Source organism: Azolla caroliniana, unplaced genomic scaffold, assembly GCF_043228905.1.
Source record: "Azolla caroliniana isolate FFs.n. ecotype wild unplaced genomic scaffold, voAzoCaro1.0.p SCAF_21, whole genome shotgun sequence".
Lineage (NCBI taxonomy): Eukaryota > Viridiplantae > Streptophyta > Polypodiopsida > Salviniales > Salviniaceae > Azolla > Azolla caroliniana.
This window is the reverse complement of record NW_028230456.1, coordinates 1,598,303-1,741,112: the sequence shown is the minus strand read 5'-3', so window position 1 is coordinate 1,741,112 and position 142,810 is coordinate 1,598,303. Positions and strand designations below refer to the sequence as shown.

Here is a 142,810-nt window from a genome sequence, read left to right as displayed (position 1 = left end):
CTATCATGTTATTAGAAATAGGTGCTTAACCCATAGAGGTACTAGCCATGAAAAGAGCATACGAGTATATCACAAAACTAAAAAATATGATTGATCATAGATTGCCCAAACGAGCTTGGAACTTAAGATGCAAGGCACAAAAAACTCATAAGAGCAAAATCCTCTCATTTGGTTGTTGCTTGACATTATGAAATGGTTTTAAGGGATGAGGAGTAAAAGATCTATTGGATCGCTCAAGTGATGGTATGAAGTATATGATCACTGGGGATAGATTATTAGTGGCACTAAGGATGAAGTGGCAAGATGCTAAAATGCCCAAATTGGAATAATACATTGCAAATATTAACCCCCAATATTCGCCCAATACAAGAAAAAAATGTTAGAACGTATCCAATCGCATCTCACTACCCATATGAGCCTTGGCTCTCGAATAGCCTTAAACACTTCTTTGAACTCCCTCACACAAGTTAGGTGTCGAGGTAGCATCATGGCATCATCATGCAAACATGAAAACATGCAAGGTATGCAATGAAAACCTAGTGGAGAATGAATATCACTTACTTATTGCACGCTCTACGTATAAGACAATTCATGATTCACATATAAGACAATTCATGATTCATATGATGACTTCTTAAACATGCAAGATAATGTGAGTGTCATACTCAAATTCCCATTGAGAAGGGTGAGCACATATATGCGTGCATTATTTTCACATCGAGAGTTTTCGCTATAGAGTACTAATTCCATTTCTTAGGAAGGAATCAAATACAAGATGATATGTTGATTTGGCTTTCATCATGGACCATAAAATTTCTACTCTCTCTCTCATAGAATGTGAGATTTGACATAAATGAGTCGATCAAATTGGAGGGAAAGGGAAAAGATCAAGAATTTTGTTTTTTAAGTTTGAATGTTAGGCTTGGCATTGAGCCAAGGGTCAGAAAGAGGTTTGTTGGCAAGGAGGGTCCATCATGAATGTGTCGGATCTTGGTGTTCATGTCAAGTGTGTGCCTTTGTACTGTGGGAGTTGTATCTCCACGTCTATACTATTGGTCGAGGGGTTTGGACCATCATACACCATGCTAGTAGTGAACAAGAAAGAACGTTTGTCAATCTCTCTTGAGTCTCTAATCTCACAAACCCCAATCTCATGAACTCTCGCTCACACTTCCTTAAGACAACTCTAATTAAGATGTTAAGTACTAACTACAACTCAATTAAATAGGGGAGTCCATATAACACATACAAAAGGAGGAGTGATTAAGGTTTGGCTCAATAACACTTAACCCTAGTCACTCAATTCATGACAAGTATATACTAAAGGACGAGGGAGAGAGCTCAAACTTAGGTTAAAGGGGAGAAAGAAATATATATTAACGTATTTTAAGACCAAAGAAGAGACTACATCTTAAAATGTTGTCTCACATTGAACTAAAATAAAAATTGCAAGTAGTAGTACTAACTACAACTCAATTAAATAGGGGAGTCCATATAACACATACAAAAGGAGGAGTGATTAAGGTTTGGCTCAATAACACTTAACCCTAGTCACTCAATTCATGACAAGTATATACTAAAGGGCGAGGGAGAGAGCTCAAACTTAGGTTAAAGGGGAGAAAGAAATATATATTAACGTATTTTAAGACCAAAGAAGAGACTACATCTTAAAATGTTGTCTCATGTTGAACTAAAATAAAAATTGCAAGTACAAAAGTAAATAGAAATAAAATCAAGACATGACTAAAGAATTGTATCAAAATATATTGTACATTTTTGTCTTCTAAATATCTCTAATGTAGGTTGATCAAGAATGGAAATATCTCTGGATAGAGGGAAGCACTTGTGACAATGGGAGATAATGGTGTTTCTTTGTTGATGACAAGAAGAAAATCGAAGTATCAAGAAGAAAGCTTTTTATATGGTGAATCATGAGCATCCTTGGAGACACTTGGATTAACCAAGATACCAAGTTAATATGCTTGCAATTTCTTGAATCTATGAGAAGGTAATATGCCATTTCAAATAAGTTCATGATCAATATTGGTGTTAAGCAAGAAAGCCCACTCTTACCTACTCTCTTTGGTTTATTCATTGATGAATCGGAACAAATAGTCTACAAGTTTGAAACACGAGAAGACATTGGAGTCTAGAGAAGTTCCCATTGGGATGTCGTTACTGTGCTTTTGTATTATGTGGATCATGTAGTGCATTTTGCTAACACTTATGATGATGCATTGGAAAACTCTTGTGTACATTGCAAGTTGTGTTAATAGCTCCTAAACTAAGGTTATCCTTGTGAAGCCTCAAAATGAGGATGAATCATACATTGTGTACAATAATGAGCCACTTAAACCCTCTAAAGTCTCTTGGGAGGTTCCCTCCAATCAATCATCAATGGACTTAATTTGATACTCACCACTTAGAAGCAAGAAAGAGGGTTAATGATCTTAATGTGCTTCTCACAACTCAAATACAAGAAAGAGGGCTCACTATATATTGGAAAAATTAAATGTTAGGTTCTTAAGACACACATTGATAACACTAGTGCTTCTCTATGGGGTTGAAGTAGAGGCAATAGCATCCCTAGGTCTACTTAGAAAAATTAAATGTTAGGTTCTTAAGACACACATTGGTAACACTAGTGCTTCTCTAATGCAAGAAAGAGGGCTCACTATACATTGATAAAAACACTTTCTTATGAAATTTTTCAAATATCTCATAATGGATTTTTGTGGATTACATAAGCAAGGAAAGAAGTTCAAATGAAACACAAAAGCAAAAGTTTGGACCCTAGGTGGATGCAAGATGCGAAGAAATGGTCTTGAAAATGGGACGCATCAGATGTGCTTCATGATGCATCAATAGATTCCTTGATGAATGAGGCTTTTATGCAATGCCAATGTATCACAACTTGGGAAAAGCGTCGAGGCAACACGTTTCATACATAAATCACTCTAAGATTCATTAATATTAGATGGCATTAAAATCATCCAAGAGGGTGAGGGAAATATACAAGGATAATGTTTCATCAGTACACTGAAGATTGTTTCACTTTGTCAAAATATGAAGTCTGGAACCTCTAAAGGGAATTTGGCCACTGTGGCCAAGAATGCTGGGCCCTCCGGGCGACTCAAGCTGGAAAAAAAGAACGTTATCAATTAGGATTTACATTTCATGCCATTTCTTATACAGTTATACTTAATCAACAACGCCAGAATGTATGAGCTCAAAAAATAACTTGTATAGTGAAAGCAAGCAAATCATTTTAATACCTCCCCGGAACAAATGTGAAGTTGCCATGCATTGCACCTTTCCGTGTACCAAGTGAACTGCAACTAGCATACATGAACTCCTTGCCATCTGTTTCTAGCAATGGATACTGCAACATCACAAGATTCAGAGATACATACATTATTACATATATAGATGGAATAACTCCATGCCTGCGTTTTTCATCATTACTTCAAGATGCTCAAGTTTCCATTATTTCCACAAACACACGAAAGAAAGAAAAAGGGGATGGATTGACCATATGATTGCTTGAATAGCACATGTAAATGGGAAAAGGGGAATGAATTGACAATTAAATTGATGTCTGGGTGGTTGATTGACTGCATATGGGAAATAACAAAAAACTAGGGGCATATCGAGAAATAAAGCAAAATTCAAGAATATTCAGAGTTTTCCCCATATATGTATATATATTGTTCGAATATAATGTGTTTATATCCAACTCGAATAAGAAGTAAAATATATACAACCACTTCAAAAACAATGGTTTACCTGACCAATGACAGCAGCTCCCCGCACTTCATCTTTGAAAATGCCATTTTCAAGGATTACCCAATAGCGTTGTGAGAGCTGACAAGTTCGGAAAGAGTGAGCGTGTGGACCATCTCCCGAGGGAAGAAGACGGATTCGTATTTGGTAGGTGAAACAAAGATTATCATGGCTCCTCTCCGTGACCAATGTTGATGTTTCAGGCACAAAGACTGCAGAACTTCGTACCTTCAAGAAGAGGAATAAGACATTGGAAATCCAGAGAAAAGGATTTTATGGCCATACTATTAAATATTTTCTAATACATTGGCATTTTATCCTAAATATAATGTCACTCGTTCCCACTCCTAGAGTATTTTCTAATATTTTATATAGACAAAATTATTACAAAGATTTATACTTCTGATTCTTTCCAGATATTAGAAAAGTGTGCATTTGACATTTTTCAGAACTATTTTGATATGCTTGGTCAAAAATATATTCCTTAATACCATATTTGTCTCTTTAATTTTCAAGATTAGGGATTTGATTAGGACTTATGAAGCAGCATTTTGTTCCCCACCATTAATACCAGAAGCCAAAAAAATCATCACTCTAGGAAGCAAAATAGTATAACTGCTGATCGTGCATATTTGAAATTCACTGTCGCATGGGACAATGTGAACCCAGATACCCTAAACATCAAATTTCTCTAGGATATGAGTTGAGTATACAGTTTCAACAATTCACGAAAATATATTCACACTGGATCCCTTACACAGTGGAAGAAATCACGAATGGTCCTTCAGAAATACTCCACATCACCCAGCTATGTCTTTCCTTACAGAAGGGTCAGCTCTTATTAAATATCTCCATGCCTTAAAATATGTGAGAATTGATGAGGTGGAAGCACAGATTTCTCATATGTGTTTGAGTCAAGACAGCAAGAGGGCTTGGAAGACGTTTCATGCAAAACAATCTACATTACCAATTATTTCAATAGAGGTTTGGCCTATGCATGCAAAAAGTCTGTATAATATACCAGAACAACCCCTCTTCCATATCCACAGGCCAGACAAATTTGGTTTACATTTTTCAGTAAGTCAAGTAATTAATGTGATCAAAAGACTCCAGAATGGGATAAGCAAATGCTTCTTTTTTTGTTGCACTTCCAGTGCACAGGTTTAATAGAATTGTATAGAAGGGATTCCTGACTACCTGGATTGAACACACTCTTGCACGAATCTTTAAAAGCAGGGATCCCATAATGCTGGATAGCTACAGAAAAAACAAGATAAGCCATTATTTTGCAAAGAGCAGTTGATGGGCAAGGCAGAAAATTTTGGACATCGAGTACGAGGCAAGCAAGACTCTCTAGAGGTTCCACAGATTTGTGGACACTGAAGAGATGATGTCCTTACATACATGTCCAAGAACCATGCAACCAACGATGGATGTCATTGGTGATTGTATCCATTCAATATGGGACCAAGTCTCTGAGTCTCATTGGTGATTGTATCCTGCCATTAACAGACCTCAGTGCAGTCCATGCAGGCTCAATGTCCCACAGGCCCCAGAGTAGCATGTGGTAATGAGTACAATGCACGTTAAAGAAGGGAAAAACTGAAGCAAAATAGCATGGCCCCAACTATTCTATACATTTGGCTCCTGCCCTTTGCTTTAGTTATTTTCAAGATCCCGTTTTGCTTCCTCATTCCCCCAAACTTCTTTGCTGATCCAGGCTCAACTTGAACTCGTGACACTTGAGCACGTGCTGAGAAACACTCAAAGAGCTTCTATTACATGACAAACCAGAAAGCTTCTGGAAAATGATTAGTCTATGTCTACAACTAATTATAAGATTTATCAGGATTTCTAAAGGAGATAAGATGATTCAGGCTTGCCAAGATTGGTCAATGGGGTGGGTTTGGAACCCAGAGTGGTAATCGTTACAGTAAAAAAACTAGATATACTGATATATTAATTCACTTGGTTGTAAACCATTATATGAGGTCATATAGATGTTGATATAAAGATAAGTGTCTTTCATAATTAGAAAAAGACAAACTATAGAAAGAAATTTTGATTTAAAAGAAAAAGAAAGACAATGGATGAACGATAAGTAGGTTGGTAAAGAGAGAGATGACATACCACTTTTTGTAGTTCCTAAAGCTAAAATCTATTCAAAACTTGTTATATATCACATTTGTATAGTGTTTCCCTTGTTTGTTGAACTTAGCACATGGAGAAAAAAAAAAAGAAAACATGTAGATGCCAGCAAATAGGAGGTTTAACAGAATACTCATCTTTAACACACTTATAGCCCACCATACTCAGATCGCATGCAACTCAGGTGCCTGGGACTTGGAGCCCCAGGCCCATCTTGGGGAGTGAATGAACACATGCAGAAGAAAAGCACCGTTAGAGCTCATCGAACTCTACCTCTCTTTCAACTTCTGACATGGGGGTCCTATAAGCTCAGTCCACATGTTCACGCCATGCTGTTTTCATGTGTTAATCACACCTCCTACATGCAATGGATTCAAAAGTCCTGTAACATGATGTGGAGTACAAAGATAAAAAAACTCTTAGTTCTAGACATTAGAAGAGATAGAGCGCCTATTGAGGGAGTGGTCAGCAATCACAAATCCATGTAGAGAGATAACACTGACAGGTTTCTTCCGTGCAGATACTATTTGTGACACTACTCATGGTATACAACCAAGCAATGTAGTCAAAGTGGACTCATGAAAAGTACAATGAGAATTAGAGTGATTTCTCTTTTTCATCAAAATTGCTAAGCCAACTGGAACCATATGCATAATCTACCAAGATAAAGCTATCATCATACACCCCAATTCTGAATTTGGATACGTTTCACATGAGAATTAAAGCTATGCTCAAAAACAGATGTACGCTTATGTGTTTGTTTGCATGGAAATTCTCAATTGGAGGGATATAAGATGTTCGATAAAAGGAAAAAGTGCAGAGTCACTAAAACATTCGTTATGTTTTCAAAACTTCTTGTTTGTAATTTCCCATATAGAGAGAGCTTTTCTGATATGACAATCTAGAATCTTATCTAAAATGATCGGATAGTAAGGGATATATTCTCAAACACTTGGGGGTAGCAAATTTGAGATGGCATCCTCAAACAACCTTCCGATATTGAATCATCCCATTAAAGATATTTTCAAAGGCAGCAAGTTCAATTTCAATGATCAAGAATCAATCTTCATTATTGATTATTCATGATTCATGATTGCATGTCAAGTCATATTGTTTCAAGAAGCTAGTTAATAAATACATTTATTTATTTTTCTTGTCCTCACATTGGCATGTTGACATAAAGAGTTGTAATATTTGTTAGGATTCATAGCCCATTATGTTTTTCTGGAGCATTATTATATCTTGTTTCTTCTTTTACTTTCTTTCTCTCCCTCTCTTCTCATTGCTCAATCATTGCTCAAGACTCATTTCTTCACCTTCTCTTCATTGTTACAAGTTACCACATACATGTTGCTCCCTCCATCATGCTATCAATGATTGGTCACTCATTTTATGCATCAATACTTGAGCATGAATTGAGCAGTTGAGCAGAGCATTGGAATCTAAGAGCCGACGAACAAGTAGCAGTAAGAAGATTTCCTACTCAGATCATATATTCACATTAAGACCCATCGTTGATGAGTGTCAGGCCCACAATGAATGACTGTATTCTTACTTTGTGGTTTGAATATTGTTCTTAGGACAAGATTGGTTAGCATGTTAGAGAATTTTGGAGTTCCTCATAAATTTCAAAGGGGCAATCATGGCACTATATCAGATAGTAGGCAAAGCATGACATGCAAAGAGACTTTTAGAGCCCATTAATTCCAATCTCTACTGGAGGGAAACAAGGATGACCCTCTCTCAGATGATATTGTTGGATTATATTATGCAAGAAGGGGATAGGATTTCGGTTGGCAGGTACATTGGTACCACCTATTCTCTTATGTGCAGATGATATGATGCTGATATCACACTCTCTAGAGGGCTTATGCATACACTTGAAAACTCAATAGTTTTTTGCATAAGATACTGGATCTTCAGTGAACCTTGGAAAAAATAAAGTTAAGGTAAACATATGGTGTTCACAGAACCTATCATCTCCATGAGAGGAGTTGCACAGACTCAATTTTTTATGCATTAACGAGACTAGAAAGGCTGTGCTCACAAATTCAGTTCCAAGCGCCGTGCGCTAAGATGTAGACATTGAATACTTTTTGTTACCCCTACAAATCTTTATGCAGTGCATTCCTAATGGATGGGGGTCAATTGAAATAGAACGAGATAACTTTCATGATCTTCAGCATGATTTGGGATACAGCATCCAATCCCCTAAAATTATCAGGACTAAAATAGCCAAAGCAGTTCTAGCGAGATCATAAGTTTTTGCAGCACCAGGAAGTAATGAACTGATGAAATCCCTTCCTGTTTTCTTTGAACCATATTGTTTCCAACAGAAGAAAATTCAAAGAGCGAGAGCCTAAGAGAATGGAATTGGTATAAGAGGTTTTATTTATGTGCCATCTTTTTATATCTAAAATGAGAGATAACAGAACTCCAAGATATAGTAAGGCTAATTACATATTAAGAGAAAATGTGAAATAAAAAGTACATAAACCTGTTTGGAACATGAATAGATGTAAAAATACCATAGTTCCACTTAGAATTCAGCACTAACCTGCACACCCTGCGACACTGCCTCTGTGCACCATGGTTCTTGTTCAGGGAAAAGGCTTATCCTAATTGCACCACCATTTTTCTGCACTTTATACATTCCACTATTCAACCTTCTAGAATACTCTTCAAGCCAACGTAACAAGGAATCTTGCATAGTTGTCGAATCTGGATGGGGTGGAACACAGTTGATAACTTCTCCGTGACTTGCACATTTCCGAGTCCCAACATGAAGTGAACCATCCCGGCAATTGAGCAAAAAGAACTTCATTAGTGGTCCAGATGCTGCAATAATGATCCAATTCTGTGCTTTGAGCCTTTTCAAATGAGGAATTGTATTTTTCGTCAAATACACAACCATCTCAAGTGACAGAAACTTGACATCAACATTGTGATCATAGAACTTATAACCACCTAGCAGGCCAGCATAAGTCCTTTTATCATCATCATGCATATCCTCATCATCAGCTATAGTCTCATAATCTTGCCCTCCACAAAATCGATATTGTAAGCGAACAGATAATGGTAATTCCCAGCCTAATGTTGCCTCTATTTGATCCAAAAAACTTTCTGACACACCAGGTGTCAGCGATCTAGCTAGCTGTGGATAGTTGGTTGATGCCCATGACCGCAAAGAATCCCAACACTTTTTTGTCCTCCGAACCAAAGAAATTGGATATTTTGCAAAATTTGTATGCCATGTCTTGTAGGCATCCTGTATATGTGTTGTGTATGTGTGCACATCAGCATGTGTTTCACAAGAAAAATCAACAATGAGCACAATTCCTCCATAAATCATATAGAGAACACAAATAAGCTATAAGATGCAAAACCCAAAATCCTATATATAAACTATTGTATACATCATACTAATCACAGTAAGTCACTGAGGCTTAGTGCAGATTAGAAATTGACGGACAGATGTAAACAAACCTATACAAACCTCTTTGTATTTTTCAGAAGAAAACTGTTACAGCACACATAAATGAATACAATGGTTTGTCTGGCCCAAGGTTCAGGGGTGACCTAGAGTTGAGTAGTGAGCACACATCAGTGGGTGTGAGCACATCATGATTGCTAATAACCAACAAAACAAATAAAAAGCAAAAGCAGCTATTCAAAGCAAGCATTCCTAAGACCATGGTTTCCTGAATATACACAAATAAAAACAAGCCAAAAATAGAGATGATTTTATGATTAACCTTGAAGGAGGAACAAGGACTTCCGAGATGATCTGAGGGCGAGTCAAGGCCAAAGTCTTTAGAGCAGAGGTCCCTCCAGAGGGTCTCATCCGAAGCAGCATGGAACCATCGAAAGTCAACACATGAGGCACGCCCTATGTCTTCCAATGCGCATTTCCTCAGAATGATTTGGATCAGGGATTCTGGTAGCTCGCCCATCTCCAAACCTAAACAGCAAATCTCAGTATGTATGAATGTATGTATGCAGCAAATCTCAGTATGTATGTATGCAGTATGTATGTATGTATGTATGTATGTACATGCATGTGTGTAGGTTATGCATTCATGTATGTGCAAGCATGAACAGAGAGCATCATAATGAGAACATTGCCCATGAAGGGTTCATAGGAAAATATCCAAGCACAGAAAGCAATCAACATCAAGACTTTAAGAAAGAAAAACAAAGAATCCTGTAAATATATACATCACGGGTTGCTGATTACTACTTGCCTGAGGTCTCTGTATTGGCTTGGGGAGTAAACCCTAGAAAATGATATTCTTTCTTTAACCTAAATCCTTTCTCTGAAAACCTTGGAGAATGAATCAATGAATGATGAAGCAATATGATCAATTCATCCATCCATCCTAAATGTATATATCTATCAATCTAAACTTAAGGATGGGAATTTGGCTCCCGGAAATGACCCCTCTTCAGCACGAAATGTCCGGGGAATTTGTTCCCGGGAAATGACCAGTCGCATCATGGGAATCACAACTGTGGGTAGATTATTGGAACGGACACTCGCATCACGAGAATTTGAGGAAAGATTATTTGCAATGGATTGATAACATAGAGCATTGTGGACATCTTGGATTTCGAATTGAATCAATGTCCAATCAAACTTGCGTGGATGGCTTGCTACAATTGGAGATCCGCCTTTCTTTGATTTCATTGTTTACAAGCTCGATCGATCCCATGATACTATCCACCAATATCATTTGCTCATATTAGCACACCTGACTAAGAAAATACCAATATGTCGTTGACCATAGCATTTTCTTGCTTTGAGCATGCATTTGCTCTTATGGGTGTTCGCAAAGGGGCATTTGGTTGAATAAGGAAAAACTTGAGGTTACTTTCGAGTTTTCCCCTTTTCAAAATTGTTATGCATGTTTGGCCGAGATCAAGCTATGGAAAACAAGGAAATACTCAAGTTATTAACATTGTGGGCATTTCATTGCAAACGACCTCTTGAGATTAACTAAACCTTACTTGAGATGTTTCTAAGCAACTAGCAACAGCCACAACCCAACTCAAAGAAACCATAGTCAGTCAACATCTAGAGGGACCTTACTTATGATGTCAACGAGCAATGGTCTTAACTTTACGTGGAGAACTAATTATAGTGCCTTACTAAAGACCATGTCCTACTTAGGTGCTCTTCTTGAAAACTCCCTCAAGATCGTGGTGCGGGGACGTGCCATCATCTATCCTTTTCGGTGTCAATCATCTTTGAGCTTCTTGTACATAGGGTAACTACCAAAGATAACTTTGATGTTGTTCTATGACTTAATCACTTGCACAATTATAGTACAATTTTGCCACTTGATCACAATGACACTTCACCATGTGTCCAGACACATGATATAAGCGCAATGAGACAATAAATCACTATCATAATTTAGCTTTCATTAGTTTGCCTAATATAATTGCAAGATTTAACATACAATGATAAGGTTTTTGTTTATAATTAAGGAGATTATTAACTACAAAGAAAAATAAAGAAAGATATATTAACATTGTCTAAGACCAAAATTGGCCTGTGAGACAAGTGGTTACAACAAAACGGGACATGTACCCAATCATTACAAATAAAAATAAAATGAAACTTAGATAAAATTGTTCTAAAATTGTACAAAAGGTGTTATGGTACAACATATTCTATAAAGGTTATGGCTATGTGTTAGACCTAGTTTCATTTCCATCCAAGTTTCTCGAAAAGGGGTGGGAGGTGAAGGGGTTTTGACGCAGGTGTGGCTCGTGGTCCCAATGTAAAAGGTACCCCGACCATAGCTTATGGCAAATGTAACTCACCTTCCGTTAGCTTCTTAATTGCTTCTACACAACGAGTGACTTCAAGGCTTGACATACGAGGGTGTTTGGTTGTTCTTTGGTTTTGTGCTTCAGCGAGGGAGAGGCCAAGTGGTGCAAGTGTGTCCATGATCATCATCCCCTCTTGTCCCTAAAGAAAATTGGGGGTATGGTTAGTATTTTGTAGCCTATCCTCTGTATGTTGTTTTAGCTTTAATATATATACGCCTAGTTTCTTTATATTAGAGGTGTCTAATAGTTTGGAGAGGGTCCTAGTATGTCTTGGTATTTTGCCCTTACCTTGATGTAAATTGGACACTTGCATGTAAAGTGGTACTCATCCTCTATCTCTACGTGACATAATCTACATATCCTTCCCTCTTTAGGGACTCCATTAGCACAACCATTCTCAACCTCAAGTTTGAGAGAGAGAGAGAGAGAGAGAGAGAGAGAGAGAGAGAGAGAGGCTTAAGCATGAGCTTTGAGGAGATATCAAAATGATGAAGAACCTCAACAAAATGTTTATAGTTTCGTGTCTATATTTCTTTCTTATTTAACTATATTATGTTTGTGTCCCTTACATGCTTGGGAGGGTATAAAGATTTATAGACATTACCTTTATACCCCATACGAGACATGACAATGTCACACACACACTCTCTTTATTGCCCTCCTTCTTGGAGTCTTTGTTGTATCCGTAGAAAATAACATTGGAAAGCGAGACGCCTAACAAACACTTAATGAGACTCACTTGGAACTTAATAAACCCTACATGAGATGTCCATGACCAATCATACCCACATACAAATGAGAAGATCATGTGCATGTGTGAGTTTTTTTTATCTAATATCCATGATAACTCAATAGTGAGTTACGTGCTCTCCCTCTCCCTCAAACTCCACACGTGCTTTGAGAATGAACTCAAAATCAAACAAGCTCCAAAGAGGTTTGGGTGCTCATTTGAGCTTAAATTTAGGAAAAAGAAGGACATATGATGGGAAAAAGATAGCCTGGCATGTGCAAAAGTATAGAAAGAAGGGACTTTCTATTTATTTCTTCTTCATCTTGTTCTCATCACAAGGGATCAACAAAGGGTTATGAGGGGTGTTTGAAGGCAATAAAGCTCATTCTTCGTGTTTAATAAGCAAGGGCTACACAACTAACAATGTTTCTTCTTCTTCTTTATGATTGTTCATTCTATCTTCTCGTAATTGTGCTACACACGATGTAATCAAGGGTTCTATTTAACATGTATTTGCTCTTTGCCTATTTATCTTGTGAACAAGGAACCAATCTCTTTAATAATTGTCAAGTAATTGTTTAGTGTTATTCTATCAAAAATAAAGATTTCCCTTCTATTTACTTATTATGTGCTTTAGACATGTTTGCATCTCCATGATCATTTCTTATTGACTCTCTCTCTCTCTCTCTCTCTCTCTCTCTCTCTTTGGTGAGAACACACAATTATATTAATATATGTGTGTAAAAAACACTACTTATAATGGGTGTGACCATGAAGTGTGGTCACCCATTAACTACACTACACTACATGGGCAATGGAACATCTTGAATTGCTAATAGGCAAGACAAACATTCCACTGAGGAAAGGATTTCCACTTGCTCCAATAAAGAAAATTGTCATATTAGTACTCTCTTCAACCTCTCTCTCTCTCTCTCTCTCTCTCTCTCTCTCGGTGAAAACACAAAATTATATTGATAAATGTGTGTGAAAAACACTACAATGGGTGTCACAATGGAGTATGGTCACCCACAAACTACATGGGTAGTGGAACATGTTGAATTGCCAATATGCAAGATGAACACTCCACTGATGAAAGAATTTCCACTTGCTCCAATGAAGATAATTGCCATATTAGTACTCTCTTCAACTTTTGTAGACACGCTCTGATTCCATGCCTACCATCAAATACAAAAGCATTACGCATATCCCAATTATGACGCAATCCCCAATACCTTAGAAATAGGAAAATAATATTTCCATCTCTAATTTTGGGTCAACTTGTGTGAATTGCGCAAACATCCACTGTCTAGGCATCAAACGACACCACAATAAAACTTGCCAAAATTTGAGAAATGTAACTCCAGTCTCCAACTTTGACAAGCAATCGAACATTGCACGGAACGAAGAGTATTATCTTCCATTTGAACAGTGCAAAAAAAGCAACTACATGTTGCTAGTCCACATCGCATTCGAGCTAATCCCAAAGGCGAACCTCTCTCTCTCTCTCTCTCTCTCTCTCTATGAGGGAACCCATGTTTGATGGAAGAGAGAACCCAAGTCAAATATGTCATCGAGGTTGGGCTCACCCTCTCGTGTAGATCGTAATTAATAACAACATATATATAGATCTCTTTCTCTCTCTCACACACACACTCTCTCTCTCTCTCTCTCTATATATATATATATAGATATATGCAGACATTACCAATGACATATGTCCATCCATGTTCACATATGAGTTTGAATGGAAGAGAGAACCCAAGTCAGATATGTCATCAAGGTTGGGCTCTCCCTCTCGTATAGATCGTATATAATAACAACATATATCTATATTTATCTATCTATATAGATAGATAGATATATGAGGACATTACCAATGTCATATGTCCATCCATGTTCACATATGAGTTTGAGCGAGCGGATGAGGGAGGGCGTGGTAGACAAATAGACTACTATGACTACTACTACTATTACTACCATTACTACTAGTGCTTCTGCTACTACTACCACATATATGTATATCAAATGATGTGTGTTTTGTTCAGCTTATCTTAGTTAAAACTTAAGAGTGAAGAAGAGAGAAACAGAGTCTCTCTTATACATATGTATGTATATGTATATATATATGTACATACATATATTATGTATGTATGTACATATATATTATGTGTTAGAAACACACAGTCTCTTCTTTTAGGTCACATTTTAAAAGCAGAGAAACAGAGTAGCCGATTTTGTCTCTGTCTCTCTGTGGCTGAACGAGAACACACACACACACACACACACACACACAGGCGACCGCTCGTCTCCCCCGCAACAGCTCCAGGTAACTGCTCGCTCTATCACAAATCCTCTGCTTTCCTTCTTTATTCCTCCACTTCTCTGGTTTTTTTTTTTTTGTTTTTTGTTTGTTTTACTCCTTTCTTATGACCCCCTCCCCCAAACCCATATATTCTTTACCATTGTCTTTGCTCTCTTCTCGGAGCTCAACAATTCCTTCGCCAAGAATTGGGTTTTTAAATTTTTTTTTTTTTTTTTCTCTCTTTCTGCTAGAAGAGTTTGCTTCGTTTTTACATAGCAGTCTTTCTCTCTCTCTCTATCTCTCCCTCTAACTGTACACAGTGTGTTTAGGTGCACTACATTTTCATGGAAACCTTGAATGCAAATTGAATCACATGTTTTTGTGCATCCAACTCAAATCTCCTCTTCATCACAATTCACTAGATTGTGTCTAAATTCTTCTTAACATTTTCTGCAGTAGCCTTGTTATACTCTAGGAATGGCAGATGCAGAGGATTGTCGAGTTTTTGTAGGAGGACTTTCTTGGGATACAACCGACAAGAGACTAGAACAGGCATTTCGGAGATTTGGAAAGGTTCTTGATGCTCAGGTGAATGAATCAAATATGAAAAAAAACATTCTTTTGTCTTTTATAAATTGATCTCACTTTATGTATATCTCTGTGTTTGCATATACTTCAGGTGATGATTGATAGGGATACTGGGCGGCCTCGAGGGTTTGGGTTTGTAACATTTGCAGATGAGCAAAGCATGGAAGATGCGATAAGTGGATTGCACAATGGGGAACTGGATGGAAGAATTATATGTGTGAACAGAGCACAGCCGCAACAATTATCTGGTGGAGGCAGAGGCTATATGTATGAGGATGCATACGATGATAATGACGATGGTAATGGTAGGGGAAGGGGTAGTAGTGGTGGTGGTGGGTTTCAGAGAGGAGGAGGAAGAGCAGGGAGAGGAGGAAGAGGAGGAAGAAGTGGTGGCGGTGGTGGAAGTGGTGGCGGTGATGAATGCTTTAAGTGTGGAAAGCTCGGTCATTGGGCTAGGGAGTGTCCGCTTGGTGATGGAGGCCGAGATGGTGGCCGGTTTCCACCACCTCGATTTGGTGGTGGTCGTGGTGACAGATACAGTGGCCCCCCACAAACCAATGGTGGCCGGTATGGTGGGGATGTTGATCGATATGGTGATGATATGGATCGATATGGTGGTGGTGGTGGTGGCAGTTACAGTTCTGGAGGACGTTATGCTACTGGCGGAGGCCGGTATGGTGATAATGGATTTGGCAGGGGTGGTGGTGGTGGTAATGGTAGAGGAGGTCCTCGCTATAGTAGAGGCTTTAGGGACCGACCCAGCCCATATGGACGGCCCACTGGACATCCAGCTGCTTACAATGATCGGTACTAAAACATCCTGGAAGAAAATTGATGAACGTTTTTATGGATATTTTGCTGGAGATTCCTCTGGCAGAGAGTGACATGAAAGTGCATGTTATGTGTTTGTAGGCAAGAGACATGAATGAATAGATATATGAGTTACATGGATCCTTTGATGAATATTACTTTTGTTTGTTTGCATACGTGGGTGCCAGAGTATGGGGTGGTTTGTCATGAACAGGATTAAAGTGTTTAAGAACTACAAGTGTACTCTGTGGTTGACATTTGTGTATGTACTACCATCATGTCTTCTTAATAGGTTTATAAAAGTGATCGTATTCATTCATGAATGCTACAAATATTTAAACAAATGCACCTTGTGTATATGAACAAGAAGCAAATTTGAGGCTTACACCAGATTTTCAGTTGGCTCAGGTTTTGCAAAGAAAGATAGATCATGTGAAGGGCAATGAATTCTGAAATGATAGATTATGCATCACATGCTACAATGCTCTCTTGGATGAGAAGCCATTTTTCGACATATAAAACCAGAATGAGAAATTTGGCAAAACATTTGTTGTTTGGAAAGTGCCTTAATTTCATCAAGGGGTTTATGACAGACTCAGTCACTTGTCTGCCTTCCCAATGGTTTTGTAAGTGAGTTATGTGAAAAGAGTTTGATTTGGGTGCTTTGATAACCTGTTTATTGTGGGTGATGATGCCACTGTCACAGTCGGCAAAGTGGCAATATTGGGTTACTATGGAGAAAATGTGGGTTAGTTCCTAGTTTGAGATGCAAGCAGCCTGGCACAGTCAGTCTATTTTACAGAGTCCTTATATGGACAAATATTTAGAGGGATATATGTTCATAAACGTATCAGTTTACACCTAATCAATATAAAAAAAGGGTATGCTGATTAGATGTAAACTGATAAGAGCTTGCAGATGCAGTGTATTATCTGAATGAGATAAAAAGGTGTATACTGATTAGACAGAAGTATTTTTCAAGAAGGAATGTATGGATTTTTTTATCTTTCCAGTTAAGGGTCATGTGGGTTTTTGGCTATGATGTATTTCAACTTAAGTTTTAAGTTTCTTCTGTTTGGGGCTGAAACTGATACAGAAGCTCCCTTCGTTCTATGGTTAGCCACAGATAACCATGTCTCATCTTTAACCAAGTTTTTGTTCATGATTGTTAATCAGATAAAATGTTGGGCGAACTAGAGAGTTGGAATAATTGTTTCTGCAGGTGTGTTTTGTGAGCTTTTTTTGCAGCTTTAAGCTGCGAAGAAAGTCTTGGCAGTACTCTGGTTGACTATATAATCTACCATGGTGACTGTAAAAGGTTTCTAACATTTGCAGATTTTTGTGGGTTTTATCTTCTTAAAAAGGCCAGAGGCTCGTGTTTGCTACTTGTGCTTCCGGGAAATGCTGAACCTTTTCGTAAACCAATATTTCTGGAAAGTATGACCATAGCTAGATTTTTGGAAACCAATGTCCAATCTAGCTATATCACAAATTGAACACTTTATGATGCTGTTGTTAGAATAGGCTAAAGGGAATTTGATCTTTTATGATAGATTTGTATCACCCTGTGGTCGATAACAAAGGTAATTGTGTCCATGTTGGGGAGTCCTGCATGTTTCATTTTCTTATATGGTTTTAGCAATTGGTGTCTTTTGTTTTGCCTATGAAAATGTATTTGATAGCAACATTATTGAGTCAAGATTTGTTTATTGATTTGAGGTGGTAATTGTTTGATGTTGCACTCTCATTTTATTGGTGTCTTGGTACATGGCTCTGTTGTTGTAGACAGTGTTTTCTTCTATACCTCAACACGGCTCAGATTGTTTTGTAAATATTGTTTTGTTAACATTTTGTGATAAAATAGTATTGGAGATATGCCACACTTATCATTTGAGGTTTGTATATAGTGGTTGCCATTTTTTAGCTATAACTTAAATGATGGGATATGTTGTGAGACATTTCCTATTGCCTTTTAGTAGAGATTGGCAAAGTGAAGTTCGATAGAGTGGAATTGGGAAGTAGAAAAATAAGTTTTCAAAAGCTTAGTGTTGATATGGGTTGATCAGTAATATGTTGATAGCTCTCAATGATCTTCATCTACCATCTTTGTGAGAACAATTCTCAATACTTCATTGTTTGATTTGGCCAATCAATTCCCTTTCTAAAAAATAGATACATAATGAAAGTGGCTTTCTTGATCTCTGATATTAAACTAAATCAGACATTTGCCATTCTTAAGCTCCATAAAATAATAACAAGATGTGTGGCCTTGTCATGTTTCCATTACATAGAAGGCCAAGAGGTTGTTAATGGGTCTCAAGTACACCTCCAATAAGATATTTGCTCCATGGCAAAGATGATGACAATGTAAAGAGTCATACAAGCACTTGCAGTGACAAAGAAGTAACATCTTCATCAAATGCAAGGATTATGTAATAAGTTTTTGTGATTATCCTATTTCCTCTATACATGAAGGTGTTGGATTGAAAACTCTCTTAACACTATGCTATCTCCTTACTCTATTCTCCCATATCTCCTCTTTTTAACCAAATCCATCCATCTAACTCTAGATCCCCAAATGAATAGTTTTGAAAAGCATGCACACAACATTTGGTCAACTGTGTCACAAAGATGAAGGGGGGAAATGATATCCCTCATGTTTACTAGATTGGATAAGATTCCCAAAGGTGAGAAAGCCATGATGTAAATTGGGATGGATATCAATTGACACTTGATGCAAGATGGTCAATTTGATGGTGGTGACATCGCCTAATATATTCTGCACATCGATGAAATGGAGATGGTATGAAGAGGAATCCTTTACATATTGAAGATCTTTTCATTTCACAAGGTAGATATATATAATCTCCAAGAAAGGATTAGGAAGCTCAAAGAAAGCCATACATCATAACCAAGATTTCAACATACAGTGCTCGATACATTCAACATCAACAAGACCATTCAAGCAATAAGATGTAGATTCATTGATTGGGTTGAAATCAACATGAAGGATTAGAAAGAAAAGTATTCTCCTAGATGATACAACCACAGACTATGGGTGTACAAATTCATGAAATGAGGTAAGAAATAGGTGAGCACATACTTTGATAGAAGACTATGATGGCTTCTCGATGATCGAGTGGTGAATTGCAAGTTCGAGAAACCTAGAAAGAGTCTGAAGAATCTTTGATCTTGGATATGTTGGTGACAAACATCTAGAAAACTACCCAAGAAGTTGAATTGAAGATTGATGTACCATCCAAATGCGAGAAGATAAGGTTAATGCAGATGAATAAATAGTTTTTTTTTCTCCAAAAAAGGATACTACGTTAGTATTAGAAAACGTCATAACGCTATACATACAAGATGTACTACATATCCTTTTTTTTCTAAATTCTAACCATCAACTTAAATAAATACTTTGGTGTAGAGTAAAACCACTCCACCTTATCAGAAGGCCATCTATAAAATATACCTATGTCCCAGATGACATGAAACCCCAATTGCTTAAGCTTTGCTTGGTGTGTATTACCTTTTATACTATCCAACAAACCTTTGAGATTATGCACAATCTTTGTCCAAATCCCAGAAATCATTTGGGCAGGTCTTTCAATCACATTTTGAAATAACTTCAAACATCAAGCCTTCTGAATATACCAAATTGTAATACTACTTACGAATTGCCATATTTGAGGTTTTTAAATTTTTTTTTTAAAGGAAGATACACCTTAGTATATTACTTGAAAATTATACATAAGAAAAACAGAAGGAGACATTTCATCTCACTTCTTTTTGTAAGATACAAAAGCTAGTACATTTGATGATACAGATGATGTCATATATGAACAAGTAGAACAATACTTACTATCCACTATCCAACATAAACGAAGGTATGGCATAATTTCACTTTGGACCAGCAGTTGTCTCTGAAAATAATTGGAGTCCATGCCATCGGTTCTTAAAGGCCAATTGCCGTTGCCACAAAACATCATCTGAACCCTGCAGATCATCATATTGGCCATGAAGTGTGTGAACAAACAACATCCAGAATTCAATAAGCATAGTGTTGAGTTGTATATGGGCATTGTTAAAAATAGAATCACATCTCGCTTTCCATATTATCCAAAGAGCCAATGATGTAATTGTAGGCCAAATGACCAGATTTTTAATTCTGAACCGTGAAATAGAAGAAGGAAACGAGGTGAGAGCGAGGTGTCCATAAGAAAAATGAAAAACATGTCAAAAACATGCATACTTTCATACCTCATAACCTCTCCATTGTCAGGAAGTGCACGCTCCCAATTAACAACGCTCGGCCACAACCAAGCCTAGAATAAAACACAGAAAACAGGGAATGAAAGCACAACACGATAGAGAGAAGAGTACACAGGATGTTTACGTGGAAAACCCAAACTCGGGAAAAACCACGGCAGCCCACAGACCGCAAACTATCACTATATCAGAATGTACAATAAGAAAGCACCGAGGCCACGACCTCGAGCTTGCTATCTTCGCCACAGGCGGCATTTACAACAGAGGCAACGACCTCTTCCTCTCTCTCACTCTCTCTGTACACAGTTGCGCGCTCTAATCTTGCGCCAACAAGAATGACAACTTCTTTCTAAATTTGCCCTAAGTCATATTTATACTAATATGACTTTTCGGCTATTTACAAATATAGCCCCGATGGCCTCTCAGGAAACATATTTACGAATATGTCCCTTCATCCGGTGAGCACTCCTCACCGGGCCTGCATCATCTGGCTCTTGCCGAGCACTTGTCATCTGGTGTCGTGAAGAAAACCGTCCCCTGGCGCAATCGGTTAATAGCGCACATGAACCGGCCCTTCACGTGGGCGCGCTCTTAATGTATATAATAGAGAATTAGGTACAGAGAGAGATCCGGGGTAGTTAGATTCGGTAGGTAGGAAGTAAATGAGGGAGACGGCTCCCTTCTTGACGCTATAAAGGAGAGGGAGATGCAGGGAGAAGGGATCGCGCATTGAGGAGGACGAAGTGCTGTCGGACCGGAACTGAACGCTTCTCCCCTGTCTTTTCTCTGTTGCTCTTCTCTGCAGGTTTCGGGAGGCTCGCGCTGCTTCGAGGAACGCCCGTGTGCTTCCGGCAGCACCTCCATCCTATCCCCATTTCGTGCGCAGACGAACAAGCATCATCATCTGTTCGCCGGCCTGTTCGGTTGTAACCGCTCGCGTGTTCTGCTGTGTACTTGTTATTCGTTAATATACAAACACTTGTCTCTCCCTGTCTCTGTGTCCATTCGCGTCTTCTGTGTTGACGGGCCACGCCCCTGCGTTTCTTTGCTCATACGTGACCGAGCGTCTCTCTCCTTCTCTTTCCCCTTCTATCACCTGCTCTTCGGTTCAAGACCCCGGTGGTCCCGCCTCGTTTCTCCACGCACGCGCGTAATAACGTGACATCTTTGGTGAACCCGACGTGAAACAGGCGGCAGAGGAGCATAAGATGAGGGGGTCGGATCTTGCAGAGGCCATGGCTTCGGCCGTGGACCGGATAGTGAGTGCGCGCGAGGGCACCGGCGCCCTTGACAGGGCTATTGAGGCGATTGTCGGTATGATCGGCCGGTTCAGTGGAAAGGATGCCACGAGTTATTTGGCGTCCTATCGGGCGGAGATGTTGATGAGGGATATTCCGGAAGAGAGGCGTCTTGCCGGATTCTCTCGAGTGGCGATGCCAGGCATCCATGCGGATGTACTCGAGGTCCGGGCGGAGAGCCGGACCTGGGAAGAGTTCGAAGGACGGCTCCTGGAGAAATACGGGCTGGATGACGCGCTTCGACTTTCGAAGCGGAGCTTCATGGAGTGGGTGGAGTCCCCCAACAAAGGAAGAAATGCGTCGGTACTCCTCCGGGAGTTTGAGGAACGCTTTGCGCGCCTTTCGGTGCTCGATCGGACTATTCTGGACACAAGTCGTGTCCTACTGTTTGTCAAATCGGTCAACGCACGGGATCGGGGGCAAGTTGGCTCCTTACTGGAAACCAAAGACGGCCTGACGACCGACTGGGCCGCAGTAAAGAGAGTCTGCGGCCGTTTTAACAAACGGTGGGAGTGGGCTGATACAGAGGCAACCGGGGCGGGACCTGTCGTAGCAAGGAAGCTCGAACCGATACCGCCGGCACGAAGGGAAGAGACCCGAGAGTGGCTCGAAACCGGTTCGCCTTCGACCGGCGTGATCAGAGGCTCGTCCGGGGGAACAACTCTGGAGGAGTTGACACGAGCGGTAAAGGATCTCCAGATCGCCCAGGCTCGGAGGGAAGGCGGCGATCAGGCTCGTGACCGACGGCCTCCGGCAGGAAGTAGGTGCATGTGGTGCGACGAGGTCGGCCACATCCGGAAAGACTGCGGGGAATTTATGGAGGCTTTGAGAAGCCGGGTAGTGTACCTGTGGGAAGGTCGGGTGCACGCCAGCGATACTCGAAGGGCCCTGAACCGAAACGACGGGAGAGGAGGGATGAAAAGGCTGATGGAAGAGGCGGCAGCCCGGCACGCGGAGACTGTCCACTACTCAGTGTCAGCCAGTATTCGGGTCAGGGGCAGTGGGGCCCTAAAGGAGAGCAAAGCCGAATTCTGGCCGACGGTGCTGGAAGGCCTCGCCGGTGCCCGACTGAAGAGAGACGAGGCGGACCGCGCGGAGAAGCGGGTCTAGGAGGTAACCGGATGGAGTGACCCGGTCGAAGAAAAGACGGGTTTCGTCGAAGCAGCTTGCCAAAACTACGAGGCTCTGGTTGAAGACAAACGGGTAGGAAAGAACGGAGGGGCCGGACCCTCACAGAGATACGAAACCCGATTCGGGCCAAAAAGGATCGAGGCCGGTGAGTCCAGTGCCCGGGATAACCACAAGAAGGGCGGATACCGGTAGGGCACGGAGATTGAAAGGACCACGGACCTACGAAAGGTCCTGGAAGAACGAATCCTCGATAGCAAGGTGGAACTGTCGTTGCGAGAGGTGCTCGGGATAGCCAAGAAGGAGTTCCACGACTCCATCGTGGACTTGGTGAAGAGGAAGAGGTTGTCGACAGAGGCAGAACCGGAAAGGCCGGTGGAGGTGCGGACGACGCACATAGAGGACATGGCGCTGGAAGACGAGTGGGCGGAGAGCCACTATTCGAGGACACACTGGGCCCGAGCGACCACGGAAACCCCGGTGAAGATCGGAGATGTTCAGGATGGAGCGTGATCCGGATGTGGATGACTCGACCGAAACCGGCCCAAGGTGCGAAAGACTAGGGACGGGCTATAGAGCTCGATCGGTAGGGCTCGGTTCGGCACAATAGTGCCGGCGCGGAAGAAGGTGCGAAACAAATCGCCCTCTTTTACATGAAGACACAAGCCGGCCAGGCAAAGGCCGCAAATCGGGAAGCTAGCGATCGAGGTTGCGGAGAGAGACCGGCAGGTTTCGGACACCGCTGCCCGAAACTCCGGACATTGGAGAATCAAGTGCAGGCGGCACTTGATCGATCGAAGTCCAGATGCTTTTGACCAAACGTGCTTGGGGAGCGGTTACCCGAACGAGCGTCCACAAATCTTTACGGGACGGATACCCCACATCCTATCCGGAGACTTCGGCAGTTCGGCCGGCGTGGCAACGTGAGATCGAAAGAGATGGAAGATGGTGGCGGGAGCACAGCGAGGAGAGCGACAACGAGTTCGGGAGAAGTACAAAGGATGAAGAGGAGAACGAAGACCAGTCCTACGGAGATCCTCACACCGATCTGGCTGTCGGCCTGAGTGTCGGCGTGAGTCCTATAGGAGAGATCGGTGGTGACGGGAGAACGGGACCTGACAATCCAAAGAATGACGGGCGGACCCGGACGAGAACGGGGCGGAACGGACTTCCGGATAACTGATCCGGAAGAAGAGAGAGAGGCCAGGAACACGGTACGGCGGTACCACGAGAGAGGGTGTGGAGCGAGCCACCCTCTCAGCTTGCGAAAGAAGGAAGACCTGGGATAAGGGTCAGATATACGACGAGCCCAAGGAGGATCCTTCACACCGAATCCAGAGACTCCGACGATCGGCCCGAGAGCCGGCGTGAGACCTAGAGTGACGATCGGTGGCGGCGAGGGGACGAAGGCAAAGAACAACGGACGGGCGGTCTACGGAGAGTCCTATAGGACAGGTCAATGGCGGCAGGTGAACATGACAAGACGGCGAGCGGTGCTAAAACGGCCTTACACACATCGGTTCTAGAGACTCCGACGGCCGACAACAAGAGCCGGCGTGAGACCTAGAGGGAAGAACAGTGGCGGTAGCAAGGCGGGCAAACCGAGGTCCCACGAAGATCCTCACACCGATCCGGCGGTCGGCCCGAGAGCCGACGTAAGTCCTATAGGAAAGGATGGTGGCAGCACGTGAACGTGATTGGACGACGGAAAGTAGAGAAGGAAGGTATTAGGCCGGCGAATCGGCTACAAACCGAATCGGACCTACCGGCAAGGTCACGGGCATAAGGAAGTCCGGTCCTACGGGATCCCCACACCAGACCGGAGACTCCGGCAGTTCGGCCAGTGTGACAACGTGAGACCTTGAGAGAAGGTTGGTGGCTGCGGGAAACGGGACCCAGCTACGCAGAAGACACAAGGAGAGTCGCGAAGGACTTCGACAAAAGACACCCGAATTTCGGCAAGCAGAGAAACGGAGTCCGGTCCAATGGAACCCTCACCCCGATCCGGAGACTCTGGCGGCCGGCTAACGGGAGTTGGCGTGAGACCTAGGGAGAAGGACGGTGGCGGTAGGGAACGGGACCCGGCGACACGAGATAGCGGATCGGGAGTCGGTAAGACAGGGGCGGACGAAGTGCGAAACCCTTACCGGCCGGTTACAGTTTCGGAAGGAGCCGGTAGGGGCAAACACTGGGAGGTATGTCGGGCTGGAAAGGCACACCTGGGATGGAACAAGAGTCTCGCAAGTGGCCATTTCGGGCCGGATCGAAGCGTGACTACGAGACAATGTTCGACACGGGCGGTGCCGAACAAAGGAAGCGGAATGCGGCACACGGAGGTGTCGGAGCAGAAAGGCGAGCGCGAAGAATGGGTTGCACAGTTCGGAGGTCACGCGTAGAAGACCGGAGAAGGATTCTCCACACCGTTCCGAAAACCTTGGCGGTCCGAGCCGACGTGGTGATGTAAGACCAAGGAGAAGGAAGGTGGCGGCGAGGGGACGAAGGCAGTGGGAAACAACGCGGGACGACAATCAGGACCACGCGAATGGTCGATGGAGGCCAGGCGGGCCACTACGGGCGTTCCTCAAGCGGAGGACATCGAGCATACGACGGAGAGCTGAGCGTGCATACGGCCGAACAAGGGCTAGTAGAAGTACACGTACTACGGAGATCGCGCCGAAGGACACATCGACGGGTCGAACGAGCCTACGAGGAGGTAAGCGCGAAGGAAGAAGTTGACGATTCAAACCGGGAGCAAGCCGGGATGCGGATTACGGAAGACCGGTTTCTCACCTGCCGAAATCTCTCACCCTTCACCGGATTTGGCACGTACCGGTGGATGTGTGGTTTGGTGGGGGCAGATGTTGTGAAGAATTTTGGCCAGAGGCGGAAACCGGGAAATGTTGGCTACATCGGCGGGGTGCAACATGTGCACTCACCTTTGTATATTTATTGTGAATAACGAGGGCGCCTTTATGGCGCCGAAGGGTAATCAAGTCGGGGCAAGAATCCCATGTAATAAGGGATTTATCCCACGATGCTACGGATCCCTCTCTGTGTTCTATAAAAGGAAGGGAGCGCCCTTGGTGAAGGGGTTGCCCATTTTTGCATTCGTAGGGTATACCGTTGGATTAAGAGACGTCATCTCTTTCTCTTTCTCTTCCTCTTGTTTAGGGTTTCGTTTCTACTTCTTTCCTCTACTTCCTCCTCTTCATCGTTCTGTGTATCGAGCTGGGGACATCTAGTGTTTCTGTTTTCAGCCCCGTCCTCTGTGCAAGACCCCGCTCGGCGCGACAAGACCGAGAGTTCCCCGACCGACGGCTTGCCAGTAGATGACTGTTGCAACCTGAGATACTTAGGTCCGGCTCGATGCCAATATTGTATCTTATTATTGTAATATATGTGGGCGGAGAGAGTGGGCGGAGAGCCACTATTCGAGGCCACACTGGGCCCGAGCGACCACGGAAACCCCGGTGAAGATCGGAGATGTTCAGGAACCGGTGGTGGCACTGGTGGACCACGGTTCGGAAATAAACCTGATGTCCATGGACTTCTACAAAAAGGGGAAATGGCCGATCAACACTAAGCACGGGTGGAAGATATGGGCAACGACGCGAGCCACCGAGGAACTACACGGGGCCTGCCCAAACGTGCGAGTCAAGCTCGGCGACGTCGAAATAGACCAACACTTCTTTGTGCAGGAAACGTCCTCGCACCCGGTCATTCTAGGGGAACCGTACATTACGGCGGCGCAAATGGAGACCAAGGTGCTGGACAACGGGTCGGCTTAAGCAAGGGTCAAAAGTCAGGACGAGCGTCATTCGGTCCAGTTCCTGATGGTGCGACCGAACCACGAGCGAAACCGCGAGTCCCTCGGTGGCGAGAACCGAGAGGATTTTTAGAGAGGGCTGCCAAGGCGTGGGGCCGCGACAGTCCGGACACTCCGGGAAAACCCCACAAATGTACGATAGAAGAGAAACCAAAGAAACCTTGTACCATAAGTAGGAAGTTTTGTTTCTCCGACAACGGAGGGTGTACGATAGTTGGCGTCGTAGGTCGAGAAAAGACAAGGGCGGAAAGGCGACTTCGGCCGTACGGAGTTCTCGGGCCCAACGAGGAAATCAACGGAGCCGTGGAGGCGGTCTCCTTCGGCGATACCTTCGGAATACTGCGAGAGGTGGTCGGAGACGGCCTTAAAGAGAACCGGACGATACCGGTTTGTTCAGAAGAGATGTATGAAGTCATCGCGGACTTCAGTTGAGGGCTCGAGTCGGATCGGATGGCCCGGGTTAACACGAAGTACAAGACTGTGGACCGGAAGGTAAGGCCAGTCGTGGCACCCTTACCGGAGGGCAGCGAGTTACGAATCAAGGGGGTCGCGTCGGACCCCAGTTTACGAGATCCGGCCTGCATAGGGGCACGCCTTCACCGACAGAACGCTACGGGAGCTCAAGGTCGGTGGGGGCGGGTTCCTACTGCCGGCGAAAGAAGACCGGTTTCGGAGAATGCTCGGAAGGCACGGGAAAGCCTTCGCATTCTCGCCGGGAGAGATCGGGTGCGTAGACTCGGCAGTCATGAAGCCGATGGTGATATTCACGGTACCGCATGTGCCGTGGAATCTCAAACCAATTTTGGTACCGAGAGCTCACATCCCGGAGCTGATGGAGCTATTAAGGCAGAAAGTTGATATGGGCATCCTCGAACCGTCGAGTGCCCCGTACTCGAACCGGTGGTTTATCGTACCGAAGAAGAACGGGGCGTTGCGCTTCATTCAAGACCTGCAACCGGTCAACAGAGTGACCATTCAGAACGCAGGCATCGGACCAACGATAGACGAGTTCACGGAGGCCTTCGCCGGAAGGTCGATCTACTCGGTCGGTGATCTGTACTCGGGGTACGATCAGTTCCAACTAGCCGTAGAAAGCAGAGACATTACGACGATGCAGACTCCTCTCACCCTAGTGCGGATGTGTACCCTGCCACAAGGAGGGACGAACTCGGTGGCCCACATGGTGAATGCGATGAACAAGGTGCTGAGGGATTGTATCCCGGACATCACCATGCCATTCTTGGATGACATCCCAATCAAGGGATGTCCGGTGGAGGAAAAGGACGAAACGATCGGACCGGACGGATGCCGGAAATTCGTGGCGACACACATTGACGACTGCGAGAGGGTGCTGCAGAGGCTAGAGGACGCGAGGCTCACCTTCTCCGAGGAAAAATCGGCCTTCGGGCAATCAGAGATCATGGTCGTCGGACATCTATGCGGACCGTATGGCCGGAAGCCGTCTCCAACAAAGGTGGAAGCCATCTCCGCAATGAAGCCCGACTGTAACTCGGTCACGGAGGTACGGAGGTTCTTGGGAGCATGCGCGTTCTACCACATATGGATCCCACATTACGCCCACGTTGTCGAGCCGCTATACGGGTTGCTAAAGAAGGGGCGAAAATTCGAATGGCGAGACGAGCATACGGAGACGGTGTGAAAGATGAAGGAGGCTCTTGCTACGGCTCCGGCACTCCGGAAGGCTGTCTACGAGAAAGGCACTCCCGTCTACATAACGGTAGATACGAGTCCGACTAGGATCGGATGGGTCGTCAACCAAGAAGACGAGGACGACATCCGGTTCCCAATCCGGTTCGGCGCGAAGGTCCTCAACGAGCGACAACGAGGATACGCCCAGGTTAAACGCGAACTCTGGGGTATCGTTTCGGCGGTAAAGGCCGATAAAGACTATCTGATTGGGACAGAGGTGATTATCGAGACGGACTGCCTGCCGATTCTCGGCATGGTTTCCGGATGCGCAACCCCGGACCTGGCGATGCTCAGGTGGATAGCGTACATCAAGTCCCTGGATCCGGAAATACGACACGTTTCCGGGAAAGACAATGCCATGGCTGACATGCTTTCGAGGGCGTGATTCAATGACGAGGGTGGCATGGTTTCGGAGGACGAGGAAGTCGGCGTGGACTTCTTCGAGGCGGCTTACGTAACAACAAAGGGGGGGAGCACTCCGGCGCTTAACGATTTCAACGAGAGCAAGTACGACGGGGAGTGGCTGCAGATTGGGGGATTCTTAAGGACAATGATGCCGGACGCATCGTGGACAAGGGATGAGGCCAACCAGATCCGGAAGAAAGCGTACCGGTTCTTTCTCCGGGACGGATACTTGTGGAAGCATCCGAAGAAGAGGAACGGCATCCCGCTCTGAGTAATGGCGATGAAGGAGGAACAGGAGGCATTGCTGAAGGCCTACCACGACAGCCCCTGGGCTGGGCACCGTGGGACGTGGGCCACGTTCGAGAAGCTGAAGGGGAAGTACTGGTGGTCGGTACTGTACCGGGACGTGCATCGGTTCGTGACAACTTGTGAGAGTTGTCAAGTGCACTCCATAGTCTGATATCGGGATGAGCTTCACCCCACATACCCTCTGGCCATCCACTTCAAATGGATGGTAGATATAGTGACGATGCCGATGGGCGTAGGGCAGATGCGATATCTAGTGCTGGCCCGGGAGGACCTGACGAACCAGGTGGAAGGCCGAGCCCTGCAGAACAAAACGATCGCGGCCGTGTGTCGGTTCCTGATCGAGGACGTGATATGCCGGTACGGGTGCGTCGGAAAGATCGTGGCTGACCGCGGGGAGTTGGACGCCGAAGAGGCCGAGGACTGTTCAACCGGTTAGGGGTTAAGCTCTCGCTCACCACAACGTACAATCCGGAGGCAAACGGGAAGGTAGAGCACGGGCACGGGCCAATCGTCAAAGCGCCAGTCCGGGCATGAGGATGAAGAACAAAGCCCGGTTCGACCGGACGCACCGGCTCCGACCAAAGAAAATCGAGGAAGGCGACTGGGTGCTAGTCTACGACAGCAGCCTCGACAACCAGCACCGAGCAACACGGAAGTTCGCGAAGCGGTGGTTCGGGCCTTACGTGGTAACGAGCGCCAACGACAACGAGACGTATCACCTGGCGGAACTCGACGGTATGAGGATGGCGATGCCGATAGCAGGGAAGCGGGTCAAAGCGTTCAAGAAACGCCACGACGACGAACCGGATCTAAGAGGCCTAGACAGCGAAGACGAACAGTCCGAAACGGAGGGCGAACCGATGGACAAAGAAACGAAACCCAGACCGGTTTTCTCCAACCAGAAACCAATTTTGGCGCATACCGGTGGATGCGCGGTTAGGTGGGGGCGGATGTCGTGAAGAAAACCGTCCCCTGGCGCAATCGGTTAATAGCGCACATGAACCGGCCCTTCACGTGTGCGCGCTCTTAATGTATATAATAGAGAATTAGGTACAGAGAGAGATCAAGGGTAGTTAGATTCGGTAGGTAGGAAGTAAATGAGGGAGACGGCTCCCTTCTTGACGCTATAAAGGAGAGGGAGACGCAGGGAGAAGGGATCGCGCATTGAGGAGGACGAAGTGTTGTCGGACCGGAACTGAACGCTTCTCCCCTGTCTGTTCTTTGTTGCTCTTCTCTGCAAGTTTCGGGAGGCTCACGCTGCTTCGAGGAACGCCCATGTGCTTCCGGCAGCACCTCCATCCTATCCCCATTTTGTTCGCAGACGAACAGGCATCGGCATCTGTTCGCCGGCCTGTTCGGTTGTAACAGCTCGCGGGTTCTGCTGTGTACTTGTTATTCGTTAATATACAAACACTTGCCTCTCCCTGTCTCTGTGTCCATTCGCATCTTCTGTGTTGACGGGCCACGTGTCGAATACATGTGTATAATGGACGTATTCACACTATCCCGTTTTGGCCATTTGTGTAATTAGCATAAAGGGTAGTTGCCCTAAGTCGGTCACTATATATAGTGACCTTGTAACCTTTTTGTAAGGTTGGTTGTTGTATTATTGCTTTGTGAAATAAGAAAGTCTTTTGTCTCTCTCTCTCTCTCTCTCTCTCTCTCTCTGTGCAACGACCTACATTCTGTCATACGCAGGTACTATTCAGAAACAACAGAAATCGAATGCTCCTTGATCTTCCGCAAAGACGACCACGTCCCCAACATCTGGTATCAGAGCATTCACAGTAGTCGGTCCTTCAATCCGCTGTCGGCCGTCGTCTCAGCATTCGGTTTCCTGCGTCATTCGAAGAAAGAGAGAAGAAGAACAAAAACGAGGTTTGCACCTCATCGCGTTAGATCCTCTTGCTTGGAGTAAGCCATCAGGTTGTACTCTGTTCCTTGTGATCGTAACCGCTCGAGGTGAAATCCCCTTGTGCATCATTGACACGATCGTGCTCCACTCGGTTAAACGGCATCCGAAGAGGTCAACAAACGCCGCTCGTTGTAACCACTCGGTGCAGATCGGTCTCAAGACAACAACCCCAATTCGCCCTTCATCCGGCTGATCGACATTCGGGAGGATCACTTGGATCTGTCTCTCTCGTCGCTGCAGCCACCCGAAGCAGAATCGGTCCAGATAATCGGTTTCAATAATCGGTATTCGGCATATATATCCGAAGCGAACCGGGCTCACTCCGACTCGGCAACATTCGGGAAGACCAGTCGGTTCTGTCCCTCAAGTTACCGGAGTCAATTCGAGCAAGTTCCGAAGCCGAACCGACTCGGGTTCAAATCCGACTAGAACGATATCGGGTGAGCCAACCGGCTGCACTCCAACAAGGTTCGTAGTCAACTCCGAACCGAGCTTCGTCAACCGAAACCGAATTTGATGGCATCAACATCCGGCTCGTCAGAAATGAGTCTACGAAAGTTCGATGGATCGAACTTCAACTTCTGGAAGGAGCAAATGCAGGACTATCTCATAGTCAAGGGGCAAATCGATCCCATCGAAAATGAAGAACCTCCAGAAGGATACAAACCAATTGAGTGGCAGAAGCTGGACAAAATCGTCCGCGCCACGATTCGGATGCACCTATCGGAATCGGTATACTTTACGGTGCAATCGTGTACGACAGCATTCGAACTGTGGAAAACACTGTCGGACACCTACGAAAAGAAGGTCGCCGCAACGAAGATGTTTCTGATCCGGCGCCTCTACAACTTGCGGATGAAAGAATCCGATTCGGTTCAAGCACACCTCAATGAGTACGAAAGCATAAGCTCCCAAATCTCGTCACAGGGGACGGCAATCGAGGATGAACTCAGAGCAATGATACTCATGAGCAGCCTTCCCTCATCGTGGGAAACTTTCGTCACAACCGTGTGCAACGCGTCAACCACGGCTGTTAAATACTCCGAAGTCACAAGCGCAATCCTGACCGAAGCAGCTCGGAGAAAGTCTTTCGCCAAAGACTCAACAGACGACGCTTACGTAGTACAAGGTTCGACAGACCGATCGAACATACGAGGAAGAGATTCCTCACGGCCGCCGAACAATCAGCGAAGACGGAGCCAGTCACGGGATAACCGAATCTGCAACTATTGCAAGAAACCCGGACACATCAAAGCCGACTGCCGCGCACTCAAGAACAAGAACAATAAGAAGAGTGGCCGGCATGAGGAGATCAATTACGTCAGCTCCTCAGCTGATGTACTACCGGACGACCCGAATATACTATCAATCGAAAATCCAGTCGGATCAGAAATTCTGCTCACGACTGAAGAATCGAGCACATGGCTCTTAGATTCGGGCGCGTCATTTCACGTGACTCCTCATCGATCCCAATTTCGGCAATATACGATCCGTCACTCCGACTCAGTTCGGGTCGGCAACTCACAACACTGTGATATCATCGGAATCGGCACAGTAGAGCTCAACCTTGCAGGTGGCTCTACACTTGTACTCCACAATGTCCGACATGTACCCGAGCTCTCAAGGCCATTGATCTCAGTCGGACAACTAGATGAAGACGGCATTCGTGCCGGTTTTTCTTCGGGAGGGTGGACACTCCACAGGGGGAACCTCCTGCTTGCTAGAGGACCCAAGATACACTCCCTGTATCCGTTACATGTTACGCTCAGAGAGGGTAACCTGTTTTTGGTGGATATTCCTGTGTCATCACTATGGCACCGAAGATTGGGACACCTCAGCAAGGCCGGCATCACGCACCTATCTAGAGCCGGATACATCCCCAAACTCTCCTTCTCCGACCATCAATTCTGCGAGCATTGCCAGTATGGCAAACAAGTAGCCGCATCACACCCGACATCAGCACCAAGAGAAACGAGACCTCTCGATTTAGTCCACTCGGACGTCTGTGGCCCAATGCCGCATCAGTCTCTTGGCGGTGCCTCTTACTTCGTCACTTTTATTGACGATTCGACTCGAAAGGTGTGGGCCTATCCAATTCGCACCAAAGATCGGGTCTTCTCGATCTTCTCAGATTGGCTCGCTATGGTAGAAAATCAAACCGGCCGGAAACTGAAATGCTTTCGGACCGACAATGGGGGAGAGTTCAAATCAGAAGAATTCGTCAAATTCTGCCGACAACGCGGCATCCGACGTGAATTTACGGCACCACACAGCCCGGAGCAAAACGGGATTGCCGAACGCATGAATCGGACAATCCAAGAACGGATAGTTTCCATGCTCCAACACTCCGGACTGTCGGATGGCTTCTGGGCAGAGGCTCTACTCACGGCAGTACACATAATCAATATGTCGCCAAGTAGACCTCTAGGACTTCAAATTCCTCAGGAACTATGGATCGGCAGTAAGCCGAATTACGACAAGCTGAGGATCTTCGGATGCGAGGCGTACGTCCTTATTCCGAAAGATGATCGCCGAAAACTTGCACCTCGGTCCAGGAAATGCATTTTCCTTGGATATGGCTCCGACGGCGAAATGGGATACCGACTCTGGGACCCCGAACGCAGACAAATCGTTCGAAGTTCGGACGTTGTGTTCAACGAGTCGGCTATGAATCCATCAGTCGAAAAACCGATCGAAGTCCGAAGGGTAACATTTTCCGATGTGCCGACCCTTCAAGAAGGCCCCGCTCTCAACACACGGTCAGCTTCACGGGTAGCTGAACCTTACACTACCGACTCGGACAACTCCGACTCGGCACAGCAGAACAATCCGCCTTCGGACCATCCGACCTTGATACCCGATGCGACCAGTCCAATCTTACCTCGCCGATCCGAGAGACTGTCGCAACCTCCGGAGAGGTATTCTCCTGGAATTTTCTTCACCGACGCCGGCGAACCGACGTCTTACGAAGAAGCATCGACATCTGTCGATTCCGCCACCTGGCATCTGGCGATGGAGTCGGAAATGCACTCCATTCGGGCAAACAAGACTTGGGATCTGGTCGAATTACCTAGGAACCGACGTGCTCTTCCTTGCAAGTGGGTCTATCGACTAAAAGAGACGTCTGATTCGACCACCCCAAAGTACAAGGCCAGATTAGTTGCGAAGGGCTTCCGACAAGAATATGGCGTCGACTTCGACGAGATTTTTTCACCAGTGGTGAAAATGACAACCCTTCGTTTTCTACTCGGCGTAGTGGTAGCCGACAACTTGGAGCTGATTCAGCTAGATGTCAAAACAGCCTTCCTCCATGGTGATCTCGAGGAGGAAATCTATATGGAGCAGCCAAAAGGCTTCGTGGCAACTGGCCAAGAACATCTAGTCTGCCGACTCAGGAAGAGTCTATACGGCCTCAAACAGGCACCCCGACAATGGTACAAGAAGTTCGACGACTTCATCCAATCGATCGGCTTCTCAAAAAGCGATGAGGACCATTGTCTTTTCACCAACACAGCTCAAGATGGATCACCCATCTTCCTCATCATTTACGTGGACGACATGCTAATTTCTGGACGCCACGCGGGCGAACTTGCCGATCTCATTCGGCAACTGCGGTTGAAGTTTGCCATGAAGGACCTCGGTCCGGCACGACACATCCTTGGCATGAAGATTAGTCGGCATCGCGATAAACGACATCTTTTTTTGTCTCAGACCGACTATATCCGACGTGTCTTAGAACGCTTCAACATGCAATCAGCCAAATCTGCTTCAACCCCGCTCCCCATGAATCTTCGGCTCTCTCAGCGAGACTGCCCAACATCCGGCCCGGAGGGGGAAGATATGAAGTCGGTACCGTATGCACCGGCAGTCGGCTCCCTTATGTACTTGATGGTCGCGACACGACCTGATATCTCTCACGCCGTAGGAGTCGTTAGCAGATTTATGCACAATCCTGGCCGATCGCATTGGAACGCAGTCAAGCATGTGTTCAGATATCTGGCTGGCACAAAAGACCACGGCATTCTTTTCGGTCCGAACCGAACCTCAGGCGTAGTCGGTTACACCGACTCGGACTTCGCCGGCTGTATAGACAGTCGGAAATCAACAACCGGATACTGCTTCAAATTCGGCAATGGAGCAATCTCGTGGAAGTCGAAACTTCAGGAGTGCACAGCGACCTCAACGACCGAAGCAGAATATGTAGCTGCGTCCGACGCAGCAAAAGAAGCTTTGTGGCTCGGTCGGCTGGCGCACACGTTTCGACAAGTCGACCATGACTCGGCTCCAGTTGTCTACAGCGACAGTCAAGGTGTTGTTGCCTTGTCGAAAAATCCGGTTCACCACAACGCCTCCAAACATATCGACGTTCGATATCACTTCGTTCGGGACTGCGTCATTTCAGGGAAAATCGGTCTAGAGAAAATATCCACAACCGACAATGTCGCAGATGGAATGACCAAGTGTCTTTCGGCAGACCGTTTTCGGTCTCTTCGGCATCAGATGGGCGTAACGACAAACCAGTCCGGTTAGAGCCGGACACAGAGCAGGATGGTTCCCGACAACCGACATCAGTTCCTTAATGATCGGCTTCAACTGTTCCGACCCGACCAGTTCGGTCTTCTGCCTTCGGACCCTGCTGACTCGAACAAAGCTGATATGTCCGAGAACCTGAGTCTATACCTGTAATCTTAGATAACCCATGTATACGCCCATTACGGGGGAGTGTCGAATACATGTGTATAATGGACGTATTCACACTATCCCGTTTTGGCCATTTGTGTAATTAGCATAAAGGGTAGTTGCCCTAAGTCGGTCACTATATATAGTGACCTTGTAACCTTTTTGTAAGGTTGGTTGTTGTATTATTGCTTTGTGAAATAAGAAAGTCTTTTGTCTCTCTCTCTCTCTCTCTCTCTCTCTCTCTCTGTGCAACGACCTACATTCTGTCATACGCAGGTACTATTCAGAAACAACAGAAATCGAATGCTCCTTGATCTTCCGCAAAGACGACCACGTCCCCAACACCACGCCCCTGCGTTTCTTTGCTCATTTGTGACCGGGCGTCTCTCTCCTTCTCTTTCCCCTTCTATCACCTGCTCTTCGGTTCAAGACACCGGTGGTCCCGCCTCGTTTCTCCACGCACGCGCGTAATAACGCGACACCGCGTCCCGAAACATCTGCCCACTCTCGAAGTGGTGTTTGTTGCTCCATAGTTCCCGGCCTTATCCTTGGTCGTCCTCTTTCTGCAAGATGAGAGGGTGGGTTGCTCCACAGCCTCTCCCATGGTACCGTTGTACCATCCCTTGTCCTCCACATATGTCCCATCCTTCGTGCATAGAGGGGCGTCTTCCTCCCCGTACTCCAATCCTTTCGAGCCCTACTCTATAATAGACCCTTCTTCGGCTTCGAGATCTCGTACGCCTCCCTTACTGATGCTTCTATGTCGAGCTCCACCGAATCATTCCGCGATGAGCTCTCCTCCTTCGGTGCCAGTGTGTAGTCACTCACCACCCTCTTTCGTCACTGCTCGCGGGCCGTGTTGCGGCCGTCCGCGTCTCATCCTATTGTCGACATACCCTCTCCACTTCGGTCCCATCCTCGATGAGGCTATTTGCTCCTTCATCGTCTTCGAGTTCAAGTAAAATCTCTATCCTTTCCTTTTGATCAACCGACTTAAAAAATAATAGGACCTTGTCCATCCCCACCAATCTTCGATCCCGCTCCAAGAGTTGAGCAAAACGATGCTCGAACTCTTGGAATGCTTTCATTGTGCTCTGATGGGTTTTAACCAATGCTATGCATTGGTCGAACTCGTGCCGACCTTGCCCCTCTGGTTTCTCATACTTGTATGACTCTAATAGAGCCTCTTCGAAGGATGCCCACGACTTGTGAGCTTCTTGAAGCTCTCTAACCTCTTCATGTATTGACACGGTCGCCACCTGAAGAAAATACGTTAGCCTCATTGTCTCATCCATCTCCCTCCTTTTCATCTCAGCATTTTAGGCTTCTAAATATTTTGGGACCTCGTTCTCGTTGAAACGGCTGACCCTCTTAACCACGCTCTCGATGACTTTTTGAGCCGCATCTCGCCTCGTCTTCTTTCATTCGGCGTCCATCACAATCTTCGCCATCATCTCCGCGAAGTCGAAGTCTTCCATCTCCATCCTCCGTTGCCGCCCTTAACGTCGGGTTCACCAAATATGTCGCGGTATTCTGCGTGCGTGCGTGGGCTTGGACGGGACCACGGGGGTCTTGGACTAGGGAGTAAGAGAAGGAAAAGAAAATGGGGAGCTTAATCGAGCCTCCGAACACAAAAGGGGGTGGAACAATATTCAAAGATTAGAAAGGTTAAGGGCTAGATCAAGAGAAGATTCATCAAACAAATAGTATTACGAAAACCACCACATGATTTACAACCGCGGGCATATAGGCCGAACTTAAGCACCACTAGACAAAAACCTAACCCGATAGGGAGAAGAAGAACTAAATCCTAATGAAAGGAAATGATAGAGAGTGGAACCTCGAAGCAAAACCCTAAAACGAAATGGGATAAGAATAACTAAAACCCTAACGGCCTACCTCAAAACGACAAAATGACGACCCCCTCAATGGTGACCCCTCACTCCTTTTTATAGTAGAAAGGAAGGAGGCTCATTACAAAAAAGGAGAGGCCAAATATTCCCCTCTTTTAATGGGGAATATTTGCCTTGATTTTAGGAGGAGAGATTGATGGGATCTTAACTCCCTCTCCTCTCTTACACACACACACACACACTACCATGCCCACTACTCACCATTCTCGTACTTCCATATATTCCCCTTTAGTCTACATGTGCATGTGCATGTGCACATAAGTGCACATCACATTTACACTTCATGAACTTTGTGGTGTACTTTAGCACCTTACACTTTACATTTGTTTCTTAATCTTATTTTGCAAATATACTATGTGCATGTGCAATGTTGCACATCCCGTTTTATCCGTCTTGTTCGGGTTTTCTCACCATAGCCGAAAATCCTCACGACACCGTGCCTGCAACTCAAAAGCACTAGAATAAGTGGGGTGTTTTAAGCATCCATTTGAAGGCTTATTGGAAATGGATATGGTCTTTTAGGGGACCAACCAAATATATTCTCTTTAGATGGTTTTTACCACATGCAGCACTACCAGTAGGTCAGTGATTGAAAGGAGATGTGGCAATCGTTCTTAGACAATGTTGTTATTGCGGTGACATATAGGAAATTACCAACCATGCTCTCTGGTCCTGCTCACTAGCCCAACAGGTATACAATAAAGTTCTTTCTTTATTCCTGATAATTAATGTAGGTTGCATCTTCTCATGGGGATCAACAAGATGGGGGTTTCTCCATTCTGGTCTCATGTTGTATGAGGTAGATGATCTCTAGAAGCTATGCCAGTCATAAACAAGCATATAATTTCTATCTCCCCTTTTCAGCAACCTCACAAGCAAATGCGTGTAGCCCATGTATGGAAAATAGTATTTATGGTTACATTATGGATTTTATGGAAGTATCATTGTAAAGGAAGATATGATTCCATAATTCCCCATCTCTCACATATATTGCCGGAATTATGGGAGAGCTTATTGTTAGGCTTTTGTCCCTCCTAATGGGAGAAATTAGCAGTCAAATTGGAGGAGTTGACAAGCCAAATTTGGGATGGTCGATCGGATCGACCAATGAGTCGACTTGGTAGTCAACCATATTGGATGGATGATCGAAGGTCAAAGATTAGGCCGAATGGGTGAGCTGATTGGATGGTCAATGACAAAACCTGCCAATCAGGCCGACTAGATAGTGGACAAAAGTAGTTGGCTAGTTGAATCAACTGAATTGTCGACTGGTGGGTTGGATAGTCGAGTCGACCAGTTGGCCTATTAACTATTATTTAATATTAATAGTTAATCTCTCTATAAATATGAGAAGCTAGGGCAAACTTCTTTGGTGAGACGAAGTAGTAGAATTGTGCATAACAACGATAGATGAATAGTGAGTAGGTAGGAGACAAGAGATGTAGTGTAGGCATAGTTAGGTGAACTTGCCAAAACCCTAAGTGGTGAATACTCTATATAGCAGAGTTCTTGTAATTTGATTTTCCTCTTGTATCTTTGTCACATATAGTGAAGATATGTTGCTCCGCGGTTTTCCCTTATTTAGGGTTTCCACGTAAACCTAGTGTATTGTACATTTTTCTATTTGTTGTTTTATGTTTTGTATTTTGTATATTTTCATTCTATCTTTCTTGTCAATCTATGGTTTGAAAGCCAACACTTATTGGCACTAGTGTGTGGGCAATATGACAATATGTTGGGCTCTTTGGAGGTTGTTCTTAAGAAAAGGAAAAAATTACTGCAATTATGGAGGAAGTTGTCTCTGTTCACGGTCACCTCTCAAGGACCGATTTGGAAATATCATCACCCCTGGTCCTTGCCTTGATCATCTCTTTTGTATAACACACTCTCTGATTGTACATTTTATAGCCTTTTGATGCTTTTCTTAATACTAATGAAGGAAATCTTTTGGAAATAAAAAGAACAAGGCACGAAGGCTTTTAAACAAACTGATGAGACCAATGAAAACTTTTAGAAAACCAAAGACATGGCAAGGAATATTGAAGAAGCTTCTAAACATAACAATGAAATGTTTGAGGCGCCGAAAGAGAAAGCAACTGAGATGGAAGAGCATGGTAAAGGAATTTTGAAAGTGATTATGGATGTGAATTCCAAGGAGATGCATGCTCTCCATGAGACGATGTTGGAAAGTTCCAAGAAACAAGAGAAAAGGCTCCTAAATTTACACGTGTAAAAGATGGGAAGGCAAAAGAAACATCCCAACTTCCAAGCTATTGAAAAGTAACTAAAGAGAACTCACTTGATACCACACAAGAAGTTACTTAATAGATATCTTTGACTCAAAAATAGATACATTATCCTAGTGGGGAGCAATGGGGGAAATCAACATAAAGAAAACGAGGAAGGTTGAAGAAAACAAAATATTTACATGGGACATTATTGAAAATTTGTAGCGTCTTTCACTTATCTTCCTAGAAACTACATTTTACTTCGGCATTCTTCTTGAGAACCACCTCGAGATCGATGTGCATGAAAATACCACCATCTGCTCTTTCGTTTGCGAGATGAATGAGAAGTTAAAGCCTCTCCCTCTCCTTACTCATTCACATAATTATAAATTACGAGCCTAAATATTGTGTCATTCATAATTTGTAATTACTTAAATGTAGACTAATGACAATGCAAGCGAATGGGTAATTTCTTATTCCATTGATCTATCAAGTGCATGGGAAGTCTAAAGTCTATTGTTGTCTTCAGCAAGTGATTAAAATGCAATTGTGTTTAGAGTTTATTCTAGTAGTTATTTTAAACATTCTCGAGTATATTCTAGAGATATTCAATCTCGGAAATTGTATAAATACTTGTAACATCCTTGGTCCCTTTCAAGGGATTCAACACCAGTCATTGACATATCAGTCTAGTATTCTCGTTTCATTCTATCTTGTGTCCTTCTTCATCTTTGTCTTCATGCTCTCCATAGATCCCTAAGTTCATAGTCTCATTGCTCACAACATCTAGAGTTCATAGCCTTGTCACATCTAGCTCCAAGTTCATCCGTCACTCGTAGCCCCATCATTTGTGCTCCATCCTAGTCCACGCTTGGTGTGTCTGTGACATCAACCCTCTCACTCACAAAAGGGTAGATGATGGTGTCCCCGCAAATTGACCTCTTGAGGGTTCTCAAGAAGAACACCCAAAAAGAAAGGGATAATCTTTTGGTCAAGACATTGAAAGTGTCATATCTTTTGGCACTAGTGTTAGACAATAGAACCACCACTCGATACTAGTGGTGAGCTTTTTGTAAGCTCCCACACCTACATTTAGGCTAACAAGGTGAGGAGGAACCGTCTCCGACATTTAGTCATAAGATTTATAATTTTGTTGCTTCTTTTTTTTCAATCACTTATCACAATTTAAATTAATAAATCACAATCAATGAGCTTTGGTGTTTGCAAATATTTGTACCAATATTCCTTTCCCAAGACAACAGATATCGTCATAGGATAGAGAATATTAGCACAACAAAGAGGCGTAGGTGTACCTGCCAAGGATATTTTAAATTAAAATACTTTAAAGTCTAGCATGGACAAGCACACAATCTCACACAATTATCTTTCTCATGTCAACTTGTTAAGAGTCTATTACTAATCAATAGACCAAAATAAAGTAAAATAAGGAAAATAGATTGGATAGAAGAACCTATTCCACCCGACCACCCCGAGCTATGATCTAGACATAGCCAACCTACCACTGACGTCCCATACCGTTGGATATTAGGATGACTGATACGTTGGAAGAGATTACACGATTGTCGAGACGAAAGCCTAGCTTGCACCACCGGTGTCTAAGACAACAGCCTTCTGACGTAATGTCCTTATGAGTGTAGCTAAGCCTCGTATTTATACCTCTTCCTAGGCCCCTTGAATAGATGTGCCTTTTTAAAAATATCTTCATTCATTCGTTGTCCAAATAATAATAGTGTATGCACCTATCATTCCTTCTATCCAATCACATTAGTCCCCTTTTTAATATTAGTGAACATACCCTTCACATATGTAAATATTAGTGACCTAACCTCACCTACGTTATGTGTACATAACACAAATGCAAGTAGTAAAATTAAAGAACCATTGTGTTGACTCATGCTTCACAAATGATAAACTACTTTCATTGTGTTGAGCTATAAAAACCTCAATTATTTACATTGTGGTGAAGTATAAAAACCTCAGTTGGTTACATCATGTTGAGGCATAAAACTTCAACAATAATCAAAAAATCCCTAAGAGTTCCTCCTATCATAATTCAACACCATGCCACTTCGGAATAAAAAATGTTGAAAAGGAGGTTCACCGAAAGACTCAGAGTTCAGGGGCACAAAAACCCATAAAAACTACCCAATGTGTGTCTCTTATGCTTACTAATCACAAGAAAGTAGGTGATGCACTAGGAGATTTGTTAAAGACATGAGCCTCATTAACCATGGGAGGACAAATAAGAAAGTGTTTAATAACACTTTGGCCTCTTTGTCTCTTATAAAAGGATGTTTTGAGTTTACGTTAGATGACTTGCATTGCAACAAAGACGATACAACCCTATTTTAGAGTAATCTGAACTTCATCATTGAGAATGATTACCACTCAAAGGGGAGTGGGGTTAATCACACATGATTGTTGTGAGACCAATACTTGGATGTTATAATGTTGTAGGTATAGAGTCTAGAAACACAATAATAAAGTAGTGCAAATCAAGGGGTTGCACATGCCTGTTAGTCCTTATGAGCGGACTCGAATAGAATGGCATGTTTTATGGTTGGGAAGATAAACTGGATAATACTTCATGCTTCTTTTCTTCTTCTTATGAGATAGATAGACAGATTTACCAAATACTAGATAGATAACTAGTATCGTATTCAGAGTTCAAATATGACCTATGAGACCAAAAATATAACACTTTTACCAATATCTCATATATGTACCAAATCAAATTATTAATTATCCTTGGTACTCATTCACCACATTCAAAGTATAACTAGAAATAACCATTAAAACCATGTTTTTCCAACAATGTAATGGCTTTAGCATTTTCATCAAATTCACGTTTGTCAATTAAATTTAGGGAATAGATTGAGTGCCCTAGCATGCATGGTCTTAATTTTACTTTCAATTTTATTATAAGGAGGTACATGTGTAACTCAACAGCAATGCTAGAGACCCATCTTGCCCTTCATGTTGTTAACATTTCTCTCTTTAATATGCGAACATATGGCATGGGTGTGTGCTTCCCTCCAAGAATGATGTTCTTCCCTAGACGTTTCTTTGTTTCATCAACACACATTTCTTTTTCTTCCAAAACCACAACCTATTCATTTTTTGATATATTATCTTGATTAATTACACCAACATTGACATATCGCGTTTCTCATGTGGAAGGTGGTTATCATACTTGTTTTTCTTTTCCCAAAATTTGAGGGAGGTAATGCTTTAGTAACCAACCGATGGTTTATATGCATTCACATTTGTTCTTTCATACTATGGCATTGTAGAGTTAATAGATTGCTCAAAGAAGAGCCTTCCTTATGCCATACTGGTAAAATCCTTAAAAGCATAAAATTAAACTAGTCACGATTCCTTAGCATAAAAGAATTGAAAGGTTTAGAATAGTGATATAAGATACGATGAAAAGTAAAGCCATTATATAACTGAATTTGGCATCCTCAACATCTATAATAATTAATCGTCATGCCACTATACAACTCGTCGACTTCTGTAAAAGTCGAATCCTCTTTGATGTAGAATTTTGCATCAATTTCACATCATTTTTAAAGTTATCGTAAGTTTGCAAGTGTTATATTTATGCATCGGTATATATCATCATTTTAAGTGTTTGAATTTCAATGGTTTCTTTTAATCATTTTGACAATGGTAGTGTTATATTTACACGCTAATATATATTATCATTTATAGTGATTGAATTTTCACGAATTGTTTTAATAGTGACTGTTTCAATCATGAACTTGATGGTTACATACACGTATCTCTATTATAATATTTTGAAATGAAAATGCTAAATTGATAAGGGAAAAACATCATGTGAGTGGCGTCTCCACTTGATTTGACATTATCTTTTAAAAGATTTATGGTTATTAAATGCTTTCAATTTCTATAATAACTCATTGACACATGCCCTTCACTTGCAATTGACCTTCCTTTGCTATTTTATGTCATCTTCCTTTGTTATTTTTTGTCGTCACCTATATATATAGCCAATATTGTAGTCATTGGATTACAAAATCACGATCTAATTAGTTCATTGATCAAGAGGAAATCTATCATAACTCATTCGTTCTCTCTTGTCATTAGTCTCTCTTGGACTTTACAAAGATACTTATCTACAACACTCTTGTGAAAATGGAATACTTTCGTGCTCATACATTATATATAGCTCTTTTAATGCTAGCAATATTTCTAGTTCAACCGAATTGTAATGATGCAAGACATGCACCAATCTCCACAAGTGAGTTCTCATGGTTTCCTATAATTAAACGTTTTGAGTAAACTTGTTTCCCCCTGATAAATCATGGGCAACACAACTAATATATGTGATTCAAGATAAAAAGAGAATGATTTTCCTATAGTTTTTAAGTCTTTTCCCCTTTGAATAGTGACTTAAATAATTAACGGATTTGATAGTGCACTGATCTCCACAAGTGATTTCTCATGGTTTCCTATAATTAAATGTTTTGAATAAACTTGTTCCTTTGATAAATCATGGGCAACGCAATTAATATATGTGATTCAAGAGAAAAAGATAATTATTTTCCTATAGTTTTTAAGTCTTTTGCCATTTGAATAGTGACTTAAATAATTAACGGATTTGATAGTATCTAGATCATCTTGCATGCTAACATTTGTAAAACACTTTGAGATGTAGTGCGAGGCCATGGACATCCCATTCAGTTGCTAGCCACGACCATTCATTCATTCTATCAAAAATACCAATTCCAAATTGTAAGGAATTGTATTTATACTTCAATAATACAACTAATATTGTTGACATCTAATGGAATTTCTTTTGGTTGTGTAGGATGCCGAACCAATCAATTATCAATCTAAGACTGGCCCCACAACTATAAATTTGGACTATCAAGATCCAAAACCTAACAATATCCATAATCCTATGGGAAATGGAAAGCTTGGACATTAATAAGCGACAAGTACATGGCATCATAATTTGATTCTTAAATGTTTTTGCCATGATTGGGCAAGTAGGGAACTTTGTTTTCCCTTAGCTTGGGTTTCCTTAGATCTTTTGTTCTCTAACTGTTGTTTTCACATTTAATCATTTATAATTCACGTCTTTCAAGATGTTTAACTACACCCAATCCAAATCATTGACACTACATATCCACATTGTATTATGTCATCAAATTAATCCATAAAATAGTTACTTCTTTACACCTACTTAATACACGTAGACATACATATATCTTCCTCACAACTTATATGATGACGAAATCACCTTAGTTATACTTTATTCAATCACGGGTTTATTGACATCAAATTTCCATTTTTAGGACTCTTAAAAACCTAGCTTCGTATATGATGACGTGACAATGAGCTGACACATCTTATCGTCCTATCATATGTCATATTCATGAATCATAATACAATAGTATGTGCATTTCATATTTGTTTTGTATTTAAGTGAATATTATTAGTTTGCACAATAAGCCATTGTGCGCCTTATATAATATGTAAGTGAATTGAATGCAAACTAAGCTCACTACAAGAAAGTGAGAGGAGTTTAGCAAAGACTTCTAAGTTTTTGTGTTGCATAACTAGCATTTAAATAAATGGCCCCATGAATGATAATTTTTGTGCGACTATCTTGAGAGTTGAATATCACACTAGAACATCTAAATGCATGTGTGACACTATAAATAGGCATGATATGATATTGGGGATCTACTATTTATTTGATTTCTTCATCTCCAAACTTGTTATACGTGTCGTCTTATTGTGATGATGCTCTTGTTTTTCATGTATGATGTGCTCCTAATTTTATTGCATGACTTTGAATGGTTAACAATGTATATCTTTAATAAAATATTTCTTAGTAGTAGAATTGGCATGTTAGTACATATTTGTATACTTTATTTAGTTCTTTAGTTTGTTAGACCTCTTACTTTTGAAATTTATCATCGGAACCTCTTTGTATATATATAATTTGAAGCTACACTCTCGATAAGGGCATACGAAACACACCGCAAATTACCATGCTCATTGTTACGAGTTGAGCATAGGTCAATGAGCAAGAGAATAAGGATATTTGGACTCAAACTTAAAATATGTAAGTACAAGATATGGCAATGGAATTTGCTACAAAGCTCAGTAATATATGGTTGAATTGCAAACGAAATAGTTGGACTACAAGAGAATGCTAGGTTATAAGATAAGATCTATAACTAGATCAATAAATATGGAAGGGTTCCTCGTCATATTGGTGGTAGTAAGATGAATAAGATTGTAGGCGAAGCCCCTATGTTCATACTTGATGTGCAAATGTTGAGGAAGAAGAATTTGTGCACTCTACAAAGCCAAAGGAATTTTGCAATATTCTAGATAATGTTAAGCCTTGACACAAGGGATGGTGCAAGAATCAATTACTTGAAAAGTCATTACATAACAATGATGAGAGTGATTATGCAACCATTGATGACCTAAGTGCAAGCAATGATCACAAATGGAACAATGACATAACAAAGTCTATTGTCCCTTCTAGGACTTTGTAGAACATATGCATCTCCATGTACCTCCCATATAGTACAATACGTGAATATTTTAAGAATTATGTCACAATTCAGCCCAAAGTTAAAAAGATTGTTTACATTGAAGTTATGTGGTACAATTGATTGAGAATGGGTTCTTGTTTGATAATCTCCATGGAATACCATGAGTATGTAGGCAGAAGGAAAAGAATGTGGCTTTTGGGTAGTTTTTGCAACTACTCTTTGTGGCATATTGTCCTTGAAAGAGTTTCATTTATAGTATGTATGTCAAATTTACAACACCTCAGATTATTTGCATTTCCATAAGATCCTCATTATTGCAACAGAGACAACGAGGTTTTTAGTATCATAATGTTTTAATATATCTAGTTTTATGAAGATACCTAGCAAGAGATGTTTTAAATCCGCATTAGACTAATTGCAAATTATGGGATAAGATTGAGCCTCATGCCAAGGATCGAGCTTGGATTCTTTCAAATTTAAGACTATGGTGCAACAACATAAGAAACCAAATATATATATATATATATATATATATATATATAGAGAGAGAGAGAGAGAGAGAGAGAGAGAGAGAACCATGAATTTTATGATGTGGCTGGTTGCATTGTGCATGTCCTCGTTAGTCATGAATTGGATGCAGATCTCATAGATGATGAGGTTGTCACGATTTCCAGGCATCTTCCTAGTAGTAAGTGCCTTGGTTGGGGATGGCTTGTCAAGTGAAGTTTTTAAGCGACATTTGAACATTTTAAAGGGAACCCTAACAGTTTTGATGTTTCAACATTGTTAGGATTATGGTTGTCCCTATGGTTGTATGCCTCAAGCTTGGAAGGTTGGCCTCATTAAATTAGTTCTGAAGGTTGCATCTCCTGAGTCATTTCATCAATGGAGACCTATTTCTTTGATGCGGGGTTGTATAATATATTTACAAAGGTCTTGGCAAATAGATTATAAAAGTATTTGCCAACTATTGATACATCCCACCCAATATAGTTTTATTGTAGGTAGAAATATATTGCAGATGTGTTGAATGTTCAAATGCCCATGGATTATGCACGACACACTCATCAAGAATTGATTATGGTGGAATTAGATTTGTAGAAAGCTTATGATCATGTTAATTGGTCATTTGTTTGTAGTTTAATGCATACAATGGGCTTTGGACCACGTATGTCTCACATCATATTTTTATTAGGACAATGCAGTGTCTCAAGTAATGCTTAATGGGGGGGGATTACATAAGATATTGTTGTCACGATATATGTTCATCAAGGATTCCCACTTAGTCCATTGTTGTTTGCTATTGTTACTCATCACTTGTTAGTGATGTTATCGAGGCTTGCAACGAATGGTGACATTGTGGCTCTACACCTTCCATCTGGAGAATAATTAGTAGATGATTTTTTAATGTTTCTACAAGCCTCATGAGAGAATCTTGAGAATGGGATGCTTGTATGGAACCAAATTGCATTGGCTTCCAAATTAAATATTAATTAGGGAAGTCTAGCCTCATATCATGTATTGAAAGGGATTTAGAATGTTAGGATGACAAGGATCCGAAATTAGGAAAGGTTGTATTATTCGACACTCGGGGTATTCATTGGGAATGAATGTTACAAATGGTCCAATGATTGAATGGATGTATTAGAAGTCACAATCATGTATGCATGAAGGTTGTACAATGTATTATGGAGGCCATGATATTATATTGCTTGCTATTGTTGCCTTGGACAAAGAAGGCTTTTGCATTATGTTTTGCAACATCTTCAATATTTGTTGTGAAGGACGAGGGATAAAGATGGGAATCACATGGGTTGCGTGGAATCATCTAACAACCCCTAAGTGCCTTGGGGGAGTTGGAATATTGGACTTATCTATGCATATGATGTCTCGTAAATTTTCATTATTGTAATACATGTGTTCAAACTTGCAACCATGAATATCTATTGTTTAATATTTCATTGAGAACAAGGGTTGAACACATGGGACGACAATGATTAAGGCTTCATTGTGGAAATTATTGAACAAATGTATTTCACTTACGATTCATTGCTCTTCGTGTGTTCAACACTTGGTTATCTCATGGCAAGAAGTACACGACAATGATTAAGGCTTCATTGTGGAAATTACTGAACAAATGTATTTCACTTACGATTCATTGCTCTTCGTGTGTTCAACACTTGGTTATCTCATGGCAAGAAGTACACGACAATGATTAAGGCTTCATTGTGGAAATTACTGAACGAATGTATTTCACTTACGATTCATTGCTCTTCGTGTGTTCAACACTTGGTTATCTCATGGCAAGAAGTACACGACAATGATTAAGGCTTCATTGTGGAAATTACTGAACGAATGTATTTCACTTACGATTCATTGCTCTTCGTGTGTTCAACACTTGGTTATCTCATGGCAAGAAGTACTCTACTTGTAATGTACATAGAAACCATCATCTAGTAGAGAGCATTGTAATCCTTTGCAAAAGGACTTACTTGTGTATTCTTGATTATTATGTCAACATGGAATGGAGAGATTGCGCTTTCATTTTAATTGTTTGTTTTATTTGAGGATCAAAAAAGTGGGAGATATAGTCAAGGCTCCATCTCAAAGAATTTTGGAGTTTTTTCAAGTGCGACAATTATTACGCATCCCACCTAATTATGGGTTTATATGGCGACAACTACAAAATATTGCATTGATGCAAGGTCGTTTACCTTTACAAACAAAACAACAATTGTTACGGGCATGACCATATAGTATCTTGTGGTGAGAATTTACCGTAGTATTCTTTACACTCTCGTTTAACTCTCACACTTATCCACGTGTATAGAATACTACGGTAAATTCTCACCATGAGATACTATATGGTCATGCCCGTAACAGCAATCGTGGATTGATTGGTGTTTACAGGATCATACGCCATTTTTACAAATGACTATTAATCTTTTGTAGCATTGCTCCATTGAGTCTCTTCAATGGCCAGCATCTAATGTTCGAGAGGAAGGGACAACACATAAATCTGATCATGGATGGTGGCATATCTTAAAATGTAGTTGGTATTCCAAATTGTCACTTGTAGCAAAGGTCTTCATTTTGATAGTTTTGATTGGGGGTAGGCCTTTGGGATTAGCTCTAAAGTGATGTGGACTAGTAACGGGCAATTGCTTCATTGGCATTGTTCAAATGGAAGATAGTACTCATCGTTTCATACAATGTTTGATTGCTTGTTAGATTTGGGGTTACATTTCTCAAATGTGGTAAGTTTTATCATAGTGTTTTTTTATGCCTAAACAATGGGTGTTTGCACAATTCACATACGTTGATCCAAAATTAGAGATGGAGATAGTTTTCCTATTTCTGAGGTATTGGGGATTGCATCATAATTGGGATATGTGCAATGCTTTTGTATTTGATGGTAGGCATGGAGTGAAAGCATATCTATGAAAGTTGGAGTACTAATATTACAAATTTCTTTATTGGAGCAAGTGGAAATTCTTTCCTCGGTGGAGTGATTGTCTTACCTATTGGCAATTCAACATGTTCCACTACCGATGCAGTTAGTGGGTGGCCATACATAATCCATTGTGACACCCATTGTAAGTAGTGTTTTTCACACACATTTATAAATATAATTGTGTGTTTTCACAAAGAGAGAGAGAGAGAGAGATTCTATTACCATTTTCAAAAGTCAAATATGACCTATGATTTCATGTAATACATATGAAAGTGAGCAACGATTCTCGATGTTCAAGAAGTGTAACAATGAATGTTGTAATCAAGAGTGCACATTGTCGTTGTGAAAGAAATTCGTGCAAGGATGCGTGGAAAGCATGGTCGAGCATTGTATCAAAGTGTGATACTCATACTCACGAACTTGTTTAGGGCACAGAGAGAGAGAGAGAGAGAGAGAGAGAGAGAGAGAGAGAGAGAGAGAGAGAGAGAGAGAGAGAGAGAGAGAGAGAGAGAGAGAGAGAGATTAACGTCTTCTACGGCCAAAATTGGCCCATGAGACAATTGGTGTACAACAAAATAGAATATTTACCCAATCATCAAAAATAAAAATAGAACTTAAGCTAAAAGAGTTTTAGTATTGTACAAAATGTGTTATGATGTAACATATTCGATAAAGGAAATGACTTTGTACTAGGCCTAGTGTCATTTCCATCTAAGCCTCTCGAAAAGAAGTGGGAGGTCAAAAGGTTTCGGTGTGGGTGTGACCCGTGGTCCCGGTGTAGAAGGTACCCCAACAATGGCTTCTAGGTGGTGTAGCTCATGTTCCTTGTGAATCTTAGAAACGTTATCGTCAACATTTTGTAGTTTATTCTCTCTATATTGTTTTTTATCTAAGATATATCTGCCTGATTTCCTTATATCTAGAGTATCTAATAGTTTGGGGACAGTGGGAGAGGGATCGAGTATGTCTCGGTATTTTGCCCTTATATCGGCGTAAGTTGGACACTTGCATGTAAAGTGGTACTCATCCTCTATCTCTATGTGACATAATCTACATATCCTTTCCCCTCTAGGAACACCATTAGTACAACCATTCTCAATCTCAGGTTGGTGAGATGATATTCTAAGTTGTCCAATGGCAACCCTTAGTGCATTTGGTAAGAATGCATCTAGATATTTTGGTCGTGTAATAAAACCTAACTTAGAGAAGTGCATGAAGTGTTCCTTATAGTACAACATTTTAGATGGAAGTGGCTCTAGTGGGGTGATCCATTTATATCACGCATAAACGAGAGAGAAAAGGGCGGGGGGGGGGGGGGGGGGGGAACATTGCCCAATTGAGACTAGAAGGTGATGGGAAAATTAAGAAGATAGATATGAAGTAATAAAGAGGGTAGTATAATAGTGCAACAAATTACGATGAGAGAGAGAGTGTGTGTGTGTGTGTGTGTGTGTGTGTGTGAGTGAGAGAGAGAAAGCCTATCAACCAAATACATGCATGGATAGAAGTTTGAAATTGGGATCTTGTAATACTAAGAAAAGTTTTGAGTGAAGAGAAAGAATGTAAGAAACTAGGGCAAAAACATTTTAAAAGTACTTGGCCAATAAAAGACCCGTTTCAAAGAAACAAATGTGTGAATGTAGACTTGCAAGATGGTACAACATCCAACGAATGTAGAAGGTAATGTAATTATGAGGGTTATAGAGACACAAAAGGTACAATTGTGGGAGCTATGGGCAAACGTGAGAAAGTAATTATCAACTACGATTCTGTTGTATGGCAACATTCTTTAGCGAGGAACACTTGTAAATCAAAACCTTTGTTCTAGAAACAATGGGTTTAGATAATTTGGTGTTATTTCTCCAACAAACAATAGGGAAGTGGCAACTTCATTGATGCACAAGGTAATAAGACATGACAAAGCTTTTTTTTAAAACGGGCCGGAAAGTTATTGAAGGTTATCAATCCACCATGCTTTCCATCCCTTTGAGTAGAACCTAACCATTTAATAGTCCTTTATTTAAAATTCATCAAAAAAGTGGTCACACATATGATGTCACCTTGTAAGGTTTATTAGGATCTCTGATAGCTAAATGGGTCCATTGGTCACATAAACTTGAAAGTTTTCAAATATTTGATTTTGAGATTGTGTCAAACTAGAGATTTTCATGTATTGCCAAACAAATCCAATGCCTCGTGGACGTGTTCTTTTTCAACAAAGTGACTAAAATAGTTGACCTTGTTGATGTTTGCAAGATCTGTCTATTGACAAATCACTCGATATTGTAGACACAATGTTTCCCAATATAATGCACAAGGGTTTTAAAAAACTCATGCTCGAGCTCTTTTGCATAAAACCCCTTTTATTGTAACAATTGAAATGAGTGCTATGATTATTGTTTTTCTTTTAAATTCAACACCTTGCATCACATTAGGAGTTTGATGTAACAAAGCGATGCATAAATAAGCGAACTTTTCTAGTTTTTGTTCCATGAATACTTGGCCCATATGCATATGGTGTTATACTTTATTGTAAAAGTTACAAATAAAGTCACACATAGAACATGCCATTTTATCTCTTATTAGTAACCAACTATGGTAGTCACTTTATACAAAAGCAATGACCATCCTACCAATCACGACCACGACCTCTAGTTGTGAGTGGATCTTTCACCAAACCATGTGAGAAAGACATTGTAACATTCATCTTGATGACAAGTGTAGAACAAACCCCACATTCCTCAACAATTGATGAAACGTTCTTAGATACTTATTTCCCACGAAAAAATTATGGGATTCACTTTTGAGCCTTGTTGGAGTTCATCATGTTGCACACGAAAGAGGTTGCTTCTATATTCAAGCGACAAATCAAGGAAATGAAAAATAAAACTTTACATCACCATCATAAAGCATGACATAGGCAAGGGTTATACCTTGAAAACTTGCTATATCTAGGGTTTGATTGCATACACATCCCTTTTGTGATTACATAATGAAATTCTAGATGCCATGAGTTATTGATACATATGCACATGTGACCATAATAAAAATTTGAACAAACATAGACTCACCGTCAACCAAATCACTAAGTTCGAGTCCATAGACATGAAGAGTGAGAGAGAGGTGACACAACAAAATACATGAAATGAATGTGGCTTAATGACGCCATTTGTGTTGCAAGAATGTGTAATGTAGAGGCACATTGTTCACTTTGTGTGCTTGTGTAATTAGGGTTTTCTACTTCAACTAACACCTATGTCAACTCTCAAAATAAGTAGAACTTAGTACGATGAAAAGTATCTAAATAATGATGGAGTTTTGCAATTGTGGCTAACACAAAATTCCCTCTAGAGGTCATTGTGTAAGAAAATTTTGCATAAGTTGAGGACTGTAGCTAAGCATGTTTATTGTTTATGAAATTCTATCAAATAGATGTGCATAGAGGATATTTTTATCATTGCATGGTTATTAAAGAGCAAAGATTGTTCATCAGGTCAATTAAGTTATCATATGGCATGAAGCATCATCTATTTCATTAGGAGTGCATGATGGACAAAGTGATTACACCACATTGCTACCACGTGCTGAATTTGGGTAGCTAATGAGAATGTAATCGAACTTTGCAAAGGTTGTCCTGAAAGGTCAAGGATGGTGAAAGGGTATTTGTGTTTTAGTGTCTACCTTAGTAGGGATGACCATATTTATCCCCAAAACTTATGTCAACATAACTTACATGAAGGTCTTTGGCATTCATAGTGGTATCATAATACATGGATGAACACCCTTTGAGCATTGTTTTGTTTCCATGGAGTGACAATCATATGGGTATTTGTAGTCATATGTACAAAGTTGGTCGTCACACATAGGCATTTTAAGGTAGTTGCTCAAGGTTTGTGCTTGCAACTTTCTAGTTTCCAAAGGTGACATAAGATATCCCTTTGCACATTCGTATCCTTAGTTGTTTCTAGAAGTTCGTCGAATAGTTCAGAGCCAAGATACACGTGCAACGTTTGGTATCATCTCATACTTTGAAGTGCCACGATCTGGACTATTAATCTAGAGATCAAGACTTATGAATAGAGGCACCTAACCATGTAATCATCGATCTGGTTCGGTCTAACTCAACACATGAATCAATCAGTGGTCAAGTTGTTCACATTTAGTCGCACCCTTTTTGGGTGGCATTGCATGACACGATGTTTGTAACGCGAATTCCACTCGACTGTGTTCAAGTATTGCTTGTAATGTTATTATTCATGGTCCTAAAGAATTTTGGTTTAGGGTTTAGGGTTTAGGGTTTAGGTTCAAGAGGGGTCTAGGCTCTCGAAAAAAGGAAGAAGAAGGTGGCCACAAAAATAAAAAAACAAGAAGAAAAAAGCAAAAACCCCAAAGAAGGAAAAAAAGCAGAAAAGCAAGATGGAGGCCATAAAAGTAATTTCTAATAAGAATGGAGGCAAAAAAGAGAAGGAAGAGGAGGAAATTGAAACGTTAGGGAAAAAAAATAAATGGGAAAAGGAAATGCTCGATTACGTGGCAGGTCAAAATGAACGCCACGTGGCTGGGAGGCACTAACTTCGATGCGAATAATCGGGAGTTAAATCGAAAAAAACAAAAAGAAAAGCTTTAGTTTTTTAATTTTTAATTATTAATTAATTAAACCCACCCTTTTTAAAAAAAATAAATTAAATTGGTCTCCCTCGTTGTTGCATCTTTTTCCTCTCTCCTCTCTCTTCATTTTCCGTATTCAGTATTTATTTATTTTGAATCCCTCTCTCTCTCTCTCTCTCTCTCTCTCTTTGTCTATCTGTCTCTCTCTTTGTCTGTGTGTCTGTCCGTCTGCCATAGCTAGGTCACCATGAAAGCAGACACAGTTCTGGAATATGTCGAGTTTCAGCTCAGCACACACCGTAACAGGTCAGTGGTTTTGAGAGATACAGAGGGAGCGAGACAGACAGACAGACAGCCAGAGAGAGAGAGAGAGAGAGAGATAGAGAGGATGCATTTTTGTCTTGTGCCCCGCCAAAAATCATCTGCATTGCTTCATTCCTTATTACATCTCGCAGAAACAAGATGGAGAGTGAAGATCTGTACACATTTCACTGGAAACCATCGCTGTTGACCTGTTAACTGTTGTGTTGATGACATAGAGAGCCCTTAGAGATCGAGAATGCATCAGGAATCATTGAATTTTTCAGAGTTTAATTACTCTCCTTCTCTCTCTCTCTCTGCATATAGCAGTAATTGTCGGAAGAGAGCTCATCCATTCTTTTCTTCATCTTCATCTTCTTCTTATTGTTGATGTTTGCAGGTGCGAGCTTTTTGTGTCAGGTGGTGGCGTGACAGAGAAACTCGCATCCGGCTTCTTGAAACCATTTCTCATCCATCTTCGCGCACTCAAAGATCAGATCACCTCACAAACGGGATGTGAATCTGTAATAAGGCTTGATCATCCCCAGAACTCGAATATTAATGCAACATCATGGTTCACGAAAGGCATCCTTGACAGGTGATATAAATGATCAATAGAATTTAACACCAGTCTGTTTTCAGGAAATTTCCTGTTGTTAAATATTAGATTGCTTTTGCTTTTGAAAGGTTTGTGAGATTTGTCAGTACACCAGAGGTTCTGGAGCGAGTGAGATCAATTGAGGATGAATTGGCACAACTTGAGCAAGTTCGGAGTATTCAAGTGGCCACTCTCGTTCAGGTAGTTATATCTTGTCAAAGGTTCTAGTCTGGCCTTAATATCTCGTTGTTTTGTGGATAAGTTTACCTTATTGACTGATGATACACAATTATATCCAGGACGGAGGCACATCTTTTGGTACTTATCCAGGTTTCACAAACAATGGTATGTCTTTTTTTTGTTGGATTAGATAGTGATCTAAACTTGTTGATCCTTGAAATGTCCTCGATTTTTCATTTTTGTTCTGTGCTTCTGTTGCACCTGTTCATTGTTTTGTCTAACAGGAAGTGGATTTTCTTACATGGATTAACATTGTGCATATTTTTTGCCATAATCTCCATATTCATGGCCACCAATTATACTTTTTGGAAACAACCTCCGAATTGTCCCGTTGTTTCATGATCATGTGATGTTTTGAGTCCAATTCATAGGATATTTCGGGAAATATCGAGATAAAAAAATGCACCTTTCTTTTAGTTTATCATCAGGAAGTTGATTGGACATACGTTTGTTCTGAGCTCAATGCTAGTTCTCATGTTTAAGATGGTTTGGTATATGAGCCACCTAGTATTGCGTGGCCATGGGTTTCATTACATGTTTTTTACATTGGATAGCAACATTTCTTGAAGGAGATGTTTAAAAAGTAATTTAATTTCTGAAAGAGGGATATATCATTACAGGCAGTACAGCAATGCCCAAGGACAATGGAACCTGCAAGCTGGTGTGTGTTTTTTGAACTCTTTCACTTTGTATATGCTGAACTAATATCTGATTATCCTATTCACTTTCTCTCAACTTTCTTTTCAGTCAAAGGAATACTCATACAGAGCTATTGATAGTGTTGCAGCAGCATCAAAGTATGTTTTTGTTTCCCCCCAGTCTTCGGTGGATGGAATACTTCAACTTAATCAATATTTTGAATTTCTGATGTCTTTGTTTCGAAAAACACTTAAATTCCAAGTGTTTTCCAGGATGGAGCTTCTTGAGGCAATGGATATTAGACTTCGTGCACTCAAGCAAGAGCAAGATACTTACTTTTGTCGGGCTGCTGTAGCTGGATTTGATAGTGAGAATATGGCTGGTCTTGTAGCATTTTCAGAGCATTTTGGAGCAGAGCGTTTGCGGTAACACCCTCTCTTTCTGTATGGACTGGGATCTTAACCCCTCGGTATTAACAGTGATTGTAAGCAGAGTCGTGTTGATATTTACAGTGCAGCATGTTTGAACTTCTTAGAAGTATTGCAAAAAAGGCATCTTGAACGTCTAGAACTGGATTCGGAGGGAATATCTACCAATTCCGGGACAGCCATGACCAATGAACCTGGAAATCATTTCACTATGGAGATGAAGTCATGTCTTCCATTGGATAAAAAAGTATCACAAGGTTTGAGACAGAAAGTGAGTGATGGCTCTGGTGATGTAGGAGGTGATAAAAACTGCCCTACTCAGGAGAAGGGTTCAGATCTTGATAGGTCATTATCAAAAGCTTCAGTTACTGTGGAAGGTCGAAAACGCTGGGGTCCACCAGAGAACATCTGCCGAAAGGTGTTCCTTGAGCAGACTGAGACAGATTCTATGGCTTCAAATGATACAACATCTGGTGGAATCACACTAAAGGACATTGCCAACGATGCTCAGAGTCACTCAATTATTCAGCAAGCCTGTGATTTGCAAGAAGATCTAAGTGAGAGAAGAAGAAATCCATGTTTGACGGAAATATCTACTCCTGATCATAAGAACAGTGTGGAATGTCAGGGGAAACCACATAAACAAAACAGTATTGTTGATGAACCTACTAGTGAGAAGCACAGGAATAATGAGAATGCTACTGCCTTGGTAATAGAACATGCTCGGAGACTAAGTGTGCAAGATGCCATCAGCTTGTTCGAGAAGAATCAACGAAGGGATTCAATTGATAATGGAGGCAAATCATCAGGCGGGAAGCTGGAAAGGTCTAGGGTATCTTTGGAAGGATCAAATACATCTTTGTCTGCTGAGATGGCTACAAGAAGACGGAGCACATTGGGTGGTCTGGAAACAACTGTCAAAACACAGGAGAATCACATCTTGACAGAAAATGAGTCCTCGTTTTCAATGCAGAATGCAGTGTTGAATCCAGAAGGAGCATCTCATCCAGCACATCCCGCAGGAAACAGCTCAAACTTGTCTTCTGAAAGTGATCGGAGAAAACAGTTCAAGTTGCAGCTTGAGAGAACCTTGTCGAAGGAGTTATTGACAAATGATGTGGCTATCAAACAACACACACTTAAGTTTGAGCTTGGAGATGGCATTCCACAAAATTTGGTAAATTTTAATTTGCAAGCAGCTTCCACTAGTCCAACTAGTAGTAGAACTGGCACAAGTCTTCAGAGCACATCTACAGCAAGACATGGAGTCACTGCTGAATTGAGGGGAACACCACTCATGCAGGATAACACCCCAGTTAACAGTGACCATTTTATGGAGCGTTTGGATTCCAGGCATATGCAAAGGACATTTGATTCAGACTCCTGCATATCAACTGTCAAGAATGAGGTAGGGAACCAAGAAGATGAAATCTTTAAGCCTGCACATGACTCAAATAGAGGCAATCATCTTGATAAGGAAAGAGAATCCTTGAGTGAAACCTCAGCTGACTCCTTGCATCCTGACATCAAAGCCCTTGCAGAAATGGTGGAGAATCAAAATGTCGAGAATGGTAAGGATTCTTGTGGGTTGAGGGGAAGATATTACGAACAATATACAAGGCTCCGGGATGCAAAGCTCATGGAAGGACAGGACACCAAAAGGGCTGAAAGAGATGCCAAGCTTCGGTCATTGGAGGAGACTCTGATAAAAAGAAAAGCAGAAATGGATGCTCAAGCTACTAGATTATCTAGAAATGTGAACAATCAATCTCGTGTTTTGAAGCTGCAGGCATTGAAAAGTGATCATTCATTGAAATTGGATCAGGTTTGTGCTTCTGCAGACTTTCCTTTTTAGTATGAGGTTTTGTAAAAATTGAATGCACTAATACCTGGATCTGCATGTTTTGTATGGACAGAAAGATGCTGATAGTGATTGTGGCACTCTGACTAGCAGAGACCAAAGGAATTTAGGTAGTGGTTCACGTTCCCCACCTGTGACACCTTATGCAATCAAGGAAGAGATTACAAACTCAAGGCTACAAGTTGATAGAAAGTCTGGAACAGCTCAGAAAGCCAACGTCCATCCCCATATTTCTACTAGATCCAATCAGTCTATTTCACCAAAATTGACACGCAAGGGTACAACAGGAGCAATAGCTATACCGCGGAGATCAACAGTTTCTAGTCCAATAGAGAACCCTCTTGCACGTTCCGTCCCAAACCTTAACCTTACCAATTTTAAAAAGAACGCAAAGCCTTCTACAGGGCGCCAGTCAGGTTCTGCTCGGGTACACCCAAAAAATGGAGCCAATGAAGGTGACCGATCTGCGAGGGAGGCTATCCACTTTGATATCAATGCAAATCACTCAACAAATACTTTGGACAGATCCACAAAAAATGACAAGAACAGTAATCGGTCTAACCTCATGAGAAAGAGCTGTGTAATTGCAAGTGATTTGAAAGTGCTATCAACCTCTAGTGATGATGGCACTTTGAGACATGTTAAAAGTCAGCGAGATTTTGGAACCGATCCTAAACTAAGGCGTAGTGGCATTGGTTCCTTTCAAGAAAGCAAACAATTTCTTAGGAAGGGCTCTAGTGTTGGACAAGGAACTAAGTCTGGTGTAACAAATAACAAAGTGCATTCTGCAGTAACTGATGCTGTTAAATCTTCCAATGAAGGTGAGACGACCATTGAAATAAAACAACAAAGTATAGCTACAGACAGAGCTCATAACATGAATAATCCAGGCAATCTAGGTGATACTGAGGTGGAAAATATGGAGACGGATGCCACTAATGATGCTGATGCTTCACCTGATTCTGCATCGAGTGATGATGTTGAGATGCAAGTGGTAGGTTCAGGTAATGATTCGTCTGATGAACCAGAGGAAAAACCAGAGATGCCAAGTTATCCTCTTGTGATTGGCTTGCTAGAAGAGAAGATATTGTCGAAGGATATATTCAGTAATGAGGGGACATGTCATGATAACGCTACAAACTTGGATACTAGTTCCATGTTGGATATGGGAGTTTTGGGTTTGAGACATGAAGAAGATCTTGCAGTGAAATCTCCAAAAAGACAAACAACTGTGAATGATGCCACAAATGACACCACATTCCAAAACTTCACTTGCATCCCCAAAGTGCCAGAATCACCACCAACTTTAAGTTTAGTTAGATCTAGAACAGGGTCTGGTCACATGAGCCCCTTTTCTGCTGCTAGTCTTGACTCACCCATTCGTAGTCCTACGAATTCCTTTCAGATCCAGTATGCATCGGGATCTGATTCGATCCAGTTGAATAAGAAATGGGTTGGATCTCCGAAATCTTTGTCAACGCTTAAACAACCCAAAGAACAGGCGAAAGGATTTAAAAGGCTTTTGAAATTTGGACGGAAAAGCAGGAATTTTGAAGCTGCAAGTGGTGATTATGTATCTACCATCTCCGAGGGCAGTTGTGCCCTGGAGGAGAAAGGCCAAACTCCAGATGAATATTCCTCTAGTAGAGGAAGATTTCAAGACAGCATCAAGATGGCTGGAGATCTCTATAATCTCCAAGACAGATCATGTAAGTTGAGATCTCATAACAATCTTTTAAAATGTTTGTGGCTGTTTCTTGGTACCTTATCACTAGGCAATGGTGTACGTGTAGTCTGATGGAACTTATGCTATGCAGTTCAAAATGTCAAAAGTTCTATTCCGATACCCCCAGCTAACTTCAGTCTGCGTGAGGATCACTTGTCAGGGAGTACAATGCTGAAAGGTAAAATGAAAGATTAGATAAATCTGCCTCATTTTGATATGGGATTATAGTTACGATGACTTCATTTATACTGAAATAGAGACGGTTCTTTGTCTGTTGTGCAGCACCGTGGTCTTTCTTCTCTTTATCTGCGTTACGCAACAAAGGTAATGAAAGCAAGCCTCGATGATATGGAGTGATGGATGCCAATTGCAGAAGAATTGGCATTCTCTCTCGTTTCCTTGTGTGTGCATGTGCCACTGTTACACATGTTTCCTCAATTCATCTCCTCTGGTTTCAAATTTTGTTTGATGAATTAAGGTAGAAAGTTCCATGTGAAGTGTTCGGAGCCTTTATTTCTACTTCAAATCATCACTCTTCACATCTTTTACTTAAGCGGTGGAAACATAAGGCGTTTAGGATTCATAATGTAGCAAGAAAAGGTTTCATTCCAGTTTCGACCGACTATTGTAAAGGTTCAATCATCTCGTTTCAGAGATGGCTCTCATGAATCAGGCTTTCCTGCATTATACTTTTTAAGTTTTAATGATTACAAATCGAGTGTGAGTGCGTTGTTGAATTTTGATTTTCTACACTCTCACAAGTTTTTAAGACAATATTGGGTGTTATTTTGTAGCAAAGATATGTTGCAAACTGAAAATGATAGCATTCAACCACCCAATTATTATTTCACATCTAAACTGCACTAATACTGCATTGAGACCCAAAAACTTGGAATGGAAATGTAATGTCATAATCTGGGCATTGTTCTTGTATAATGGGTTCAAATTTCCTATTCCTTACATTTGCTGATTTTTAGCTCTACTACATGTATTCTCCTTGCTGCTTATCTAGTGAATTGGTGGTAAACAATTTATCTAGTGAACAACTGTACATACCCTGCGTATTGGTGTCACTTTGTATAGGTGCAATGGGCAAGTTGTTCTTTGGTGGGAGATTTTAAATGCTACCTATTCTGGATGCAGCATACAATGGTAGACATGGACCTATGATATTAAAGTCATTCATGATTTTGTAATACTCTTGTTCTTTAAATGGGTTTTCAGTAAACAAGCCATAACTTTACTTCATCAAATAAAATCTGTTACAAATGCATATCAGCTGTGAAGTTTAATGAATTCAATACTTATTTCTTCCTTCATGAAATGTATTACTGAACTAAACATTCACAATAAAGCCAATTCGAATGATTGGGAATAAACAGTGAAGATTAGGGGATAAAAATAAAAGATGCATGATCACAGCAGAACTTTACATCTTCCAACTCCCACATTTTTGTCATCTCTTTGAACTCTCTCCAGCTTTTTCTTTTGTCCCTTATTTTATGTATGCATCTGAAATTGAGCTCTATCATGACAATATGGACTTCACACTAAACAAAATTGTGAGCAATTAATTTTTAATCCATTAATGCTTGTTGAATATAACTAACTAATCACAAATGACACAATCTTTCTAGTGGGCATCAAGATCAGCATATAAAAATCAAGAGGATATTACTGCAAAAATCATTGGGATGAATTTTAGGGCTTCAAAGCAAGGGATTATCCACCATAGCATCGCAAGTGTAAACCTTACAGAAAATCTGTACTTGTATGCTGTTTGGAATGTTGAAACTTTAAAAAATTGCATATGCTGTTTTCAATATTCCCTGATCATGGAAATGTTTTTTTAACTGAAACAAATCTGCCAATACAAATATATACGTGTTTCCTGCAGAACTGTTAATTTATTGATTTGTTCTGATATTTCACCAAACCTCAATATGAAAGGCATTTTTCATTGATGTGATCAAAACAAATGATTGCCAATGATAAAAATTCCCAGATTCCTGTTCAATGAATGTCAATGGTGAGAAATAATGTTCCTCTCCCTACCTATTCTTATACAGTTGCTTCAACTTGGCCTCCATAAGCGTATGTTTTAGTTTTGAGCAGAGTAGCACAATGCTCTGAGATTTGCCGAGCATGAAATTTTGAATCATTCGCTGGGACTCACGGGTATAAGAATAACAGACAAATTCTATATAACATCTATATCAGGGCAAATAATGACCATGTATACAGATCTTTTACTATATCAAGTTTAAAATGGGCTTTTGTCACTTGCAACTGCTTTCGTGGATTACAAGGATGGAAATATAGATATTCCACAATCGACAGCTCTCCAAAATGGTTCCCATTTTTTTGTCAGACAACAGGATCCCGTACAAAATTGTCATAAAATTAGAGCACCAAAGAATATAACAAAGGGAATATTGTACAAATTTTCAACATGGCCACGAGTACCCAAGAATAACGAAAAATATTTGATGTGGTATTATACTGTAGGCTTTCAAATAGTTCATCTGCTCGAACAGCGTAGCTCTTACACAGAGAAGTGGCAATGCATGATTTCAAGGAAAAGAGTTATGAGGGGCTACCTAATATTCAACAGCAAAAAGAGTTAGGATCACGAAACAGTTAACTTCCCAAGAAAGAACATCATTAATTTCCCAAGACCATACCTCAGGAGACATTAAATGAATTAACCCAGGCTTGCTATCTGATATGTACAGTCAATGGTGGTATAACTCTATCTCATACTCCTAAAGCCAATTCTAAGAATTTCACCCAACAATAAGTTCAATATGGCACATCAATAGACAATGATGCTGGTCTCTCATATAGTTCTGAAGTCGTGCTTCTAGAAGGCTACCAGTGATACCAGTCTAGCAATCATTTACAATTGCCCAGTGACCTAGAATTGATGTTGGTATCTGTGCTTTATCAAGGAAGAGTATGATAGGATCTAATTATATTCCAGCCTTAAATGCAAGAAGCTATATCTGCAGGTTACAGGAAGGGAATACAAATCTACAAGCTCTATGAATGACTATCAGAACCTCTATCAGACTAGATAAAAATTGATAGAAACAGAAATTACAGCTGATAAAAAAGTATGTTTACCTTGCAAGATGGTTGCAGTGTTGTTGCAGGTGGTGTGATAAGCCTGCTTTTGTTAAAAATAGAGCAGAATGGTTGAAAAATTCTACAGCTTGTTGCCGAATCGAACCAGAAAGACCAAATATACATGTCGGAACTGGTGTGGCTGAACCAGGCATCGAATAAATGTAGCAATTCCATGAACTCCCTCATCTCATCTTTGGATGACAGGAAAGTAAACAGCCCATCTTTCTACTTTATGCCAGACCCATAGTAAATGTCCACAAATGTGGTGAACGTAAGTATCAAGCATCATTAGATACGTTTTCATGAGTTGCAAATGACGGGAATATGCTCGTATGAAGCTTTGGCTGTGTACTTTGTCACAAGGAAAAAGCTTCAAGACTTGCCTGCTGATGCTGCTGCCACTCTCTGCCTCATCATTTCCATGACAGCAGCTCGACGACGGGATTCCATCTGCTGCTGTGCTCGCCTCTGATGTTCTTTCAAATCTCTGCAGTTACATTAAACAAGTTTTAAAATAATAAGAAACAAAATCCACACAGGAGGGTCAGACACTCCCTTTTAAACCAATCGTCCAAACTTTCATAGATAAATGAAATGCACTTACTTGCACCGGGGAACTCGACAATCAGGTTCCTTGCAAGCCCGTGCATGTAATTGCAAGAGGTACCACATCTTCATACAGAGGTGGCATCCACCTGATGCACGAGTCCTACAAGTTAAACCATGCCGGAAAAGCCCTTTCACTCTCCGACAGTTGGGGTATTGACATTGTGAAGAGCCACATTGAGATGCGTGCACCAGTAGATATAGCATTTTCCGCAGCTGTAATGATCAATTTTGATATCTCTCAACCTCTCTCAATCTCTCCCTCCCTAATTACCCCACCCCTACTCCAACATGAAAGTCAATGAGACAATGTAGATTGAGATGAAAAAGATATCAATGTTACAAGTGCAGTGGCAACCTCAAACTTTTAACGTCATCAGAATGACAATGTGTCAAAGGAGAAGAGTAAGATCCGTTCACGTCTGGGCTCAAGCATAGTCACTATATTAATGACTTTTAAGAGGCAACATTGGCAACAATATATTATCCTGATGAGGTGCATGGTGCTAAAAAAGGTTTTGATGGTCTTCACTGATGAGGTTTTGTGACTGTACTGTCATCCAATAACTTTGTTCTATGTCTCTTGATTTCTAGCACCAGAACAGTTCCAAGCACCATTGTTCTTGTCTATCTCTCCTTATTTTGTATAAAGCAGTACAATGATGAACATAGTGGAAGAAAGAAAGACAGATATATTAACATATTTTAAGAAATGGCCTATAAGACCAAACAAGAGATTGTATCTTAAAATTTTGTCTCATCTTTGAGAACAGAAAAAAGAAATATAATTAAGATGTGACTAAAGAATCTTGTCATCTGTACATATAAGATTCTCAAATCAGATATATTGTACTTTTGTTTTAGAAAGATCTCTAGCATACATGAGGGAGGCGCCATTATGTGTCAATGATAAGGGTGGTGAGGCCAAAGCCTGTGTCCATGACAAATTGCTATTGTATGATCTATTGTAACCACTGTGCAATGTCCTAGTGGGAAGCCCATTTGTGTAGCCCTTGATTGACTTGTAGCATGATTAGGAGTGATGGGGCTAAAAGAACTTGTGATTGTTCTTAGTTGATAAGCTTGTGTGGCTATGTTGTTGTCCTTCAACAACTCCTCTCTATATCCCTTTAGTTCTAGCAAAAAAAGCCCCAAACACTGCTGGTCCTCATATTCTATTACCTTGCGCAGAGGGCCAAAGCCTTGCTTAAAGAGACAAGGATATCTCCCTCTTATTTCATGAAACTGTACAATGACAAACATCGTGTTCTTCAAATTCCACTCTCTGATGACACAATTGGCAAATTCTTTCTTCTTGAGGATTCATGCATATCTGCATACCTCAATCTCTAACTGATAGGAAGAAGTTTACAGCTGCCCTATCACACTGCACAGCGCATAGGATAGATGTATATCCATATAAGAGGGCCTGATGACAAATCCATCCTTCAATGTGTGTAAAAGGTGTGTCTTAAAGTGGGCTATCTTCTTACCAAGAGATGTGGGGAAGGAAACAAAAGAGGTATGTGAGCTCATGGTCATAGCTAAGCATCTGGACGCAAGTGTTTGGAGTGGTTTTCTACAGCGCAAGAAGATGATGATATTAGGGAGACACCATTTGATGGTTAAAGATCTACAGGACTACATGAAGTTTGTGAATTGTGACAGGTCATTACGATTGGATGTGCATGGGGAATTACAAAACTTAATGCATAGATAGTCTATTGGACTTGCAATATTGCTTTAGGGAGTGACCTCTCAGCCCCATTGTTCATACAGATGAGAATGATTGATACATGTAGGTGAGAGGTAGATGGCTACTTTTCTATGTGTTTATCTACCTCCTATCACTTCCCATTGTACCTCTTTCAAGAACAAAACCCATATCTTATTATAGATTAGGATACTTGAGAGTTCTCTAAATATGCATACATCAGCTCCCTTCAAGACTTCAGAGCTAGGACAGCAAGGGGCGACCATCACAATGGATTTTAGATGAGAATATTTAGGTGTTCGGAGAGATGAAAATATCATGTTGTTCGGTGATTTCAAAGCCAAGACACTTGATTCAGCAGAATCAGACTTCAGTTGGAGATCAGTGGCTGCATTGAGTACAGCACATATATATTTTAGAGATTGGATAAGTATATGGACTGGTGTTTTTAAATGTTCTAGACAGATGTCCATTAAATAATGTTTTTACTTGCTTTTCACATTGGTACAGCACTACCACAGACAATTATATTCTTGCTCCCACCAGTGTCACCCAAACTCATTGGTGTGGGAGTGGGTCATACATACAGGGAATTTTAACACCACCAGTACTCTACCTCAACAGGATACATACTACCATCCAAACTGGCCTTGTTTTGTTTAATATTTATTGAAACGACCATGTAGCACCTTCAAATTAGCAGTAATTAATAATTAATTACTTATTCCCTATGCTTAATTATTATGAGAGAATAATGATTAGTGACTATATATTTGTTTTCTGCTTAATATTAGAAGAGATTAAGCCAAAAACGGAGGGGTATTTTGGCCATTTAAAAAAACTGGGGGCATCCTAGAAATATTTAGAAATATTCATATATTTCTTGATGGTAATATCCGTATTTGCATCTCATTTCTTGAACATTCAGAAACTTTTTGAGTTAGTAACTATAATCTTCACTGTTTCATTCAGATATAATACCATGGGAGAGCTGTTAACCAATGTAGCATCAGAGGGCAACATCTCTCACATGTAGCCACAATTATTGCCCATTCCTTAGAATGTATCATAAGACACAATTATAGTCTAGGCTCTTCCAAGTTGCAGCATATAATCAAATAGGAATGATCCATTGATGGAAACATGTTGCTTCATTGAGCCTAGAGTCATTCATGGTATGTGAAGGGTGTAACGTGCTGAACGTGGGAAAGCTAAAAGAGTCCTCACAAACCGACCAAGTTCCAAAGAGGCAATGAGAAAGGTTAAGCTTACCTGTAGAACTCGTTGTTGTCTAGCCTCCTTGCTTTGAGCATCTCGTTCTGCTGCAGAAGGATGAGCAACAAGCTTGTGTGGATGTTTAACCGTATCTTCATTTGAGTGGCAAGAGTTGCAAATATCGAAGTCAGGACATGTTTCACATCGCCATCCTTGGCCTGTATCAATATCATGGTGGCATACATTGCAAGTTGTTACATATGCAGGTGCTGTCGGGTTATGCAGATGGTAGAGAACCATCATAGAGGAATTTTTAGCACGTCGTAGTGTATCATATTGATAATGATTTCCTTGACAAAGACTCAAAAAGGCTTGTCGAGTATCAAAGAATTCACTCTCCATAATTTCATCTTTGTCTTTTGTATCAGGAAAAGACTCGGTTTCTATCTGAAATTCCCGAAACCCTTGTCAATCCAGAAACAATTTATATCCATTTGAAAGACATGGTCAAGTTTTCAACGTATAATTATATGCACAAGTACTTACAGGAAAAAGCTGGTGCACATCCTTACTGTTTGAGGGATGCATATCCCATTCGTCTCGCTTCTGTTCCAGAGAATAGCACCTGAAAATAAGATTAATAGATTCTCAACTAATTTGCAAAGCAAGCACTCTGTTTTATCAATGGATGCTGGAGCTCCCAATATATATTAACTCAGAAATGCCATAATAAAAAGTCAATACTGATAACGCTGTTAGTGCTAGAAATCCAGCACATTTTGCTCTTCATTTACATCCTAACGTTGATGACAGGAGAAGAGAAAGCGCTGTAGCTTTCGGAGGCAAAGCCACTAATGTTCGCATACGCGAACCCTTGAGCGAAGCTTCGCGTTGTCGGCTCTCGCTTTACCACTTTCCACCCTAACGGCGTACTTTTTGCATAATGGGTCAGCGAGTGAATGGGAACAGCGGCTTAAGCCATTAGGTGTAGGCGCAACGAGGTTGAATCTTCGGCGCTGTTTCTATTTGACCCGAAACCGATTGATCTAGCCACGAGCAGGTTGAATCGAGCTCTCCACAGAGGCCTTGGAGGACCGAACTCACGTATGTGGCAAAATACGGGGATTAAGTAAATCATTTATTGTATGTATCTCAGCCCGTTTAAGACAATTAAAAGCCCTAGCCATAAAATAGTTCTTTTTTTATGGGTAATTTTTTTGTATGGTCACTGCGACCTCCTCTGTGAGAAGGCGGTGTAGGGAGAATTTCACTAAATCCCGGGCTAGGTGATGAGGTAAATGATTGCGGAATCCTTTTTCAATGGGATAGAAACAAAAGTATGATTTCAAAGAAAACATAGTTTAGTACAAAATACCATAATTAAAAATATTATCTTTTATACCCTTCCCAATTCCTTATTTTTGAAAAACAAAAAAGAAACCAGTATAGTTTATGTCTCTAAGAGCAGAGCTAAAAATTCCTTGTTTAACATCACGATGTTATTTTATGGAATCTTTTGAATATCTGAGAAACGTAAGGATAAATGAGGGAGGATCCTACGGGCAGGTATTGTTAAAATAAAACTAAATGGATTTTGCAAAGACTAAATTCTGATTTTTTGTGAGGCTAGGCATCTAACGACCAGAGTAAAACGCGGATCCGTAGCTCGGAGGTATCGTAAGAATATTCTCGAATTTGCTGCAGGATTCCGGGGGGCTCACTCGAGACTGTTTAGGACGGCGAATCAACAAGAGCAAAAAGCACTGGCTTCTGCCTATGCGGATAGAAGTAATAGAAAAAGAGAAATGTGTCGTTTGTGGATTGCTCGGATCAACGCAGCAGCACGAGAGAATGGAATTACGTACGGTGGAATGAATATATCGGCAATTATCCAGTTGAACCTAGAAATCCTTGTTCCAGTAAACGCAGCGATAATCGTAAGGATTTATTGGGGTATCCATGCTCAAAATTACAAACCCACATTACTACTTCCAGGAGTAATACTGGCATCAGATTTTTGGTGTGTGCTGTGAAAGATAATTGCATCCCCAGCTGATAGAAACTAGACCTAGATTAACTCCAAAATGTAGTTAAGGTGTAAATTGTTGCCCAAATCTAACTATACAATATGTGGATTAACTGACAGATCTATACAGATAGCACTATCTATGCACTTGGTATGCTATATTTGTAAAGAATAGACGCTTCAAATATGTCAACCATTGTTTGGACTTCAACGAACCCATATATGAGGGCAGTTAGAATCCTTCAATCCAAACAATTACATTCAATTTGCAATAAATATTAAAGATCCCCCACAATTACTACCGACTGTCATCTCTCTTAATGCTTACAGTTTTTACGAATGGTCCATTAATATCCTATAATACATGGATCTTTGTTGTATTTGAATAATTGATCTGACAGCATATTATGTATCTTAAAGGAGTTTAATCTAGGCCCTTTATATGCATAACATGGGTTCATCATGTCCATTAACCAAAGCCTAAAAATCTATATTTACTACGCATCAATCACCCCTGTTAGAAGTACAGCCCCTGGGCATTATATTAGATATTGTCATATTTTTTCCCACAGTAGCTTGTCCCACGCGCCTACTGCTGAGGCTTCCACCGACAATGGAAGGCTACTGGTTATCTTTTATCAGTTAATATATTCTAGCTGAAGCTTATTTCAGCCACCTACCTTCCTCGACCTCTTTTGCCAGTTTCCACATTAGTTGGTTACATAATGTTCAGAACATTTTTCCCCGGTTCTGAAGGGGGGCAATGAGTTTCTCCAAATTTACTAAACATTTCGGAAAGACTTGCACACACAACACAAAATTCTGCAAATATGAAGAATTTTATTAATCTACAGAAAGCCGCCTACAGGACAAAGAACTCTTATATTTCCTGATGCTCACAAAAGTTGATCTTACTTTTTCGGTGTCAGGTCTTTTAGACAACAATCATGACCTTAACGAATAGAACAATAAACCATTGATAGACAGAATTATGAACAGTAATTCCATTAAACTGCAGCAGTGGCTCATGCATGAGTAACACATTTTTCATTCACCTTCACAAGGCCATAAAGTTATTAAATAAAGTATACCCATCACAGATATTGAAATCCTTGCACTGTTTGCAGCTCCAGCAATGACCAGAAAGAATGAAACTGCAACAGTGACTGCAGGCATGTTGCATGTGAACCATAATAAAATCCTCTTTCATGGGATATATCGACTCCCCTAGCTGCAAAACCAGTACAAGTGAGGTGTGCACTTATGCTCACAAAACCTAGATTTGGAACTACTAGTTATACTCAGAAATGCTAGTTATACTTCAAGATAGTACCTTTTGCATGAGCTGCAAATCTTTAGACACATTGCTAGCTAATTCGGTTTGAGTTGCTGCTTTGGTAGATCTCTTTGCTGCAGTTTTGGGCTTTCCCTTCTTCTGTTGCCTGCGTCCATTTTCCTCCTCTTGCAGTTGCATTATCATGTCCTCTGCTGCACCTGGCCAGTAGTCCCCATCGAAGTAGGGTAGATGCGCTGCTGTAACCTTTGCTTTTGTCTCACCCTTGCAAATGAAGAAATAATCATACATATTGGTGACTTTCACAACAATTCCTTCACTGGTTGCTTTAGAGAGCATAGTGAGATACCTGAAAGACAAACACAACAGTTGTCAAAACAACAAAATAAGTAAGGAAGAACACAAATATAAAAAATAAACAAGGAAAGCAATTCAATGTACATCATCACACAAAGGTCATCAAATAAAAAAAGAACATGAATATGTACAGACGTATGGCATCATTGTGACATGATCAAGAAGTACAATTGACTTAGAAATTCAACAAGGATGCAAGTCCTTGAAATATATAACAGAATCAATACTTTTGACAGAAAGGATTATCACATCAGTGCAAGCCCATTGAATTAGCTGGATAAATGTCCGTCATCTCTATGTATAGTATTCATGCCAAACACCAGGTGTGGGCCTCATTAATAAAATGCTATTCAAACTAATCAAAGAAAGTAGAGACACAAATCAAACATTCAACACGCTGAGATAGGGTGCCATCAAATAGATGTGGACATCTTTACTAAGAGGAGACTTGTTTTGACTGGGGTAGACTTCGAATCCTCAAAGCCGCAACATTGAAACAGCTGTCTAATATACTTACTAAGATGGAAATAAACTAATGGAGACATGCAAACAGTGAAATGTAGCTATTGGACAGCTGGAAAATACTATTGAAGGGGGAACATCTATATAGATAGCCTACATAAATTTTATGGCGAGTTATATAAAGATCCTGAGGCTTCAAACTTTAAACTTTTTACCAATTATCAGTATATCTCGATATTTAATTCTTCTTCACGTAGAAAATCAACAGCATAAGACCGGATAAGAAGAACTTAGGATTCAAGAATCAGAGATTGAAAACCAATCACTAAGTGAAAGTATCAAATAAATGATAAATGCATGAATATCGAATAATTAAATAGCTGTGAAAATGCAGGACATAAGATTTCCTTTCTAGACCACAGCAAAAGATAAATAAATATGTTAATCTGTAATCCACCATATTCTTGAACTGCTCTTACCATTCACGCAATTTGTCAGATTTTGGGGTTTTCTGTATTTCAGGATGACAGTATAGAATATAATCTTCTCCCTTCAGGGGTGGACAAGCCCAAATATAGCAGCTGGTAAAACCCCTTGCCTTACAATAGTCCAAGTATGCTATCTGTTCACAAACACAGAGTGATTCTTTTAGTATCGGAGATATTTTCATGGTGAAGCATAAAGCAGCACTTCATCGCATACCAAAATTTCATGATAGACAAAGGTTCGAAGAGCTTCTCCATTAACTGTTCGCACATCAGGTCTGAAATACTTCACAGAATCTAAATACGACAGATAAACACGGCGTTGATTTGGTTGTGCAGATTCGGCACCAAACTCTTGTACATACATTCCAAAGAGGCACACTTCTACACCTTCAATTTTCTGGAACAACAGAAACACCTGAAATACCAAAAGAATGATTTATAATTTCTGACGAGAAACATAAAATAGAAAATCTCACCCGTTCAGAAGATATACACAGCCTCCAGACCAGGATACACAATAAAACTGGTGTAGTGAACTGGAATATGAGAAACTCCAACATCAACATTTTCAAATTCTAGAATTCCATTAGAGATTCCTTCAACATTAGATTGCATCTACTGAAGTATTTTCCATCTGCTCTATGAGAAACTGAATACTTCTCTAAACAATAATGAAAAACCCTTGTACTTTATAATTACAACATCAAGATTTCAATATGAAAGTGAAACTACTTGAGTGGGTTGTTGAGTTTTCTCCTACATTCATCTTCTAAATGGAGAACCACAAAGTGCTTAAGATTTTTGACGGAAAATAGTAAGATAAGGTGCCTTATTGCTGACTGCGTGCCGAGGCAATGTTTTTGCATGTGTATTGCCAGAACTTGTTTTGCAATATATGCCATGCAACTGATTAAATCCTAATCATTTGGGATATCACTCACCTTTGATTTGTAAGGAAATTCTTTGGGGTAGCCTTCATCCTGAAAAGTTTCTAGAAATCGTGGTTTTACTTCTAATTTCTTTTCAACAGATGAGACCACTCTGACCACCAGTGACTCTGCTCCTGGAACCTAATAAGTTAGTGTGAAAGGGTTAAAACAATATGTATAACAAGAACAAGCTAGAAGTATAGCTTTTTAATCACTGAGCCTACTTCATCATAGCTCTTTCCTTGAGCTTGAGCTCGCTCTTGTCGCTCGTTCTTAAGACTGTTTGCCAATCGTTGTTCAATATGATCACTTAATAAGGTCTTCGGAAGGTCTTTAGCCCCAAGAACAGAACTCTGGGGTAAAGGTTTCCTTTCTCCCTTGTGCATCTCCTCTAACAAGCACTGTGGACATGTATATTCTGCTTCACCGCCCTCATTTCTGCGCATATTGAAGAGCGCACAAATTTGATGTTGCCACTTCTCACATTTGTCACATTGTACCCACTACAAGAGAAAATAAAAGAGCATTAAAATATAGCATTGTTTGTCTCAAACTGAATAACCACTGCTTGTGCATTAAATGCAATTTATACCGGCTCATCGATTTCCTCATCATTTCGTCGTTTTTCTAGCTTAGTTTTTGGGTAAGTCTGCCCCTCCACCTCCAGGTTATCACTGCGAGCATCATTATAGCATGGTACACAAAAGTAATGCCGAGTTTCACCGCATTGCATTGTCCAGTAAAAGGCATTCCTCTTGATACGTGCTCCACAGGGTGTACAATATATTGGTGGTGGATCAAATGTAAGTGTCTCCACTGCACACAGCTGGCAAGAGTTCTCATTTATCCTATGCTCAATTGCTTCGTTTTTCTCTGGTTTCATCTTGCTCTACAAATAGACAAAGAAAACAGTGGATTTAAATCTAGAAAATTGTAAAGTTAACAATATTCATCTTCTTTTTAGTAAAATAGGGATTTATATCAACTGGACAAAATAACTACCACAATTACCAAATGGCCTAATTCTGGTGGCTGTACAAAAGCAGTTTATACAAAAACCACATATATCGTATATCAGTCTATGCCGAGAGAAAGAAAGAAAGAAAGAAGCCATGTGAAATGAACCACTGTAAAGGGGGTGTCCTTCCAAACAACATCTCCAAGAAACCAATCAGAGAAAAGACAAAACAAATGCACAAGAAGCAAGAAAAGTCTGCCTTTGTTCTTCTCATCCCTAGATGAGCCAGTGGACGCATATTATATAATTGTACACCCAAATAAGATACAGAATTGAAAAGACAAGATACGAGAAGAAGATGTGAGGCTAATACGAGGTTATAAACTGAAAGACAATCTAAAGAATACACACACACACACAATATGAAACCTCACAAAGGTATGCACGAACAAACACATATATATACCTCCACTAACACGATGAATTTTACAACAAGAATACAAAAGAAGTGAAGAAATTTTATGTCCTTTAGTAACATGCATGTAAAATTCAGTCGAACCTTCACCCCAACTGTCAAGAACTTGTCCTAGTTATCAGGCAATACGAAGGTTTGTGACAAATAATGTAGAGTACAGTTGGGAAACATTGAACCAAAGTGTCCCAAAAGAAGACAAACATTAAGTCCAATTGTAGAAAGTATATTCAACATAGATAACATTCAAATTGTGAACTTCATTCTGGAAATTTTAAACTTCATTGTGGACTAACCTATAGGAATCTTCAGTCATGGTGGTAAGATGGATTTCAGCATTTGGTTAGGGACAAGCAAAATCAGATTCATGTTAAATGCAAGGAAAGAGAGGCAAGAGAGAGGGAGGAGGCTGAACTATGTAGGATGGACGAGGATAACAGACATTATAGATGCATTGAGGAAATAAACTCATAGAAAAAGAGAAATAGTGGTACTGTTGGAGCAAAGGAAGACTGCACTATGTTGGAGACAGGATGGAGATTGGAAGGTACTGTACATTTGTCAGAAGAAAGAATTCAAGGAAAATCCATGTTTCACCATGCTATGCTCAAACTTGTGCCACCTTGATAAATAGGTCCAGATACAGAAAAGAAAAGTTTCAAACAAGTTATGCTTCCTCACACTGTTTTATGGCAGCTAGCATAGGCAAAAAACAAGTCCAGATGTAGAGAACATACAAGTCCTAACCATCCAACAAAAGCATGTGGATATATAAGCAAACGAAGGCATATAATGATACCAACAAGCATTGCCAATACATGGACCTATTACAATATGACAATTATCTAAAACATTAATACCTAAGTTGCATTTTTGGGTTCAAACTGGGCCAAGTATGTTCCATGAATGAACAGAGAAGCATCAACAGGAATGGCAAAAACAGCAAAAATAAATTGACGTTTTTGTTCAAAGGAATTGACAATTCTTATGATAGCCAACAAATGAAGAACATGATGATATCCAGAAAGCCTGCCAATATATGGACCTATTACAATGTCAACAATTATCTAAGACATTAATGCCTAAGTTGCAATTTTTAGTTCAAATTTGGGTCAAGTATGTTGCATGACTGAACAGAGAAGCATCAATAAGAATAAAAAAAAGAACACGAAAATTTTGAAGTTATGTTAACTGATAGTGGCAATTCTACTCTTAGAACTACAAATATACCTGACTCACCCACTGTCGTAGACCTCTAATATGCTCTTTAATCTGCTCAGGAGTGAAAAGTTCAATCAATGAAACACCCCTATTCTTTGATTTGTTACCCTTAACATTATTTGCATGATCTCCAGCTGACGATGAACTGGCAATGGCTTTCTCCTTCATTTCTTGCTTAATTTGCATTGAAGCTTTGCTTGGTAGAATGTCTGAAGAATCCAACTTGCAAATTTGTTCAGTTCCTGCATCATCTGTACACATGCTACTGGAATCACACTTCCTTACACTCAAATTGGTTTCTTCAACCGAAACAGAAATTAATTTGCCAACATTTTTTTCAGGTGTCACTGCTGACTGTGGTGGTACTACCAAAGTACTATTTGACAGGCTTTGGTCACTGGCTTCAATCTTGATTCTCTTGGCAGGAGGCTCCATATGTTCAATAGAAGATGTCTCGTTCTTGTTGGTTTGAATGTGCTCATGCACTGATCCAACACTTGATCCAGAGTTAATTGTCAGCAGAGATCGGTTTTGGCCAGACTGCTTCATCGCAATTTCCTGTCGGACAGAAACACATACAGGGCATCGCGTATCTTTACAAGACTGATGATGCCTTATGAGGATTAGTGATGCTTTACATCTAGGATATTGGCAATCTTTGACAGTGCACTTTATAATGTGTGCCCATAGCTGCTTGGCAGTGTGACAATGAGGTGTTGATTGACATTGCCCTTCTGGAGCAGAACATTTGTTAGCATGCCTCAAAAACAGCAGCCACCTCTGCTGCTTGAGATACTGTTGAGCCCCTTGATCATCTGCATTTGACGTGGACGGTCTGCTGATAGAAGTAGGGTTTTGTTCAGCTACTTGAATTGATCCCTGTGGCATCTCAGTATCATCAAGCTTTGAAACAGTTTTCATCAGTTGCTCTGGTTGATTACCACCTCGCTGATCTGAGAGTTTCCGAGGTTGTTGCTCATCCTCACTTTGTTTTGCTTGGTGCCTGAGTTGAGGAGAACTAGCCGAACTCTGAGTGGCCTGCTCATTTGACAGGTTCTTCTGTTGCTGAAGAGTTGTTTTCTGAGATTGCTGCAATGGATGACGAGGCTGTCCATCATCAGGAGAAGGTCGTCGCAATGAGGCTGAAGCAGAACCCAACTTCCCCGGTGCTTGCATTCCATTGTCTTGCAAACCCAAACCTATCGACTTCCCATCCTTGGGTTCTAAGGAAACCTGTGCATGAAGAGCTTTTGTATTTAGAACCTGATTCTTTGTTGAACCTGGGGTTTTTACTTCTGCCTGAGACTGAGAATGTTGTGGATGCAAACCAGGAACTGGTATCATTCTGGATGGCTGTGACCCTGATAAGGGCACACCCAGAGTGCTGGAAGACACCGCACCATTTCCATTGTAGAGAGCACATGGTCCTATGAGTTCGGTGGAAAAGCCATCACCTGAAAACAACAAAAGCTCATCTCATTAACCCAGCTGCTAACCCAAAAACTAGAAACAGTTGGTTGAAGAATGACTCACGTCGCATGGGCGGCTGCTGCAAAGCGTTTCCAGATTTCATGTATATAGACGAATACCCTACATTGCTGTTGGACTTTGGCATCTGTAGCTGGCCATTGTTCACAAGCTGCTGTCCAGGGTCATGGCCACTATTTACATGACCCCCACCAGCAAGAGACTGCCTATCCATATCTTGGTACATTTGCACACTCGACCCGGAATTTAGTGATTGTGATTGTGAATGAAGAACTTCAGGCCCAAGGCCAGGGGTTGGAACCATGTTCCCTACATTACGATTAGGGGTTGATGTGGTCATACCGCTTACTCCATTCACATTCATTGCACCTATCCCTGGGTTTGGGATCTTAGCAACTTCATGCCCTGGAGTTGGTATCATCGTGCTCCCACCAGAAACAGAAGATGTCGTCCCTGGGGTAGGCATCATAGAAGAAGAGGAAGATGAAGGTGCATTCACACCCTGGGCTGCAAAGTTGGGATTATTTCTAATTGGACCAATCCGCTTTGCAACTGCTTGTAAACGTTGTTCCAACGTGGAAAAATCTGCATACTCCTCCTAAGAACACAATTTCAATATTCAGTTTTCTTGACAATCCATGGATTAGCTTTGATAAAATGTTCTCGTATCACCTTTGAAAGTGCATCCCGGTAAAGAGACTCTTCTAGACGCTTCACAAAATCGGGGAGCCTTTGCTGCCATTCTGGAGAAACGCGAGGCTTCCTCTTCTGAAAGAGAAGCAAGCTGGATGCAAAAAGAACCCACATGAATTAGGACCACAAAGTCCTATGTCACTCTTTGTTAATGCATTTATGCAATCATTGTGGAAAAAAAGAAGTAACAGACTGAAAGCTAAAACCCAAACTCACATTTTCTCGACAATCATTCGCCTTATGCCAACATCTGCCTCTGTTTGCCATGTCCGATGGCGTTGAGACATATTCTGTTGGGGAATGCCACCTACTGATTCATGTGCATGCATACTTTTATTTTGCAAACTTAATTCATGTCATTTCGAACAGTGAACCAACATCCAGATTCTTCAATTCGCTCCTGGATATGAATCGGAAATTATCTCATTTTTATCAATATCCCTCCTTTCAAAGATATTGCAAAGTGATAAGGAGGACACAAGCTACCATACTGCATTGACGTATTACCTGTACAAACATAGAGACATATGCATATGTATATGTGTACAAGTGATAATATCTGCAGTGACAGAGACAAATATGCATACCTAAGATCGCCGTGCTCCCAATTGAATATAAAACCATGGTGGATGCCGATCATCGGAGAAGAGAGGATTTTATTCAGGGTTTGAAGGGGTGAAAATATATGTATATATTTCGGGTACTAAAAGAACAAACGATGCAGGGGGGGCGCTTCTTTCCCTGCCCCTTTCACTTACATTCCCCTTGGGGAATACGAAGAAGGAAGAGAGGGCATCTCGCTTATGTATGAGCAGAGAAAGAGAGAGATGGGGATGATGATGGTGGCGGGTCAGTTACGGTGGAGGGGCGGATCGCTGAAAGAATTGAGACCAAAGCTCTGTCTCTCTCTCTCTCTCGCGCGCGCGCAGGAAAGCAGCAGCAGGAGGAGGAGGAGGAGGAAGGACACACACCAATCCACAAAAGCCAGCCTTCCTCTGTTCTCTCTCTCCCCTCTTCTCTGTTCTCTCTGTCCTCTCTCTCTTCTCTCTCTCTTCTCTGTTCTCTCTGTCCTCTCTCTCTTCTCTCTCTCTTCTCTGTTCTCTCTCTCTCTCTTCTCTGTTTCTCTCTCTAGCTTTCTGTTTTTCTTTGGTTTTTTTTGCCTCCTTGGTTTTTGAACTTTGTTTGGGCCCTCCCATACACACACACACACACACACACCCAATTGGATGGTGGATTGATTGATTGATGCCTCTCGGGAGTTCACGCTTTGTCGATGCCTCGCCTCGTCCAATTATCGACCTAAATCTCGGGAACTTCGGCCTTCGCAACCTCCTGTACCATTTGGGGGGGGGGGGGCGTCCTCAAACACGATTCTTGGTCACAACAAACATTCGCATCCGGATCCCTGAACCCTAAAACCCTCGTGGCATTTTCTGCCCCCCTATATAGCGCCCCTCTGACACCCATGTTATGTGACTATGTCCAGTATTCGCAAAGAATGTCATGTCCATCACAAAGGAGCATGGCGGACTACCAATATAATAATACAATATACCCAATAGACCTACCGGAACGATACTCTTTAACGATCAAGACTACTATGAATGTGATGTCTTGCCAAGACACGTGTTTGAACCTCCTCGATCTCAAAGGTCGAGCCCATCTTGCCTTATTGAGCCATCTGAATGCTTTCGGATTGCCACATGGTTATATGGCTCATTGTGTTCGACTATGCATACATGCAGTGAGGCTGCCCAATCTTTTCGCATCAATTGAGGTGACCTTCAAGTGCATCAAGTCATTACTCTTTTCCAAATGTCAGGTTGTTGGGTTTCTCCTAATCACAAGGTTGTTCATTGTTATTATATATGCGTTTGAACTACTTGTTGCTAGACCTGTGAATGCATGTACCGTAAAGTTAGTTTCATGACTCGTTACTTTTTTCCATAAGCATCATTGTTTGAGTTGGCAACAAAGTTAGTGACTTCATGGTTCCTGGTGATGCCTCTCCTTCTTCCAACAACTTGCCTGCATATGGAAAATTTTGCCATATTACCAAACGAATGCTTTTTGTTTTGGTGGTCTTATTTGCCTTGGAAATCCTACTTATTTTCATGTCATAATTGGTGTATTCATGCATTGTATGCAACTGAACATGTGATAACGCGCATACAATGCTAGATAACACATCACACTACGATATGCCATTGTTTGTCATGTGGCGTAGTTGATAGTAGCAACACACTTGATAATAATTTTCACTCTCTTTGAGGAACAATATTGTGTCGTTTGTCTCTACAATGTTGATTGAAGCAAAAAGGAATGTTTTCGACAAGTAATCGAAGAACCTTGCGTCCTAACACAAGCTTTTGTTGATATTAGATCCATTTTCAGACAATAAGTGGGCACATGTAGGCCCCAACTGTGTAGCTATTATTGGTTTTGCTTTGTGTTCATGTTGTACCATGCTCACACTCTAAGAAGCCACCGGTTGTTGTTTGCATTTAAGTCACAACAAACATTGGATTCAATGCCAAACACTTCACATTCTTGTGGTCTATGCACACTTGTAATAGCCTATGATAGGTGCATTCTTAGTCTACTCATGTATATATGGAGGAGCCATGCTCGTCTCCAACGCTCTTGTGTGCATGATCGTTAAAGGAGCATAAGATAAACACCAAATAGAAGAACAGAGCAACTTGGCAAAGCCATGTGAGTATGATCTTAAATAAATAAATGGTTGTTTTTTGGAAAGTGAGCGTTGATGGTTATCATGACAAGGGATAAGCATTATATTGAAATTTAGATTGCGTTGTAAACAAAATGATATTTGTTATATAGAAATGTGAATCCAATTTTGCATATTGTCGAAACCACATGTGTTGGTTGAAGGTTCTGTTTGCATGTGTATTAAATTTATTCAAAAATCTTCATACATCACGGGGATAAAACAATGTCTAATCGATGAGGTGGAAGGAAAACATTACAACTACATTGACTTCAGTACACTTTTGACTTTCCTTCGTTTTATTAACATTGCCCTTTTTAAGGGTTTTGACTGTAGAATTTGTGGGAAGTGTATGACAAATTCAAAATAGTTGCATTCACGAGTCCCACATGTACATGCAAAGGAAAGCGAGGCACAATTGGCTTTACAATGTTATAATATTTTTAAAGTTGTTGTAATGCTCATAGGATTGGAACGTTGTACACTCGTAATGATTTCAAGCATTTTGGCTACATGTTGCTATTCATGTTTTTAGATGGGGACAATAGCACTAATAACTATCACTTCATAAGCCTCCTCAATGCCAACATAGGCATCATGGTGTATGTTGGTTATACATGAATATGTCATTCTATATTATGATTGATTAAAGTTTTGTCCTTGATGTTGACTTCTCATTAAAGATGGATCTTCTATTCAAAGCCTAACAAAATAATGTATAGCTTGTCTAGTGTCGCCATAAGGATATTTATCAAGCTTCAGATCTAAATGCAAACCAAAAGCAAAACAAAAGTAGTAGTTGAATAACTCAAGAAGATATCCTATTAAAATAGAAATCTAGTGTCAAATTATGATGGATTTTGATCATGTACTTATTTTTCCAAGTGTGAACTGTCAGGAGCAAGGGGTTTTGGCATAGAATCCTCTTTGTGCATTGCTATATTTACCCCACATATGAATTCAACTCTAGCTTATGTTACATGTGAATGGTCTCCCACCTCATTATACACATGTCTAGTTGCAAGTATTATAAGGCAAGTATGACATGGTTAGTAATGCTCAGAGCAGTCACATATAAGGAATGTGGAAGGCCAAGACTTGGACCACTCAAAATATTGGTTGTAAAACCCATGTGTCCAATGAAGTCAAATATAATCAACTAATTAATGATATTCCTATGTTCTCTTACAACATGATCCAATTAAAGAATTAATCGCGTGTTAGGTGACTTTGTCAACATTTCACAAACATTATCACTAGGTCATCCATAACTCCTATCTCATCGCACATTCATGAATTGTTTGTGTGCAAAAAAATTTGTAATGTGATCGAATAATTGGGATGGAGAAATTCATTGAGATTGTACTTAAGATAGGATTTGAAAGACATACCATGTAAATGTGTGGCAAATGTAAACTTAAGACACTTAAGATAGGATTTGAAAGGCATACCATGTAAATGTGTGGCAAATGTAAACTTAAGACAAGCCAAAAATGATGGACTGTGTTCAAGCACAAAAAACAAATCGAGAATTCAACATCAAGGCTTTTTGTTGAAACAATGCGAAATATAACTAATCAAGGAAATACTTAAGAGAAAAGATTACAACTCATTGCCATCATTCACTTAGCTAAAGCTTATGGTCTAAATTTGGTTGTATTGTTTACCTATTGATATCATTCGTTCCATCTCAAGTACAAACTACCAAAAAAGATGCCATGGTCATACTATATGACATTATTTGAGAGGACCTATCGTGATTTAAATATTTAATAAATAATGCATGTACATTTTCACATGTAGCTTCTCTAGGGAATATGGAAATAAAGCCCAGACCTTCATTGTAGCAATTTCAAATAATGACTTAATATATCACAAACCAATACAGAACTTACAAGAATGGCAACAGCTATGGCATTTCACACATCAAAGACGGGCAAATGAATCAACAATTGCAATATCCATGGAAGCCTTTCGTGCTGAAATTCATGCCTTCAGCTGCATATTTCATAAAAGATGCATTCATTAAAGAAACTTCTAATTTTTGAGGGAAAAACAATGAGACTACATTTTCCCTATACTTTATAGGATCCATGGGTTTGATCCTATGTACAATCTTGGAATTCCAATGAAGGCATAAATAGCAGGATCTTCATGAATTTAGAATGCTTCGAGAAACCTCAAGAGACATGCTTTGAGGTTTAGAGGTTTCATACAGAGACCATATCAAAATCTTTGTATCGAATTCCAAGTCGAGCAGGTCATTGAGATCAAGGTTTCAAACAGGTCAAATTCAGGTTTCATGCAATATGACGAAACAATGGTGTACCAAAATTGCGAACAAAGGTTCTCAAAGTCATGCATAAGTTGAAAAATAAGGATCCAAACTTGGAAATCACCAATCAGCACATTCCCCTCTATAATCCGACAAGCGATATCAACTCCATCTTTACAGCCAAATTTGCACATATCATACAGCTACCTATGTAAAACTCCTAATTTAATCTGTGTACATTGAATGCACAGGTAAAGAGATGATGACTCCTTGAATGGCTTCCATTACATTACTCAGACATTCAGCTTATGTGATACTTATGTATACTGCAACACTGCCATATCAAAGACAGATTCGCTAACATTTTAAAGCTTTCTGTTGACACCCTCCCAGATTTGTTGTCACATTGGTCTTTCTGTAGTGTAAATTCTCATATCGTCGAATAGCATTAAATTATTGCTGCAATCACATTTGGACATATCTAATTCTCAAAAGGCATAAGTCAATAGAAGCGGAAACTCTAGAGCCTGCCATCATGCATGGAGCTGAAGGATCATTCTCGTCTGTTCCAGCTTGTTAGTCTTGCTTGCACTTACATAGATGATCACTCTCATCATATACACAATTCAAACAAATCTGACACTCTTACGAAGCATGAAATCCAAAGAAACCGACACACAATTATCCAAAACGCAGTACCTAGACCCACAAGCTTTATGTGATGGGTCAGATGTGCTGATCAACGCAGAATTTTCATAGCAGAAATTGAAATTGCAGGTGAAATTTTTTTTAGACATGTAAGTACAAGTTCATTGCAAACACTGATTTTACAGCAGCAGCAGTACTGCTGCATACATTCTAATCCAGAGGAAGAGGCATGTGTTTGATGTGCATGCTCAACTTGGAAGTTTATGTGATACATATAGGGTATACCTGGCCTGCTCCTGAGCCTGTGCCACTGAGCCTGTGAAAGAAAAGGATGCCACTTCATTCAATCTTCTTCTTTTGGATGAGCCCAGCAGCTGTATCCAGCAGATCTGAAGTATAGCTTGGCCCCACATCTGATGAAGAGTTCAGTGTCAAACCCTCACCCATGAACTGATCAAGCATTTCTTCTGATACCAATGCACTGCTGTCTCCCTCCTCCTCCTCCTCCTCCTCCTCCTCCTCCTCTTCCTCTTCTCCCTCCTCCTGGAACTGGGGCCTCACTCGACGCACAGGAACAGAGACGGAGTAGACCGTGCCAAGCTCCGGGTCTGCACACACGTTCAGCCGAACCCTATCTTGCGGCTCAATCTCCACAAAGTCCGCAAGGGCACCGACTATGTTCTTCACGATTTTCCGCTTGGCACTGTCATTCACAGAGCACCGGTCCGAAATGAGGATCATCCTCAGCCTCTGCTTCGCGATTTGAGCAGGGGATGTTTTCATCTTTCTCTTGGGGAACAAGATCGTCCACGCCAGAGCAAGCCTGTCGAATATGTTCATCCCTGCAGTGAGCGACTCGTCACTGTCGTCATCATTTCCTGCAACCATGGACTCGATGATCTTCCTCGGCTCAGAAGCAAAGCTGCTCCTCGCCATTGGATTAATTGGCCTACTAGGCTTGAGATGCTGCTGCTGCTCATCGCCACGTTGATGATGATGGAAGAGGGAGGCTTTGGTTGCGAGAAGATGATGATTGTAGCCTTTCAGAAGATGCATAGGAGAGCAGGAAACCTTGCAGAAGCCCTTTGATGTGAGCAGGAGGTGATGATGCAGAACCTCATCATGGTCACTCGACACGACGCTGAGTATACCACCATAGCTATGGCTCTGCAGAAACGATGACATGAGGGGAAGAGAGAATGCGAATTCGGATCGACAGTGAGCTGCGCGTACTCTGAAGGAGCCTAGGAAACAGAGGAAATCTTCAGCTCTGGCTGTACTGCCATAGCCTAGACACAGAGGAGGTCACAGGCACAGAGAACCGAGAAACCCTAAAAGCCCAAACCCTATACGGAAGAATCAAACGAAACCCTAAAAAACCCAAACCCTATATGGAAGAATCAAATGAAACCCTAAAAACCCAACCCTATCTATCATCATCCGCCTTTGGACATGTTTGTGGAGGGTACTAACTGAACTGCTCTCGGAAATGGCCGGCCGGCCGCCAGGATTCGGTTTAAGAAGCCAATTCGGTTTCGAGTTTTGAATGAAAACTCTCAGACCGGTTTGGTTCGAGTTTGAATGAAAACTAACTCTCAAACCGGTTCGGTTTTGGACAATGCCAAACCACTTAATCCGAAACCGAACCGTTGTTGATTCCTATCGGCAACCTGAATTAGAGTATTGACCGGCCGACTGGAACCAACTTAGGCCGCTCCACCCATCTATGGTGGCCCATGGACAGGACACTAGCATGTGTGTAACACGTATAATGTGTTGACAGGTTCCGTGCTTGGAACCACAACACACCACCTTTGACGGATTGAGGTGAGGACCTTTCTCAATGAGTAGAGAAGGTGCCCATTGTAACACATTTGTTGTGTTGAGGGATTCCGTGATCGAAACCACAACACCCCACCTCGATGGATTGAGATGAATGTGTTATTGACGAGTAGAGAAGGCTCCGTGAGTCGTGGGCTTCTAATAAGTCTTCTCGACGGATGTAGAAGCTACCCATGACTCGCTGAAAAGGGGACAATTGTTTTAAATGAATTGATGGGATCTCTTAAAATTGGATAAAGGGTGGCTGGGCTAGTATGTTTAGTGGATCCAAATACTTCACCTAGTCATCTTCACATAGTTGAGTAGCGTTGGTCACGTGAGTCTGAGTTCGATCGGAGATCCACCCTAATCATAAAAAAAGTGATCGTGTAACAACGTGCTATTCCTCTCTCTCTCTCTCTGCCCAGACATTTCACAACGTCCCTGAACCGACCACTCCTATTGTATCCCACCTAGTTACATGTCTAGAGATTTGGAATCGGGGAAAAAAACTTGAGTCTTTGTGTGTTCTTGTGAGATTCTAAAAGGGGCGATATTGTTGGCTCTTCAAACATGGCTTGTTTCGGTCCATCGTGTCAGATAAAGAGGTAATTGAAACAATAGTAAAAAATATATTTCTACAATAGATGAAACTAAGTAAACAACTCATTCACACAATAGGAGCTTCAAAAGCTTTATACACAACCTCTATATATGGAGAGAAGTGAAAGTTCCTAAAAATAGAGTTTCTAAAAATAGACACTTCCTCTATATATGGAGAGGAGTGAAAGTTCCTAAAAATAGAGTTTCTTAAAATAGGCACTTCCTCTATACCATAGATTTTTGGATGTCTATGCCCTTTTTAATAATTATGAATGCCCTATGTATTATCTAATATTCTATAGTATTGAATTGGACATAGAATATTATAACAAACACACACTCCTCAATGTCATAGATTATGATGAATGACGATGCTTTGGGCTTGTCCTTGCCAACAAATCAAGAGGCATGACGAGTCCGAGAAGTTGTTTTTTTCGTTTTTCTATCCGTTGTATAAAGAAAGATTGAAAAACATTCTAATTCTTTTGTGAATAATCATAGTCGACCACAATGCACCCCAAACCCTCCCTTGGTCTAATTGGAATATACATAAAATGGTTCGGATGGACGGGCACTTCATGAATTTCGGCGGCTTCTAACAATCGGCAATGGTTCGGTTTGAACCGAATCGAACTGTGAAACAACGGCTTAATGGCTTAACGATTTAAACGGTTCGGTTAAATATCGTGGTTTAAATGGTTTATTATTTTTTTTATAAAAAAAAAGAGGATATATTTTTTAAACAACCTTTTCAGTTTCATGCCTTATTCTCACATTTTACGAAAATCTTTAAAATTTTCAAAATTTAAATAGTAAAATATTTTAAAATTTTAAAATTGACCTAAGCTGAAAACCGAAACCGAACTACGAAACCGCGGTTTTACCGGGTTAATAATTTAACCAGTTTGAGATTTTTTTAATGGTTCGGTTTAACGGTTTCGTGGTTCGGGTCAGTTCAGGTTTCTAAAGATTTAAACGATTCGGTTTCAAACAGGTACGGTTTGGACACTCCCGAACCGAACCGAACCGAACCGAACCGTTGCCGATTGTTAGAGCCTGGTTCGAGGGGAAGGAACCGCCCCCCACCCTCCTCCTGCTTTTCATAGCCATAGCTGTTGTTGGTCTACCAGAGAGAAAGTCCATGCATGGACAAGCTGCAGAGATATAGAGATTCGAGGGAGAGAAGTGGAAGTTGTCTCTAAAAACAGAGGAAGACAGAGACAGAGGGAGATAGATATATAGATTTTGATTGTTAGCCCTTGGAGACGAGAGATAGACAGAAGAAGCTGGGAGAGATGATGAGTCGACCAGGAGCATCGCCATGGGAGGAGCAGCATGGCCACGGCCTCCCTCGCTTCAGCTACAAGTCAAGAGGAGACATGGTGGCGCCCTCCAACTCTCGTTCCTTCAAGGGCTTCCTCATCACTTGCCCACTCGGTAAAACCTCCCTCTCTCCACTGGTTTTCCCTTCCCATCCAAATTCATCCCTAGAATACAGCTGATTTTTGATTGTCAGCTCGTATATGTTAATTTTTTCTTGTTTTGTTTTTTCTCTCCTAATTTCATATCAGACCGCGAGAAGAGTGCAACCAAAGAGGCCATGAACTTGCTAATGGGGGTTACCTTCTCACTTTCTTCACTACAAGTATTACGATTGATCATTGAATCCAGCTCGAAATGTATGTTCTAATTCTTGCAATTTTCATGCTTTTATCAGTATCTCAATGTAAATTCGCCCAACAGCTGGCCGGGAACCACATCCGCGAGTGAGCCAGAGCATTCTAGAGACAGTAAATTTCATCATTCCTACCATCCTCTAATTCTTGAACCTCCGTTTCTCATCTGAATTTGGTATATAATCCCAATACATTATAAAGCGACAGCATGAAACACTTGTCACTTGACTTTTGAGTTTTGGTAGGGCCCTGAAAAATCTATTCCGCTATTACACGTAACATCTGTTCATTTTCCACGTTATGCATCTTTGCCGAGAGTATGAATATGGGATTCTTGTTCAACTTTGATAATTCCACTTATGCATTCTCTTTAAATATTTTGAAATTTGTATTCTCTCTCAGATACTTCCATAATTGTGGTATCACTGCATAAGAGGATATCTACATTATATATTGTTCTCTTGACTAGCATAGGATACATAACAATCTTTAAAAGATGTATCCATCTAACCAACATATGAAAAGGCCACGGGAAGTACTTGGACCTTGTGCAAAAAGCTCAATATCTGGATTGCAGTACAAGCAAAGCTTCTATCGTTACTGGGTCCAATGCTATCTCATTTTGAATAACTCCATGCCCTATGGGAAAATCACATTTGTTTTAGTAGGCTCTTCCTTCTAGGAAGCTGATGAAAGGTTTGATAAATATCTCCACTATCTTTTGATGAATAGCTCCCATTGTATATGTTGAAATATTTCATGAAAGCCCCTAGAACCTTAGGTCACGTCTCATGAAATAGTTAAATACGTTGTTCGTAGATTTGACTCAACAAATCTGCGTTCAGCATTCCTTTACTCAACTATCCTGACGGTTACCTTCTTGCTGGTTCATTGTAAGGGTTTTGATAGGTAACTACGAGCCTAGTGTTGGTGAGACAGGTGAAGACAGTTGTCAAATGTCTTCGAGTGCTTCCAACAAAGTGACTAGTTCACTTCAGCGAACTCCCTACTTACCATCCTCTTGAAATCTCTTTCTTAATCATTATAAAGCTAAGGAACTTGCACAAGACTTAACTCAAGCACTTTTTACTTAGTTAATCACTTAACTACAAAAAGAAATGTGAGAAATCAAAGATAATTGACACTGCATATATATTACCAACCAACCACTCTTCATACAAGTTAAGCCTAACTACTTCAGATAGATACTTGAAAGGTAAGCTCTTGGTTAATATGAAGGTTAAGGGTTTGAGATGGAGAAAGAAAGAAAGATATATTAACGTCTTTTAAGAGGCTAAAATGGCCTATAAGACCAAACATGAGATTACATCTTAAGTGTTGTCCCGTCTTGAGATCAAATCAAAATAAAATAAATATTACACAGTAAATATAAAAGTAAATAAGATGAAAAGAAAAGAAACGAGGGAATCTGGTTTTTGGCACATGTGAGATTCTCAAGTTAGATATATTGTAGCTTTTGTCTTTGAACGATCTCTAGCATAGGTCGATCCAGAATGGAAATGTCTCCGAAGCGAGGGAAGCACCTACGATGGCGGGAGATAATGGCTTTTATCTGTCGATGGCAAGGGTGTTTTACGAGGCTGAAAATTGTTACAAGAATGGCATCTTACAATGTTGTCTCTTCTTTAAGAACAACAAATCAAAATAAACATAACTAAATATAGTGTACTAAAAAATCTAGCTAGTCACTTACGATTCTTAGCTTAGGCCGATTAAAACTAATGCCATTGAAATATCTCCAACACGGGCTTCTCCAAGATGGAGAAAATTCTTAATGAGGGAAGCACCTTCAGTGCCGGATGATAATGGTCTTTATTTGTCAAATACAAGGGTAGGGGCCATGGTCTACATGGGCACGACATATGAGGAAGATACTACATTTTCCAATCTATTGTAACCCCTTTTGAGTGTCCTTGTCAAGATCCCACTTGTGTAGCCCTTGATTGACTTGTAGCATTAGAAAGAGTGATTGAGCTAAAGAAAGTTGTGACAGCCTCTGTTGATGAGATGTTGTAGTTGTCTTGTTGTCCTTCAACATCTCTTTATGTATCTTAAGTTCTAGCAAGAAAAATCTCAAGCATTGTTGGTCTATGTATTCTATTACATTGTATAGTGGTGCAAAGCCTTGTTCAAAGAGGCAACAATATCTCCCTCTTATTTCATAAAACAACACAATGGCAGCTACCTATCTCAATTACTAATTGTTGCGAGGAGTTCCTGACCTGCCGTACTGCACTCTAGAGAGCATGAGGTAGATGTGTATAAGAAGTCGTGATAATAAATCCATAATACAATGTGGGTAAAAAGAGTGCCTACAGCTAGGTGTGAATTACTATGAACCAAGAGAAATGATAATTATCTGTAAAAAATGACTTTAAAGCTTCTATACTTTTTTAGTCCGTATGGAGAGGTGAAAATGAACACAATATCATACATATATAGTAATATGTCTATGGTTATCTTCGCCCATATATAATAACCACATATATTGATATGGTTATCTTTGTCCAAATGCTTATAAGGAACCCAATCTCTTGTTCAGTATAGGACATCTTGGCCTCTTAAAAAATGTATATTTCTTCTTTCTACAAAATTAAATACCTAATCTATTATAAAGACATAAGAGAGTGGATGAAAGTGGGTATCAATCATGTTAAACATTATCTTTGATAACCAATTTGGAGCACTCACTTGTTTAGACACTGATTTATGTAGCTCATAGATCCCCCCATTAGATATCTGCCAGGACCCCGAGGGTCTCTAGTAGCTGCAAGAGCACATAGAGCTATGTCAAAGGCCTTCAAGAAATCCACAAAATACCAATAGATTCTCCTATTAGTAGCTCTTCCTTCTTCAACAAGGATTTAAATATTAGTATGCAATCAAGTGGGTGAACTCCTTTTGGTAATCCGCGGCCATTTTAAGTTGCTGAAAGATTTTTTAAACATCCATAAGAGACTGAAATATGACCTATGAGATGGGGCTGACTCCATGGCAAGGATTGACTTTGGGTTATCTCATTTATGACAGTGGATGCTATTGTGTAACTGACCAAGACAATTGGTCTGAGAGAGAGATAGAGATATAGAGAAACAAAGTAAAAAATCAAAAAAGAAACATTAACGTCTTTTAAGAGGCCAAAATGGCCTATAAGACCAAACAAGAGATTATGTCTTAAGTGTTGTGTTGTCTTTGAGAACAACAAATCAAAATAGAATAAGTACTACTTAGTAAATATAAAAGTAAATAAGATAAAAACAGACGAGGGAATCTAGTTTTTGGAACATGTGAGATTCTCAAGTTAGATATATTGTAACTTTTGTCTTCGAAAGATCTCTAGCATAGGTCGATCCAGAATGGAGAGGTCTCCAAAGCAAGGGAAGCACCTGCGATGGCGGGAGATAATGACCTTTATTTGTCGATGACAAGGGTGTTGTGGACGTGATCCATGGGGTCGGGGCCTACGTGCACTACAAATTGCTATTGCCCAATCTATTGTAACCCCTTTGTTATGTCCTGGTCGGGAGCCCATTTGTGTATCCCATGATTGACTTGTAGCATTAGTAGATGGGGCTAAAGAAAGTTGTGATTGTCCTTTGTGGATGAGCTTGTGTGGCTATAATATTGTCCTTCAACAACTTTTCCCTATCTCTCTTGAGTTCTAGCAAGAAAAGTCCTAGGCACCGTTTACCAAAGAAGAAGATTAGGTAATGTGTCTTACAGTGGGCCATCTTCCTACCAAGAGATGTTGTGGGGCTGATCCATGTTATTTTGTTTTCCATGTCGATAATATCAGTTCAGATCACTTTGTTCTTTTCCAATTTAGTAATGTTTAGATAGGGACAATCCAAGCTATATTGGAACGGGGGATAGTGCATATGTATATGCTTATGCCATGTGACTCAAACCTTTGTTGCATTTCAGCATACCAATGATGAATATTTCTATGTTCAGCCAATCTCGAATACCTTCATTTAGGTAGCTCTCAAAGCCATTGGATACTCATCACTGATTGGAATAATGCATTGATGATTATTGGGGCTGCTCCCTCCGTTGCCTCGTTGAAAGCTGGGGTAGCATACTTCTTTTCAATGTGGTTGAAAGCTGGGCACCTACAAATGTAAAGTACTTGTGCTTCCTCAATCCCATGCTTTGATTCTAGGCTTCAAGCTGGCTGGAAATCGTATTACCTTTTGGAGAACCAATGTAACCAAAGTGATACTTGTGGATGGGAAGTAAAACTAATGTTGTTCAATGCCATGGTAATTCAAGTATTGCTTTATGGAGTAGAAATATGGGGTGGCACCATATCTCTTAATGCATGGAATGAGATTGAGAAAATTCAAAAGATGTTTTTAAGGAGACAATTAGGAGTTAAATGCACTACCTCTTACTAGGTTATGCTCTTGGAAACAGGTGCTCGACCCATAGAAATATTGGCACTCCAAAGAGTATATAGATACATTACAAAAGTCAAGAATATGCCGAATCATCGATTACCACAACTTGCTTGGAATGTTGGATGTAAACTACAAAAGAATCATAAGAGTAAAATTCTCTCATTCGGTTGGGTTGTTGACATAAGGAAATGGTTTAGAAGATGGGGTGTGGATGATCTTTTAGAGATTTCAGGCAATGCTATGCATTATGTAATGATCGAGGAAAGGTTGGTGGAATCATTAAGGATGAAGTGGGAAGATGCTATGAGGACAAAGCTAGAATACTACATTGCAAATGTCAACCTTGAATGTTGGTCTCAGTATAAAGCAAGAATGCCAATTGATCGATCCAACCTTATCTCATTACCAATATGAGTAGTAATGCTCTTAGAGCCATTACACTACTTCGCACTTGATCTCACAAGTTAGATATTGAAGTTGCATCATTGTATCAAAATGTAACGAATTTGAAGGCATATAAAGTATGCAATGAAGGCATGGTAGAGGATGAATGTCACTTGCTCTTCACATGCTCGACATATAGTGCAATTTGTTCAAGATATGTTGACATACTAAGAGGGAGTGATAACTTAAGTGCCATACTTGAGACCACCTAGAAGGTTGAGCTCATATGTGTATGCTTTATTCACGCATAGAGATTTTTTGCTTCAAAGTATGAATACCCCTTCTTAGGAAGGAGACACAAATATCAAGAACACATGTATACTTTGGTCCCATAGGTCAAAACTGGGCTCTTTATGGACGATAAAAATTCTAATTCTAATTCTAATCCTAGTTGGTGGGAGGAAACTTTGAGTTGGCTTATTTCTTTGTGAGCACTTTGGGGCATGTTAATGCCTATGAACCTCTGTCTCTGTATGAATCGATCCTTTGAAAAGTTCATGAAATGATCTCTGTAGTAGGCTATCTTTGGGGAAAGTGGCTCCCTCGGTATAAGCCAAGTCTTTTGGATATATAACTGCCTTGTTGTCATACCTTGTTATTTCATCATTTGGAAGAGGTGTACAAAATCAGAAAGAATGGCAAGCTCTTGATTTGAGGCCATTGTTGAACCACTTCATCACCTGTGAGTGCCATGATCCTTCTGTGTGTTCTGTTGCTGCCATTTGCTTCAATGTTTCAAATGCCCTATGTATAACTCTTCAAGGTGGCATGGTTCGAATCTGGTTTATGAGAGGGAGGGAGGGGAGAGATTTGATGCGTGTTTTTCCGAGTTTTGTTTGACATAAGTTTCAATTCTTTTTATTTTATTTTTGCCATTTTAGAGACGTATGACACTATGGAGGCTTCACTAAAAGGATCTGCAGATGATGAAGTAAGATGTTCACCTTCAAGCAATGCAATTCAGGGATTACATGAAATAGATGGGAAGGAAAGCATTACAGTCAATTTAAAGCGGAGTGATGCTGAACGTGAAAAATCTAACTTGGATAATGGATGTGCTGTGTTTTTTCTGAAAATGGCTCAAAAAGGCATCGTTTCAATATTTTTGGAGAACACCAATGTAGATGATCCTGTAGATATATTATCTAAAGTTCTCGAAGATATTCTAACCGGTGCAAAGTGTCCTTTAAGGTCGTTTCTGTTCTTTTGTTTATATTTTATTATCTGTTGTCATGTGGAAAAAGGTTAACTGAGAAATCCATTCGGATGTAATCAACTGAGGATAATTTAATTTAAAACAAAGCAACCCTATTCTTTTTTGATTCTATAGGGAAGAACTCGGAAATATTCCTGATTTTTTCTTTAATTTGCAGAAAGTGCCTGTGTTTTCTGTTATTTTCTGAAATACCCTTGGGCAACCCTTGGAAAAGAGAAGAAAGGGATCAATGAACCATGAGATTGGTCAAATAGGTCATACTTAGGTGCATTCGGTGGAATAATAAATGCTTAGGGGCATTTGGGGAAATACGGAAAATGAGGAGGTATTTCAGAGATTATTTCTTATTAGATATGTGATTTTATTCACTTTATTGATTTTATCTTTATGCCAAAAGTATCTATTTGTAATAGGACAATGACCAGGGTGTGTATTTCTGATGCCAATTTGGCCTTACAGATATTATTGTGTCTTCGTTGATTTTATGATAGAATATGATGGTGATGGCCTATGACCCTTCAGGATACTTTTCATAGTTCCCCATTGTTTTGGAGATGTGGAATGAAAACTGCGGATAAATGAGCCGTTTCATTTCTTAAGAAAAGGCCATTGGTGTTGAACCACTTCATAATCTATGAATAGCACGACTCTTCTCCATTGTTCCGTTTTGTCATTTCCTTTGATGCTTTAGACACCTTACGTGTAATTAAATTGTGCCTAGAAATGTTACTACTAAATACGCATAGAATCCAATACTTCAACTTGGCCTCCTGCTAGGGTGCAGTCAGCTTGTCGGAAAGTTGGCATGAGCGTGTGGAAGATTATGGTCTTCTCTTTCCCAATTTTCTTGTCAATTTTTGTTGACTGTAAAAACCAGAGAGAGAAAGAAAGATATTAACACCTTTTAAGAGGCCAAAATGCCGATAAGTGTGGAAGATTATGGTCTTCTCTTTCCCAATTTTCTTTTCAATTTTTGTTGTCTGTAAAAACCAGAGAGAGAGAGAAAGAAAGATATTAACGTCTTTTAAGAGGCCAAAATGGTGGATAAGACCAAACAAGAAATTACATCTTAAGTGTTGTGTTGTCTTTGAGAACAACAAATCAAAATAAAATAAGTATTTCTAAGTAAATATAAAAGTAAATAAGATAAAAAAAGATTAAAGAATCTGGTTTTTGGCACATGTAAGATTCTCAAGTTAGATATATTATAACTTTTGTCTTCGAGAGAGAGTGAGAGAGAAAGATTGGAGTTACAGAGCCATTATTCCTTTCGAGATTTGTCAGACAGGGGCTTCCTCCAGTTCTTTGAGTTTTCCACGTGCAACTCACCCAATTTTGACAATGTTATCCCATTTGCATACAAATGGAGGTGTGATACGTTTGCCTGTCCCCTGTCAGCAACAACTAGTTGGGTAAGCCTAAGCAGATTATGTATTTATGTTTTTGAAGGCAATCTTTGTAGGGTCATGGACATCTGGAACCTGTTTGCTTTGACTTCCCACATATTAATACTGCCAAATCAGCACTCATCCATTGCACAGAATGTGATTAATTGGCTTTGGGATCGCGAAGGCAGGTCCTAACTCATAGGAATATTGCAAGACACCTTGTGTGTCTCTAGGTAATGCAAATGTTGACTAACCAGTTGCCTGATTGGATCTCAACACACAGAGCAAACGAATTTGTCCATTGGAAGTCACAGGCATGACCTTTCTGTGTGCATTTAAAGGTTGCCCAGACGAAATTTTCTACCCATCTTTTCAACACCAGTTTCTGGGATATTACACAATTGGGTGTTTCAATGTTTTGGAAAACAAACTCAACACGTTTGGGAATTATGTGGATTTTATCAGATGATATAATGTGGCACTCAAGTATTTGGATCCTTTGGAGAACCGAAGATCCTCATCACTCACAAGCATGTATGGTACTCAAGGAATGGGGTTCATTGCTTATTGCTTGACTTAGGTTCTCTCAGTCACAGTTCTGTCATGGTGATATTAACTACTCAAATAATCACCCTTAATCCCTACATGGCCTATGCAATCTGTCATAAGTTTTCATGATTATTGTAGTCATTAGGTGGAAAGGATTCATCAAATTGACACACGTAGGTAAAGCATGGCAATCGTGATTGACATCAACTATTACATGTACCATGCCGTACATTGAACTACAGTGGTCAGACTAGCTCTATTTAATGTTAATTTGCCGTTGTCATGTATTACATTTGAAATGTTTCTAGGGATCAGAACTTTATGGAAACTAGATTTCAATTTCTGAAATGGCTCAAGAATTTTCATTTACTATGCAGGTGGTGTCAACGTATGATACCGATTCAAGCCACTTGTTTGTTATCAAAAGAAAGTTTAGCTCCATTAGTGTTTGGTCTTGTAAAGCAGCACCTGAAGGGATTCCTTCCAACAGAAGATCAGCCACTTAAGGTAGTTGTTATATAATCCATTTACTGATGTAGATGTGCTAATCAACATTTCATGTGTTGTACTACTGTATTATTCATCCCCCACTCACTCGAACAATGCATATGGATGAATGTGAACGGATAACACATAGTAGAAAGTATCATCAATTTTTCTTTAAAAAAGGTGATCTAGATGCTTCTAACAATTTTTTTGACTTTCAAGTTTGGAGTGGACATGGATGACAGGAGCTTTGTAAATGGGATTGTGATTCTCTCTTCCCAATCATAGCATACCTAGTATCATGCTAAGGAACTTCATATCCACACCTTCACATATTCTTATGGAAGGGGCAACATGTGCTTCTGCAGACAGTGCACTAAAAATGTTTAGACTAATCAATATGTGCTCTATGTCTGGGGTTTTCAGATGTCACTGCAAAAGTTATTCAAACTAGAATTTACTTGGTATTAACATAGTGATGTAAGGAAACTGTAGCCTTCCCGAAACCACCTCCTATGAACACTTGCTTCTTTCCATCTTGGATTTTTGTTGTGTATCATACCAGTCATGAATTCTAGTACGTCATTGTATATCATTTCCCGGTATATTATGAAATCAGAGAAAGATATTGTTATGTATATCATTTCCCAGTCTATTTTGATGGTGGTCTCTAGCAATGGGCACAGTTCGGCTCAGTTTCAAGGCAAAGAAACTGAACTGAGCCGAAACTAAACCGTTTATATAAAACAAAAACCAAACCAAACTGTTTAGGGAAAAGTTGAAACCAAACCGAACCATTTAATAAAAAAGTTAAACCTAACCATTTAAATCAAACTAATTAAACATCTAAATAAACAAAAATACATTAAATTAAATAAGCATTTAGTTAAATTTATTAAATCAATAAAAGAAACTTTAATTGAACCATTAAATTAAATAAACATTTAAGATAAATTAATTAAATCAATAAAAACCATTAAATTAATAAACTTATAAACCTTTAAACCAAACCTATAAACCTATAAACCTGTGTTTTAGAATTGAACCTAACTGAAACCGAACCGTTTATCGAAAATCCAAACCAAACCAAACCAAACCAAACCATTAATTCTTTTTGGAACCAATAAACCAATTTTTTGAGATCAAATATCCTTATCTGACATTGATATTTATCAGGTAGAAAAACTACTGTACTCCTTGAATTTGCTACTCAAAGATAGCCATTGACAGAAATGCTTGCAATAGAGTGCAATATTTCAGGACTCTTAAGCCAAATTATAAAAAAACCCAAAAACATATTTCCTGTCGCAAAAAGGAATATATACAATACAATATGTGATTGAAATTTATGTAAGCATCTGGAGATTCCAACTGTCCTGTACGGCTAAGCCATCCAAAATTTTCTTCTTTATTTGAAGAGCCTCACCTTTAGGATTGGCATGTGCTCTCTTATGTTTCACTGGTTTGCAGATCTTTGCAGTCATGCAACTGGGAATGGAGTTTGAAAAATGCAAAAATGCATTGATCTGGTGGAAAGAAAGGTTAACAGTATGAGAGATTTCATTTTCCTATCCTTTGAAGGTACTTGGATATTCAGGTAAGGAGAATTCTGATAGTCTGGCCACACTTGTAAGTTGTAACATTATTCTTCCCACTTTATAGGAGATGTGGACATGGTCTTGAGACAACTTCATCCCGTTTCCAGACAAGCAGTGTTTATGTTTTCTGTATGGAGAGTTTATATATTCATCTCTAAGGAGAATTTATATGTTCTTTTTATTCACTGTTCCTAATCTTAAGACAACCTGGCCGCAAACATTAATTTGTAGGTTTTCATCTGACGAGGATTCTCATCAGTTTTATAATGTATTACTAAAAACATCTGAGCCTGAATTTGCATCTGAAAACTGCAAAGAATAATGTGATTTTGGATTTGGTTAGTCACCCTTATAGTGTGCCATTGATGCAGTGGACTTATTGTTACACAAATACAACATCATTTCGTGAATTGTAGTGAGAAAACTTTTGTTAAAAACATTAACTATCTTGTGGCACATAGAAAGTTTGGCAAAGTACTGCATTTGGTACATGGAGATTATTAATGTACACACACTGCTGGTGCAGTTTGCAATTCGCTACAATCGACGTGGTATAGCAAGTCGAGAAGAGAATGGATGTAAGCCGCCTGAACTTGTACTTGGACGAATGGATTGTATACATGTTGTAACAGATGCAGTTGCTAAGGCAGTCTCAAATTTAATTGTAGTAGATCTCCAAACACCTCAGGTTGGTTGAACTTTTTGTAACTTCGATGCTTCATCACCTGCTCTGATCTCCTGGATTATAGGTTAATATTATGGGTCCTGCTCTGTGCAGATGGTCGTGATTGTTGAAGTTCTTCCTGTTGTGGGAACTCAGAAATTTCCGATTTGTGGAGTTGCAGTCGTTTCTGGAAGTCTAATGAATACTAAACCGAAATTGTGTGTCAAACCACTTTTATCAGTCACTCATCCATTGCAAAGATCTGATAGCTGATGTGATTTTTATTATAGAACCATTTACATCAATATGAAAATATTTTGCATCTCTTCATGTCCTATGATATAAGAAGATGATGATGTCTTTATTGTGGTAGCCCGAGAACTAACTGGTTTTAAGTTGAGATCACATGTCCTGTGTGTGGTAGTGTTTGCCGTGGTTGTGTAGATTTGTGAATGGTGGAAGGTATAGACTTAATATATTAGTGTGATTAAGGCAGAATGTAATATCAAACATATTGTGTACAGTGGAGCCTGGAAATGGGAATGCTATGTCAAAGAAAGAGATGCTGCTATGCATTTAGGCATTTGATAGATGTTGAAACATATGATACTGAGATCTACAGAAGGGAGATTTACTGGTTCAATCTACAGAAGGAAGATCATACCCCTGCATTTTCGTATGTGCTCGAGTTTGAAAGGTTATATTCACAGGATAGAATGTACTTTTTCGTGACCTTGTTATTTTGATGCACCATTGAATATTTAATATTAGATTGCCTCTAGAGATTGTAGTTTTGCATCAATTACAAAGAATCATAACATCTGGAAAAATTTCAGCCTGAAAAATGCTTGAAATTATGCTACACTTGAAAATGTGAAACTTGCACAGTTGCCAATGAGGCTACATGAGAGGGATTCAGTATCTAGCTACCTACTAAGTAGGTGAGTAAAGATACATATCATTATGGGATAGGATCTGATGACTGCTTGATGCCTGCTAGTAGTGATATGTTTGATGCAGCAATGAGAGAGGAAACAGAGCCTAATGTATGAGGCCTGTGTCCTGTTCACATTGCAATGAATAATGGCATGGGAAGAAGTTATGAAAAAGTGACATGTCCTACATACTTAACATGCAACAGAAGTATACACCATCAATTTCTTGTTAGTGAGGCAAGTGAGAGATAATGTCAACCACTCTCAAATGTGCCAACAAAGTAATTTGTTCTCCCAAGAACCTATCCTCTCACAGTCAAAACACTTTGGACAGTTGATTATGCTAATATAAAACTTGAACCTATGTTCTCATAGCTTCTTGATAGAATATTAACCCAACAGTGTCACTTCTTATTTAAGATGTGTACCAAAGATATAGGGATTTCTTATGTTGCGTGATGGATCAAAGGTAAAAACTAGCATAAGTAAGTTTACTTTATAGAAGAGTTTATTGTTAAAACATACAAGTTGGACAGAGAGAGAAAGGGGGGGATGTATGTAAACACACACACACACACACACACACATAGAGAGAGCTTTATGTTTCTGACATGTACAATGGCTAAAATGATTGGGCTTATTAATGTCATCATAGATTTTCAATCGAGGAGAAACTTTTTAACATAAGCCACTTCAAATCTCTCAATGTCAGTTCTTCTAAACCAATATTATAACAAGAACTCATTGAGACATTAAACAGTGAATTAACAGGTATGAGCTTTTTGTATCGTTCAATACTAGAAATCTAGAGAGAAGACGTGGGTGAAAACTTCAGAGACTTGGAGACCCAGTCAACTGCTTGATGAAACAACTCTGGTTGGTAGTGAGTTGACAACCCAAGTGGTGTTAAGGTCACCTAAAACAGAATAAAGAGAGGCTTGTTTATAAGTTAGGTAACAATGTAACAGAGGTGTCAAATTAAACACCACTTACATATCCTGCATGCAGAGCCCCAAAATCGTACTCGCTACTTTCATCTCCAATTTCTATTTCAGCATACTACAAAATGTCAACGTCAATGTTAAATCTAAGCTTACATGAATATTAGAAATTTGATGTAAAACCACAAACTGATGATGGTGCAGTTGTCTCGTATTGGTCACCCATTGAAAATAAATTATAATTTCAATAATTCCATGCCACATTGACATCAACTGTAAAATATAATGGATGCATGGCAAATTCTCTCAAGTCTCCAGAGCTAGACAAGACTTGGTCACACAAATTATTCATACAAATATAGAAGATTCAAATTCTGTGCTTTGCACTTTATTTACAGCTACATGTCAGCCCTTCTGTCTGAAATATGAAGTTGCGAATGCAAAGCAGGACTTACCAGCACATGAATGCTTCTAATCATGCGTTTCCAACAACATACATAAACCTTCAGTCACTCAAAGAACCTTTGCGTAGCAGGCGTGATGAAAATTAGAAACATGTAAGGCAACCCAACTAAATATTTTGTCAACATCGAATCACCTGATTGCGAAAATGCATTTTTTCCTGTGAATCGGAAGGGGGTTTGGTACCATTACAAGCCCCAGCCACTGATCCAATTTCCATGCTCTTGCAAGGCAAATTCATCTGACATGTTTTGCCCTGCAGTAACACCAAACAAGGATGATGATTTCAGCTAAAGAATTGCACAATTCAAGAGAGAAAACCATCCAAATTCGTATCATACAAATGAGGATTACTGATGCGTCTAGATTGTTTGTGGGGTTACAAACATGAGTAATCCTCACTTGCTTTCTCCCGTTTTCCTTTTTGGAATACAAAACATGCAAATGCTCCATGGGAGAGTATTACACATGAGAAAAACAGATGTAGGTCATCAGTTACTGCAAGAAAAATGAACAATAGTGTTCTATTACATGGAGGGAAATATCCCATAATGGCATTCTGATTCAAACACACCACAGCTGTCATTTTATGAAGACGAAAAACGGCAGTGACTCCAGTGAAGTATCAATCATTTACCTACGGAAGTAATCTATAAAATATGATAGCATGCTTAACCATGATTATCTCTGTTACCGTAAGATGCATAATAAAGACCAACCTTGCATGGAATTTAAATGCTAAGAGTCACATTTTTCCATCTCAAGCTGCTTTGATAAGGGTCATTAGAACTTCAAATCTCTGCGAAGGGATAACACCATTGCCAGTGCATGTGCAACCTCAACTTCCATGAGAAGCACAGCATCTGAGCATAATACATAGGCATTCACAGTCTGCAGTATCACAGGATTCTCGACTGCACCTATAGTTCTATTCTTTCACAGTTCACCTAAATCAACCATACACACAATAAGACTGAGCACGTTTTTTCCTTTTCTTAGGGAAAGCTCTGTTTTGAGGTTTCCTCGCAATCTTCCGGCTTAAGCATTGAGTTAAGAAAATCAATAGTAGATTTCTCTATTAATTTTCTTCGGAAATATACAAGTTTACAGGTAAACCTTACCACACCAGTAGCAGCTTTACCAATTTGTGCAAGTTGTATGTCTATGGCATTTTCCTTGGATAAAGGACCCTCAGATAAGACTCTGCTGTATGGCGAGACTGCAATCCACTTTGCAGCCAATTTTGATGTTCCCTGCCTCGTAACCTTGAATCCCTGGAATGGATTAAGTGTAAACCTATAAATCCTTCACGATGTACATACATACATACATAGGTACGTACATATATGTATATGTATTCAAACCTTGTTTTCTGAAGGATTGGTAGGAACATCAACATTAAAGAAAAATCCCGTCGGAAAAACTCCTCTTCTGAGGTCACGAAGAACTGCCATGATTAAAGGTATACAAATACCAGCTACAGTCTTAAAATCAGAATTACTACTTTCATCGTCCTTCCTGATTATTTAGTAGAAAAGTATCACTAATTAAATGCAGATCAAAGAAAATTGGGTTAAGGAGGAAAATTTGTAGGCATGATAAATGAATACCAATTAAATGATAGAGCCATTGCAGGCACACCACATATAAATGCCTCTCGAGCTCCTGCAACAGTTCCAGAATAGAATCTGTGAACCATAGCAGAACGTTAGGATCACAACTAAAATAACATTTATATAAAAAGATTTCATTTATCGGACTCCAGCCCTATCATAAACATGAGATCTATTAAGCAGTTGCATACAAGGGCATAATGCCTTGATTTCAAGAAAACTGAAGAACTTTATAGCTCACTATACATGTAATGGCTGTTGGAACTGCATGTGGACAGGGTCTGCATCAATCAGATTAAACAACACTGACACACAAACAGCAGCAACAAATCATATACTGCAAAATGATACAGCAAAGATATACTCTCATATGCTCATAACCAAGTAGTTACATATAAAAATTGTTGAAGAGCTTCAACAAAGTTAGTTTGCTCAACTCAGGTTGCCTTTTATACAAAGGTTTACTAGCGCTAACAAATATGTTCACCTACTCCATTATCTACGCCACCAGTCATTCTATCAATCCTCTTCATCAAGCGTCCATCAAGTTGCCTGAGCTTTATCTGCTGAGTCTCCCAGAGGACTGCTTCATCTTCTGGTTCTGTTTCTTCGTTTTCAGCTTGCTATAATTCTCCTGCCTAGATGTTCCACAATAGTCTCTTTTTTTCTGAGATCACAGGATCTTTGTAGAGTGATCTGCACAATTTTCCACCAGTGTACAAAACTCCGATTTGGCCTTCACATTGGCAATGAGCTCTTCTATGACGTGGTATTGGATATCAATATGCATGGTCTGCCCCTGGAACACAATATTCTCTGAGAGAGCAATATAACTCTAATTGGCACATGCAGCTTCCCCTCAATCAGTATTCTGATCGCTGCCAGGAGTTTCCTCAACCATAGAGCTTCACACCCGTCCAGCACCACAAGAGTAATAAAACAATGTTCCTTATCACCCACTCGCATTGGGTTTTACATTAATGAGATTTTAGTTTACAGAGATTGGGTGAACATGGTGCAGGTCTTGCTGGAGCACAAATTATCTCAGATTACATGGATAGAATGAGTGGAAGCAGTGCAACTGTTCTTGCACAAATATGGACAGATTGAGTGGAGGCTGTGCAAGTCTTGCCTGGGTACAAATACCCATCCTTCTATACTATCTGCATACCATATATCCTTCAACTCAAACTCCCATGAGGGTGTACGAAAATATCCAGATGATCTAAATGCATTTATGTGAAGAAGAAATCTCACTGTAAACAAGCTATGGTTATGCAAAACATAATATGGTGAGCACTTTTTCACATGCAGAACATTGGGTGAAACATGAAAAGGCCAGAGTTATGATGATTTCGTGCATGACCGAAAGCAAAGTATCATTACCACATGAGATAGTTCGAGAGTTGGAAGCACCCTGAATAGTCACAGATGCACTTTTTAATCCCTGAAGAATCTGGGAATTACTTCTGCATCTCTATCTACTGTTGTCTCTTGCAGAATATCCACCAAGTGCAGTCTCAGCTCAAAAAAGTGACAAAATTTAGTACCACTGCTCTTTCACATGTCAATAATACCTATCTGAAACACAGACATCATGGCCACATCTTCATAAAATCAATGCCATTATAAGACTCTTCGGAGACGCCATCCTTGTCTCATTAACCTTTAGATATTGGAACACTCCACGATGTAGATATTTAGAAGGAAGCAATTTCAATTCCAGTAATCAGGGAGCTCTGTTGATCGATATCATAATTCATGATTACTCGTGTTCGAGCTCTTTATTTTCAAGCTAGAATTATTTTCTTTTGTTATTTTCTTTGACAAGTTAATATAAGTTGGTGTGGTCTTTCTTAGGTCTCGTAGGTCATTCTGGCCCTTTCAAGAAATTCATATATCTTTGTTTCTTTCTTTCCCATGCCAAATACTCGAATTTTATCACAAATTATAAATCACCTGTCAAATTAAGTAAAACGTCTACCACCATCACATGATCCTGAAGCAAATGAAATCAATGTCATGCATTCTACAGATGGGCGAATCTGAGTAAAATGTGGCAAAATGTATACAACAGTGGTATCCCTATCAGGAGGAACACTTCATAATAAAAAGTTACAAACACAGCTACCCTAACAAGGTAATTTGGAAGCACTGTCTTGAAAAATGATTAAAACGATTTTTCAGAAGGTTCTATTCTATTTTGACTTCATTGCTTTATTGCACTTTCTACATTCTTATGAGGTAATTACTCCTGTATTTTAATCAATCATATACAATCAGATCTTCCATTCAAATTCTTGAGATGTATAAGTATTGTCTTGTCTCGCAATAAGTTCTCATTATCAACTGTTCCCCTCTCCATCCATCCAATAGTTCTGTATTATATCTGGCATGTGTGCATGCCTAATAGCTACAATTATTTAATTTGAACTTTATCTCTATTTACTGAATCTCATAATCATTGCAATTTCAGCCCTCTTATGCCAATAAATGTTTTTCCTTCTCCTTCTCCTAAACCATAAAACAAAATACAAACAGAAAAACAAAATTCAAGATTACAGGATTAGTTATCATACACATGATATCCGCAGTTAGATCCTTTGTTTATTCCACTGAGGACCTATAAACAGGAGAAAAAACCATATGCCACAAAATCAAACACACATTCAAGAGATAAATCAAGTATCCACATTGCTAACATACCAAAGAAGGCTTTTTCTGGGGGAAAAGCAAGCCAGACAAGGCCAATGAGACGCAATCGGCAGGTGTTCCTGTCGAAATAACGCATAATAAATCAATTATCTCAAAATATAAATGGATTAGTCTCCCCAGGTCTCTGTACACAAAAACTTTGTTGGAAGTGGGAAGCTAGAATGTAGATTATCCTGACCAAAGTATAGAACTAGTACCTGAAACTTTGTATGCAACTGCAGTGGCACCACCCTTAATCGATATGTCATTAACAGACCTCACTTCCAAGGCCTTCCGCAAAGTAATGGAATGACCCACACCAGATTTATTTCTGCCAATACTCAATTCCTGGCTCCATTAGGTACTGAACCACTTATTGCAAGTATATATGGGTAAAGGGTCTCTCTCTCTCTCTCTCTCTCTCTCTCTCTCTCTCTCTCTCTCTCTCTCTCTCTCTCTCTCTCTCACACACACACACACGCACGCACGCACGCATGCACACAGACAAAGGGCATGGAGAGGAATTACAGGAAGGAACAAAATTGAAATGGTTTTAAATTGTTGGAATCGGTGCCTCAAATTAAAATTGATAACTTCTCACCCGTTTGGAGCACAGACAAGGACGTGACAAGAGTTGGTGTGGAGCAGGGCAATCGCCATGGCTCTCAATCCAGGGGCATCAATGCCATCGTCATTAGTCAGCAACACACAAGGCCGATCGTCCTCAACAATACGTCTGCAGCTACTCTCATCGATCACATCATCGTCTTTACCCCCAGCCAAATCACGGCCATGGCGAGCTGCAGCTGATTGCCTCATGTCAATTACAAATCCACTGCGATTCATCGTGGGCAGAATCACTAGAGTTTGGATGCAATGAAGCTGCCTCAGTTAGGTGCAGGTGTATAGTAATATATATATAATCTGAAGGGGTGGAGAGAGGAAGGGAAGGGAAGAAGGTCTTTCTTCTTCTTCTTCTTCTTCTTCTTCTTCTTTTTCTTCTTCCTTCTTCTCCTTCTTCTCCTTCTTCTTCCTTCTTCCTTCTTCCTTCTTCTTCTTCTTGTGTAGTGTTTGTTATATTAGAGTAAGTGATGGTAGAAAGAAAAGAGAGATTCCCATTACCGGAATCTCGTGATTCCGATACCGGAAGCTTGAGATTCCGGCACCCCGCCCACACATGCTTGTTATATGAGTGAGTGATGGTTGTCTGGTAGAAAGAAAAGAGAGATTCCGATTACCGGAAGCTTGAGATTCCGACGCCCCCCCGCCCACACATGCTTGTTATATGAGTGAGTGATGGTAGATAGAAAAGAGAGATTCCGATTACCGGAAACTTGCGATTCCAGCACTCTGCGAAAGCTTGAGATTCCAATGTCCCCGCCCACACATACACATAGTAGTATACTTGATCCTTCGGCTACATGCATATCAATCAATACCTTCGGGGTTGCAAAGATGCACACATTGCTTTCTAAGATGATTCTCGAATTACCTTATGTAGTCATGATGTTTTGTGCGAACAAGGGTGGATTGATTCGTGTGCATGGTCAATGGAGATAGTTATACATTTAAGGTAGCATATGGGTTTGTCACTTAGTGTCAATACCCTATCATTGTATCGAAGAAACTTTAGGGAGAGTTATGTTGTTAGTTCCCCACTTTGATTTGCATATGTATTTAGCTTGCTCGATAACACATGAGATCTAGATCTAATTGTACCAAACCCTAGGTTATAAAACTGTTGAAATTTTATTCTTCGAATAGAAATGTTTGTCTTCTCCATTGATTCTCTGTATTGAATATATGCTTGTGCAATCAAGATACGAGGAAGCCTCTACAATTGCTTTGAGCTAAATGGGAACTATTGATGCAAACAACTTGTTGTTCATGATCCTTCCATCCCATGGAATTCCTAGCACAAAAAAGGTGGAACATGGCTACATCAAATAATTTTTTCCTAGGTATAGTTGATATGGTGTTAACAATGATCTAACACGAATTGGAAGAGTGGGATGCCGAGTAGATTATGCTCACATGGTCAATATGAGGTGAAGCTTTAGAAGACGAAGATCCAAAACATAGATAGATAGTTGACTTTTAATCAGTGAACGCGGAGAAAGTGAAGGTGTATACCACAAGGGGAGTTGGTGAAGTCAGGTGTAGTGTTGCCAATGAGATGTAAATTTGCATATTGGCTCCAAAGTAAGAGAGCACACTCATAACATCGACCACTCAAGATGAAAGCACAACTTTATGTTGATAGGGACAGGTAACCAGTCAAATATAAATTCCTCGTTCTTTGTCTGATGGGATAGAGATAAGGACAAGGCCAAACAAGACGTCCTTAACAAAAGGTGTTATTGACACAATTAGTTGGGAGGTATGGCTCTAGAGACCATGAAGTTAAAACTTTGGGATAGAATTGATGGCAATAAGATAAATAAGTTCTTACTAGGAGGTGTCACAAATTCATCATCCATGAAAGCTTTCACATATGTATTTGGTCAAAACGACTTCAGTGTAATGCAAATGGTCATAACCTGAGAAGTAATTAATTGACAGAGTTCATACTCATAGAACTACACTATACTTGTCTTTATTGCATGGGAAAAACCACCACTAGGGATAACAAAAAAGATGTAAATATATCCCTTTTTTATGCTCGTTGAGTTTCAAGATTGAACAAGAAAAATAATCTCCTTGTCTTTTTCACTCCTTTGACATGATTCGGAAGCACAGCCCGATATCTGAGCTTCTCCATACGTTAAGTTTCATCCCATCCTACATTTGCTTCAAAATCCAACTATATAGAACTACTCTGTTTGGAAGTAGCCCAAAAAAGTGTCACATATGTCGGTGTCACATCCAAAATGAGAGCAAGTGTTGTTACGGTCATGACCTAATAAGTTATATTGTAGTATTCTATACACATGGATAAAGTGTGAGGGTTAAACAAGAGTGTAAAGAATGGAGGATTACTTTATGGTCATTGCTCGTAACAACCGTGGATGCATACGACAGAGACATGACTCCTTGATAATTAGGACCATTAAGGAATACGAATCAAAGCGTGGGACAGACATAATAGTATGATTGTCCCTCAAGGGTCAATGTCCATCCATCCATGCATGCATCCATATGGTGGGCATTAGCAACAAGTGTGAGCGCATAATCATGAGAGAGAGAGAGAGAGAGAGACAATGTCCGTCCATCTGTTCGTTTTCGTCTTCGTCTTCGTCTGTCTGTCTGTCCATCTATGGGCATTTACCCAAAGGGTGGGAGTAGGGAATCTCTAATCCCTTCAGCTTCTCTAGAGTGAATGTGAATGAACCCTTGATGGTGGATATACAACGGATATACATACATACATACATGCATACATACACATGACAACTTGGTGTACACGTGGAGTGCATGCCAATTGCCTTCACGTAGCCCTTCTATTTATCCATCTCCATCTCCATCTCTATCTCCAATATCTATCTATTCCATCCAGCATTAGTAGTAGTGGTTACAATGGCTCAAGCCAACACAGGCCCCCAAAGCCCTCAGCAGCAGGAGGAGGAAGAGCTTCACCCGGGTGACCACGTGTTGTGGCGGTTGGGCGTGGGCGAAGCCATCGGTCAAGTCGTCGAAAAGATCACCGAAGACAAGAAGATTGGCGCCCGCACCTTCCATGCTAGCCCCGACGATCCCCGTTACCTCGTCAAGAGCGACACTTCAGGCAAGGAGGCCGTCCGCAAGCCCGAATCCTTGCACAAGCTCTCGGAAGCCGAGGAAGAAGAAGCCCGGCAACGCCACTCGCACTCGCACTCCTCTCATTCTAGCCATCCGCATGCGTCGGCTACTGGACACGGTCGCCGGACAAGCCATCATCAGGAGCCGCCGGCTGCCCAAGGAAGCAAAGGTGGAGGGGGAGATGTGAGCATGATGACTGAGGAGACGGACATGGAAGCACGGAACGATCCAACTTACGTGCCCAATGTTGGGGAAGAAGAGAGGGAAGGGGCTATGGCGCGGGAAGATGATGCCGCGCTCAAGAGCTTGCCTTCGGACAAGAAACTCCTCAGCGAGCTCGAGAAGGAGGGGTCACAAGGGATGCACCACTAGGGCCTCCTTCCTTCCATGGAGGCAGGCAGGAGTTTAACTAAATCACATATATAGGAGTAATTAAATTCACATATATATATATCGGAAATGTATTGTCAAATATATCGAGACAACGGAAAAGGAAATTTGTAGGCGTTGGCCCGTGTCCCTTGAGTGTGAGTTTCTTACAAGAATGATATGGATGCTTTCCTACAAGAAATGATATGGGAGTGATGATGCTTTGCATGGTAGCATTTGCATTTTCTTAATGTAAGGTGGTTGGTGTGGAGAGTATTGTTTTGTTGGAGAGAGAAATAGGTTATTCTAGCATGGCTTCACAAGTCACAATTTTTGAAGAAGAGGTTCTTTGTGTCAAGCATGTCTTCCGCTCTATATATTGATGTATGTATATGTGTGTGTGCGTATATGTGTCTCCATGTCATAGTTTTTAGTTAGATTTTCGTTTTTTCACTTTATGTACATATTGTCCTTAAATATTATCAATTGTACCTTGTATCTCCCTTCATATTGATCATAATATCCTAACCATTTAAATTTGGAATATTATTGCGTACATTTTAAAGTTTGTATTTAGGAGGTTAGTAAAAGATAGGAATATTCATGTGAAGTGGGAGACTTAAAAGTTAAAGCATAAGCATGTGTATGGTAACATTCGATCATGTGTATCATAATAACTTGGGGTCAATTTTCTAAATTGGGCCATATTAATAATGATACATAGATTAGGTTGCACCATGGTGTACATTGCTTGGATATAAATTCTTGAACTTAAAAATCCAATGCTCCCATGCAAAATACTCACTAATGGCAACAAATTGTGATCTTTAGGAATGTTTGTTTATGTAAACGTTTGACCATGATCATGTAAGGGCAACTTTCTATAATATCATAATGGTGGAGCACAATGATTTGGGGGCAATTTTCTAAATTGAGCCATACAAAATAATGATACATAATAGTGTACATTGCTTGGATATTAACATAAAATCCAATGCTCCCATGTAATAGTCACTAAGGGCACGAGGAACAAGGGATTTGTTTTAAATTGGGAAATGGCTTTTAATGGAACTCCCTTCAAATTTATTGGCTAACATTAATAAAATACCAATGATAAGCAAATGGCTCGTGGATGAGCAAATGCTTGCATTTGTGCTAAGCGAATCTCAATACTTGTTGGGATATGTCACCATGGTTTGTGGGTGGAATGCTTGGAGTTTTGCATGCTTTACATTAGTTCACACGACTCACAACATTGTTCACTCATCAACATAAAGCCAATGGAAGCAATCTCGTGAAGTTTGAGATGGTCCAGCTTTATTGGAATCTCTTAGGGAAAGGTTATAGTTGGTTATCCCGATTCCCAAGACAAGTTGAATCATCAATTAATTACACCTTTTTAAAGCTCACAAAACATGTCTAGCTCTTTAAAGACAATTAAATAGACTTGGTGGATATGAGCCCAGTAAAATATGCAAAATTGATTTCCTATGCACAAGGTTAAAAAAACAACACTACCATGCTGTCATAAAAAACAACATTGATGAGCCTATAGCATATGAAGCACTTAATAAAACACTTCATAAACTATGGCCAGGAATTGTAAAATGTACCAATAGATGCAGCACATTACAGTTAATTTAATCAGTTGATCCTGACTACAATAAAAAAGCATGACAAACTAAAGAGAAGGAAGAGTCCAAACTTTCAAAAGCTGAGATTCTTCCCAAACAAAATGGTAGCCTCCAACATTATCTCCTAGCTGATATTTTCATGTCCCACATGATTGCACTCAAATTAAAGATGTCCTTCGTATCTACGATTTTTACAAATTCTGTTTCTAGACATGAACTGAAAACTTCAGTTTTTAGTCAAACCAAAAACTTTAAACCTGAACAGGTACTTCATAAGCAAAATAATGTTCAAGATATACCCAATCATGATAAGAGCACGGAAAATTTCAAATAATTGACAATTCACAAATAGAAACGCTATTCTCAATCATGTGGTGTATAACGTTGATTCATAAAACAGTAGACCTGAAGTTTATGTCAAAATATATATTTCTAAAAAAGGCTTTTCATCTTTGCTATAAGACCGATATTACTTTACAACTACCACTACTAGCTACCTCCGATAGTAACCAGAAGCTCTGTGTTCAGTTTTCATCTGGAAGGAATTACCTTGTGGGGTCCAGTAACTCTGATCATCGCTTTCATAAGCCTTCCTCTGGATATTAGAAAACTGAAGCACCTTCCTTGACACCCACAAAAACATGGTCACAAAAACAACTGTACAAGCAACCAAGATACTAAAGTTTACAAGAACTATGTTTGCATAAGCTGCAAGATCATGTTCAATCCATGCCTGGATTACTTTATTTCTTGTGGATGGACTCAGCAAAACTCCTTTCGCAATTTCATGGTTCTGTTGTGCACCTTCATATGCAGATGTTTGGGCTTGTTCCAAGTGTCTAAGTGCAGCTTTATAGGCAGCATATTTGAACCCGAACACGTATTTTGGTCCAGGCCATAAACATTTGGGAGACCAGAACGATCTGGACACCCACATGTTCTGAAATGTTCTTTCACAATCCTGCAGTAAAAAATGTAGAATGTATTGTTCTGCATTATGAAAGCATACTGAGAAGCCAAGAAAGTAATCATATTAACAGTCTCTATAGTTAGGGGTGATCACACTATGCAGATAGGCAAAGTGCTGAAGATCAATAATTCAGCCAGAACATAATGACAAGTGTAATGTACAGGCATGATTTGCAACTTCAGTAAATGAAACTTCATCCGAGAACCTCTCATAGCTAGAATTTGACTGGGCTGTAGAACCAAATCCTGGTTTTCATTTCCCTTGGAACAGATCTGGTACAGGGCGGACTCTGTGCAGTTTTAGTTTGAATAGACCATTCAGTCTACATGGGAAAAGCAAAATCTGAATAGTGTAAAACCCGGATGTTGCACAAGAACAAAAGTCCTGTACAAAGATATCATATGCGGGAAAGGAACGCCTTTATTACCTACATGCTGCCAAATCTGCACTACATGGGGAAAACTATTGTATCTCTGAGATATATTAACTATCAAATGCTTTTATGTCCTTATGATGATAACTCTAGGCCAAAAGACTTTATAAGTTGATCATGCTTCACATAAACATTTCACCCCAAATAACAATAGATACAACCAAAATAATGCTATGGAAAACAAGGGTAATTATCAACCTGCATTTTAAGCTCTTTATATGCATCCATAAGCGGATCGTAACAGAAAGCTGCCATTAGAGCTGTGTTTTTCTTTAGAAGATGTGCCATTAAACTCTCCATGCTACGGGCCAATTCCTTCCTCCTCTCTTCAATAACAGGAAGGGAAGCATAGTCTCTGGTTACCGAAAGATATTCCTGCATTAACTGCTTCGCAATTTGAGCTGCCTAAAAAACAGCAAAGTTATGGATCATATCAGAAGCACAAACAAATTTGCTTATATAATCTGTCTTCCATCATTGTTGAAGTAATACCCTTTCCAATATTGACAGACATAGGATATTAATTGAATGTTCACCCAACAAAGAATAGTCCAAAAATTACAAACGTCCTCACTACCTGGACGACAGATTATCAAGTGAATACTGCAACGTAGATGTAAATTAAGAAAGATAGAGAAAACTGAGTCAGTTAGCCAAACTAGCAAGTGCAATGGTGTGAAAAGGGATGAGAACTACAGAAACCAGACATTATCTGTCCACAGATGAATAGAGCTACTACTGCAATGAAAAGATAGTGTCTATTTTAGTTTCCACTAAACATAATTGAATTGGTATACCTTTTCTGAAACCATCTCATCATTGTCTGGAAACGGTGTAATATTTGACAATTCCATTTTATACTGGAGACTTAAAGCAGTGACACTTTTTTCAGCAAACCCTCTGATGAGCATGTTGTTATATGCCTGTCATTTTTTTTCATAAAATATTTCAAAACATGTATATCTGATAGCTTCCAAATAGCCAAACAGATATCACAATTATCGACCAAAACCTGAATTTCACTGAAGCGCTGCTTAATCCACTGCAAACACTGGAAGTGATGAAAGTCGTATATCTCCCTACCAGCTCCCATCCATGGCAGTGCATCCTTCACACCTTTTTCATATGCTATTGCAGCCAATTTTGCATTTGAAACATGAATTTCATCCAGCTGATTCTGTGACAAAGGCTTTCCACTTACATCCTTCAAACTGTCTTCAACAGTCGATGGCAATTTGTTACCAGATTGAACATCAGAGGCGCGAATTCGAGAAAGGAAACCATGCTCATATTCACTGCGGAACACAGCTTTTGCAGCAGCAAATATAGAGGAGATTTTTTCTGCATTGATCCGAGCAACCTTTTCACACTTTCCCTGGATATCATCTTGCATTCGGACACGTGCTTCATGGTACAATTGAGTTCCTTTATGTGGACCAACAAGGGCTTCATAGCTGTAATAGGTGTGCAGATGCCAATGTTTTAGATGCTTAATTTTGTATTTTTAGAGGGATGGAACTGTGTACAACACAACTAGAACCAGCTGCATATACTCTACAAAGACGAGGTTGGAAACCCCGTATGCAATGGATGGCGTGGTCTTACTTGATGATGCAAAATATCCTACTGTCCAGAGGGTGTAATGTGTGTTTTCAGTATGACATATATCCATGAGTATTGCATCCATAACCCATAACCAGTCTTTTCTCAATTTTGCATGTCTCATTGCACAAAGAAGGCTGCCATGTAAGAAATTGTTTACACGTGTCTGGCAAGCTCCTGGTGTGTTGATATAACATGCAGATCACGTAAATGGATATCTCACTAGGAGCATGTGTGCTAGCTTTCTACTGTCATGCTTACATACATAAATCTTCTCATCATACCAAAACATACCCATGAATTGCTTCCCCTATGATGTTATTGCATATCTTTTGCAAATCATTATCTGCCATTGGCAGCTTCAGCTCCAGAATCTTCTTGCCAGCAGTAGCATGAAGTCCTTCCCCCAAACGGACAAGAACCTCCCTCACTTTACGTTCATTTTCTTCCCTGCCAAGAATAAATCAAAATTTTCCTACAAATAAACATATAAAGTGAACAAAAACTTAGCTTCTTCACATAAATTTACCGGAAGTAGGGCTTCAATTTGCTGATTTTGGTACCGAGCTGTGCATCACAACTCATAGTTACCAAGTCCTGTGGGACGCCAACACAACGTTGTTTGCAATATGCAATTGCGCGTTGTTCTAAAAGTATTAAAACAGACGATGGAGTTACAATACAACCAAGATATATATGCAATTTTTTAAATTCTGTCTGTGCATGGATCTTCATATTTTTACCAACATAATAGTAAGTTCACAAATATTCCTTTAAATAATGGGATTAAATGAAGATCGAGATAACATATTATATCTGCAACTTCGAATAAAGAAGAACTTAAAAGATCCAAGCAGAAGAGCCAAAATGTAGCTGTATGCATCTTTATGAGCTAAGTTAGATAGACCAACCAAAATGCTGGAGTGTATCCTTGGCAAAGCCAACCATCTCAAAGAATGCTCAGAATACATCTAATCCTAAACAAATCTTATTTGAAAGATTTAGGGTTAAGCAGCTGAGAGATGCATAATGGATGGACTGCATGTATGTATTATTGTATTGTGGCAAGATCATGAACTCAATCATGTATTATTGTGGTTTGGTGAGATTTAAGGACTCGATATGCATAACCACAAGATTTCATCTTATTGTGCACAATACCTGCATGCCTCTTTGGCCTACCCAAAGAGGATGGAGAACATATATAAATATAAAATCACCAAGTATTTCTGGAAACATTCAGATGTCAATACTTGTGTTGTTGGCTGCTACTACATTTGCAAGGGCTAGCCTTAACAGATTACTAAATCCGCATGCCTATTCAACAAACTGCATGTCGTTGGAACTTGTAAAACAGATGAAACATCAACCATTTACAGAAGGCATACAAACTGTACAAAGCGTTCTTTATAACACCTCCGTCCAAACACTCTAGTGAGCACACAGCATTATGTTGCAGAATCAACGCATTGTTACTTATAAACGGGTATCATCCATTTCTATATCTGTACATCATATATATGCAATATGTCAATGTTGAGACACAGAACCAGAGTACAAGCAAGCAGGGTTATGTAAGAGTGGTTTCTGTTATGGAATAGAGATGTTTTACCTGCACAATTCATCACTGCCTCAAGTTCCTCCACAGTTAAAGCAGAATTCGCAAGATCAGACATGGATCCCATGTCACTTGCAAGTCTCCCTGGCTTTCTGCCTCTCTTTGAAGAAACTACTGAATCAATCAAAGATGTTTCATGCATGCATTTTTTGAAGTATTCTACACCCCCTGAAAATGCACCATCCACAACGATATCCATAAGGACATCTCTCAGCTTCCTTTCAGCATGAAGTGGGAAGTCCTCGTTCACATAATGAACGAGTAGAGGCAATAAAGTGGCGATTGCACTGCCAGTAAGTTTTCCACCCCCTTTAGCTGTAAGGTTCCCAAAAACGCCCTTTCGAAGTATATCAAGCTCTGAGATGTATCCAGGATGTAATCTTCCAAAGAGTTCTGCATCAGCTGCAAGTACCTTACTGCCATACAGTTCACGTAATAGATTAAGATCAGTTGGAGTTCGAAGAGCATAGCAAGATATGCCTTTTGTAAAAAGAGTATCAAGTGTCCGATCGCCTGTCTGAGAAAAAGCTGATAAATATCTCTGCAAATAGTCCATTGGTGAATGAGAGGGATCTAAATCCATATCAAACCCCTGAACAACCCACGTAAGTGGAGGAAAATCAAGAGTTTTCAAAAGCAGCGATGGACTCACACTCCCTGACAACAAAGGCAGATCTGTGTCCAAAAAGCACAGGTACGTGAAATGGTTCAGATACAAAGCATACAGTGTATACATAGTCAGACATAACAAAGAAGACTACAAAACATCTGTATTTCAGATTCAAATTTATTAATCATCTCCAAAAACAAAATAATTTTGTTACCATTCCAACCATAACTAACTAAAAATTAGGTTCACCTGAAGAGACTTCCCCAGAATGAAGCCAGTTTTGCAGGTTGAACACTTGTGCTTGCTTAGCCAGGTCTGCAAGAGCACTCACAGATTGTTGGTCACCTACAAGTGCATAGTCAACCATATTTCAATATTTTTCAATCTAAAAACTCCACGAAATTATGGTTGGAAGAACAATTCAAAGATGGATACCTTACCAAGTGTCCGTACTGTATTGTACACAAGATGTGAGCTTAAAAGTGTGGCAACTGCAAATATTCGTGCATCATATAAACGGGTAGCCCGTTCTCCATAGAATCCTTCTGTGTCAAGAAAAATAATTTGTGATCCATCTACTCCTGTAAGTCGTTTTTTGGAGACAATTCGTATCCAAATCCCTCTTGTTTCAGGTTCTGGCTTAATGCCCACAGAAAAACCGTGAGTTGAATTAAGCAGAACATTCATGAGAAACGATTTGCCACTGTAGAAAACAAAAATGCTAGTGAATCAAATGAATGCATCTTGTGCATCTCAAGCGAGTCATATACATGGACACGGCATTGCATTTTGAATAAATCTATGTTCTATCATAAAACAACTCAACTGACATGAGATATGGATCTTACCCATGATAAGGTCCTACAATGCCCACAATAGACACAGGTTCTTCTAAAGCAGCGAGCTTTTCTAGTGCAGTTTCACTCAATTCTAAACGGTCATGTCCTTCTCCAGGGCGTAAGAGCTGTATCGGTGCTTCATCTATTGGTTTCATTGTCAAGGACATGGATTCAGAAGGCACATCTATAGCTTCCCCCTCTACAAGACTGAGTATCCCATATCCTTCACCAATTGGGGTGGACAGAAAAGGCTCATCCGCAATAGCACATATCAGAAACATTACCATTCCAGCAGTGATCATAATCATGAAAATATCAGCAGAATACTTTACTTTGTTCTTCATCAGTCCTGCAAAGCAATAACCAAATACCATGACTAAAATTTAACTGCATTAAGATGAAAGCACATTGTAAGTGCACACATAATGAAAGAATTCAGGTGAGAGTGGATGGATAAAAGATCAAGTAGAGTGCAGGTCAGATGAATTGGGAAGGTTTCGCTCACTGTATCTGAACTGTGCCAACTTGCCAAGTCTACAAAGAGATATCCAACAATTGTTCCCATTCTTACCCTAGTGCCCCTAAGCAGCAACAGATTCAGTTACTTTGTTAGTGATGTTATAAAATCAGCCCTCTTAGGATTATGATATATCCATTAATGTTGGCATGCAAAGTACAATGCATAGGCATTCTCATAGCCTAAGCTGATCCAAAATGAGGCCAAAATACACGAGTCTTGTCCATTGTTTATCGACTAGACTAGAATCCTACAAGAGCAAAGAAAACAAAAATGCAGGTCTAGATCCGCTTGCATTTACCAAGAACTGCTAAGTGCATACATGTGAGATGACATGGTCAATTGCAATATATGCATCATGTATGAACCCTAAGATTCCCACACATAATATGTGTGTATTTCAACCACATTTTGGCATATTAAGTCAACATGTACATTCCACAACCATACAATATCACCATGACTAACTCCATAAGCCAAATAAGAAGAAACTCCAATGCATTAACATTTCATATTGATGTGAAATGAGTAATCTATCAGACTGGAAATATGAAAAATTGTCATGAGTCGTTAGAAATAATAAATTGGATCGTGATGATGATACTTGGATAGGAATTACAATCATCGGCCATGGCCCAGAAGAGAGTTAATGAGGTAGTATTATTTGTGGCTGTCCAGTGAGGAGATGTATGCCACCTGATTCTTAACAAGTATTATTTGTGGCATGTCAATAATTCAGACTCTGTTTTAAGAGCTGAATACCCACACAGTGATTTGTGCAATTTGTGATAGATAGCTAAGCAGTGATTTTTACAAGTTCTTCTTCTCATACAGTTTAAAACCCGTGGGCAATAACCTCAACCTGGAGAAGTAAAATCAATATAAAATATGCATAGATAAAGCACCAAGAAAGAAAATAACCTATGTTTTTGCTCATATTAATGGTCCAGAACTTCAAGGTTGTATTGCTCCGAAGAAAGGTGTTCTTTGGAGCCAAAAAAGCCAAACTGATGCACTTAGCGATCCTCTGATGAGAACTGAAATATCTGAGCTTGTTAGGTATTACTTTATGTGGACACTGATCAAGAAAGTCTCATCTCACTTGACACTAACAAGAAGAGTTGTCTACTCCCCAGGAGTAGTAGCTATTCTGACACCAACTACATCACAAACTCCAGCAAGCGGAAAATCAGCTACCCATCTACAGTATGGGAAATCAGGTTAATAAGACCACTCCAAAGCCGTATAATGAACACATTAATTACCTATTAAGATTTTCAAGCTCCAGTTGGTGAACTCATAGAAATCCCCTATTTTTGTAAGCATGATGTTGCCAATCAATGATTGCACACATGTATTGTCAGGGGGTGCTATCCGAAAGTGTGTTTGAAGTACTGCTGTTGTGATGTGGCAAGAAAGAAGTGTATAAAATACATTTATATTATATGTGTGTGTCTATATAACGCTACTTTCAAACATTCTAATCTAAAAGTGTCATAGAACTGTTAGAAATATAGAGTGCATGCATAGATGTGAGAGAATCTGGATATTTTCTGTGCACTGAAAGCAATGGCTTCTTAAGAATTATCGTGTATGGTATCTTTACATAAGTTACCAATCATCGTCAAAATCCTGAACAGTGTTCAAGCCTCAAATGCGTCCAGCTTCTTTGCATGACTATAGTAGAACTTCTTGTTTCGTTTTAGTATATGATTCCCGAACCATGGCAAAAACTGTCCTCTATATCATTGTTTCCATTAAAGATATTCGGTTGTATTGCCCATTTATGTTTCTTATGCTCAACTTTCCAAATCTTCCAAAACAATAAGGATGGTGTCCAACACTTGATACGATTCCACCATATAATTCAGAAGTAAAGGGGCGATGAGATAGCTTACAGTAAAAGGTTGCAATAAACGAGCTCTTTAGTTCTCCGCAATATAATTGTCTGCGATTGAAGAGGGGCATCTTCCTAACGGAGGATTAGTTCAAAGTGATACCGAAGAGATTAGAAAGCCAGATCCACTTCCATAAAGACATCCATCATCATAATATTCCCGCGGAGAGGTGTTTGGCTATAGCAGTTATTTCTGATATAGCCCTCAAATATTAGAAGCACGAGGATTAACCTCGCCAGGTCGATCAAGATTTCTGTAGCATATCTGTGTCTAAAACGCGTTCGGTGGGGGAAAGCATGATTTGAAGGGCATGCAGAAGCACAGATAGGCGTGGCATACCTTGCATATGATCACTCTCTCTCCCTCTCCGGGGAAATGTGGTGTAAATAATAAGGAGACGGAGTGCGTACCATGCATGATCTTGCCGCCGATGAAGCTTGGCGATGGCGATGGCCGGCAGGCGATACTGTTGGGGTGCACCGTCACGTTTTGGTGGGAGTTAAAATGGTGTGTGTGTGTGTGTGTGTGTGTGTGTGAGAGAGAGAGAGAGAGAGAGAGAGAGAGAATGGCGTGTGTGCCCAGGTGGATGTAACTCAGTTGGTAAGGTTGCCCAATGGAGACCAGGTGGTCATGGGTTCAACCCCTGCATTCCACAATGCCACCACATTGGCATCTAGTGAAATAGAGATATATATGAAGAATATAATAGATAGTTTAGGAAATTGGGTTTCGAACCCAAGATGGAGTGCTTGTAGTGTTATCGACTTACCACTAGGGTAAGCTAATTACGATAATAATAAAAAGAAAAAAGAAGGATGTGTGTGTGTGAGAGAGAGAGAGAGAGAGTGTGGCTTGTCTGTCCATGGAACAAGAGTACTAATTAGTAGTCTGTCTGTTCACCAATGGTCTAATCACCTATAACTCCCTTGAGATAGATACATACATATATTGATTGATAGGTTGGTTTCTTGTCATACAAAATCCATTGTCGTTGGCTCGCTCCCATTAGCTCAGTTTGTCAATGCATTGCTCCTACGTCTCCACTTTGTTTCTTGATAGAAAGAGCGAGTACCCCTCCCTACCACCTTACTTAAAAGAAGGTATACGTTGAATTGTCCATTGTCTCGAGCATGCAGCAAATATATGAGGAAATTTGCTGATAAAGGGGGGGTGGCATTATGCCACGAGTACGGTATGGTAATGGAGTTGGTTTTTTCCTACATTTGATTTAAGAATGCACGCCAGAGGCATATATTTTATTGTCTCGTGCAACATGCAAGAAGATGTCGTGCTTTAACAAAATTTCCATGCGTTTGAACGTATGTATATTTATTGATAGTTTCATGCTCATGTGTATCTATCAAATACTCAACCTTCCTAATAAGATGGTCCATGGACGAGGGATTATTCGATCAATATTGATTTGTAACATACACACGGCATGGCATCCATGATATAACAAAAGCACTTGCAATTTGGCATGATTTGGGTGCTATTGTGTAAATAAACTGACCAAATATATTGGGCGATTGTTATTATTTGTTTTACTTGCCATTTTTATCCTTCCCTGCTAAAAGACCACATAACATTTAAAAAGATGTATCCATGCATGCGTCAATGGCCATTCTGGCCTCCTAAAATATGTTCGTTCACCTCTCTCATCCATTCGCTCTTTACCTCCAAGACACATATACAGAATACATACTTGTTCTAGTGGTCCCCATGAGCAGGAGCACTGGAACACACATCAATATCTTTGTTTTTCGTGTAACTTTATTTATACCCTGAGAGGGTCACAAAACAACATTGGAGAGAGATTATGTTGTGAGTGCGTGAGTGAGTATCGAGGTTGGCCGGAAACTAACTAAATGGTGAGTTTGGGATGGCTCATATGTAAGTAATAATACATACATAATGTGTACAGTGTACACACACACGCACATGTTTAGAACGACAAAGTGAAAAGAAACAAAAACAAAGTGTCAAAAGAGCCATTCTGATGCAGTGCGCCGTTTTGAACCAACACAAAAGAAGAAGAAGAAGAAGAAGAAGAAGAAGAAGAAGCAGAGGATCGAATGCATTTGAAGTACATACATTGAAAGAACAAATTCTGATCACACAAGGCGGGGGGCTGGATCTGGCTTGTTCTCTGCAGATAAATACCATAATCAGAGACCATTGATCGACACATTGCTCTGCCGCCACCGCTGCACTGCAATCGAATCCGGGGAATTAGGTTAAAACTCAATCCACCTGAGTGTAAGGATGTTAGATCGAGTTCATGCTTCAATCGTTCCTGAGTTGCAACCATGGCGAGACTACAGGACTAGATTAATGCGTAGAGGAAAGAAATGCAGGATTAGGTTATGTATATGAGAGAGAAGTACTTATAAAGTCTGTTTTTAGAAATTGGATTATAAGGGAAAGATGAATGAATTCAGTTGCATTCCTTAGAGACCTCCTCATTGGGATGCTTTCTTTACACCTCCACCCTAATCAATGTTTGCTCATTGTTCCATCATAATTAACAAATACATATAAAAAATTTAGTTTTTACAGTGCCGATCCATCCCAGACGTAAGAAAAAGGTTGGTAAGAATTCAATGGCGAGCAAGCGTATCGCGAAGGAGCTCGTGGAACTGCAGCGAGACCCCCCCGGGTCATGCACCGCGGGCCCGGAAGGCGACGACATGTTTCGATGGCGCGCCCAAATCATGGGCCCCCCCGATAGCCCATACGCAGGTGGCCTCTTCCACATGTGCATTGCGTTCCCCCAGGACTACCCTTTCAAGCCCCCCCGCCTCCAGTTCCAAACCAAGGTAAATTTAGTAAGGTCCTACCGATATCTCGTGAAAACATTGGAACGCAATAATGTTGAAACTTTTGATTCTAGACTTGGAATCAATTTTGCTCAATGATAACCTCACCATGATCCCACAGAATCGAACGTTGAGTGACACATGTTGGTCTGGATTGTAGTATTAGGAATTTAGATGGTTCACCCCTCTCATCTCATCTTGTCTTATTTTTAGTACCCACTCACTTTTAACAAACTGCAACTCTCACAATCCAGATAAAGGGTAATTACTTCAATGATTCACCCCAATGCTATCTCAATGTCTTTGGCAAATGGCCAATTCAATGGTCGACGTATCATAAATACCTTGCAAGCACTCATTGGCACATTTTTTGGATGTGATTGGTTGGCATGGTTACTAACTAGCACACTCTTTGCTACTTATTAGCCATCATTGAGTTTATAAATGATGTGTAGAAATAACTCAAACGAACTTTAATACACATAACTAAGATGTTGATCAAGCATGCACTTATACGCGTATATATGTGGAGTTGTAATAGGTTTATCATCCAAACATAAGCTCTAGTGGGAACATATGCATGGACATTCTCAAAGGGAGTTGGAGCCCAGCATTGACAATTACAAAGGTATTATTGTCTATAAGCTCATTGCTTACAGATCCAAATCCTGATGACCCACTAGTCCCGGAGATTGCACACACCTACAAAACACAAAGATCGGCTTATGAGGAGATAGCAAAAGAATGGACAATGAAGTATGCTATGCCGAGGTGATACTTGAAGCTATCTCATAGGTATTTGAGGTTATGATGACAATGGCCTAGTCGCAAGGCTCAAAAGTGTTGCACCAAATATCGAGTGTTTCGGAGGTAAGACTTGATTATTTACATTTTGTTTAATTCATTTACGTGTAGGGAACACTAATACTCACCCTTGACAAATCCTATGGAGATGTATATTATTGGCTAATTATTCCTCGATGCACAATCATTGGTTAGTCAATTCTTTGATGGATTTTTATGGAGATTAATGAATCATTCTTTGTTATGAAATATCATTTATGATGTCCGATGATGTACAAATGGACCGAAAATTTCTATCCTTGCTTAATAACTAGTTTTTAATGTCACCATACAACTACTTGATGCATTAAACACGTGTTTATTTTATTTAATTACACGTATCATTAATAACTATATACGAGACATTGAGATGTTTATAATCTTCTATTAATCATTAGAGGAGTATATCTACTATAAAAAGGTCTTCTTAGTGATAGTGAATGTGTTGATGCCTTTGCTTGGCAATAAAACATCTATTTCATTTACGTTATTATACTAAAATATTGGAAATGGGCACAATATTTTATTCTAGTGGACTACGTCACAACAACAAAATGGGCCATTTTCGGGAGTTACCCAAACATTTTTAGTCAATGATTAACAATATGATATTGAATACGTGTTTCTAAGAATAAATGATAATCAAAATGTTACAAAATGCATAATTTTGTTACAAGGCTAAAATTGATAATCAAAATGTTGGACACTAGTTTCATCAGAGGTGCAAACTTTGTTAGGGTGGGAGATTGTGAGTTGTATTACAAGGTCAATTCTTTATATCTTAGTGGTCACAACAAATGCATCACACAAAAATGTAATGCTTAAAAATGAGGGTTTCCAATTAGTTGATCTCAAGTGGATCAACGCCATTGTTAGGATGCTAATTCAATGTGTTGTAGGTAGTTGCCTCACTTATCATTGCTTTACCATATGTCTCATTGCTTAACCTAGTCATCATGCCTCCCTTGTGTTCCTCTAGTCTATTGCCTTAACCTCGTAACTTGTGTCTAGACTCACCACCTCTTCCAATCTCTACTTGCCTAAGTGTGCTTCTTTGATTCCAATCATCCTCATCCACTCATATAGTAATTTAGTCATCTAGACTATCATACACTCTTTACACACCTACTCATCCCCTCACCCGATCTTCCCATGTACGTGACAAACACTCAAAGGTACAACTCATACATATGATGATAGTTTTTATGCCAGCTAAAGAGAGTGTGATGAATGGGATGTTGGATACTTTGATTGAGAATTATGTGCGAGCGTTAAATGATACGATGGTAAAGGAGAACTCGAATAGTGCTAATATAAAAGAAGATGATTGGATTCACCTTGTTTTGAAAGAGGCATTATATAAAGAAGTTTGTATGTCTATGTGTAGAGCACCCTTATGTTGATTAAAATCGTGGACAATGTATGGAAGTTTGAAGACGTGACACTAACGTCAATCCATTGATTAAGTTGTTGAGAACTATTTTGCAAATGAATAATGTCATGTTGAAAATTTGAGCTAATATAAAGAAAACATTATCACGTGTGAGATTAGATCATGCAACGAGACATACTTGTCCCAATAATCATGCCTTGTTTTGTAATGGGTGTTATGACAAGAGCAATTTTTTGCGTTATCATAAATACCTTCAATGAGGTAACATAATATATTGTTGAGTTGGCATGTGATATCTCTCATTCCATGGTCGAGGAAATTGTAAGTTTGTATATCCCAAACCTTTAACCAAGAAATTTGTGAGAAAGAGATGCACTTAGTCTTTGCACAAATGTTTTAGAATGTAGTGAATGAGCAAGTCCATAATATAGTGTGGGACTGTTTCCAATCGTCCACCACATCTTGCACAATGTGGTGAGGCTATCGATCGCTTTTGAAGATTCGACCCAGTCGGTTGCACACCCAATAGGCATCTCCATAGGAATACTTGTTGCTTAAGTGGAATACCACAACTCCATAAGCTCGTAAGCCTATTTTTCCACCAAGACTATGTTTTGTGTAGGTGCCACAACGCATTTGCGTGTGTTGTGAAACCATGGGGCTGGTTGCAACAACATATACACTGAATGTGTTGTAACCTTATTCATTGGAATAACAATGTTACCTTTTTGTAACATTCAATCCTGAATCCTGCGATCTCCATCTAGAGGTGGCACAGGTACTAAGGAAAGTACCAACTTTGTAACTTGATTCAAAATAATACTTTTGGCTATTTGGACAAATTTCGTGCACCTTATCCAACAAATGCCTATTTTCTTCAATGGAAAAGATTTTGGGCACTCTTGACCATTTGGACGGCTTGTAATAATAAGGTCTTTGATTGAAACCAACTACATGAAGTTAGCTTCTTTAAGCAATCCCTCAGGCAATCTCTATTTGATTGTGTGCAACTTAGAGACATCACACTGCAAATTTACACTCTTTACTTTGAGTGCTTTTAAGTTCTTTAGTGTCTAATCAACACTTGTATTTTTCTCTTTATTCTTTGTGGGTTTTCACCTCACTTTGAGGTTATTCACTAGTAATAAAAGTGTTACTAAAAAAGAAGAAGTAAGTTTGTATATCACATGAGGCATTAAGACTTGGCTACCTGGATAGGCATCAATAACAAATACCTCGTTTTTGCGAAGAAGGCTTATAATGCCTAGTTAGGACTTGCCTCTAATAGCATAGGACATTCAATAAAATCTAATGAATGGTGTACATGGGTCATAGAATAATCCATTGTGGTTATCAATGATTGCCCGGGGTCAGGAGAGTGTGCTATACCGACTATCTGTGGGGTCGAACGATGACATATCCTACAACTTGTGGTCAACGGTTCATCTGCCAAACCGGTTTACAAACTGGTTAAGTCTAAACGGTTATTACAAACCGGTATAGGCTTAAACAGTTCAGGGTTCGGTTCGGTTCAAGTTTGAAAACTTCAAAACCGGTTAAGGCTTAACCGCTTGGTTTGGACAAGGAAGAACCGTCTAAGCCGAAACCGAACCGTTTCTTGATTCCTAGCAGCAGCAGCAGCAGTAGTTCAGATTTCAGAGCTTCCTTCATTCTAGCTCCTGCTGATCCAAGGGAAGCCAGGCCAGCCAGAGAGACCTACCTGTCAGAGAAGACCAGAGCAGAGCATGAATGGCGAAGATGAAGCCTCAGCCTCAACCTCAGGCTCGAGTGGCAGGACTGCCCCTGAAGGTAGGAGTTGCAGAGGGGTGCTCTACCTCCCTTCCCTCCGAGATGGGCCTGGATCAGGAGGAAGACGGCCCGAACCCCTCTGTGTTGGCCTCAGCCGCCCTCAGCATCGAGGTCTGTTATACTAATCTCCTTTCACATTTTTTTTTTCCCTTTGAATTTCTGTGTGAAACTTTCAAGAATCCAATGCGTTCTTTTATCTTACATTGATCGATGCCTATTGAAATCTCTCTGCGATTGCTCTCCCTCATCAATCTAAAATAGGAGCTTATGCGGCCGACAAAGAGGAGAACGAATCTATGATTCTTCAATTTCTATCAGTATAGAAATGAAAGAGTCATTTGTGGCTTTGAAGTTGTCATAGAAAAATAAATTACAGAAAGCAGTTAAGAAAATTCTTTATTACAGAAATTGTTAAGTTTGCTGCCAATCAACATGGGGGTTATCATGAATCTCCTGAATGTTCTCGTTATTAATGATGGATGGGTTTTGCAAATTGTCAGGACATCATGCTATGTTAATTAAAGATTGAAATTCGAATGGTGCAGTATTTTAGAGGCCATAAAGTAAAGTTACATTCATTGCCTCTCAATGCTGTACCATCTTTTTTATCAGCATACATAGGTAGAGGAGATAGAACCAGACTCCACCATATGTAACCCAGCGATGAACACACGTGTATATGTTGGTTGAAGGAAAATCTCATCAGATGCCTCCATATCAGTGAAATCAAGGAAGAATTGGAGGAGACCAAGATTAATCATTTCAACCTCATGCTTTAATGCATCAATACAGATCTAGTCTTCTGTGATTGGGAACCTTAGTAAACAAGATCAAAGTTATGATTGCAGTGTGCCCCTCTAAATGAGGAGATATACATCAGAGTCAGGGAAAAATTGCACCCGGCTACTATAGCAACAAAATGCGTTTAGTATGATATAGAACTGTTATTGTGTAACATCTGTCAAATTTGTTGAAAGGAGAGTTTTCTTTTCTGAGATAAAAACATATAAATGCAGCAGTTCTGGAAACTTCTGCTAAGTTACACTGGGTATCCTAGTGGATTTAATGTGTCACAAAAGCAAAAATTTCAACAAAAGAGGACAGCCATCTGTTTTTAAAAATGGTGATGTCAAAGATGGGGTCTAAAAGTCTGAAATAAACATTGCAACAGAAGAGGTTATGAAGCTTTTCATACAAAGTGGGCCCACATTCAATATTTCTTACACTGCACAATCAAAAACTGCAACGAGAGACATCTCATCCATTGAATGTGCTTGGATGCCACAGTGGCACGAAATGCTAATTTTTTTGTACACAGTTCGTTTACCATTTTTTTAAATGATGAGATGACACGACGACATGCAAAAGGCAATGGAGGGGTAATCAGAGCAGATAAGAGTTGTTTATAAAGAAGTGAATTTGATGATGTACTATTGGAGGCCCTATTCATCCAAGTAGAATATGATGGAAATAAATTTTTCTAATTGTCTTCAACTTGTTTCTAACTTCCATATATCAGGGATTAGTCTCAAAATCTATAGGAGTCAGGGAAAGTTGCAACCTAATTTCACCTCAGCTATCTCATAGGAGTATCTGTCCTCATCACATGTTCCATTGGAATGGCTCACTGATGTCTGAGAGGCCTTTTTGTTAGCTATTGCAGGGTTTCTAATGGAAGTTAGAATGGAGAATTTGTCTACCTATTTTTTGATACTCTTCAGTGACTGATTTTTAATTTGGATAGTTCATATTTCTTCCTATTTGTTATTGAATGTGTTTATTAATTTATTTAAAAAGTTAGTGCTTTCATTTCTTTCCATTACTAAATAAAGCTAATTTACATTTTAGATGTTTCAGTGTTAGTGTTTTTGTTTATGTATAGGTTTTATTTGACGTCCTTGTTTTCCATCTCCTTAAGACATGTTATAAAATGACAGCTCCAATGAATTTCCTTTAGCCATATTGTTGGATTACATTAAAGATCTATAAATCAAGCAAACTTCATCGCAAAATATCTGCTGTGGAAGTTTGCAAAATATTCTACAGCTCAATTTCTAGGTACGCAGAGTTAAATCTAAATATTGTTCTGTCATGTATTTTTTTGCAGTGCCTAAATACCCAAAATCTGAGCAAGAAATAACAAAAGATGGAAAAACTCTCGTTGATTTCAAATATGCATGTGTTGGTTATTCTATTTATCGGAACCATCAACCCTCAGCCACGAAAACTGATTCAGAGCTACAAATGCATGAACTTCCATTTTGTATGGGCATAGAGGTTTGAGAACTCTTTATATTTCAAGCTTAGTGTTTTTAATATGTAGATGGTCAATTGTGTAAGCAGAATTTACTATTTGGTACTAATGAACAGTAAGCATGTGCAAAAAAAGAAAATAGTCCTTAAATACATATAATGGACTAGATAAATTTTCATTTTAATGTAGGTTGGATATAGCCTTGTACCAAAACCAAGTGGTGCACAGTAGGCCAGACATTGAGAGAATGAATCACATGAATGTTGGCAAAGCAACAAAATGAATCAATATCAATCCTGAATAGAATAGAATAGGCAGCTATATAGAAGTGTTGCCATTGATTTGAACTGTGCAGCTCTATTTGTGCGGGTAATGGATGTTAAGAGTCACAAGAATAACGTATGCACCTGAGTGGAAAAGTACCGTTGAAGTTAAAGCAATGAAAAATCAATATGTAGTCCTGTCTTACTGAAAACAAAAAGGATGAAGTTTATGGCGAATTATCGAACTAGATCATAATGCTGCCAAAGGTGGTCAGCTGACTACCACAACTTAGGATAGGTGCACTTTGAAATTAGGGCTTTGAGATGCCAAGATATGAAATCTCGAACAAAAATATGCGAAATGATTGGGAGCTTTATAGATATCAATGTTAATTCAACAATGATGAATAGCCCTAATGGTTGATTTCTACTTATTTGTAGATGAACATCTAGTAACTTACGTAGGGAGCTTATTTGTAGATGAACATCTAGTAACAATGATGAATTTTTATGATGTATTTCTATAGTGTTTGTGAGTTGGATGTGAGTTGGGGTAGTATGGTGAGTAAACGGGGTTTTATTACTTGTTCAAAGAGGCCGTGTGTGTGTGAGGAGGGAGCAGAGAGTGGGGGGTAATTAGCGTTCTGAAAACGCGAGGTGTGATGCTCCCCTATGTGTGGGGAGGAGTTGGAAGGAGGGGCGGCGCGTATGTATGCCGGCTGCCATATGCAGTCTTGTGCATCATGCCATGGAGGGAGGGGGAAGGGTGTGTGAGTTGGCTATCAGACAGTTCCATGCTCATATATAGGATGGTGCAAGGGAGTGTGATTATAGCCGTAGCTGGTAGTAGCTTCGTGGTGAATGTGCTGGAAGGGCAGACATGTCTATGTTGTGGCGGTGAAGGAGAGGGTACGGGTGATCCCAGTGGTGGTTCCTAACAATATGAGGTCGTTGAAATTGTTGATTTGATGTATTTGGCAAGTACGATTGACAATTATGAGGTGAGTGAAGTTCGTGGGTGATACATGGAGGCACTTGACTAGCTAGGTTGGGAAGATGGTCAGGACCAATTGATGGGAATACTGTTGAATGAAGAGGATATGGTTATGTCGGATGGTTACGATATGTATGGTGTTGGTGCAGAGATTCGTAAACGGGGGTAGGTGAGGGTTATAGAAATGGACTTTTGGTCCATTAGGGTTGGGATGGGGGTTAATTGTTTGTTTGACTTCATTGGTTACGGTGTTGTAGGTGAAGAGAAGTTTGGATGCTTGGTGCCGTGGTCGTGTTTCAAGTTATTATTGGAAGTATTAGGGTTAGGGATAGGGTAAGGATTAAGGGTTAGTAATGTTTTTGAATATAAAGTTAGGGTTAGCGTCGTTAGGATTAGGGTTAGGGTTTAGTTTAAAGTTTAGATTTTGCCTAGGGTTAGGTGTGGGGTTGAAGTTATTTTTATTGAGATTAATAGTATAATAGACAATTTGTTTTGTATGATTTATCCCATTTGCTTCCGGAATCATGTATGAGGGACTACCATAAAAATAATCAGTTTCATTTCCTTCTTTTGCATCCTCCCTTGTGAGATCTATCTCTCTGACATTACTAGGGCTAGCATAGCCATTATGTGCTTGTATTTTATCTGTCATTTCTGTGGTTGTTTTTTTAAGTGTATCATCTATATCATGATTAAGCACGAATTCATCACACATCTGCAAATTTTTTGAAGCAAACTCTTGTAGCCAAGTTTTAACAATTTCTTGAAAAATGGCAGGTCTACATAAGCTGATACATCTTGTAAATGTTAGGGTTTTTGAAGGATAACAATAAAGTTATTTAAATCGAACCTAACAATATTGGGGAAGTCATCTAAAGTTTTAGTGTAGGTATGGACTAGAAGGTCTAGATGCTTAATGTAACTATTGGTAAGATCCTTATTATATTGAGTAGTAAGATATAAAAACTAGGGATTAAATCATGAGATTATTCGAGATTCTACTAAGGGTATTTTTAGCTTGTTTTGTACATTTAAAGAGTTGTTTAAATTCAGCTAACAAACTAGTTTTATATTTTTCTAAATGTTTAGAGAAAAATGATGTCGTAGATGACGGTACCTTAGTATTAGATGTAGAGTTGTTGAGGGAGGGAGAGAATATTATCTTGGGGGCATTTATGTGGCCTTTTGTTAGCACTATTTTGCTTGATGAGGGTAGGCCATTGTTGCAAACGTCATCACCGCAGGCTGAGGGAAATCGTCACAGGATGGTTGCTCGGGGGCTGTCGATGTAGGTTCACTTTGGGTTCCAATCTCCCTCACTCAACAACTCCACTTCCAATAGTAAGGTATTGTCATGTAATACATCGTTCTACTCTAAATATTTAGATGAATATAAAACTAGAGTTTTTGCTGAATTTAAACAACTCTTTAAACGTAAAAACAAACCAAAAACACCGTTAGTAGGAGCTCAAACTTCTACTCTCATGATTTAATCCCTTATCGCCTTAGAACTCATCCCCCTAAGCTAAAGATAGATGACGAAGAAATCAACACTAGTATGTATAATGACTTTCTATCCCTTGCTGATCAATACAATAAGGATCTTACTAGTAGTTATATTAAGCATTTAGACATACTAGTCCATTCCTACACTAAAACTTTAGATGACTTCCCTAATACCGTGAGGTCAGATTTGAATAACTTTGCCATTATCCTTCAAGAACCCCAACATGTACAAGATGTGTCATCTTATGTAGAACCCACCAATTTTTAAGAAACCATTAAAAATTTGCTACAAGATTTTGTCTCAAAAATCCTAAAAATGTGTGATGAATTCACTCTTAATCATAATATAGATGACACACTTAAGAAAACTGCTATAGAAATGAGAGATAAAATACAAGCACATAATAGATATAATAATCTTAGCAATATTAGAGAGATAGATATCACAATGGATGATGGAGACAACGAAAACGAAAACGAAGTTTTTTATGATAGTCCCTCATACATGATTCCTGAAGAAAATGGGATGAATAATACTATTAACCTTAACAAAAACCGTAACCCCAAAAATCTAAATTTTAAATTAAACCCTAACCATAACAAGAACCCTAACTTGAACCTCAACCCTTATCCTAATACTAATTCTAACCCTATGTCCAATAATAACTTGAAACCACCACCATGACCTCGCCACCAAGCATTGAATCTCTTGCAACATGACAACCAATGAAGTCAAACAAATAATTAACTCCTATCCCAACCCTAAAGGACCGAAAGTCCATTTCTATAACCCTCACATACCACAATCCAGGAATGTACCACACCAATACCATTCGACATAACTATATCCTCGTCATCCGATGTTATTCACAGCAACTGGCCCTCATCATTCTCCCAACTAAGCTGGTCCAATGTCTTCAAATATCGTCCATGAGCTTCCACCGGCTAATCATCGACCGTACTTGCCAAATACATCAAATCAATAATTTCAACAAACTAATGCCGCTCAGAACCATCACCAAGATCATCCACCCCTTCTTTTTCACCACTACACGCATAAGAAGTCCTTTGATGATGGGGCAACACGAAGACGTCAGCTCCTCCAGAACGTTCATCATGGAGCTACTACTGACCTCGGCCTTAATCATCCGCCTTCCCCCCCCCCCCCTTGTAATTGAGTGTGGGACTGAGTATGATAGCCAGCTTGCACACCCCTTCCCCTCATCCCATAGTGCGTTGCACGGGACTGCGTATGGCAATCGACATATATACGCGCCGCCCCTTCTCCCAACTCCTTCTCTACACGCAAAGAAGGATAACCCTAATTACCCCCCACTCTTTGTTCCCCCCCTCAAAGTCCCCTTTCCCTACACACTTACGCGGCCCCTTTGATCAAGCGTTTCCTCTTCTCCCCTCTTTCTCCCCCTCACTCATCTATCACACCGATGGCCCTACATTACTTTTTGATAATTGGGTGCGTGCTAAACGTGTCAATAAGCACTTTAGACACACTGTTCACCCTTGTAAGCATTTATTTTGCATCCTTAATAGGCCCACCTCTACCTCTGACACCTTCATGTGGCTAGGAAAGGTAGAAACATCATTCCCTTTCCTCCCACACCTTAAGAAACCCCGTAAAAATAGACAAAGAACAAAATTTTGGAAACCAAAACCTTGAAATAGATAGTAAAATCAATAACCTATCATAGCACCCCTTGACAAAAAATGAAACACAATTACTAGGTTTAGCACTTAAATACATTCCACCTTCCTCTCTTCCCACGCCCACTATCATCCTTAGGAATTTGCTAGTTTAAGTCCTAACGTTTTACAACATTTCTGTGTACATAATAACTCACCCCCTCTCAATCCATTCAAATTACCTAATCCTAATTGGAAACCACCCTTTAAATATCCTCCTCCTGAGGATATAATTAAAAAACCTGAAATCCTCCTTAGACAAAAACTCAATAGCCTAGACCCAAACCCACTAGAACACCACTACACTGCCGCACAGCCTTTAAAAGCCTTAGAAATAATATACAAATTATCATTCTCCCGATCGACAAAAACATCAGTGTGTGTCCTAGACAAGGACACCTATTTTATGAAAAGGCCATAAACCATCTCGTCGATACCACCACTTACAAGAAAGTAATCCACTTCCCGTTAGAACTCTTACACCGACTTAATATTATAGTTAAGAAAAACCTAGGAACGCTCTCTATTTTAGAAGCCAACTATATACTCCATAAACCCCTAAAAGGGTACCAAGTGTCCAACATCTATTTTCTCCCAAAGGCCATAAAACACCTATAGGTTTCAGACCCATTTTCTCTTATAATAACTCAATCTTCGAACAAACCTCTAAATGGTTGCACTACCAACTCTTACCCATTTTATTACTCCAAACCCAATACCTCAAAGACTCACACTCCCTCATCCAAAAACTAGAAAACCTACACCCTCCTAATAGTTTTTATCTTCTCTTTTGATGTAGAATCTCTTTATCCCGATATCCCCCTTAAATTAAGACTAGAAACACTCCGTCACATTATCTCTCCCTATTTCTCTTTAGCTAAAACTAATCTTATCTATACCCTTATTGCCGTAATCCTAAATACCATTGCTTACCCTTTGATAATCAAGTCAAAGGAACAACTATGATAGTAACTTCTCGGTTTTCTATGCATGTCTTTTCTTATCTCACCTAGAAAATTCCCAATCTACACCTCATCTCTTCTACTTCACTAGATATTGAAGAAGCATTCGGGGTTTGGGTAGGTACCAAACCTCAACTTCTTGAGTTTCTCAACTTTTATAGCCTTAAAACCAATAATTCTATTAAGCTCACTATCAAAACCACCCCTACTAGACTCCCATTCTTAGATGTTTGGATCAATGTAGAGAACTCTAAGTTCTCTTTTAATTGTTTCCAAAAACCACCCATTTCCTACCAATATCTCTCTTTCTCTTGAGACCATCCCATGCATATTAAACAACATTTTATTACTAATGAGTTGAAACGTTACCTAGTTAGGGAAAGCACACCATTAGGTAACTTAGAAATGAAAAAACGTTTCTTTCATAGACTCATCAATCAAGGTTACCCACCCCCTTTTATCCTTGGCACTTTAGTAATCATCCTTTTCCTCTTAGACACACCCTTCTCCATAAGCAAAAAACTAAATCATCCCTTACCCCCACCATTTTTAGGCTTAGATACTCTAAAAACACTCCCAAATTAGGCATCCAAACACTTCTACACGACTTACACGCTAACCTTAGCCTAGATCTCGAACTTAAAAATATCCCTAGGCCTTTTATATGTTGGACTAAGTCCAAATCTTTACCTTAATATCTAGTTAAAACTAAACTTAATAGATCCCTAAATCCCCCTTGATATATTACTCCCCATCACCCTCTATCGTATATTACTACCCATTACTACCTCTCTAACTCCCACATCCTCCTTTAACACTACTCAAGCATGGGTAAAACTATTGTGCTGATTTCTGACTCTCCGGAGGGACTACAAAGACATCTAAATGCCTTAAAACTATTTTGTACGGACAAAGGTTTGTCAATCAACATGGATAAAACAAAAATGATGGTGTTTAACACCACTCAAGCATGGGTAACATGATCAAAACCGGAATTCTCCTTGGGAGAGGCAAAGGTGGAATACACACGCTCCTACACATACCTAGGAGTAACATTTACAGGACCTAGGTTCTCCTTAAGGGAGGCTGCTTGTGCCCGACTTTCTCGTGGATATGCAACCCTTGGTACTCTCGAAAGAAATGTGCACATTTGCAGTTCAAAGAGCCACAAACTAAGCCGTGGTTATTTGATACACTTGTCACACCAAATCTTCTCTATGGAGTAGAAACGTGGGAACCGAGTCTTAACAAGGCAAATCATTGGAAAGATTTAGAGAGACCTTTAATGTGAATGATTGCCTGCATGATAAGGAGCAAAGCATCGGTGCCCCATGTTAGAATCTGGGCAGAGATGGGAGCGGCACCTATAATCGCCGTGGCATTTTTCCGATCAGTGACATGTATCCAACGTTTTTGGTAGCTCCCCAAAAACGAAGGTACCCAAGGTTGGCACTTATGTCCAAGACAACTATCAGAAAATGGAGACATTCATTGTTGGTATGCCAAAATGCAGCAATGGTTCGAGTCACGTGGCATGAGTATAAATGCAGTACCCCCATTCCAATATAGTTTGGAATCTCCCCATCTAAATATGACCAAAGTGAAAAAGAATAGAGTGATCCGAACTGATATTATTAACTCGAAAAACAAGATAACATGAATTGTTGGGTTCTTGCTTTGAATCCCAAAAAGCTTACCCACTTTAGGGTTATGAGAGTATATATAGACAGGGGGAAAAAACCTCCTAAAGAGGGGAAAAATGCCCCTGTTGTCCTAAGTGTGTTCACACATATCATTGTCCTAAGTGTGTTCACACATCACTGTCCTAAGTGTGTTCACACACATCACTATCCTAAGTGTGTTCACACAGCACTGTCCTAAGTGTGTTCACACACGTCACTACCGAAATATGTCAACAAATCCCCCATGGGAGTGATGCGGTGAACAAGGAGCTAGCACTCATGACTAAGCAAGTGCCAAGCTATGTGGATAGAGATCAATCCACAAATGGAAGTAAGCCTAAAGCTTTGCGGAAAGCTTCAAACTTCTGCTTAGACAGAGCCTTTGTGAAGAGGTCTGCAATGTTCTCTTGCGTGGGCACATAAGCCAAACTGATCTCTCCAGCGGAGAACCTTTCCCTGACATAGTGATAATGCACCTCAATGTGCTTAGTACGAGCATGGAACACAGGGTTCCTCGCAACTGCCATTGCGCATTGACTGTCAGTGAAGATGGTGGTGGCAGAAGACTGACCAACACCCAAATCAGCTAAAAGACGTCTGAGCCACACACACTCAACTGTAGCTGTGAAAGCTGCCCTATACTCAGCCTCGCAACTTGAAGTGGCCACAGTAAGCTGCTTCTTGCTCAACCAAGATATGCATGAGCTACCAAGCATGAAGCAAAAACCACTTGTGGACACACGAGTGTCATAACAACCAGCCCAATCAGAGTCAGAAAAAGCATGCAGGTCTGGCGGTAGTGTTCTCCCTTTCGGATAAAACAACCAAAGTGACTGGGTACCACTCAAGTAGCGAAAGATGTGCTTAATTGCCTGCCAATGCTTAACTCCTGGGCAATGCATAAACCTGCTCATTTGAGAGACAACAAACTGAATATCAGGTCGGGTTATGCATAAGTAAATCAAGCATCCAACTGCCTGCTGATAGAGAACAGGATCAAATGCATCTCCAGCATCATGAAGGCTCAAACATAAACCTGTCTCCATGGGAGAGGCAATAGGTTTACAGTCTTCAAGGCCAAAACGCTGCAATAATGTGTCAATGTCTTTCGATTGACACAAAGCTGTTCCACCATCAACTTGCATAAATTGAATGCCCAAATAATGATGCAAATGCCCCAAATCTGACATCTCAAAAGAGGCATGCAAATCAGCCTTAAATTCAGCAATATGCTTCTCATTGGGACCACTGAGCAACATATCATCAACAAATCACTGTCCTAATCACTATCCTAACTGTGTTCACACAGCAGTGTCCTAAGTGTGTTCACACACATCACTACCGAAATATGTCAACATGAATCAGCCCCAAAATATCACTTGGTACAAAGATGGCCCACTACAAGATACACTCCTTTCTTAGGCCTTAAGGCCAGCAACCACAACTTAGGACATGTGTACTTCGAAATTGGGGCGTTGTGATTCCAAGATATGAAATCTCGAACAAAAATATGCGAAATGATTGCGAGCTTTATAGATATCAATGTTAATTCAACAATGATGAATAGCCCTAATGGTTGATTTCTACTTATCAGTAGATGAACATCTAGTAACTTAAGTATGGAGCTTATAGGAAACCTCATCATCTACTGCAGATCGTTTGAATTGCATAGTTCATTCCATCCTTTTAGCCATGTGCATTTCTTTGCCACTTATACATTTCCTTTTATTGAAGGTCCTTTTTAGTCTATATTGGCAAGAAGCGAGCTCCAAAATTTTGTTGAGTTTGTGAAGGTATATCGTGTAGCTGCTTGTGGTAATGCATTGAAGAATCAACGTACAGGAGTTTCTTCATTTTCAGTCTTATAGCTTTGTCTTGAATTTGTGTTTGACATCTGTACACTTTTTTCCTTTGAAGATGATGGCTGAAAGGGGGTCATCATCACATGGGACAACAGTAGCCAAGCAAGAACAACTGAATCGCAAGAGCGATGAGAATAATGAAGGTGAGTTTTGCATTATTATACCTTGAAGGAATGCTGTGAGGGTTGAAAAAGCTCATGATTTAGCAAATGTTAATAAGGACGTAGTGTTTGAACTTGCCAATATAAAATGAAGTACTTCTCAAAGAGAAAGAGTGTTGGCAGCCTAGGTTATGTGGATACATGGATAAGCATGGTGTTAGATGGCTCATAAATTAGAATGGATGTTGGATTTAACACAAAGGATTCTCCCATAAATGAATATGTCATATGGGACCTTTATGACCTTGTGTCCTCAAGAATGATGTTTTCTTAGTGTAGTTCACGCGAAACTACTCTTTCTCAAGACAAGCCATTTAACACATTTCTGAAATATTTATGTAAGTGGTCGAATGCGTATATAATTAATCAAAGATCTAAATCACCATAAAATAGCACTGCTAACTTTGTTGAAGTTGGTGGCAACATTTTTTTATTATTGTGGTAGTTTTGGTCTTTTTCTAATTTCTTAACCGTTTTTCTTACTGTTCATGAATCATTATGCATATCAGGTGCACCTGTAATGCCACACCTGCCATCGCCAGTGCGCTCCTCTAGTACAGCAAGGGGATTTTCTGCGGAAGAGTTCAGCACCAAGTATGTGCTTATCTCATTTGTTTTATTAGAGAGAACTTCTAGGCTTAAATTTTTCTTTGTTATTGCAATATTACTGGGGCATCATTAATGATAGGGGATGGTAAATCCAGGTTCATTCGGAGTGCTGGCCTAGTTGCAGCTGCGGTAGGGAAGAATTTGGGACGTGTGGGGAAATCTATCAAATCCATGACAGAAGATATTTTCCACAATGATAGGAGCAGACCAAAGTAGCTCTAGTAAAAATCAAAAAATCAAAAAAGCAAAAAAGCAAAACTGTTGCTTTGTGAACATCATAAGATCGGGAACACGAGGTCCTGGTTTCTGTTCCATCAAACATATGTCTTTGGTTCATTGGTGCTCTAGGAGAATAATACTCTTGGATGGTTTGTAAGCTTCCTAATAATAATCACTTTGTAATGTTTTTGTGAGAATTGGGAAAACTTCTCCGAAGATTGCTCTTTCAAGTCACATCCACCAAATACTTGTACGAGATAAAAACTCGCCAAAGAGCATAAATCAATGGACACCTGTTCATGTGTAATAAGATTATTCAACATGGTCCGTTTTTTTCATTTTCTCATTGGTCATCTTTGCCTCCTTTGCTTTTAAGTGCTTTGTTGATACCATGAGCCAAACTAATTTACCAAACATGTCTACTTATAAGCTTTTTGTGTCCTAGATAATGCTAGGGAACTGCTCGTGGAAGTAATTAAATTGCATCTGGGTGCATTGTTCTCTTTTTGATTGCCCAAATTCCATGAATTGGTGGGAAGTGTTGGATATTTGTTAGATTTCACATGAAGCGCTGTTGGGGCTTCATACGTCTTCCCTAAGCTCCATATATCTCTATTTTTATCATCTATAATTCCCAAAAAAAAGATTTGGTTAAGATTCATGTTCTATTAGGTATAAAACAAAATTTCATAGCTGCCTCTTATATTTGAAATTTTTTAGATCCTCAAATATAAGCACAGCTTTGAATTCATTAAAGTGTTTGAAGAAGATAATGGTATTTTAGTTCGACTATAAGCTGTGTATTTATGTAAGACAATCATGGATCACTGCAGTTAGCTTGATGGTGGGATGACGGATATCCAAGAGTTGCCTTTTTTCATTTTTTAAAATAGATCTATTATACAATGTTATGGGACCTTAAACACACCATTTATGGAATTGCTCATTACTTGGATAGGAACAGTAAAACCAATGTGTAAACATCTATGTTATTTGTACAAATATGCTTATAAGTTATAGAACTATGAAAATATTTACTTTAGTTTCAAAATAGATCTATTATACAATGTTATGGGACCTTAAACACACCATTTATGGAATTGCTCATTACTTGGATAGGAACAGTAAAACCAATGTGTAAACATCTATGTTATTTGTACAAATATGCTTATAAGTTATAGAACTATGAAAATATCTACTTTAGTTTCAAAATTGATCCAAATAATGACATGGCAATTACAATTAAGCATGTAATTAGTTTTTTATGGGACTTATTGCAACCATAATTTGGACAAGGTTCAAAACACGTTTGCTTGTCTTTCTATCTGGGAGACGTGTAAAATCGTAGTTCAACAAAACGGTGGAGAAAAGATGGAAAGATGTGCATATTCTTAAGACATTTGATGAAAAAGTAATTGAGGAAGACCCATGTGATAAGTGTAACCTAGAACTAGTGGAAGGTTAGTGTTCTACAACAAAAATAAATAAATAGGCAATAGTTCAATTGGTTTAACAAAAGTAAGTTGTTACCAATAGCTTTGTCATGGATGTCCATCTGTTCGATTAAATAATACAAGGATATATGTTCCTCAATCTATGTGTATAAAACACTCTCGGAACACACTGTAATTGTGAAAGTTATTGAAGTTGAGTGAAAGTGAAGAAATGATTGAGAATTGTAGGTCCTCTCTCATAATATTCGTAAGGTAAGTTCGAAAATCATTTACATATAATGAGTAAAGAAAAACCACAAGGAAATTGAACTTTATGTAATAAACAATTATGTTGAAACTATATAATATAACAAATTTCGTAGAACAACCCTATGAAATACAATGCTCAGATTGACCGATCAAACCATGTTAAAAAAATAGGTGTCACAAAGATCTAATAATTAAAACATTAAGCAACATGCATATTTTTTGAGGCATCCAAAGTATTATTTATAGTTACAATCTATTATAGAATGCATTATTGAAAAAAGAGATTGTGATGAAATATTACAACATCCACAATATTACCTTTTTTTTGAGTTGCCACTCATCCATGTTGATGTGGTATAAAACCATTTGTCCCAAGAAATGTGGGGTTTGTTGTAGGGTGAAGGGTATTTATTTGAGTAGGCAGACATGAAAGTACACCATGTAGCCCAAACCGTTGAATGTCCAATTATAGGTTATGGTTGTCTCATTAGCTGAGTTGCTTTTAACTTTTTGAGTTGTGATTCTTTTTACGACAAGTTTGTGCATATTAGATAGTGATATCATGTTTATTGCAAAAGGTTAGGATCAATGATTAGAATTTTCTTTTCAAAGAACAAATGTCCCATGCATATCATTTTACTTTATGCAATCTAACATTTTTGCAAGGCATATTCTAAACAACGTTAAACAAACATTGCAGTGTATTGGATCAAACTTGGACATGTCTTTCAATTTGTCATTCTGTTGTCAAGGCTCGAAATACTATGCCATTGAAAAGAAAAACAAATGGATATTTTAAGAACCGGCCTTTTGAATGGACGAGTAAAGTTTCTAAGTTTGTATAGACATCGCAAGTATAATTTTCTTGATACAATCAATTAAAATATGTGTAGATCCCTCATGGGATAAATGATGTCTTCTTTTTTATGCTCATGCACATCTTGGATTGTTTGCATATATAATAAACTAAAAGTGAACGTGAATGTTTCACTATATGTATATCGTATATACTAACATATCTGTATTTGATGTATGTGCAAGATACTAAATAGGTTTTCTTATTGTCCTTAGAGATCACACATGAGTTATGGCACCAACGTCAAAGATCTTCAGACAGGTTTGCAGATCTATGATAACTGCTAATTGATTGACATAAAATCATGGTTTGTCGATAAAGTATTGACGATATGGCAAATTCTATATTTCTCCAATGGTGACAAAGCCATCCCTAAATATTTACAACCCATTTAGTTGGTTGGTCATGTCAATTGGCTTGCTCGCATTGACCGATTCAATGAAACAAAGCCAACTTGAAACAATGTTTGGCAACCATCGAGGAAGTTGGGACGCCCTATTATGAGGGATATTTAGGAGTTTCTTTTGGTATTGTGTATAATTGGCTTAATAGGCTCATTGAGCACTATCCCGACACTATGATAAGGCAATGCTCGATGTTTCTCGAGCATTCAAGGCCAGGTATCCCCATGGTGGCAACTCGGGAATGCTAATTTCTTGCTGGATAGGCGGAGCACAATCCTCCAAACATTTGTCACATGTGAAGTCCGACAGATTAGCTCATCATGTACGAGTAATTTATTTTTTTTAACGTGATGACAAGGTCTCGTAGTTGCCAAGAGTCCATGAAAATGTGGTGCGATGAAATCGTTGCATCAGCAAATGCCTTGTTCATCACGGAAGCAGCGAAAAACAATTAAGTTTCTTTCTACATATAAAGACAAGAAGAAAGACTCGCACACATTTGACTTTTGGAAGTCTTGTGGACTCTTTTTTTTTGTTTTTCTTGTGTGGACCACAACAATTTCCTAGACTCTCTCTCTCTCTCTTTTCTTCTTCTTCTTCTTCTTCTTCTTCTTCTTCTTCTTCTTCTGTTTCTTCAACCATCATCATCATAATCTTCTTCTTCCTCTGTTTCTATTCCTCCTCCTAATACCATATCATGGGGTCGGAGGAGAAGAAGGAAGAGACGTTGGTTCTCAAAGTCCCCATGTCCTCGGCCTCATCTCGCTACGAAATCGCCCAAATCATCAAAAATTTCAAAGGTAAGAATGCATCAAATCATTGTCCATGAATTCAATCTGCATAAACACTACACCACCTGCAGGATCGACTCGATGAAGTCGATCGATCGCATAATGTGTCGAGAATTCTCCTTTTGATTCTTCTTTTGTTTCTTTTGATCCGATTGGATGGACGGATGGGCGGACGGTGTTTCCCTTAGGTATCGAGCTCGTGTCGATCGACTTCGATGAGAAGAAGGTGATAGTGAAGGGCAAGAAGATTGACAAGGAGAAGGTGTTGAGGGATCTGTCGTTGGCCTTGGGCGAACATGTGCAAGTGTGGCCGCAACCCGCCAACACCGTGGTCACGCCCGCCGACATTACACCCTCCACATCCCAAACATACCAATGCCCGTGTATGCTTTATGTCGCGCCCCAATACTTCAGCCAAACCAATTCCGATTGTCATATCATGTGATACCATAGTAAAGACTTACAAAAACCCATTTTGGAACACACATCTTGTCAATTAGGGAAGCATCTTGAGACACTCATATTCTAGAGAGGGGGGGGGGGGGGGACTTCCATCATAATTTACTCCTTTTACCATACCATACCATACCATCTCAATGAGATGGGATTGATTTTGTTAATCATTCATATGTATGTAGATTATTGCCCACTGTCCACTTGCGCTACAAACAAGCATGTTCTCCGGCACGGTTCTCTTTCTTGTTAATTGCATGCTTGCATTCCATGTCCTTGACCAAATGCCATTAGGTGCATGCACATATTTTACCTCTAATTCAAAGTATGCATATATTTTAATGATTAGCTTCTATATATATATTTCTAATAAACACACTTTTGACTGAGTTATTTGAGTGGATTTTTGGTCTGTTGAGTTCAAGTTGATAAGGGCCATACCCCAAACTTGAAGGTCAAATCTTGTGTCTAGCTTTATGATGCATGCTTTCCGCTAATAAAAACACTTTATTGATAGGATGTACATTAGAATTTGATACACAAACAATTCAATCTTTTATTGTGATGTAGAAGTTTGATTATGTAAGCCAATATTGATATTTGTCGTCGCAATAAACCATGATTGTCTTGCCATCATCTTATGTTATTGAAAGAGAACGACTTTGCTCGATACTGGTTGGATCTATTCTAACAAAAGGCCTCTTGACTTGCATCGTTGCCTATTCCACGAACATAAGATTACACTCTAGCTTCTCTATTCAAGTCATGTTTTTGTGTTTGA

The 142,810-nt window shown here is 40.0% G+C and overlaps 12 protein-coding genes and 1 long non-coding RNA gene across 15 annotated transcripts; 8 read left to right on the top strand and 5 right to left on the bottom strand.

Moving 5' to 3' along the window:
* Positions 1-2,926: 2,926 nt before the first annotated feature.
* On the bottom strand, positions 2,927-10,277 carry SKIP16 (SKP1/ASK-interacting protein 16). The gene is made up of 6 exons (XM_087336462.1): positions 10,172-10,277; positions 9,687-9,892; positions 8,489-9,199; positions 3,787-4,011; positions 3,276-3,382; positions 2,927-3,138 (listed from the first exon to the last, which is right to left on the bottom strand). Exons 2-6 carry the CDS (start codon positions 9,882-9,884, stop codon positions 3,060-3,062), a joined length of 1,320 nt encoding a protein of 439 aa, XP_087192588.1. The 5' UTR covers positions 9,885-9,892; positions 10,172-10,277; the 3' UTR covers positions 2,927-3,059.
* A 4,418-nt stretch (positions 10,278-14,695) lies between these two features.
* Positions 14,696-16,454, top strand: LOC147850256 (glycine-rich RNA-binding protein RZ1C-like). The gene is made up of 3 exons (XM_087336446.1): positions 14,696-14,825; positions 15,258-15,389; positions 15,481-16,454. The coding sequence occupies exons 2-3, from the start codon at positions 15,279-15,281 to the stop codon at positions 16,201-16,203; spliced, it is 834 nt and encodes a 277-aa protein (XP_087192572.1). The 5' UTR covers positions 14,696-14,825; positions 15,258-15,278; the 3' UTR covers positions 16,204-16,454.
* A 27,386-nt stretch (positions 16,455-43,840) lies between these two features.
* Positions 43,841-45,109, top strand: LOC147850255 (uncharacterized). The gene is made up of 3 exons (XM_087336567.1): positions 43,841-44,168; positions 44,586-44,662; positions 44,739-45,109. The coding sequence occupies exons 1-3, from the start codon at positions 44,063-44,065 to the stop codon at positions 44,856-44,858; spliced, it is 303 nt and encodes a 100-aa protein (XP_087192693.1). The 5' UTR covers positions 43,841-44,062; the 3' UTR covers positions 44,859-45,109.
* A 9,562-nt stretch (positions 45,110-54,671) lies between these two features.
* Positions 54,672-61,037, top strand: LOC147850254 (uncharacterized). Its single transcript, XM_087336228.1, has 11 exons — positions 54,672-54,814; positions 55,209-55,406; positions 55,496-55,607; positions 55,706-55,751; positions 56,267-56,307; positions 56,394-56,443; positions 56,558-56,710; positions 56,798-58,538; positions 58,630-60,283; positions 60,392-60,478; positions 60,583-61,037. The coding sequence occupies exons 1-11, from the start codon at positions 54,756-54,758 to the stop codon at positions 60,645-60,647; spliced, it is 4,206 nt and encodes a 1,401-aa protein (XP_087192354.1). The 5' UTR covers positions 54,672-54,755; the 3' UTR covers positions 60,648-61,037.
* A 1,170-nt stretch (positions 61,038-62,207) lies between these two features.
* LOC147850253 (histone acetyltransferase HAC1-like) lies at positions 62,208-77,849 on the bottom strand. The gene is made up of 16 exons (XM_087336808.1): positions 77,569-77,849; positions 77,332-77,443; positions 76,705-77,257; positions 75,181-76,625; positions 73,113-73,409; positions 72,745-73,023; positions 72,533-72,661; positions 71,806-72,006; positions 71,583-71,725; positions 70,324-70,633; positions 70,082-70,221; positions 67,511-67,589; positions 67,022-67,411; positions 64,034-64,251; positions 63,427-63,916; positions 62,208-62,900 (listed from the first exon to the last, which is right to left on the bottom strand). Exons 1-15 carry the CDS (start codon positions 77,679-77,681, stop codon positions 63,802-63,804), a joined length of 4,524 nt encoding a protein of 1,507 aa, XP_087192934.1. The 5' UTR covers positions 77,682-77,849; the 3' UTR covers positions 62,208-62,900; positions 63,427-63,801.
* A 4,259-nt stretch (positions 77,850-82,108) lies between these two features.
* LOC147850252 (uncharacterized) lies at positions 82,109-84,360 on the bottom strand. The gene has a single exon (XM_087336855.1). The coding sequence runs from the start codon at positions 84,189-84,191 to the stop codon at positions 83,346-83,348; it is 846 nt and encodes a 281-aa protein (XP_087192981.1). The 5' UTR covers positions 84,192-84,360; the 3' UTR covers positions 82,109-83,345.
* Positions 84,361-86,680: 2,320 nt separating this feature from the next.
* LOC147850251 (uncharacterized) lies at positions 86,681-98,272 on the top strand. 2 transcript variants are annotated; one of them, XM_087336612.1, is made up of 7 exons: positions 86,711-86,867; positions 87,002-87,048; positions 87,148-87,220; positions 92,853-93,162; positions 95,502-95,631; positions 97,735-97,896; positions 97,987-98,272. In XM_087336612.1, exons 1-7 carry the CDS (start codon positions 86,726-86,728, stop codon positions 98,143-98,145), a joined length of 1,023 nt encoding a protein of 340 aa, XP_087192738.1. In that variant the 5' UTR covers positions 86,711-86,725; the 3' UTR covers positions 98,146-98,272. The 2 variants fall into 2 exon arrangements, with proteins under 2 accessions (XP_087192739.1, XP_087192738.1); XM_087336613.1 differs by lacking the exons at positions 97,735-97,896; positions 97,987-98,272 and adding an exon at positions 97,081-97,196 and having other exon boundaries at positions 86,681-86,867.
* Positions 98,273-99,426: 1,154 nt separating this feature from the next.
* LOC147850250 (uncharacterized) lies at positions 99,427-105,519 on the bottom strand. The gene is made up of 10 exons (XM_087336671.1): positions 105,119-105,519; positions 104,736-104,848; positions 104,530-104,597; positions 104,403-104,446; positions 101,821-101,898; positions 101,575-101,728; positions 101,332-101,484; positions 100,347-100,466; positions 99,801-99,866; positions 99,427-99,723 (listed from the first exon to the last, which is right to left on the bottom strand). The coding sequence occupies exons 1-10, from the start codon at positions 105,361-105,363 to the stop codon at positions 99,613-99,615; spliced, it is 1,152 nt and encodes a 383-aa protein (XP_087192797.1). The 5' UTR covers positions 105,364-105,519; the 3' UTR covers positions 99,427-99,612.
* Positions 105,520-108,033: 2,514 nt separating this feature from the next.
* Positions 108,034-108,717, top strand: LOC147850249 (uncharacterized). Its single transcript, XM_087336673.1, has one exon. It carries the CDS (start codon positions 108,034-108,036, stop codon positions 108,625-108,627), a length of 594 nt encoding a protein of 197 aa, XP_087192799.1. The 3' UTR covers positions 108,628-108,717.
* Positions 108,718-110,632: 1,915 nt separating this feature from the next.
* On the bottom strand, positions 110,633-118,917 carry LOC147850248 (uncharacterized). 2 transcript variants are annotated; one of them, XM_087336663.1, is made up of 11 exons: positions 118,746-118,917; positions 116,340-116,679; positions 115,932-116,194; positions 115,741-115,836; positions 114,876-115,556; positions 113,793-113,910; positions 113,558-113,713; positions 112,674-113,115; positions 112,459-112,584; positions 111,860-112,066; positions 110,633-111,219 (listed from the first exon to the last, which is right to left on the bottom strand). In XM_087336663.1, the coding sequence occupies exons 2-11, from the start codon at positions 116,672-116,674 to the stop codon at positions 110,752-110,754; spliced, it is 2,892 nt and encodes a 963-aa protein (XP_087192789.1). In that variant the 5' UTR covers positions 116,675-116,679; positions 118,746-118,917; the 3' UTR covers positions 110,633-110,751. The 2 variants fall into 2 exon arrangements, with proteins under 2 accessions (XP_087192789.1, XP_087192788.1); XM_087336662.1 differs by lacking the exon at positions 118,746-118,917 and adding an exon at positions 117,769-117,799.
* Positions 118,918-121,322: 2,405 nt separating this feature from the next.
* On the top strand, positions 121,323-122,525 carry LOC147850247 (ubiquitin-conjugating enzyme E2 11-like). Its single transcript, XM_087336299.1, has 2 exons — positions 121,323-121,564; positions 122,106-122,525. Exons 1-2 carry the CDS (start codon positions 121,349-121,351, stop codon positions 122,337-122,339), a joined length of 450 nt encoding a protein of 149 aa, XP_087192425.1. The 5' UTR covers positions 121,323-121,348; the 3' UTR covers positions 122,340-122,525.
* A 2,924-nt stretch (positions 122,526-125,449) lies between these two features.
* On the top strand, positions 125,450-138,163 carry LOC147850246 (uncharacterized). The gene is made up of 6 exons (XM_087336298.1): positions 125,450-125,720; positions 127,717-127,886; positions 136,889-136,976; positions 137,504-137,588; positions 137,699-137,911; positions 137,952-138,163. The coding sequence occupies exons 1-5, from the start codon at positions 125,546-125,548 to the stop codon at positions 137,817-137,819; spliced, it is 639 nt and encodes a 212-aa protein (XP_087192424.1). The 5' UTR covers positions 125,450-125,545; the 3' UTR covers positions 137,820-137,911; positions 137,952-138,163.
* A 3,120-nt stretch (positions 138,164-141,283) lies between these two features.
* Positions 141,284-142,374, top strand: LOC147850245 (uncharacterized). Its single transcript, XR_015531650.1, has 2 exons — positions 141,284-141,585; positions 141,765-142,374. It is a non-coding gene; the product is annotated as an uncharacterized LOC147850245 (long non-coding RNA).
* The last annotated feature ends 436 nt before the right edge of the window (positions 142,375-142,810 follow it).

Excerpts from the sequence above, each read along its gene's own strand:
- SKIP16 (XM_087336462.1), bottom strand. The coding sequence starts at position 9,884 with ATGGGCGAGCTACCAGAATCCCTGATCCAAATCATTCTGAGGAAATGC. Across the intron at positions 4,012-8,488 it reads CAGTGTCGCAGGGTGTGCAG|GTACGAAGTTCTGCAGTCTT; the intron begins GTTAGTGCTGAA and ends CTCTTCTTGAAG. Across the intron at positions 3,139-3,275 it reads TTCACATTTGTTCCGGGGAG|CTTGAGTCGCCCGGAGGGCC; the intron begins GTATTAAAATGA and ends CTTTTTTTCCAG.
- LOC147850256 (XM_087336446.1), top strand. The coding sequence starts at position 15,279 with ATGGCAGATGCAGAGGATTGTCGAGTTTTTGTAGGAGGACTTTCTTGG. Across the intron at positions 15,390-15,480 it reads GAAAGGTTCTTGATGCTCAG|GTGATGATTGATAGGGATAC; the intron begins GTGAATGAATCA and ends CATATACTTCAG.
- LOC147850255 (XM_087336567.1), top strand. The coding sequence starts at position 44,063 with ATGGAATACTTTCGTGCTCATACATTATATATAGCTCTTTTAATGCTA. Across the intron at positions 44,169-44,585 it reads ACATGCACCAATCTCCACAA|TGCGAGGCCATGGACATCCC; the intron begins GTGAGTTCTCAT and ends TTTGAGATGTAG. Across the intron at positions 44,663-44,738 it reads AAAAATACCAATTCCAAATT|GATGCCGAACCAATCAATTA; the intron begins GTAAGGAATTGT and ends TTGGTTGTGTAG.
- LOC147850254 (XM_087336228.1), top strand. The coding sequence starts at position 54,756 with ATGAAAGCAGACACAGTTCTGGAATATGTCGAGTTTCAGCTCAGCACA. Across the intron at positions 54,815-55,208 it reads CTCAGCACACACCGTAACAG|GTGCGAGCTTTTTGTGTCAG; the intron begins GTCAGTGGTTTT and ends TGATGTTTGCAG. Across the intron at positions 56,444-56,557 it reads AGTGTTGCAGCAGCATCAAA|GATGGAGCTTCTTGAGGCAA; the intron begins GTATGTTTTTGT and ends AGTGTTTTCCAG.
- LOC147850253 (XM_087336808.1), bottom strand. The coding sequence starts at position 77,681 with ATGCATGCACATGAATCAGTAGGTGGCATTCCCCAACAGAATATGTCT. Across the intron at positions 77,444-77,568 it reads CGAATGATTGTCGAGAAAAT|CTTGCTTCTCTTTCAGAAGA; the intron begins GTGAGTTTGGGT and ends TTTTGCATCCAG. Across the intron at positions 72,007-72,532 it reads AATTTCCTTACAAATCAAAG|GTGTTTCTGTTGTTCCAGAA; the intron begins GTGAGTGATATC and ends TTGGTATTTCAG.
- LOC147850252 (XM_087336855.1), bottom strand. The coding sequence starts at position 84,191 with ATGTCATCGTTTCTGCAGAGCCATAGCTATGGTGGTATACTCAGCGTC.
- LOC147850251 (XM_087336612.1), top strand. The coding sequence starts at position 86,726 with ATGATGAGTCGACCAGGAGCATCGCCATGGGAGGAGCAGCATGGCCAC. Across the intron at positions 95,632-97,734 it reads CAGAAGATCAGCCACTTAAG|TTTGCAATTCGCTACAATCG; the intron begins GTAGTTGTTATA and ends CTGCTGGTGCAG. Across the intron at positions 97,897-97,986 it reads TAGATCTCCAAACACCTCAG|ATGGTCGTGATTGTTGAAGT; the intron begins GTTGGTTGAACT and ends TGCTCTGTGCAG.
- LOC147850250 (XM_087336671.1), bottom strand. The coding sequence starts at position 105,363 with ATGAATCGCAGTGGATTTGTAATTGACATGAGGCAATCAGCTGCAGCT. Across the intron at positions 101,899-104,402 it reads TCTAACTGCGGATATCATGT|ATTCTATTCTGGAACTGTTG; the intron begins GTATGATAACTA and ends TATGGTTCACAG. Across the intron at positions 99,724-99,800 it reads GGGCTCTGCATGCAGGATAT|GTGACCTTAACACCACTTGG; the intron begins GTAAGTGGTGTT and ends ATTCTGTTTTAG.
- LOC147850249 (XM_087336673.1), top strand. The coding sequence starts at position 108,034 with ATGGCTCAAGCCAACACAGGCCCCCAAAGCCCTCAGCAGCAGGAGGAG.
- LOC147850248 (XM_087336662.1), bottom strand. Across the intron at positions 112,585-112,673 it reads AGCGCTTCAGTGAAATTCAG|GCATATAACAACATGCTCAT; the intron begins GTTTTGGTCGAT and ends AAAAAATGACAG. Across the intron at positions 111,220-111,859 it reads ATAAAGAGCTTAAAATGCAG|GATTGTGAAAGAACATTTCA; the intron begins GTTGATAATTAC and ends TTTTTACTGCAG.
- LOC147850247 (XM_087336299.1), top strand. The coding sequence starts at position 121,349 with ATGGCGAGCAAGCGTATCGCGAAGGAGCTCGTGGAACTGCAGCGAGAC. Across the intron at positions 121,565-122,105 it reads GCCTCCAGTTCCAAACCAAG|GTTTATCATCCAAACATAAG; the intron begins GTAAATTTAGTA and ends GAGTTGTAATAG.
- LOC147850246 (XM_087336298.1), top strand. The coding sequence starts at position 125,546 with ATGAATGGCGAAGATGAAGCCTCAGCCTCAACCTCAGGCTCGAGTGGC. Across the intron at positions 127,887-136,888 it reads CATTTTGTATGGGCATAGAG|ATGATGGCTGAAAGGGGGTC; the intron begins GTTTGAGAACTC and ends TTTCCTTTGAAG. Across the intron at positions 137,589-137,698 it reads GCGGAAGAGTTCAGCACCAA|GTTCATTCGGAGTGCTGGCC; the intron begins GTATGTGCTTAT and ends TGGTAAATCCAG.